Here is a 117,015-nt window from a genome sequence, read left to right as displayed (position 1 = left end):
AATTTATAGATTAAAGGAGCATGTCAAATTAAATAATTAAACAAAAGCAAAAAACATAAATATTAGAATACTGGAAGTAATGGAATGGGAAATATTTATTAGGCAAATTTTAATCCAAAAAGTTGTATATCCATATTAATATTAATAAAAAAATTTCTGTTTCCAGATAAGATGGCCTATAATATGGAGTAGCATACTCCACCCCACCTCTCCCATAAAATAACACAGTAAAATATGAACAGATCATATTTGAAGAAATAATGGCTGGACACTTTCCAAATTTGGCAAAAGATATAAGCCTACAAATTCAATAAGCTCAGTGAACTACAAATAGGATAAACCCAAAGAAATTCACAACCAGACACATTCTGATTAAACTGCTGAAAACAAAAGACAGGGAAGAAATTATGAAAGAAGCCAGAAAAAAACATTCATTTTTAAAGAATAACAATTCAAATGACTGTGGATTTCTCATTAGAAACCGTGGGGGCCAGAAGGATATAGAACAACATTTTTAAAGTGTGGAAAGAAAAGAACTGTCAACCCATATTCTGTATCCAGTGAGAATATCCTTCAGGAATTAGGGTGAAATGAAGACATTTTCAGATGAAGGAAAACTAAAAGAATTCATTCCCAGCATACCTACTCAAAAAGAAATACTAGGGCTTCCCTGGTGGCGCAGTGGTTGAGAGTCCGCCTGCCGATGCAGGAGACACGGGTTCGTGCCCTGGTCCAGGAGGATCCCACATGCCGCGGAGCGGCTGAGCCCGTGAGCCATGGCCGCTGGGCCTGCGCGTCCGGAGCCTGTGCTCCGCAACGGGAGAGGCCACAACAGTGAGAGGCCCGCATACCGCAAAAAAAAAAAAAAAAAAAAAAAAAGAAATACTAAAGGAAGTTTTTCAGACAGAAGGGAAATAGTGCCAGAAGGAAATTTGGAATATCAAGATTGGGAAAAGCAACAGAAATGGTAAACATCTGGGCAAATGCAATAAACTATTCTTAAGTTTTTAAAACTATGATGGTTGAAAGCAAAAATTATGACATTATTTGGTGGGATTTTCAATGTATGTCAATGTGATATATGACAACCATTATATAAATGGGGAGGTTAAAAGGACATATATTGTGGAAAGTTTTCTACATTCCACTTGAAGTGGTAAAATATTGATGCTAAGTAGACTTGAAAAGTTAAGTATGTATATTGTGCTCCCTAGAGCACACTTGAAAATGATACCAAAAGATATAGTCAAAGGCACAATAGATAAATTAAAATGAAATACTAAAAAACATTAAAAATAAGTTAAAAGAAGACAGGAAAGGGGAAATAGAGAAACGAGAAAAAAACAAAATTAATAAAATAGTAGATCTAAATCCAAACAGATCAGTAATGACATTAAAAACAAAACAAGACTGGGACTTCCCTGGTGGTCCAGTGGCTAGGACTCCACGCTCCCAATGCAGGGGACCTGGGTTTGATCCCTGGTCAGGGAACTAGATCCCACGTGCCGCAACTAAGAGTTTGCATGCCACAGCTAAGGATCCCGCATACTGCAACTAAAGACCCCACATGCCGCAACTAAAAGATCCCGCACATGGCAATGAAGATCCCATGTGCTGCAACTAAGACCCAGCGCAGCCAAATAAGTAAGTAAATATTTTTTAAAATAATAATAAAAATATAAAAGAAATAGTTTATAAGTTAAAAAAAAAAAAGACCTAACTCTATGCTATCTACAGGAAACTAACTTCAAATATAATGATATAAATAGGCAAAAAGTAGAAGAATGGAAAAAGATTTACCATGAAGAAAACATTCAAAAGAAAGCTGGAGTGGCTATATTAATTATAATTATATGGCCAGACAAAGTATTCAGAGCAAAGGATTACAAGGGTCAATTTACCAAGAAGATATAGCAATCCAAAAAGTGTATGCACCCAAAAATAGAGCTTCAAAATACATGGAGCAAAGGCTGTCAGAAATGAAAGGAGAAATAAATTCACAATTATCGTTAGAGACTATAGCACTTTTCTCTCAGAAAGTAATAGTACTGGTAGACAAAATCAGAAAGGCTGTTGAAGAAGTGAACAATACCATCAACCAACTGGATCTAATTGACATTTATAAAACACTCTACCCAACAGTGGCAGAATACACATTCTTTTCAGGTGCCTGTGGAATATTCACCAGGATAGACTATACCCAGGGTGGTAAAACTAATCTTTACAAATATAAAAGAAATGAAACCATACAAAATATGATCATAGTGGACTTAAACTAGATGTCAATTACAGGACGATAACAGGAAATTATTCAAACACTTGGAAATAAAACAGCATACTTCTGAATAATCCATGGGTTTGAAATCCCAATTTGTTCTATTACTCTGAAATCAAAGTCAAACAAAGTCATACAAGAAGAGAAAACTGCAAACTAATATCTTTTATGAAGATAAATGAAAAAATTCTCAATAAAATACAAGCAAACTGAATCTAGCAGCATATGAAAAAGACTATACACCATGACCAAGTGGGATTTATCCTAGAAATGCAAGAGGGGTTCAGCAAACAAAAGTCAGTCAAAATAACTCAAAATGTATAAAAATGTAAGAACTAAAATGATAAGAAAACAGGGATAAGACGTCCCTGGTGGTCCAGTGGTTAAGAATCCACCTTCCAATGCTGGGGACGCAGGTTCGATCCCTGATTGGGGAACTAAGATCCCACATGCTGCGAGGCAACTAAGCCTGCGCGCTACAACTACTGAGCTCGCGCACTATGGAGTCTGCGCGCCACAACTAGAGAGCCTGCATGCTGCAGCTACTGAGGCTGCGTGCTCTGGAGCCCGAGCGCCACAACCAGAGAGAAGCCCGTGTGCTGCAATGAAGATCCCGTGTGCCACAACTAAGACCTGACGCAGCCAAATAAATAAATAAATATTTTTTTAAAAATTGATAAATCTTCACGACCTTGGATTTGGCAGTGGTTTCTAAGAATGACACCGAAAGCATGGGCAACAAAAGAAAAAAAATAGATAAATTGGACTTTATCAAAATTAAAGACTTTTGTGCTTCAAAGGGTACCATCAAGAAAGTGAAAAGAGAACCAATAGAATGGGAGAAAATAGTTACAAGTCATATCTCTGATAAAGGACTAGTATCAGGAATATATAAAGAACTCTAGGGAATTCTCTGGCGGTCCAGTGGTTAGGACTCGGCGCTTTCACGGCCGTGGCCTGGGTTCAGTCCCTGGTCAGGGAACTAACATCCCGCAAGCAACACAGCACGACCAAAAAAAAAAAAAAAAACTCTGAAAACTCAGCAATAACTAAACCAACAACCCAATTAAAAATAGGCAAAGTATGGGGACTTCCCTGGTGGTCCAGTAGGTAAGACTCTGTGCTCCCAATGCAGGGGTACCGGGTTTGATCGCTGGTCAGGGAGCTAGATCCCACATGCCGCAACTAAGAGTTCGCATGCTGCAACTAACAAGCCCACATGCTGCAACTAAGAAGCCCGCATGCTGCAACTAAAAAGATCCCGCATGCCTTGATCCCACAACTAAAGATCCCGCGTGCTGCCACAAAGATCCCCCGTGCCGCAACTGAGACCCGGCACAGCCAAAATAATTAAATAAATAAGTAAATAAATATTTTTTTTAAATTAAAAAAAAAAATAGGCGAAGGATCTAAATGGATATTTCTCCAAAGAAGACATACAAATGGCCAATAAGCACATGACAATATGCTCAACATCATTAGTCATGAGGGAAATGGAAACCAAAACCACAAAACTGCTTCATACCAGTTAGGATGGCTATGATTTTTTTTTTTTTTAAGAGAGAAAGAAAATAATAATAAAAGGCTGTGGAGAAATTGGACCCTCATACATGGCTGTATGGGAATGTAAAATGGGGCAGCTTCTGTGGTAACAGTTAAACATAGAGTCACCCTGTGATCCGGAAATTCCTCTCTTAGGTGTATTACCAACAGAATTGAAAACATGTTCACACAAAAATGTGTCCATAAATATTTATAGCAACATTATTCAAAACAGCCAAAAATTAGAGGCAAAACTGATGCCTGAAGAAATAGAAAGGCTCAATAGACCTATAATAATGAAATAAATTGAACTGGTAGTTTCACAGCTTCAAAAATAGAACACTAGGTTTAGGTGACCCTTTAGGTGAGTTCAAGGAACATTAAATACAAATCATGAACAAAATATTCTGGAGAAGAGAAAAAGATGGGATGCTTACTGACTCTTTTTATAAGGCTATTATATTATTGAACTCAAGTGAGAGCCTTTCTCTGTTCATTTTCCTTCATTCTTTTTTTATCTCTGGTCTTCAGACTGCATAAGCTCTAATCTATCGTCAAGTTCACCAATTCTCCGTACAGAGCAGATCTACTGTCGTTCTTCTCTACTGAACTTTTCGTTTTAGGTACGGTACTTTTCAACTTCGGAATTTCCTTTTAGTTCTTTTTATAATTTCTATCTCTTTATTGAAATTCTCTATTTGATGCAGTTTTCCCATCAAAGCTTCCTTTACTTCTTTTATCATGGTTTCCTTTAGTTCTCTGAACATATTTACAATGGCTACTTTGAAGTTTTGTCTGTTAAATCCAACATCTGGTCATTCTCATCGGCAGTTTCCATTACTTGCCTTTTTCCTGTGTATGAGTCATACTTTCCCATTTCTTTGTATGTCTCATATTTTTTGCTGGAAACTGGACATTTTAGATAATCTATTGTAGCAACTCGGTGTGGTGCCCCTCCCTGAGGCACTGTTGTTATCTGCTCATTTATTGGCTTAGTGACTTGGTGGATTGTTGGGTAAAGTCCATTCTACCCTCTCCCCTTAATGTGTAGCCTCTGACGTCGCTCCTCGCTCCTCGGAGAGCGCAGGCTTGGTGGTTGTGGCCACCGGCACCCTGGAATGACAGTGGTTTTGGCAGGGCTCTCTCTGACTCTCTCTTTCCCTGACCAAACACATCTGTTACGCGCCACTAATTGATAGTTAGTCGCACCACTGTTTTCATCACCGCCCTGTGGCATATATTGTTCCCAGACTAATCCAATCAAATCTGGACTCCTTTGAAGGGATAGTCCCTGAGGTCAGTGTCTGAGATCTGTTTTGACCCCAGAAGCACTCCTTACGTCTATCTCTTTCCCTGGTTCTCTCTGACAAACTAACTAGCCTACATCTCCCAAGAATCTACTAAACTCTTCCCAGCTGCATTCCACCACAGCCTCCAGGGTTTCTGAGGGCACCTCTGGGCTTGAACTTCTCCACACTTTGCTGCAAATGAAGTCGATTCCTTTGAGAAGAGATTGGGAGCTCTCTGTTCTACAGCCTGCCTCTCCCTCTGGGCAAAATCTCTGTGCCCTGACTCTGGAGCTGGGACTAGGGACAAGGGTGTGCTTCTCTCTGAATGGCACCCCTGCTTTAGGAGCTGAGTGCTCAGTGGAGGAGAAAGGCCATGGCCTCAGGCCTTCTTGGCTTGCCTCTCACAGGATGGAACCTCTTCCTAGAAAGCCAGGGCAAGGGGACTGGGGCCCAGTGTCCTGAGTGGTGCCACGCCCACGCCCCTGGTAGAGTGGGTGCTGGGCAGAATAGGGAGCCCCCATTGCTCGGCAACACTTGCCCAGAGCGATGCCTCGGCAGCCAGTAGCTGGGGGCAGGCTGACAAATGCTGATTTCCTGCCTGTTCTGGGAAGATGACCCCTGCCTTGGAGCTGAAGGGAAGGGACCTCTGTGTGCTGGGCTGCAGCAGCCTAGAGGGGAATTTCCATCCTGCTGAGCTGGGGGTGGGGATGGGGCAGGATCTTGTTCAAATACCATGGACTCTGTTCTTACCAAGTTTTAGTAGAGTTTCTTGTATGTTTCTTCATTTGTTGTAAGCCTTCAGGACCATTTCCAAAGGGTTCCTGAGTGCTGTGATGAGCAAAGGCCTCCGCCCACCCACAGTGGACAGATAGCACGAGGGAGACATATTCCTTTACTGTTTGAAGCCACTGAGCGCAGGGAGTTTTTGTTACCACAGCAGATCTAGCTTAGTGGTTCTCAAGTTTGGGCATGCATTAGAATCCCCCAGAGGGCTTGTTAAAATACCGAGTGTGCGGGGCCTCACGCCGAGTTTCTGATTCAGCAAATCTGGGTTGGTGCCAGAGAATTCACATGTCTAGTAAGTTCCCAGGTAAAGGTGATGCTGCTGATACGGGGACCATACTTTGAGAACTACTGCTCCAGCCATCCTTTCTCGTATCTGGGGATAAATAATAGTACAGTAGTGTTTACGTCGCTACAGAGTTGGTTAAGGATCATTGCATGAACATCTGTAAAGCATTTACAAGAGTGTCTGGCATTTAAACAACCTTAGCATTATTATTAATATGTCCCAAGGTTTTTTTTCGATATAAGGATATTCTCAGGTGTTAAACATTTTAATACTATTTGGCCTTTTACTGGAATAACCCAGATGACTAGGCTTTCCAGCATTTTCAGCTGTCTCTTTTTATTACTTCTTGATCCGCTTATAGCTCAGACCAATTGATGAGGAAAGATAGTCATCCAGGCAGGATTGTTAACTAGGCCCCATAATCTTGCCTGCTTTTCTAAATTGGTGTGCTGGCCCCTGCAGATCTGAAGGCAGCTCTGTTCCTCTCCCAGCACAAAGGTGCTGGGCTTTGTGGCTGCAGTTACCCTCTGTTCCCATCAGGACTAGACTGGGCGGGGGGGGGGGCCAGGAGCACCCACTACAAGACCCCAAACTAAACCAAGTCAGGAAGGAGGGGAGGTCAGTGTTTCTGCTGCTTCTTCCACGCCCTTTTCCAGTTGCATAAGGAATCAGGAGGTTATCTGTTGTCTAGGAGGCTGTGGCCCAAGGGGAAAAGGCAAGGGCAGGTAGGTACCTTTGAACTCATAAGAGGGAAAGAATGCTGGGGCTGCCATAGGACAAATTATGATACTTCATACTTCGATGCATAATGTCTTGTCATAATCCTCCCAATGTTCCCTGTGAGGACCTTGGGTCAGGCACTGACAGTGACAGCAGCCAACAACCTGTGCCATGTGCCATTAGCTCATTTAATCCTCCCAAGAGCAAAGCAGGTATCATTATTACCCTCACTTTACAGATGGGGAAGCTATAGCACAAAGCGGTTAAGTATTTTGTCCAGGGTCATACAGCTAGTTGAGAGTCAGAGCCAGAATTTGAACCCGGGTGCTTCTAGAGTTTCCGCTCTTAACCCTGTTGCTGTGGCACTGTGATATTCCCTGGGATGTAAGTGCCATGTGGACAGGATCTTGGCCTGTCGTGCCCCCTGCTGTACCCCAGCCCTGGAAGTGTGCCTTCCCCGTAAGAGGTACTCCATCAACACTGGTAGAGTGAATGAGAGAATTCCCGATTTGGAGCTGGTCAGTGGAGACCGTCTGATGGATATGTGCTCAGAGAAGAGGAACTCCTCCGAGGTCTCCTAGGGCACCGTGTGGCCGGAATCACTGCCCTGGTCTAATTAGACGAATTAAGTGCCTGCAGCCTCTGCCAGAGTGAGAGCCTTTCCCCTCAGCCCCCAGGGCATGGCCAGGTCCTGCTAGGCAGAGGCTGCTGCCCAGGAAGAAGGGTGGGGCTCCAGGGAGGCAGGGCCCAGTGAGGGTGGGGGGAGGGTACCCGGCCACCAGCCTGGTCTCGTCGAGGCCAGTCGCCCACATCTTGGACATCACAGGAGAGAGATGCTGAAGGTAGCTCTGTGGCAATACTGAGCTTGGACACAGGAAAGAATTTGGGGTTTTCCCCTGTGACCTAGACCATGGGCTGTGGTGAGAGAGACCCCTGTTCAAATCTCAGCTTCTGCTTCCTCCTGTGTGAAAACAGTGGTAATTACCTGCGGGGAAGGCTCTTCGTGCAAATTGATGAACATGATCACAGACCGCACTCGGCGGGCCCTTCCCCCATTTCGCTCCTCCCAGACCTGAGCCCAGGCCTCATCCCTGAGAAGGCAGCCTCTCCCTACCCCCAGCTCCGCGGGAGTGGATTTCCCAGAGAGAGGCTGGGAGGCTGGGAGGCTGGGATCCTGCCTCAGCCAGGTCACTTTTGTAGGAAAACCGGCTTGCCGAGCAGCAGCGGTAGAGGGGGGGCAGCGGGGAGAGGGCCCTGCCCCGTGTCGTGTCGTGCCTCCCACCCTCCAGGGCTCCAGTCTAGCGGTGGGGGGCACATCAGAGCGGGGCGGCCTGGGCTTAAGGCAGGGGCAGTGGGCCTCAGAACTGTGGGGTCTTGTTTAAAAATGCAGTGTCGTCCCCCCGCCCCCCCCCCCCCCCCACACACACACACGTCCGCGCCTGGGATTCTCCACCGTCAGGAGCCCCACCCACTGCTCTGATGCAGACCTCACACTGCGCTTTGCGGCGCACTGGCTGGGGGGTCTCCCCCGATGTCCAGCCCTGCTTCAGGGTTGCCCGGAGTCCCTGCTGCCCCTTCTGCCTGTTTCATCTGGTGTCGGATGGTGAAAGGCCTCATGGTGATCTCGGATGCTTATTTGGGGTCTTCAGCCTAAGTCCCCCGCCCCCTGGCCCCAAGCCTTATTCCTCACCCACTGCTGGGCTGTGACCCTTTCCCCACCTTGACCTGGCTGAGGACGTGCGCTGTCCCCTCTGTGGCTAGCCTGAGTCAGCAGTCTTGGCCTGGTGGACAGAGCTTCGGGGGGCCTACCGAGCAAACCTCCATCTGGGGCATCCCCTCTGTGGAGATGAGGGGCCAGCAGCAAGCCTGGTGCCCGGTGGGGAGGAGGAGGTGGAAACTTTGTCCCAATGACCAGAGGGCGGAGGGCTTGGCCGGGCCAGCTCTGTTCCATGCACAAGCATGTGCAGGATGCCGTGGGGCTATTTTTACTCCTGTCAAGGAGACAGTGTGATTTATGGGAAGCCTAGTCCCCTTCAGGGCTGTGTTATAAATACACCTGGCCCCATGCTCTCGTTCACTTGGAGGGGAAACTCAGGCCCCGTCCTCTCTCCTGCCTCCCCCCCTGCCTCACTGGGCCGTGTCCACACGTGGCCTTCTTGGGGGCGTCCTTCCCCTGTGCAGCTGTCCCCCTGTGGTGGCCCAGCTCTCCTCAGTCACCAGGGCCTCAGTGTGAGTGAGTTTTTCAGATGCTTTTAGGAGTGACGGTTATCTGCGAACTGCCTTTGATGAAGGGAAGAGGAGAGAGGCTTCAAATCTGGGGTTCACACTTCCTTCAAGGGCCGGATATAGGTAATAGGAAGGGGAAAGGGGCACAGGTACGAGGCTTAAGAAAAACTCTGCCTCTCTCCCAAGATGCACCCATCTGCCCAGAGTCCCCTCCTGGAAGGTGGCAGGCCAGCTGGAGAGGGGCCTCTCTGGGCCCAGGACTGGTCCCTGCCCACCCCCTTCCTTCAGCTGCAGAAGGGCAGACAGCCCTGGCGTGGGAAACGGGGGCTGGGCTGCTCTACGTACCAGCTGTGTGGTCTTCCACAAGTCCTTTAACTTCTCTGACCCTCAAGTTTTTCTTCTGGAAATGGACGCAAAGATGCCTGCCTTCTGGATTGATGTGTGTGAAATGCAGGCCAGGCTGGGCTGACAAGGTAGATATTCAGGCAGGCAGCCCAGCCTGTGTCCGACATCATCCCCTTCCTCTGAGGAACCCTGGTCCCTCATCTGCAGGGGCACAAGGGCAGCACTGATCAGAGAACCCCCCTCCTCTGTCCTGCCTGGAGGAGGGGGAGGAGGTAGGGCTACTTCTCCATGAGTCCCTGGGGCTCAGTTCCTTCACTCTTGGGAGGCAGGGTTCATTCAATGCAACATCCAGTCCAGACAAGTGGATGTTCAAACCTGGCCAGGATTGGTCCTCTTGTAGAGGCTAAGAGCTATAAGGGGTCTCAGAGTTCATCTAAATGGGGTGGGGACACACTGCTCCCCTGGAGGGCGTCAGAGGGGAGGGAGTGACTACTGCTGACTGATAATCTAATGAGCTGACTTTCCAGCTCCACACATGATGATCAGGGATTCTGGACGTACTTCGGGGCAGGGAGAGAGAGAAGGAGCAGCTGGGGTGCAGCATCTCCCACCCGGCTCTATCCAGAGCCGTGAAGAGCCTTGCAGGTGGGGAGTGGGGGGAGACGCTTAGTTATTCATGTGCTCCATTCACTCTTGTGCATTTCTTTTTTTTTTTTTTTTTTTTTTTTTTTTTTTTTTTTCTCGGTACGCGGGCCTCTCACTGTAGTGCCTCTCCCGTTGCGGAGCACAGGCTCCGGACGCGCAGGCTCAGCGGCCATGGCTCACGGGCCCAGCCGCTCCGCGGCACGTGGGATCCTCCCGGACCGGGGCACGAACCCGTGTCCCCTGCATCGGCAGGCGGACTCCCAACCACTGCACCACCAGGGAAGCCCACTCTTGCGCATTTCTGAGTCACATCCTTTGGTCAGCCTTGGGGAGGCCAGGATTTGTTACGCAAAGAGAAAGAGGGAACACAGGGGCCCCTCTGACGTTCAAACATACAATCTCACCGTCTTGAAAATGAGTGAACTTAACGCCAGTGTTTCCCGCTGTAACTTACCAGGGTCCAGGCTTGGTGAACTATTCATTCTCCGTAGAGATTATCATGAGGAAAATGGTCCCATCGAGAAGAAGGGGAGGAGTCTTCCACTTCCTGGACCCTGGGAGTCATGGGAGCGGAAGTGACGGGATTGGGCGTCCGGTTCGGGAGTCCCCACCTGGGCTTCTGCCTGGAGGGGCAGTTGCGAGGGATAAACGGAGAGGGGCGCCACGGGCCGGGCTGTCTTGCGCTGCCACCCGTGGGGACTCAGACACGTCAAAGCAGACGCGGTGGCCGGCGTGGTCGGGCCGGGGAAGCCCGGGACGCAGAGCTCTCCGAGGCTTTCCCGTGGGTCCTACAGGAGGAGCCCCTGGGTTAAAAGCCAGCGGGTCAGCCGCGGGGGCAGCCCACAGGCACCAGCAGGCGCCAGCCCAGGTCGTGGGCAAGCAGGAAGCTGGACCTTTTGCCCTTGCCCCGTATCCAGGCCACCCTCTTTGTTACAGAGCAGAGGCGTGTGGAAAGCGTGGCTCTCAGAGATACAGGGTTTGTTCTAATCTATGAGAGACTAAGAGCCACTTAAATGGGCTTCACAGAGCAGACGTACAGGATTCCCGCCCAGCCTCCAGGCCCATCACCCTAATGCAGCCGCGCAGAGTAACCCCGCCGGCATCGTCCCCCCTGACATGAGTCTGAGCAGTCTTCACTCTCTTGCTTAACACGTGTGCCCATCCCCTTTTGCCCACAGGGTTGAGACCCACTCCGGGCAGCCCTCCAGGCTGGCAGCCCCTCCTGAGCCCTTGCTGCAGCTGGTGGCGTGCTTCCTTCCCCAGGTCAGCCCTTCGAGGTGGCACAGCTGGGACGGGAGCCCAGGGAACTGCCGTCCACCCCAGAGCCCTCTCCGCCGTCAGCTGCTGTCTCCCCTGCCCGGGAATCCCTGCCGGGGGTCCCTGGCTCCTGGGCTTCCTCTCTGTGGGGGCAGCCCCTAGCTGAGGGCGGGGACTGGAGGCACGGAGCAGCCCAAACCCTCCGAGGTCCTGCTCCCCCAGGGGTCAGCAAAGCTCAGCGGGTGGGGCCTCGGCCTCCGCGTCCCACACTCTCAGCTCCACGCCACCTGTGGCCATGGGGCTGTGGTGCGGGGAGCAGTACCCCGGTACCCGGCTTTCTGCCCCCGGCCCCGGCTTCTCCGTATCTGTTTATTTACCTTGGAAAAGGCCCTGTGGCCCAGGCAGGAAACGGGCCAATTCCAGGAGGCTCGCCGGGCTGGGGAACAAGGAGCCACATTGTGCTCCGTGCCTGGCCACTCCCCACCCTGGGCCTGCGAAGAGCCCGGAGAGGGGGACCAGTTGGGGGCCTGGCAGGAAGGAGGCGTGGGGGCTGAGGGCTGCCAGCGCGCCAAGCCCGTCCGCCCGTGAAAGGGCTTCTGTGCAGGGGTGGGACGGGGGGCTGCCGAGTCCCCACCCCGCCAGTGAGCGGATGAGGCGGGGATGCTGGGCGGCGGCCCCTCGTCACGGCCTGGGGCCCACCAGGCACCGACCTGTCGGCCACCGACCTGCCCGCCCAGAGCAGAGGGAAGAGACCCGGGAGCCGGCTCGCCCTGGTGCCCCTGGCTCCTCTTGGGCAGACGCCACCCCTCAGTGGAGGGATGTCCTGCCCTCAGCCTCCCCTCCCTGCCCCAACTCCTGCCAGGCAGCTGGGCCGACCTCAGGCCTCCCTGCCCGGCAGAAGCTGGAGGCGGGAGAGTCCTGCGGTCAGAGCCTGGCCCTGGCCAACGAGGCCCAGGCTGGCGTGCGGCTTGATGTCATCATGGGGGCACTTGACCGGCTCGTGTCCGTACGGGCTGATCTTCCATCCATCCATCCATCCGTTCATTCATTCAACACGGGGCTCCCTTCCTCTCTCTTCCTATTGCCCTAACTTGCAGTGACAGCGTCCTCCAAGCCCCCTTCCCCGGTTCCCAGCGTGCTGTTTGAGAAATGTAGATCTGATTACATCATTCCTGTCTCTCAAGGTCTTCAGAGACTTCCTACTTGTTCCTGCGCAAAGAGGTTCACAGGCCCTTTGAGCTCAGCCCCACCTGCCCCTCAGGCCCATGAACACCAATGACCGGGTTGAGGTGTGGGGGGGACTTGATGGGGTCAGAGGTGAGATGGATTTCTCCCATCCAGCATTCGGGGTGGGGTGGGGAGGGGCTCTGGGTGGGCATGTCCTTCCAGTTGGAAGGGAGTCCGAGGGACCTCAGCATGGGGATGAGGACCTGGGACAAGAAACGTGCGCGGCTGTCACCTGGCCAACGCCTCTGTGTCCTTCTAGGACAGCCCCTCCCAGCTGAATTGCCACCTCCCACCCCCACTCAAGGCATCACTCTCTGCCCCCAGCCCTGCTGTCCTCGCAGCCGACATCACTCCATGTATGTGTTCATCTCCAGATGGGCAGGCTCAATGTTGTAAAGATGTCAATTCCCCCCAAAGTAATCTATAAACTTCCATAAATCAATCTCTAAATCCAGTAAGATTATTTCTGGGACTAGATGACTGAGTTCATCTAGAAGAGAAAATGAGGAGAAAGAGCCAAGACAATCATCAAAATAAAGAACAAAGGCAGGGAGCCTGCCCTTCCCAGTAGAAAAGTAAACTGCACGTTTACAATAATGAAAAAGTGTGTTTCCTGCACATTTACTGCTGTTATAGCCAACGCTGTTGTGCTCTTCTTACCTGTGTCAGGCATGTCAGGAACAGCTTTCCCTTTATTGACCCCTTTGATCCTCGCATTAATCCCGTGGCACAACTAAGGAAACTAGCTCTAGGCCAGCCTGGTCTGCCCCAGGCCCTGTTCTAAGCACTTTGCATCCAGGATGTCATTTAATTCTCACAGCACCCCCTGAGGTAAGTACTGTTACTAATTCAGTCAAGCTCTGATATATTAATGCTATAGAGAAGATGGCCCGTTGAGCTTCAGAGACCCATCAGGTGAAAAAAAGTTACAGAATGACACATGTATCATTTAAGGGAAACACAAGAAAACTCCTGACCTGTATACACTTGTGTATAGGGATGTAAGTGCATAGAAAAGTGTCTGGAAGGAAATGAAATGAAACCCACGTCATTACCTCTGCAGAGGGGAGAAGGGTGGGGACTTGCCCTCTTTGCCTCATGTATTTCAGGGCCTTTTCCTTCTTAAATAGTAAAATACAGGGCTTCCCTGGTGGCGCAGTGGTTGAGAGTCTGCCTGCCAATGCAGGGGACATGGGTTTGAGCCCTGGTCTGGGAAGATCCCACGTGCCACGGAGCAAGTGGGCCCGTGAGCCACAACTGCTGAGCCTGCGCTCTAGAGCCCGCGAGCCACAACCACTGAAGCCTGTGCACCTAGAGCCCGTGCTCCACAGCAAAGAGAAGCCACTGCAATGAGAAACCCGCGCACCGCAACAAAGAATAGCCCCCACTCGCTGCAACTGGAGAAAGCCCGTTCTCAGCAACGAAGACCCAACGCAGCCAAAAATTAATTTAAAAAAAATTTTATAATAAAACAAGAACAGGATGATGTAAAAAAGGAAAAACTAGAGAACAAGAAAGAGCTCTTGCAAATTAAAAACATGATGGTTAGGGCTTCCCTGGTGGCGCAGTGGTTGAGAATCTGCCTGCCGATGCAGGGGACACGGGTTCATGCCCCGGTCCAGGAAGATCCCACATGCCGCGGAGCGGCTGGGCCCATAAGCCTGTGCGTCTGGAGCCTGTGCTCCGCAACGGGAGAGGCCACAACAGTGAGAGGCCCACGTACCACTAAAAAAAAAAAAAAACATGATGGTTAAAAGTAAAAAGGAGAAGGAAAAGGAGAAATAATAATACAAGGTTGGAAGATAAAAATGAGGAAATTTCCCAGGAAGCCACTGAAAAGATAAAGCGGTAGACAGACAGAAAAGAGTATCAGAGATCAATCCAGGAGGTCCAACATCCACCTAATAGGCCTTTTGCATCAGGCTCAGAGGGCACCACGCCAGGCCCACAGCACTTCTAGGGGCCCACCGAAAGGCTTTCTCTTAAAAGCAGGAAAAAATAAATCAATTTTAGATCAAAAAGTGTTTTCATAGATAATATATTCATCTTTATACTAGTGTAGCCATAAAATACAGTTTTTAAAATTTTATTTTAATGGTGGAAGGAACCCAGGAAAGCAAAAGTGCCTAAAGACCATGAAAATCAAAATGTGGCCCCGGGCTTCAAGCGACAGCTTGAGACAACAGTTCACCCCAGAGTTCCCAAGAGTTGAGTGGAGGATGTGTGTCTGAGGGAGGGAGTGAGAGCAGGCCGTGGTGTGGACCGGCAGTGACTGTGACACCCGTTTAAGTGCAGAGCCCCAGCTCACGCTGTGCAGATCACCCAACCCTCCCAGCAGCCCTGGGACGCCGGCACCGCTGGAATGTTCCCTTAACTGCCCGGAAAAGCGCAGCCCAGAGAGGTTGGGCAGATTAGCTAAGATGACAGCTGCGGGGTATGATTTGAATCGAGGCCGCTGGATCCAGAAACCACGTCATGGCCTCCCGCGGCCTGAATACCTCAAAAATATACTTGAGATGTTCCCTGTGTGGGCACCTGCAGAAATGTTATCACAAGCAGCAGAAAAAGACCTGTGGGCAGGAGGCTGGGGAAGGGGTGCGCTTCTGTCCTTCACATGGAATAACTCCCCCTGGCTTCTCCCCACCGCACACCTAGGAAAAGCCAGGACCGGGGCAAGGACCAGGGTGGATAGGGACACGCTCCCTGCCCACGGGAGTTTCTGGAGCAACCCCCTGCAGAGAGACCGGTGGGTCTCTTAGACCCACTGACCAGGCCAGGGGAGCAAGTGGACCCCTCCGGTGGGATGACCTCAGAGAGAAGTGAGGCAGGCCTCAGGCCTAGTGTCCGGGGAGGCCTGGGGTCCAGCTCTACCTTGCAGCCTCCCAAGGTTCAGTTTCTTCATCTGTAAAATGGGGGCAAGCAAGGTCATGGATGTGAAAGGGCCTCGCCAGGCACAGAGACTGTTGCATGAAAGGAAGGGGAGGCAGGCTGTGCGGTGGAGAGCTGGAAGGCCCTCCCTGGGCTGGGGGGCAATGTCCACACCTCTTCCTCCACACCTCCACTCCTGCCTGAGGGTCCGGAGTGGTTAAAGGTCACGGCCTCGCCCCTTGAGAGGCAGTGTGGCCTGAAGCCAGGGCCTGCGCTGGCTGCGGAGAGGGTTTGTGGGGGCAGAAGAAGGGTTCCAGAACACTCTAGGCACGGCCTCCCCGGAGCCTCCCCCGGCAGAGGCGGGGCAGCGTGGTGAACTGAGGCCCGCTTGTCCTGGAGGCAGGTGACTTTCCTTGGGAGGAGCCACAGGGGGACCCCCAGCCAGCCAGCAGCCTCAGACAGGGTGGGGGTCCCAGACCTACCAGGCCCCCCTCTCCAGGGGCAGAAGGAGGCCCACAGCTGCTGGGAGAGCCTGGGCTCCATCCGAGGCCCCTGGCTGGGCCGGGCGGGGTGGTGAGGGCCAGGTTAGGGCCTCTTTCCTCCTGGCTCGGCCGCTGAGGTTATTTTTTTCCCCTCGTTTGCTGCTGAATTTCCCTTCGAGTTGGATAAATAAGCAGCAGGTTCCAACGTCAACGAAACAGGAGCCCAAGTGGCCGCACAAAAGCAGCTTTCAGCAGCGTCAGGCACCTCTGGCCCATCCTGGCCGCAGGGTGGCCACAGCGCCCGGGCAGGGCTGGGGGGGGCAGGTGGGCACGCAGACGCCACACCCCTTCCCAGCAGCTCGCCGCCGCCCCCAGCCTCCGCCTCAAATGCCCTCCCTCCCTCACTGGGACTCACATGCTCGTCATCTCTTCCGGTTCCCGCCCACCCCCAGCAGAGCCCACGCTTGTCCTTTGACCCTGACAGCGCTCCGCGCAGACCGTGTAAAGCCCACCCTCCCGTAAAACCTTCCGACTGCACGGCTCCCCGTGGCCGGAGGGTCCAGCCCGGCTTTTCGGCGTCCGCTGTGGGCTCCAGGACGCTGCTTCTGTTTTCTCTCCAAAGCTTCTGCGAAGGCTGTTCCTTCTGTCTAGAGCATCCCCTGTCTCCTGCCTGGCTCCCACTGGGCTCAGCGACCCTGTTCAAGTGTCACCCCCTCTGATGCCCGCCCCAGCTTCTCTCTCTTGTCACAGACATCAGCTGCCCCCAGAGTGGTCCCGATTCATCACCTGACGATGAGCAAACAGAGGGCAGGTTCATCTCGTGTGCCCAGCGCGTTTGCTGCTCCACATCCCCGAAACGTCACGCTCACCTTCCACGTACCTGAACTAGAGGCACACTAACCTACCTGTAGCGACAGCAGTTCAGGGGCTGCCTGGGGAAGGGACGGAGGGAACAAAAAAGCTGCGGGTGGTGAAGAATATGATGTTTTTTTAACTATATTTTAATTTAATTTTTTTTTTTTTAAAAAGTTGAAATAGTGTAATTTTTTTTAACTTATTTATTTATTTTTGGCTGTGTAGGGTCTTCGTTTCTGTGTGAGGGCTTTCTCCAGTTGCGGAGAGCAGGGGCCACTCTTCATCGCGGTGCGCGGGCCTCTCACTGTCACGGCCTCTCCCTTTGTGGAGCACAGGCTCCAGACGCGCAGGCTCAGTAGTTGTGGCTCACGGGCTTAGTTGCTCCGCGGCACGTGGGATCTTCCCAGACCAGGGCTCAAACCCGTGTCCTCTGCATTGGCAGGCAGGTTCTTAACCACTGCGCCACCAGGGAAGCCCTAAGTTAATTTTTTTACTGAAGTAGAGTTGATTTATACAGCGTTTTGCCAATCTCTGCTGTACAGCAAAGTGACTCCGTTATACACATAAAGACATTCTTGTTTATAATATTCTTTTCCGTTATGGTTTATCACAGGATACTGAATACAGTTCCCTGTGCTATAGAGTGGGGCCTTGTTGTTCATCCATCCTACCTATAATAGTTTAGATCTGCTAATCCCTCCCCCCACCCGCACTCCCAGTCCTTCCTTCCCCCACCTCCCTCCCCCTTGGCAACCACAAGTCTGATCTCTATGTCTGAGAGTCTGTTTCTGTTTCGTAGATAGGTTCCTTTGTGCCATATTTTAGATTCCACATACAAGTGATAAAGAATATGATGGGTTTTCTGAATCTCGATGCTATCACTTGCCTGAAGCAAGTTTCTTCCATTCTTTCTAAGCCTGTTTCCTCATCTAGCATTTAGGGTAATAACCACCTCATGAGGGTGTTATGAGGATTAAATGAGATGTGAATTAATACTTAATAAATGGTAGTTTTATTAAGCTCATTTCACACTGTATTGACCATATATTAATACATATACCATTTATTAACATTTTAATGTACGACTCAGTAAGAGAGTTGCATTTTAACTAGAGGATATTCATTATCTGGATCAAATGTGGTGATGATTTCCCAAGTATATCTTTATGTCAAAATGCATCGAATTGTACACTTTATTTTTTTTTTTTGTGGTACGCGGGCCTCTCACCGCTGTGGCCTCTCCCGTTGCGGAGCACAGGTTCTGGACGCGCAGGCTCAGCGGCCACGGCTCACGGGCCCAGCTGCTCCGTGGCATGTGGGATCTTCCCGGACCGGGGCACGAACCCATGTCCCCCGCATCGGCAGGCGGACTCTCAACCACTGCGCCACCAGGGAAGCCCGAATTGTACACTTTAAATATGTGCAAGCTAATTGCACATCAATAGTGTACCTCAGTAATGCTGTAAAAAAATTCAAACACCAACTGACCCAGCAAGTTCTCAGATTCTGTGCAATGGAAATAAAAGCACAAACACACTCAGGGATCAGCAAACGTTTCCTGCAAAGAGCCGGATAGTTAATGTTTTCAGCTTTGCGGGCCATTTGGTCTCTATCATAACTACTCAATTCTGCCCATGTGTTATAGCTGGAAAGCAACCATAGATTCTACATAAACCAACAAGCATAGCTGTGTTCCAGTAAAACTTTATTTATAAGAACAGGCAGAGGGCCAGATTTGGATTACGGGCCACAGTTTGCAGATCCTGAATCTCGGTACATCTACCTATGTCAGGATCATAACAGAAACAACCTAAGTGTCTATCCATAGGCGACTGGTTGAATCGTTTACAATAAACCCACACTGTGGAAATTAGAATGACTATTAAAAAGGATGGGTTGGATCCTGTGTGTTGACCTGTAAAGACCATTCATGGTAGATTATTTTTCAAATATTTTATTGCGAAAATGTAAAAATACACAGACTATTTAAAGTTTATAGTGAACACCTGAATGCCCACCATGAGATTCTACCATTAATATTTTACTACACTTAATTTTTATCATATGTCCATCCATCTGTCCATGATAGATTCTTAGGTGAGAAAATGAGGTGTAAAATGTACAATATGACTTCCATTTTAGTAAAGGAAAGAAAAGATCAGAAAAGACTGCACTACGTGTGTTTGTGTTTGTAAAGTCTAGAAAAAAGTATCAGAAGAGATGCCTGAACTCTTTTTTATTTTTTAAATTGAAGTATAGTTGATTTACAGCGTTGTGTTAGTTTCAGGTGTACAGCAGAGTGATTTAGTTATATAGATATAGGTATTCTTTTTCAGATTGTTTTCTACAATATCATAGGTTTTTACAAGATATTGAATATAGTTCCCTGTGCTATACCGAAGGTCTTTATTGTTTATCTGTTTCATACATAGTAGTATGTATATGTTAATTCCAAACTCCTAATTTATCCTTTCCCCCCGCCCGCCACCCTTTCCCCTTGGGTAACCATAAATTTGTTTTCTCTGTCTGTGAGTCTGTTTCTGTTTTGTAAATAAGTTCATTTGTATCATTTTTTTTTAGATTCCACATGTAAGTGATACCATATATTTGCCTCTCCCTGACTTACTTCGCTTAGTATGATCATCTCTAGGTCCATCCATGTTGCTGCAGATGGCATTATTTCATTCTTTTTAATGGATGAGTAGTATTCCATTGTGTATACATCTTTTTCATCCATTCCTCTGTGGGTGGACGCTTTGGTTGCCTCCATGTCTTGGCTGTTGTAAACAGTGCCGCTGTGGACAACTGGGGTGCATGTGTCTTTTCAACTCAGAGTTTTCATCTTTTCCAGATATATGCCCAGAAGTGGGATCGCTGGATCATATGGTAATTCTATTTTTTCGTTTTTTACGGAACCTCCATACTGTTTCCCATAGTGGCTGCACCAGTTTACATTCCCACCAACAGAGTAGTAGGGTTTTCTTTTCTCCACACCTCTCCAGCATTTACTATTTGTAGACTTTTTGATGATGGCCATTCTGACCATTGTGAGGCAATACCTCATTGTAGTTTTGATTTGCGTTTCTCTAATAATTCAGGATGTTGAGCGTCTTTGTCTTTTCACATGCCTGTTGGCCATCTGTATGTCTTCTTTGGAGAAATGTCTGTTTAGGTCCTCCACCCATTTTTTGGTTGGGTCCTTTGGTGGTTTTTTTTTTTGATATTGAACTGTACGAGCTGTTTGTTTATTTTGGAAATTAAGCCCTTGTTGGTTGCAGGAGATGCCTGAACTCCTGATGCTGATTACCTGAGGGCAAGGATTGCAAGGGAATTAGTTATGAAAATTTGAAAGCCCTAATAAGAAATTTTAAAAACACTTCTTTAGTAAGAATGAACAGTCTAGTCCAGCCCTTGACATCCCAATAAAGAGACCCTGAGGGCTTCCCTGGGGACGCCAGGTGGTAAGAATCCGCCTGCCAATGCAGGGGACAAGGGTTGGAGCCCTGGTCCGGGAAGATCCCACATGCTGCGGAGCAACTAAGCCCGTGCACCACAACTACTGAGCCTGCACTCTAGAACCCACGAGCCACAACTACTGAGCGCATGAGCCACAACTACTGAAGCCCGCGTGCCACAACTACCGAGGTCCGTGCTCCTTAGAGCCCTTGCTCCGCAACAAGAGAAGCCACTGCAATGAGAAGCCCGCGCACCGCAACGAAGACCCAACGCAGCCAAAAATAAATGAATACATTTTTTTTTTTTAAAAAAAGAGAGAGACCCTGAGTCAGAACCAGGGCTCAAGCTGCGGGGAGGTGGGCCCATTCCCTGAGCTTGCCCGGTGCGTGGGCAAGTGTGTGCACACTCAGGAATAACCAGGCCCCTGTGTGTCCTTGTGTGCGTATACACACTTAACTCACCCCCAGACCCACATACCCAGCATGCGTACGTGCTGGCGCCCACTGCTGTCTGCCCAGGCTGCTGTGCCACTGCACAGCTGCCCCCGCCCAGGAGCAGGCATGTTGGTATGACACCCCTTGAGGCCTTCATCATCCCCGGCAGCCCCTCCTGAGGGTTGTCCCAGGCTCCCCTGCTTCCTGCTTCCTCACGCAGACACCTCTGTCGCCCAGGGTCTAATCAGTACCCCTCCCCCAACCTCAGGCCCCACTTGCATGCAGCCTCTTCCAAAAGGATCTACGGCCACCTCCTCATTATGACGGTCTTTCATTCAACAGACATTTATGGGAGCCTCCTCCAGGCTAGGCACCAAGACACCCAGGAGCACAGCGCGGCCACTGACCTCCAGAAACTCCCAGGTTTACGGGGAGACAGGCGCAGTCGTGGTGGCTGCAGGGCACAGCGGCAGGCACCAGGGCCATCGGGCAGGGGGTCATCCTGGAGGAGGCAATACCAGGGTCAAGCTGCAGAAAGGTCAGCATGTGTCCTGTGGGGTGAGTGGTGGCTTCGGTCAGGGAGGACGTGATAAGGAGGGAAGACCGGAGCGCTGGGGTTGGGGGACACGGGTCAGGAGGGTGTCCCTTCACACTTGTGCAGGGCAGCTTATTGGCCCACAGCCAAGGGCCCCCAGGAAGGGAGTGTTTTCCCACCCCCCACCCTGGGAGGAGGAGTTGGGAGGGGTTCCATTCCCACCTCACCCAACTCTGGCCCTTCTGCCCAGTGAGCAGGAGTGGGGGTGGGCATTGATGGTAATCTCCCTCCTCCCGGTCCCCTCCGGTCCTCCTCCTAGTCTCCTTTTCAGTGAGTGCCTGGCGTATTGTTCCGCCTTTGTAAAGAGGCAGATCGAGTGACAAAGCAGGGTGGGTGGGCAGGCAGCCCAAGAGGCCTCTTCTCTCCCAGGCAGCATCTGCATGGGGGAGGGGCTGTTCTACACCCCCCACCTCTGGCTTCCAGCAGCAGCTGTTGTCATGGTGACAAGCCTGGCATCCCATGGCTCCTGGGGCATCCTTCCCACTGTGGCTGCCAGAGGAAGGGCCCCCGGACTCCTCTCCACCCTGGTTGGGGGTGGGGGCACAAAACAACCTGGCTCCCTGGACAGTCCTAGCAGGGGGAAGCCTCCAGCCTACTGTGCCTCCCAATCCGGCTGCCCGCACAGGGACAGCTCCAGAGCCCCTGCCTCCTACGGACACTGTGATGTGGTGGGCTCATGCCATGCACCTCTGTCATCCACGCGTCTCTGAGAGAGAAATAAATGTCCCCAGGGTCCTTGAGCAGCTGCTGGCATGGAAGGCTAACAGTACATGAGTGTACAAGTGGGGGAGAAGGGGTGGGCAAGGACTCTGGGCCCACAGAGCAGAGCCTCCAGCCCCGTCCAGGAGAGCTGGGGGGCTACCCCTAGGAGGCTGGGGTGCCCAACAGAGCAGAAGAGAAGGGCCTTCTGGGCCGGGGAGATCGGAGGCATGACATGGCATGGGTTTCCAAGGAGTTGGTCGTGGCAGGAAAGGAAGAGGCGGATGGGGGCTACGCCTGGAAGGGCTTCTGCTGCCATCCCCAGGAACGTGACCTTCACCCTGGGCAATGGGAAGCTGCCCCTGGCATTTCGGGAACCTCCTTGACCAGGGGGTCGAAGCCAGGTCCTTTTTTCAAAGTTATCCTATTTCTGTGCCACCTCTTTGGGAAGTTCAGGAGCTTGCCGCTGCGACTCTCACGGCTCACGTGGGCCGAGTTTGTATTTCTTGCAGGACACAGGGCTGGCTGCATCTCCATGGAGTCCCAATCTCTCGGGTCCTCTTGGAGAGCGAGAGGCTGGATCCTTCTCCCTTCCCTGCTCCGGCACAGCTCTAAGAGGAAGTGAGCACTAATTACAGCTGCTGCCCCGACTCCTTGCTGTACCTCCACCACATGCCAGGCTCTACAGCAGGGCAGTGTTGGCCGAGCAGGGCCAGCTGGGCAGGTACCCTTGCTCTGGTGGTGACAGGCAGCCTCATGCAGTAGAAGAGCCTGAATGCCACCCCTGACCCTTGTGAGCTGTGTAATCCCAGGCAAATCTCTTGAGTTTTATTTATTTATTTTTAAATTTTATTTATTTATTTTTGGCTGCACTGGGTCTTTGTTGTTGCGCGCGGGCTTTTTCTAGTTGTGGCGAGTGGGGGGGGGGCTGCTCTTCGTTGTGGTGCGCGGGCTTCCCATTGCGGTGGCTTCTCTTGTTGTGGAGCACGGGCTCTAGGCATGCGGGCTTCGGTAGTTATGGCACGTGGGCTCAGTAGTTGTGGCGCATGGGCTTAGTTGCTCCGTAGCATGTGGGATCTTCCCGGACCAGGTTTCAAACCCATGTCCCCCCTGCATTGGCAGGCGAATTCTTAACCACTGTGCCACCAAGGAAGCCCCTCTTGAGTTTTCTGAGCCTCAATTTCTCATCTGTAAAATGGGCACAGAATTCATTGCAGGGCTGTTATGAGAGTTTAAAAAGTCACTGTGTAGGGCTTCTCTGGTGGCGCCGTGGTTAAGAATCTGCCTGCCAGTGCAGGGGACAAGGATTCGAGCCCTGGTCCGGGAAGATCCCACATGCCGCGGAGCAACTAAGCCCATGCGCCACAACTACTGAAGCCCGCACGCCTAGAGCCCGTGCTCTGCAACAAGAGAAGCCACCGCAATGAGAAGCCGCCTGCGCACCGCAACGAAGAGTAGCCCCCGCTCACTGCAACTAGAGAAAGCCCGCGCGCAGCAACAAAGACCCAACTCAGCCAAAAATAAACAAATTTAAAAAAAATTTTAAAGTCACTGTGTAAAATGCCTGGCCCAGGGCCCACTTGGCTCACCGTGGGTCCTTGACCAGTTTCCTAGGCCCCCTGCAGTGCAGGTCACTCCCTCAGTCCTTCATCCGCTTGGCATCCCTGAGCAGCTGCTAGGGCTGGACCTATGCCGAGCGCTCACGCAGAAGCTGAGTCTGAGTCTTCCAGGTACCTCTAGGCCAAGGGGGTGAGGGTAGATGGGGGTGGGCCATGGGCCATGGAGGAGGGAGGCAGTGTCTCAGGGAGCTCCAGACCAGAGCAGGGCCCTTTGGGTGGCCTGCTGGATGGCACTCGGGTTTCACCCACAAAGCTACCTGGGAACCATGGTGGGAACCTGGATGGGCAGAGGCGGGAGGGCTGAGGGGCTTTGGGACTCCAGGTGGCCCCAGGCAACCCCAGCCTCTCAGAAACACCTTCCTAACCTGAGGGTGGACGAGTGGGGTGGTGTCGGCAGCTCAGGGGTCGCAGGCTCAGACCTCACTCACTTATTGTCACCGGTCACCACGAGGCCGAGTCATATCCCTAGGACTGCCTTGATTTGTTCCATCTGTACAAAGGGAAGGACAGTCCTCCCCGCTGCCCACGGTTTCGGTGCTGCCCGTGGAAGCAGAGTGAGTAAGCTGGTTATCTTCCTGACAGCTATCTGGCTTAGGTGAAGAGAGTGTTAGGTGAACTAAAATATTCCACGGGTGTCACTATACGCGGTCCCCTGCTCTGCTGTCTGGGGAGCCTGGCGGGGTCGGGAAGGGGGAGCTGGACGTGGTTCAGGCAGAGAGCGGCAGGCTCTCTGGGCCGAGAGGAATTCCCAGGGGAAAACCTGTACCACGGAAGCGCAGAGGACAGGAGGGGAGGGGGTAGAGGGAGACGGGGTCCTCCAGCTCTGTGCAAAGAAGTTTTCAAGCGGTCCCGAGGCATCAAGGGGCACCCTAGACAGCAGAACCTCCCGCGGATAGGGTGACACCTCCCCCGAGGCCCACCTGGGAAGGGGAGAAGGTACCATTCCTGGACTGCGGAGAGAGACAATGAGGTCAAGTGCGCGCGCAGTGTGACGGGTGAGTAGCACGTGAGCAACAAATGAATTGTTCATTTCTACAGGATTATCTGCCGGTTTTACAGACAAGGAAACAGAGCGAAGAGCCCAAAGCCACATACAACTAGTGAAGAGGCAGAGGCTGCACTTGAACTGTCCCAGAGTACACGGTCGAGGCGTCCCACTCGTAAAAGGCTTAGAAATCGTCCCGCCTGGGGGAAAAAGAGGCGACGCGGTACGGTGGCAGGGAAATCCTCCGGCTGTCTTGTCGCAGGGAGAGGTTGGGCAGCAACCCACTCAGAAGGGGAAGAACCGAGTGTGAGCGAGCACCAGACTGCGCCCGGGTTGGTGCCTCCCCGCGCAGCTGCGAGACGCGGCGCCTTTAAAGCCCGGCTGGGGGCGTGGCCGGTGTGCTGAGGGCACGCCTCTGGGCGTATCCGCCCGGCGCCCCGCCCCGAGGCTTGTAGCCGCGGCTCCGGGAGGCGGGGCACGCTCTGGCTCGGCGGCTGTTCGAGTGGCGGCGGTTCGGCGGCTCGGCGCCTCCTTTCCCTCCGGCGGCTTCCCCGCGCGCTGCCCAGGGCGCCCGGCAGCGCCCTGACACACTCGGCCAGCTCGGCTATGGCCCGCGCCCCGCGACGTGGCGGGCGGGCACGGGGGCGCCGGACGGCGCGGCCAGAGTGAGGCGAGGCCGCCCTCCCGTCCTCGGCCGGGGCCGCCCGGGATGGCCGTGCCGCCGCTCCGCCGGGCGCTGCTGCTGTGGCAGCTGCTGGCGGCGGGCGGCGCGGCGCTGGAGATCGGCCGCTTCGACCCGGAGCGCGGGCGCGGGCCGGCGCCGTGCCAGGCGGTGGAGATCCCCATGTGCCGCGGCATCGGCTACAACCTGACCCGCATGCCCAACCTGCTGGGCCACACGTCGCAGGGCGAGGCGGCCGCCGAGCTGGCCGAGTTCGCGCCTCTCGTGCAGTACGGCTGCCACAGCCACCTGCGCTTCTTCCTGTGCTCGCTCTACGCGCCCATGTGCACCGACCAGGTCTCGACGCCCATCCCGGCCTGCCGGCCCATGTGCGAGCAGGCGCGCCTGCGCTGCGCGCCCATCATGGAACAGTTCAACTTCGGCTGGCCGGACTCGCTGGACTGCGCCCGGCTGCCCACGCGCAACGACCCGCATGCGCTCTGCATGGAGGCGCCCGAGAACGCCACGGCCGGCCCCGCCGAGCCCCACAAGGGCCTGGGTATGTTGCCCGTGGCGCCGCGGCCCGCGCGGCCCCCCGGCGACGCCGTCCTAGGCGCCGCCGGCGGCACCTGCGAGAACCCCGAGAAGTTCCAGTACGTGGAGAAGAGCCGCTCGTGCGCGCCGCGCTGCGGGCCGGGCGTCGAGGTGTTCTGGTCGCGGCGCGACAAGGACTTCGCGCTCGTCTGGATGGCCGTGTGGTCGGCGCTGTGCTTCTTCTCCACCGCCTTCACCGTGCTCACCTTCTTGCTGGAACCTCACCGCTTCCAGTACCCGGAGCGCCCCATCATCTTCCTTTCCATGTGCTACAACGTCTACTCGCTAGCCTTCCTCATCCGGGCTGTGGCTGGGGCCCAGAGCGTGGCTTGCGACCAGGAGGCGGGTGCGCTCTACGTGATCCAGGAGGGCCTGGAGAACACGGGCTGCACCCTCGTCTTCCTGCTGCTCTACTACTTCGGCATGGCCAGCTCGCTGTGGTGGGTGGTGCTCACCCTCACCTGGTTCCTGGCGGCCGGCAAGAAGTGGGGCCACGAGGCCATCGAGGCCCACGGCAGCTACTTCCACATGGCGGCCTGGGGGCTGCCGGCTCTCAAGACCATCGTTATCCTGACTCTGCGCAAGGTGGCAGGGGATGAGCTGACCGGGCTCTGTTACGTGGCCAGCATGGATGCGGGGGCACTCACGGGCTTCGTGCTGGTACCCCTTTCCTGCTACCTGGTGCTGGGCACGAGCTTCCTCCTGACCGGCTTTGTGGCCCTCTTCCACATCCGCAAGATCATGAAGACAGGGGGCACCAACACGGAGAAGCTGGAGAAGCTCATGGTCAAGATTGGGGTCTTCTCCATCCTCTACACTGTGCCCGCCACCTGCGTCATTGTGTGCTACGTCTATGAACGCCTCAACATGGACTTCTGGCGCTTGCGGGCCACAGAGCAGCCCTGCTCGGCAGCCACCACGCCCGGCGGCTGGAGGGACTGCTCGCTGCAAGGGGGCTCAGTGCCCACCGTGGCTGTCTTTATGCTCAAAATCTTCATGTCGCTGGTGGTGGGCATCACCAGCGGCGTCTGGGTATGGAGCTCCAAGACTTTCCAGACCTGGCAGAGCCTGTGCCACCGCAAGATGGCAGCTGGCCGGGCGCGGGCAAAGACCTGCCGGGCCCCCGGGGGCTATGGCCGTGGCACCCACTGCCACTATAAGGCCCCCACCGTGGTCTTGCACATGACTAAGACGGATCCTTCTCTGGAGAACCCCACACACCTCTAGGGACGCAGGCCTACGTGGGGCGGCTGTTGCCCCCTCCTGGCCCCCCTCCGGAGGAGACAGCTGACTAGCAGCTGCCCAGCTGTCAAGGTCAGGCAAGTGAGTGCGAGGGGCTGAGGACCAGGGCGGGGAGACTCTCGTTCAACCCTTGCTTGTCAGGACCCAGTGAGGCTCACTCCCCTGTCGCCTAGTGCAAGGGGGTGGGCCTGGCTGAGCCCCCCGCAGGGCCCTGGGGGTGGGGGCATGTGGAAAGGAGGAGGGGTAGAAGGGGGTGTGGTCCAGCAGAGTTTATTTAATGATGTAATTTATTGTTGAGTTTCTCTGGAAGCTGTGACTAGAATAAACCCCTGTGTGGCACCGCCGAGTCTTCTCTGGACTGGAAAGGGAGAAGGTAGGAGGGTGAAGGCCCTGCAGGAGTCTCCCTTGTGAGCAGAGCTGGGGGTGGGTTCTGGGCTCATCCCCTGACCCCGTTTTCTGGGTCTCCATCAATGGGGAGGACATCGTGCTGTGAAACAACTGTGTCTTGCAGGAGTCCCAGATTCTTCTCCTCTTTGCTCCTTTTGGCAACCTGCTTGCCTCTCTGAGCCCTGGGTTCCTGCCTGCTGGGATACTCAGGGAATCCTCTGGGATGACACTGTCCCCCTCTGGCCCGGGGGAGTCTAGCCTGTTTGGGGCCTCTGGGTAAGACTCTGCTTTCCTCATTTTGTATAAAAAATGAGGGCATCAGCCTACCTCAAAGTTTTCCCCAGAGGCTCAGGATCTGTTCCCACTGTCTTTCTGACCCATCCTGCTGTCCCCTCCCTGGGGCCTGAGGGCCGAGGCCCAGCTGACTGTCCCCACTGCCTTTGAAGATTGCTGATGTGATGTGGCCACTTCACTCCTTGCGGCCCTAGTCAGGGCACTCCACCCTCTCGTCCCTCTGGGTGGAGATGGGGCTGGACTGTTATATGCGCATCTTGGTAGCAGACACAGGCATAGAGACAGCCCTTGAAGATAGTGGGGATTGGGTCCCTCGCTCCTGAAGGGCTGCGGAAAGGTTTGAGTTGTGAGCACAGCAGTGAGAAACGGGGCAGGTGCTGGGGCGTGCACATGGCTCCCCTGAGGCAGCTCCCACATTCGTGTGCCGGGATACGAAAAGGTACTGCGCCTATCTATGTGCCGGGGAGGCCCTGGGGCTGCCGGGACCTGCGCCAGCTCCGTGTGTGGCCGTCCCGCCACCTCTGTGTGTGGCCGTCCGTGGCCGTCCGGGAGACCCTGTCAGCGTGGAGTCAGACCTCAGTGTCCTATCTTAGCCTCTGCTTTGGCCACTGTGACTCCAGCCAGGTGAGGGTCTTGGTTCCTGTCCCTGGGTGCATGACACGTTCAGCGTCACTGTCAGGAGGCCCCAGGGTCCAGCCCCACTGCCAGCCAAGGGGAGGCCCAAGGTCAACTGCTTCATATCACAGTAGAGCTGAGCCCCCAAACCCAGCACCTCTCCAGCCAGAGCCCTTTACCCTGCACCAACCACCAATCTCACAGGAACAAGAAACCAAATGGAGGTCAAACAGGTGGCGTCAGCTCCCTCAGGCGGTGAGTGGGGAGAGGGCTGTCCCTCACAAGGAACAGTACTGAGCCCTAAGGGAATTTCGCAGCCCTCACCCCTTTGCTGCTGGCAGGAGGAATGCGCCCCCCGCCCCCCCAGTCTAAATCCTTCCCTTCTCATAGACACAGGCTAAGTCCTCATGCCTCCTCTGACCAGTGAAACCAAGTGACCCTAACATGTGGCAACTCGCCGGGGGAGGGTCCCTGACTGAGAAACAGAATGAGCTTAATGAAGGTGACAGGGGCCCAAGTCGGGAGTGGGAGGGGGAGTGGCTGCACAGAGCCGGCTTAACAGGCCAGGTTTGCGGGAGCCGACCTGAAACTGCCGAGGGCCTTCGCTAGGGCAGGGGCAGCCGGAGGCAAAGGAGAGGATTCTGGAAACGGGAGGAGAGAGGCAAGCGATGTGTACGGGCCAAGCGTGGAGGGGAGGGCGAGCATCAGGAGCGGCACCGGTTCACCCCGGTCCTGGCCAGTCGGCGGGCACTTGGCTGTGTCCCACTCAGCGGAAACAAGACTGGCTTCCAGGACAACTGGGATGGTGGGGGAGGGGGGGCGTGCAATCAGGACAGGCCCCAGGGGGGGCTCTGCTTTGAGGCCGAGATGGTTCACATAGGCCAGGACCTGGGAGGGAGGGCGGGCGGGCCTTGCCAGCTAAGGCTTCTCAGCGCTGGACGACATTATGGAAGAGTACCAGACCCTAGAGGAAAAGGAAGGAAACATTATTAAAGACCCTTTTACAGAAGTCCTCCATCTGATCCTCCTCTCCCCGTTTTGCAGACAAGGGAAGTGTTTGAAGGGCTCAGTTGGCTCAAGTTCACACAGCCAGGGAGACTGTGGCCTCCAGAGCTTGTGGCTTCACACCATGGAGTCCATCGGGGCATGAGGTGAGATGGACAGGGTGGGTGTTATAAAACCTAGGGCGGTTTTGTCCAGAGAAACCGGTCCCACAGTGGGGGGGGGGGGGGGGGAGAACCTCCCCCCATCCCCAAAAAGTAGATTCTAGAACCCAATGGAAACACCTTAGAAGCCAACACCTGCCGGCCTGGGTGCTGTGTGCCCCCAGCCCCCGCCCCTTCCCTCAGGGGCCTGGTAGCCCAGCACAGGGCCCCTTAGAGCAGCACGTCTGTGCATGTGTCCACGCCAGCTGAGCCTGTCTGAGGGCCGAGCCTGTGCTTGTTCTTAAAGGAACTTCTGAGCCCTGACCTCAGTCAGTATCACTTCCAGGGAAACAATTCAAAGTTCACTGGAGTCAGCAGGGGTGATCTTGACTGAGGTCAGATTGAGGAGAGGCCGCCCCACTCCCGGGGTGGGGGGGTCCAGTAGCTGCCTTCACTCTCTGCTCAGTACCGCCCTGAAGGAAGAAGCTCCAGGACAGTCCCTGTGTGAAATGGCCTGGGGGTCCTGGGCGGGGGTAACAGAGAAGCAGCCTTCTCCCCTTACCTGGTCTAAGTGTCTCGCTCAGTACGCTGCGGAGGGAACCCTGGCTCTCGGGCAAGTGGGAGACCTGGTTTCCTAGTGGAAGCGGCACCGCCCCTGAATAGCCGCTTTGGAATCAGTCACCAGCTCACTGCCACCCTTGACTGTGCCCCCTCCCCAGGGACAGGGTTTGAGGAGAAAGAAGAGTAGGCAGGAAGAGGGGTTAGTCTCTGTTGATTGCCAGCATTAGTAATCCAGACCCGTCCTCAGGAAAAAAGTTTTCTGTCTCCGTTTGCAGTAATCAGCCCAAGTTAGGTTTCTCGTGATAGGGCAGAATGGGCTGGGATGGCTGAATAGGACCAGGATACAGAGCCTAGATGAGGTGACAAGGCCCCACAGGCACTGGCCTGCTGTAGCCTAAGAAACCCACCCCAGGAATAGGACTTCACAGGTGTGGGTGGGCTGGGAGCTCCAAGTCCAACCGTGCCTGTGTGGAAAATGCCTGGAGGTTACACAGCTCCCTCCTCCAGAGCTTGAGGGCTGGTCAAATTCAGTTCGACCTTGGGGCAAGCCACTTCCTCCCCTGCGGGACTGAAAATCCCAGAGTGCTTGGCGCAGGCCTGCCTCAGGCCTGGCTCAAAGCCCACGCTCACCAAGGCCACAAAGGGAATCAGGGGCAGAACCCGCACCCAGGACTTAGGTTTCTCCTCAGATTTCTTCCTGTTTTACCTTGTGCCATCCCTGGTGCAGCTGGTCAGGAACTGGCAGTTTCGCTTCTCAGTGAATGGGATCGAGCAGTGGCCCTACAAAATCCTGGAACTCCACAGGCAGGTTGCCAGCCAGCAGTGAGTGATCTACTCAAATTAGCCACTCTGACTTTATAAAAACTCCCAGCATAAAATATAAATGAAGGCATGAATAAAACAAGATTGGCTATGTAGTAGAACTGCTGAAGCTGAGTAGGTGGGAATTTGTGCTAGTTCCACTCCTTTTGTGTATGTTTTATATTTTCCTTGAAAAGTGTTTTAAAATGTCTAGAGTTTCCCCCCAAATTAAGTCTACACAAGGACTACACAAGTTCCCATAGCAAAGCCTTAAAAAACTTTCTCCTAGTTCTTAGAAGTTTCAAGTGGAATGGGGGGGAAGGGGGGTGGGTGTTGAGACAAAGACAAGGCCAGGAGAGGCTTGAAGGTCATGACTTTGATTACCCAGAGCACCAGAACTCTCTCCTGGAAGCAAAGAAATGCAGTAGATGGATCTGACCTGTGGTTAAAAAGACTTAAGTCAGAGGAGGTCCTCTCCAGAAGAACAGGCTCCAAGAGTCCATGGGAAAACGGCGCTCGCTCGGGACTGCACCACCCTCCAAGAGCACAAAGAAAAATTCACCAGAATTGTTTCTTCTTTATAAACACAAGTACATAATGTTTATTTGAAATTCCAATTTATTACAAGTTTACCCTTTAATGGGGCCCTTCCTCCTTAAAGGCAACTTAAAAAACAAAACTCAGGTGTCACTGAAGTGGGAACACGGAATTCTCACCGTTAACAAGAAGAGACTGGCTCTAGGGTAAGAGGCAGGGCAGGTGTCGGCAGCGGCGGCGGCTGGGCGGCTGGGCGGCTGGGATTGTGAAATTGTAACGTCAGTCAGTGCTAACTCCAAGCCTGGGGGAGCCAGGATGGTAAACCTATCCAGCAGCCCCTGGAGCAAACCCCAAGGAGGCAAGGAGGCCAGGGGACAGGATCACACCTTGAAGTTTCACTTTAAGAGGCTTTACTCTCAGGTTCTGTGAGCTGCAATCCCCTTGGTGGACTTCTTTTCCCTTACTTTAAATAGGTACAGAAGAGCTTAGGTGCTCCCATTTTTCCAAATTCAAAGCTGACAGAAAAGAAAATTAAACCCTGTTTTGCGTTTTTATCAAAATCTGCCACAAAAGGGAAAGAAGACTACAAAGTTCTGCCTAAACATAACTACTAGTGCTAGACTCACTGTGGGAAGGGGCCGCTGAGCCCCTCCTCCTGCCCTCCGCCCCCGCCCCCGGCACTGAGCAATTCAGGTTCTTGGGGAGCCGAGTCTGAGGCCAGAACAGCAGCACAGCAGGGGCACTGCACACAGAGGCGGCGGAGGCAGCCACCAGGGCAGGCAGAGGGGCCGTCCATGACCAGGTCCCCACTGCTGGCCCTGATGAGCCCCAACCCAACTTCTCTAAAGGAGAGACGATGGGCCAAGGGAGGAGACTGGGCAAAGTAAAGCAAACACGTTATCATATAAACTGTACTGTACATGTGCCAAAGCAAGATGACAGAAGTATTTTTACAAGATGTTCTTTATACAATCACTGCTGAAACAAGCAACTTTTAATAACTAGAAAAGTCAATTTAAAAAAAATTAAACATTTAAATTCTTCCTGCTTTTCTTCTGCTCCCCTAAGAGCTTGTCTGGTATGTGGGTGGGCTGGGCTCCAACACCCCTCTGGCCAGACCCATCAAAGTAAAGGTTATATGCATGGTTACAAGCAGGGCTCCAGTCTCTGAGTGAAGTGCCTTAGGGTTTTTTTTTTCAGGGGGCAAAGTGGGGCAGGAGCGGGGAGAGAGCTGTCACAAGGTAGGGGAGGGGTACTCAGGAATGGCTACAGAACATATCCCTCTACTCTGCCAAGATCAACTCAACAGACCACAACTGTTTCATGATGCTGGTGAACACAGAATTCTGTATGGCACTCACTGATACCATCACCTGAGAGGGAGGGAGGGAGAGACAGAGCACAGGCTTAAAGAAACAAGACTGTGTATAAATATAGATTAAAAAACCCAGTTGGCCTGATTACCCTTCATCCTTCTACGTAATACAGTAATCCCTCCCCTGGAGACCAGAGGGCTTGGCACTGTTGTGGTGGCCAAAGTGGGAGGGACCTTAGGAAAGAAGAAAGAAAAGGAATTGGGTTCACAAGAAAAGCCATACCCCGGGACTCTTCCTGGAAACTCTCGGAAAGGGGGGTTAAGGCCATCTATCCCCCACAGTATTTCTGGGCAAAGACCACCAACCCAGTATTAGGCTCTCCAAAGTGCTCTGCTTGATTAAGGCCCATGGAGAGTTTGGGAGACACGCATTCCTGGGCTCCCCGTGACCTCCTCCCTTCCGCCTCCCTTCTGCGTTCTTCTCCAGCTTCCTCTCTCGCCTCCCTCCCCCCTCCCTCGCTCTCTCCCTCGATTCCCCCAACCTCAGCTCCCTTACCAGGACCCCTGCCTCTCTACTTCTTCTGTCTTCGTCCCCTGGACTGTCCAACGGGCTCTGGCTCACTGTCCCCTTCATCTTCAGCAAGCCGGTCGGGAAACTTCTTACGTTTCCTACGGACATATGGGTGGCCAGGAAGATGTTTATGCAACAGAGCCATCAGACACTGTTCTGTCTTCACCATGCAGTTTAGAACATGGCTGCCTCGGCAGTTGTAAAGCTCAGCGTTGGTAAACACTTGCTTCATGTCAGTAAGAAACTCCTGCACAGAGCGGTAGCTCCCACAGGAACATTTGTTCTGCATTGTCTGGAAGTCCATAGGGTGGGTGATCACGTCATAGTAGTCCTCAGCCTCGTCTCTGGTCACGGGCTCCCTGTGGAGAAAACCAAATGGGGAGATCAGCGCAGCACTGAATCCAATGGACAGAAACCTTGTTATCAAACCACCAGCCCCAGAACACCCACCCTGCTGAAACCAGCCCACTGGCCGGCAGAGCAACTGTGTTCGCTTGCACTCAGAGCGGGCTCTGCTGCTCTGGCAGCTCATTTCCCTGCCACTGAGATGTGTCGGGATGTGTCCTCGGGGTTCAGCTGCAAGGTTGGCCCTACTCCCCTGAGCCTGAGGCCACGGAGCTCACCTGAAGGGCCAACTGAAGCGGTACTTCACGATCTTGTGGAGGATCTCTTCACACTTCTGCAATTCCAGGCTTTGCCTCCGGGAGCTCCGCTTGGTCTGAAGTACCTGGCGCCAAAGGAAGACGTGTTATTACAGGTTTGAGAAAAGAAGAGTGGACAGGGCAGGAAACGCATGTATCTGCTTAACACAGAAAAGAAAATGATCAGTCACCTTCTCGGAGCAGAGACGGTCAAAATCACCTGACTTGCACGCAGGGAGCACTCTCAGCAGGGGGCGCTAGCCCACCTGCCTCCTCTCTGGTGGACGGTGAGCAAAGCAGTGGAGGACACGCAGCAGTTGCTGTATTACAGCAGTCCTGCCAGGGGCCAGCTAGAGAGGGCCACTGTCACCAGAATGCTAGCCCTCTGAGAGCAGATGGACCTGGGATTACGGTCACACTGTGGATGAGTTTAAACAAGCAACTACAGAAAGCCAGGTGGGTTATGGGGACCACCCACAGCCAATTCTGTGGGGGTAGGGTGTCAGAGGGAAGAAAAGCAAGAGGTACAATTCCTTTCCTGGGCTCTCCCCTGCAGGCCTGCAGCAGCTAAGTGGCTAAAGACAAAGGGGCGTGCCTCCCTTCCAGGTGGCAGGAACAGGCAGTAGGGGCACAGAGTTGAAGGGCTTCGGGCCAGACACACAGGAGGTGCCTGCCATACCCTTTGAGCACCCTAATGGCTTGCTTTACGCCTTCAGCCCACCTCCAACTCCAATCTAATCTGTCAAAAGAAGCAAATTTTCAAGAGCCTCTTTCTGTTCTTTAAACTTCAAGTGAAACCTAAAGTAAAACCAATAAAATTACATTGGTTGAGGAGCAGAGGGGAGGGGTAACGTCCCTCCCGTGACAATTATCAGCAAAAGACCCAAGAGTAAGTGAGGCTCCAACATTGCTGACATTCCCACAACAGAGACCCAGCCCCTCTGAGCCATGGGAGACACATGGATACTATTTTAAAATCCTTAACAAGTCGCAGGCTGCCTGTTAACTAGAGGAGATGTTTGCAGGCTGCAGCAGGGGAATGCCGGGCATAGCTGTTCCTGGAGGGCCTGCTGCCTCGTTTGCCTACAGGCCCATCCATCTGCCTCATCAGTCTCCAAAGTTAGGAAGGAGGGAGCAGAGGGGAGGCTCCCACCTGTTGCCTGCTGAATTCCTAATGCTGGAGTCGGGGATACAAAACAGAAATGCTGGAGGGCAGATGATAAATTAATTCTTACCAGCTCATCAACCTCAGCCTCGTCTACAGGTGGTGCCTTCGGCCGAGACCTCCTGGTAGGATGCGGCTTCTTACCTGGTCGTCGGCCTGGCCTTGCTGCAGGGGGGATGACACTCTGCTTGCCCCGGACAGTCTTTCGAGGTCTCACTGAAATAAAAAAATATGCATTCAGAGCAGACCTGAGGATGAAGGGAGCATGCCCATGGAAGGGGTGATACTCTGGACAAGCAAACCAATGGCTTCCTTTGGTTAGGAGGTGCTCTTGCTATCCGTCTCCTGCCGACCTCACAGGACACTTTAAGGACAGCATTAGCAGATGGAAGAATGGATACTTTTCAGCAACCGCTAAAGAACTTTTAAGAGTCTCTTCAGAAGGCCAGTTCCTTTAGTACGTCCACTCTCTGTCCCCACCCTGTTCAGTTACTCTTAGGAATAAGGGCCTGGAAGGAATCAATTGTAAACTGACTCACTCAGGAGAAAAAGCCACTTGCTGATGGGTCTGCCTGGGAATTCCTTCAGCCCAAGCTCAGCCTGAGCGCGCATGTGTTTACATGTAAGATGGAACCTGAGTGTGGATCCGGTTTCATAATCCCCAGAGTTATCCTATATTCACCACCACAGTCTTTTCAGAGAAAAGCTGATACTTATGTGAAGTACTTCTGTGAAGTCTGCCTCACTGAATCCAGTTTAAGGCTAGCCCAGTCCTGCTTTCTGCGATTTCTAAAAACCATAGAAAGTAGGCGCGGCCACTTCCACAAGAGCCCTGCCCGGGATCCCCCAAGAGAGAATAAAAACTACAAACGCACCCAAGGCTGCCTGTTTCTCAGGTTTACAACAGGCACTCAATGTCAGACAAACCAACATTTCTCAATACATCTTCAGGAAACAACGCTCCATCAGGATTAGCTCAAGGCTGCTCCACTAAGCAAATTTTCCCCTGGAAAATGGGGAGGGACAATTTGGACAGAGATAGGGGAATACAGAGGCAATGATACAGAGAATCAGTAAACAGTGTTTTATATTCTACTTCCAGACCATGATGACCCCTCACTGACTATTTTAGGTTCTGTAAGTTGTAAGAAAGACTAGGAGAGGAAGAGAGGGTAAGGAGCTGATGCCAAGGATGAAATGATGGATGCAGGGAACAGCCACCGGCCCAGGGCCTCGAGCTGCAGGAGGGAACCACATCGTTGGGGGCCTACAAGGCAGAGTAGACAAGCAGCTCTGAAGTACCAAACACTTCCTGGATCCTTTTGGTAGACAAGGCCCTAGAAACCTGGAGAGGGAACAATTCCCTGGAAAGAGAGGAATAACTTTAAAGTGGAAAGCAACCATTACTTGGAAAATAAACAAAATCAGTCCACTGCTATATTTAGAATCTGTTCCCAGACAACCATGCATCCAAATCACAACTCTGGCAGCACTCCGTGGTCTCTCTGTAATGCAGGGTTAATGGACTACTTGTCTCCTTACCCAGATACCTGAAAAATCATGCCTTGTGAACAAACAAAAGGAGCCCTAGAGGAATGAGAGAAGTGTAGGTGTCCCAAATTAAAACGCTGCAGGATCGGGGAAGACGGCAGAAGGGGTGCAAGCCCAAAGCCCTCAGGTTTTGACAGCACCAGTACAGTAAGGACCAGGAGTGCCAAACATCCTCTCTGTCCTTACACCAAGTATGACTGTCCAGGGAGTTATGATCTTGGGAACCGAACCTCTCTTGGAAAGCTCATCAAAACCTTGTGTTTGTATTAACCTACAAAGAAGGGTATATTTTGCAAAAAGGGAGCCTGTTAAAAGGCTCGACTGCGGGACTTAAGGTTTAACAAAAATGACACGACTCTCAAAGCCTCATGAAAAACGAACATGAGAGACTGAGTCAACAAGGTGAGCTTAAGTGATGAGGCCTTTTCCCCCTACTGGCATCTAAAGAGAAACAGATCTGAACCTTCCTAACAACTACACCTAAACCATGGAAAAAAGTCTTCCCTTTTCAACTAGCAAATCTACAGCCCTGCACACTACAGGGAAGAGAAGAGCCACTGTAACCACAGAAAAAAACAACTTCTTTAAAAGCAACACTGCACCAGAGGCCAAAAGAAGTGCAAGAGACAGCAATGGGCCTAGACCTTTGTTACTCCATCCTCACACTGAGGGGGCTCAGAACCTGCAGACCCATCATAAACAGACCTGGGGCCTTGAATTCCATGAAATCTTGGACCAAGTGGATCTGCCATAGTTTGATGTTCTGAGACCAAGCCACCCAACCTCCTACTAGGAAGGTAGTTAACTGGCATCTTGAAAACCCATTTAAAACATGGCGGCAGTCGCCCCTCCACAACTTGTGAAAAACAGAAGACGGCACGATGGCCTTGTTGGGTTATCTACCGCCAACCCAGTCTTTCCAAGGCCGCTTAGAAGAATGTGATGTTAACTATGAAAGCAAACTGAATACTTACGTCGCAAACCAGCCACCTCATAGTCTTCCTCCCCCTCCTCCTCCTCCTCTTCTTCCTCTTCATTGCTCTCATCATCTTCACTGTCCTCAGAGGCAGACTCTTCCGTATAATTCCTGTGGGGGAAAAGACACTTGTAGAGAACACGGATCTAGGCCAAAGGGGTCCTAAGAAAGGTAAAGTCCCACATAAATTGCGGCAACTTTTCCCTCTTCACAGACTAGACAGATTTCATGCTAAGGGGAGGGAACCTGAATCTAGGCCAGGACACAGAAAGCAGAATGAAAATCTAAGCTTTAACAGAGTGTCTCCTCTATCAGGCCCCAAACCCTCTGGCTACGATACTAATGGCAGCAAAAACCAAGACCAAAATGCAACCCCACCCCTCAACATTAAAAAAACAAAACTCTGTTCCTTCTGTCTCACAAAAACAGCCAGATAATGTAACATTTCAGGTATTAAAAGTTGTCCCCAGTGCTGGGGTGGACTGAAAGGATAAACAGCCCAGACAGGTGTTACTGCACCTTGATGGCCCCCTTCCAGGAGCTGAAACAGCTTGCAGATGACCATAACATCAAAGCACTGGTAATCCCAGCTCAGAACAGCTGGTCCAAAGCCTCACCATTTCAGAGCAGCAGCCTCATCTCTCTAAGTGTAGCTGGAATGGAGTGAGAAATAACCGAGTAATGCTGTTAGGCAGGGTCAGGATCAAACAGCTCTGACCTTTCAAAGAGACACCAAGCCAGACTGCCTACAAGCTGCTCTTCTACAACCTCAAATTTCAACGTGGAAAACAACGTTATTAACTTTGGCCAACATTAGGTGTCTCCTCTTTACAAGGCCCTATGTTTGGCCTTACTGGGATGAGGATGAAGAACAAAGCACCACCTCTACTCTCAGGGCAGAAACAATCTCATAGGAAGACAGCCGTGGATAAAACCAACCAAAAAGGCAAGATGCATCAAAAAACAACTCGGGGGCTTCCCTGGTGGCGCAGTGGTTGAGAGTCCGCCTGCTGATGCAGGGGACACAGGTTCGTGCCCCGGTCCGGGAAGATCCCACATGCCGCGGAGCGGCTGGGCCCCTGAGCCATGGCCGCTGAGCCTGCGCATCTGGAGCCTGTGCTCCGCAACGGGAGAGGCCACAGAAGTAAGAGGCCCCATTTACCACACACACAGACACACACACAGACACAACTTTGGACATGAAAAGCTGAACTGGAACACAGAGGAGGAGCAATTAATCCTAAGGATGTAAGGATGTTTCCAAAAGCAGTGAAATTTTAGGTAAGCCATGGTCAGTTTAGCCAGGTGGGAGTTCTAGGGACAGGGAATAGTCCCAGCTGGGAGGAAAGCACAAGAGGCAAGGATGCACAATGAACAGCCTGTAACAAGCACACAAATATGGGAACAAGGGCTCATAAAAACATCAGCTAGTATTATGTAATAAGAGTCTCAAAAGTTAGGCTACAGAGTCTGGACTTTATTCTAGAGGCAAGGGGAAGATCGAAGTTTTTGAACAGGACAGTGACATAAGCAAATCTTTGTCTTATGTAAAGCATTCTGTTATCACCACAAAAGCTGGATGGATAAGAGGAAGGAAGACATGAGGTAGAGTTGAGAAGCCACTGAAGGAGCGCCAATGAGAGATGGAGAGGGCCAAATGACAGCAGGGACCACGGGGAATGGACATCAGGATGCTGACTCATTAAGACATCTAAACACTGAATTGATAACATCTGGCAAGTTGAATGAATATGGAGATGGGGGAGAAGACGACACCAAGTTGACACCAAAATTCTAATCATGCTAAGGAAGGAAGAGTAGGTATAGGTAAGGAAAGTAATGAGTTTCAGGATTTTTAGCAGTGATTGGCTGCAAAAGTCATCACAAATTAAGAAGTGGGCAAAGTGGAAGCAAAAGACAAAGGATATGTTATTTGAGAAGAACGTATGACCAAGAAGACATAAAACACGGCTGGTAATGAAAACGAGAAATGTCGACAATGAAGCTAAAATTAAATCAGAGCCCTTTGAGCCCCCACTGTAATACCTTAAATGATGGGGCTCTGCACACAAAAGATGAACTTAAAGCTCCTCAGCATCATTCAGTTTGAATAACCAAAGCTCAAGTATAACAGCTATTTATTAATTTGTTTTTAAAAGAAGAAATTCTCACCTGCCACGGGAGTTGCGCCTGGCAGTGGCAGGCTGGCAGGCTGGGCACTGCCATTCACCATCTGGTACTTCATAGAGGGCCGGCCTCAGACAAAACAGGTGGAAGGCTTTATTACACTCGTCACACAAGATCAGCTTGTCATCCTCACCTGCAAAGAGATAAACTTGTACAGCACTGTAGGGAGTGTGGCAGTAGTCAGTGACCTGTAAGGAAGAGCCGCTCAGCCTCAATGAACCCAATGGAAGAACGAACATTCTAGTACACTGCCACCCCATTTTAAAAAATGCAGTCATCTTCTGAAAAGTAATGTAGCATTAACTAGACTATAGGTAATTTAGGGTTCAGGTCTTCTAACTTATATCCCAAAATCTACTCCAGGCTAGAAGACGACAGTTAACATTTACTAGGAGATAGCAAAAAAATCAAGCAGTAGCAGGAGATTTTTGCTGCCCCTGTCGCACTAAGAAACGAATCTCCCATGAAGTATTACATTTCCTGCCCTTCCTCCTCCTCCCCGACCACACAAATGCTTCCCAACTCATATCTGGTATGGTTCTCCTAAACCAGTTTCCCTACATTTGAAAATACACCAAACCAATTTAAATGATAACTTCCCCTCTCCAACCTTCACTGTACATCAGTTTTTAGAGCAACTGAATGATTTTACATAGGTCTTTTCATCCTTGTAAAGTAAATCACAAAACAGCTTTAGCCACTGAGAAGTCAACCACTGGGGGGCTTTTAGCCATCTAGTTCCTTTTACACATAATGGGGCTCTAAAAGTTCTCAGCATTAAACAGTCCAAATGCTTCGCTCTGTAGGATTCCACGCCAGAAGGTCCAAACCCGACTATTCTTCACGATGTTCAAATACTGCCCTCTACTGGTAGCACCCACCTTACTTCATGGATGACTAAAATTCAGAGATAAGAGAGATTTAAAATTTTAGTTAAAACTAATTTGTTCCCTACAGAAAATCTAAGGATTGGCAAGATCAACTGCTCTTATTTTATACTCAAAACTGAGGCACAAAGGGCCTCTGTGATTTGTGAGCGTGTGACTTTAAAGACTAGCATTTTATGGACTTTCAGGAGAAGGTAAAATCTGGACCACCACCACCACATTTAAAAGTTGTGTACACAGAATTCTTGAAGGATAAAAGATCTTGGAAATGGAAGTCCTAGTGCCTCATACACTCAGATAAGCAACTCTGATTTAAATATACCTTTCTTTCGACAAACTTTGCATCTAGCATTTTCTGCTGACATATCCCATTTGATACAGGCATCAAGCATCCCAAGTAGAACATGCATTCTGGAAAAAGTCTGAGCTTCACGGATTGCTGTCTTCCATTTTTCCAGAGCAGATGCGACCTAAACAGAGACCAAACCAGGCCAGCATTACTACAATGACTTCAAAGACGTGAAATGTGGATTTTTCACATAATGCTGACAGTATACACTGAGAGAGGACTAAAACTAGGTAAAGCTACAGAAGAGCATCCTGATACATTCACCTCCTAGAGCTCCTCCGGTCTAACCCATTTATCTTACAGAAGAAACCAAGGCTCGGAAGGGTGGAAAAAAGTTGCCAGAGGTCACACAAAGAATTCAAGGAGGGGTAAATGACTAGAAACAGGTCTCTTCTAGTGAAATCTACTTAAAGATTCTTAAAAGCAGGAACACTTGGACTATGTAAATAATGCTAGTATGCAACAATGTCATGTAGCTCGGTCAGTAAGATTATCAGTTTCTGCACTAATATGTACCATAATTCCAGATTATAGGGCCTAGAAATAGTATCTATAAAGCATTCTATAATCCTCAAAAGTATTAAGTACTGATATGAAATATTCTCTTGACTTTATCACCAACTTCTATCTTAAGTGAAATTTGTAAAGTCCCAGGGGTTGGCCCGATTTCATTCTGGGCAGTTAACTCTCAGCATAATCCACACTGCCTCTGCTCATCATCAGAAAATGCAAATTAGGGCTTCCCTGGTGGCGCAGTGGTTGAGAGTCCGCCTGCCGATGCAGGGGACACGGGTTCGTGCCCTGGTCCGGGAAGATCCCACATGCCACGGAGCGGCTGGGCCCGTGAGCCATGGCCGCTGCGCCTGCGCGTCCGGAGCCTGTGCTCCGCAACGGGAGAGGCCGCAACGGTGAGAGGCCCGCGTACCGCAAAAAAAGAAAAGAAAAAAAAAAAGAAAATGCTGATTAATTTAGAATTAGCAAAGTAAAAGAGGATGGAGAAAAATGTAATTAGGAATTTTCAACCCTCCCTCTATAAAATATACATTCTGAGGAAGAACAAAAATCCCATTTTAGGATAATTCATTTATTTGTATTGCTGTTTTATTAATTAAAAGGTGATTTTGGGGGACCTTTTCAAAGCAATGAAAAAGCCTAAACAATTAGGTGAGCACCCACGTAAACAAATGCCATTACAGGGGACATCATTCTCCGACAGTCAGAAAATACAACAGAGCTGGCTGGACAAGGTAAAGCTTCGGCAGTACACCAGAAGCTGAGAGACTAGGTTATCTCACTCTCATCTACCTTGTGGAGGTCATACTGCTTAACTCAGTCATGGCTGAACTAAAGTTAGCCATGCTGGCTACTTTTATTATACAGCCTGGGTAGCTCTAGCTAACTGACAACAGCACTGCTGGGTTTCACTGCCCTGTCCTAGGCAAAAGCCCATTTTAACTAATAGTCTTCCTCCTATAAGAAAGGCCCGTTATCCCTGGAAGGCCACAGGCTTTGAAATAAAGCTGCCAAGGGACAAAGACAGTTGAGCTACTTCTGAAGCTGTGGTGTGAGAGTTCAGGGAGGGGACCAAAGGCTGTCCTTTCTCTTTCCTATAGAAACAGGAAACCACTGAGAGCCTTATGTGTGTAAATTTATGAATAACAAGGATAAGTAACAAACACATTGAAAAAATCTATTTAAGAGGCTGCTGAAGTTCTAATGGAAACTGACTCATTCCTTACTCCAACTTGCAGTGCAGATATTTCAACATCTGCCTTTGAAATACAATTTCCTTCCTTCCCTTTTCAGAGCTCCTCAGTAGGATGTAAGATCTACAATCACAGGTGCCTTGAGGGTCTTCTCTCCTAATGTAATGGAGAGCTGACATATGGTACCACAGATTCTCTTACTGTAGTAACGCAAATCTCTTCATTCAATGGAATATATATTTAAGAATTTCAGGTTTGGTTCCTAAAAGAGTGTTATTGAGAACACTCAATTAGCCAGGGAATGGTTAAAATGGGCTCTGCTGTCCTCTAGTGGACAGTCAGATGCACAAAAGCATTAAAAAAGTCATCAGTATACAGTACTGCTTTTTTTCTTATTATAAATTATAAAATCTGAGCACCCAGCACATGTGGCCTCATTAAAAGAAACAAACAAAAATCTGAAAGAGGGGCTTCCCTGGTGACACAGGGGTTAAGAATCCACCTGCCAATGCAGGGGACACGGGTTCAAGCCCTGGTCCGGGAAGATCCCACATGCCTCAGAGCAACTAAGCCCATGAGCCACAACTACTGAGCCTGCGCTCTAGAGCCTGCGAGCCACAACTACTGAAGCCTGTGCGCCCAGAGCCCGTGCTCCGCAACAAGAGAAGCCACCGCAGTGAGAAGCCTGCGCACCGCAACAGAGTAGCCCCCGCTCACCACAAGTAGAGAAAGCCCGTGCTCAGCAACGAAGACCCAACACAGCCAAAAATAAATAAATAAAATAAATTTATATATATATTAAAAAAAAACTGGAAGAGATCTTGAGAATAAGCTTATTTAGCCTCATTTTAAAAAGATTTACTGAGATATAATTTATATACTATCAATAACAAGTTCCCCCTGTAAAGTGTACAGTCAATGCCTTTTCATATATTTGCAGAGTTGTACAACTATCAACATAATCTTAATTTTAGAACATTTTCACCACCCAAAAAAGAAACCTTGTCATTCCCCATTCCCTACCCTAACCCGCAACTTCCCTGGCCCTTGGCAACCACAATCTTCTTTTGCTTTGTAGATTTACCTATTCTGACATTTCATATAACATGTGGCCTTTTGTGACTGGCTTCTCTTACTGAGCATAATGTTTTCTAGCTTCATCCACATCCCAGCATGTAACAGCACTTCACTCCATTTTAACTGCTGAGTAATACATCCATTTTGTTTATCTATTCATCAGTTGGCAGACACTTGGATTGTTTCTGCTTTTTGACTATGCTGAAGAACAAACACTGCTATGAATGTCTGTGCACATGTGTGTAATGTTCATTTATTATTTTTCGTGAAAAGAAAGTTTGCCCAAGGTCTCACAGCAATTTAGGGCCAGGTCTCCCGATCACCAATCCAACGCTCCTGGCATTATACATTAGATCCTGTTTTATCCACTGAGTTATCCATCTAGACCAGCCTCGTCTCCAGCTAGCCTCTAATTTCGAGGGTGAAAACAACAGGCACTCAGATTTTAAAGAACATCTTAAGTCTCCTCCCAATGCACAAAATTCTAGTCTAGAACATTAAAAACAAAAAAACCCCACTGTATCGAAGACTTTTTAAAAACACAGGAACAGCAGCAAGATAAAGTTTTGACATACAACACGGCAGCATCAAGTAAATACTCTGTTTTGCAGTACTGCTGGGAAGCTGGACACACTACTCTGATGAAAAAGTCAAATTCTTTAGCATATTTAAATAAAGTTGCGACCTAGTTAGAAGTGGTAGAAGTGTGTATAACAAAATCAAGGGGAAGCCACCTTATGTGCAAGTCACCATTAATCCCTTTACCTAACAGTAAAAAGGCAATATATCTTGGCAAGAATATCATGAGGCTTCAGACCATATTCTTCCATAAAAGAACGTTTAAAATGGAAAAACAGATAATCAGGGACAAATGCATCCAAAGCAAACAGAGAGCCTAACAGAACCCAGGATTTGGCCAAATTATACGTCTTTCCCATTTAATGCAAGAAAATGAAATAAACATTAAATATTTGAAATAACTGACTATTACAAAAAGGGATTTGAGAGATAATCTACTTTTACAAATAAGGAAACTGAAGCACAGATTAGGGACTGATATTAGCTCATGCAACAACCTAGTGCCAACTGAAAAAACCCTGGCCCATGCTAAGTGGAAACCTTCAAAGCAAAGGACAGTGGAAAATTTCAGAGCTGTGGCAAGGCTGACCTTCGGTGGGGAACTGCAGGGCATAATGCCATTTTAATGGAGAACATTGTTGAACTACTTAGTAGGCAGCCTAATTGATTTTCCAAGAAACTCTTCCATGTTTTCCATTTGTGTACTATGTGTCTGGGCCTCAAGGTTAAATCTGCGAAGTGCTCATATTTTCCTCCCCAATCAATCTAAGAATCGTCTCATATGACAAGCTAAAAAGAGGTTACTTCGCTATTGGGTTGAATACTAAAAAAGACTTAAATGAGAACTCTACAGCTACTAGTTCCCAATGAGAAGAAAAATATTATGAGTCAAGAAATGGCAAGGAAAGATCACATCAAGAAGAATACTAGGATTTCCCTCGCGATTCAGTGGTTAAGGCTTCGCCTTCCAATGCAGGGGGCCTGGGTTCCATCTCTGGTTGGGGAGCTAAGATCCCACATATCTCCCTGGCCAAAAATCCAAATCATAAAACAGTAGCAATATTGTAACAAATTCAATAAAGACTTTACGTGTGTGAAATCTCTGAGTCTATGCCATGAATTAATAGTTTAAACGTTTATCTAACTGAATCTTAGTTCACTACTCACCTCTGACCCAACATGTTCTTTCTTGTATCACATATCACTCTTGGCCTCAGGAAGAAACCCAGGGGGAACATGACAACTGTGTACAACTACCGGAGAAGCTTTAGAGAGTAAACTCATTCTGTGTAAACTCAGAGGGCAAAACAAGGACCAGCTGTCAATGATGAGAAGGCAATTTCAGCTCAATCTAACAAACATTATGCCCACCCCCCTTCCACAACCTAATTAATTTCTACCTGTTCTTCAAAAATCCAGCTGATAGATTCTCTTCTCTGGAGAGTTCTAAGTTGCCCTGGTATCCCTCACAGGAGAGCCAAGCACTGCTCTTTCTCACCATACTTGTCACTCTAATCCAACCATCTCTCACACTCAGAGTTCCTTGAGAGCAAGGACTCTAGCTTCTACTTATGACCAAAACCCCCAGACTTTTGCACAATGACTGGCACAGGCAAGCCTTTACCAGATGTTTGTGAAAGAAAGGAAAGGAGGGAGGGAAGTCAAAAACAAGGGCAAGTATTCCACTGGATAATGGCTGGGACAGCTCCCTTAATGTAGTGTTTTCAAATTCTTTTCTTCACAAGTAATCTTAAGCAGAAATCTAATACACAAAACAGAAAAAAATGGAGCTGCTAATTATTCTAAAAAAGAAAAACCAGAGACAGCATAATGTTCATCAATAAGGAATTAGGATGTTAAAAAAACAAAACAATAACAACCAAAAAAACCCAAATAATACCAGGATGATCTATACAGACTGACAGAGAGAGAGGACAGATGCCTAGGATATGTTGATGAGTGAAAAAATGCAGAATATTATGCAGAGGGTTCTATTCTGTAAAAATCCAACAAAACTATCTTTGTATGTACACAGAAACATGTCAAACTATTAAAGAGTGATATCCTTGGGGGGGGTGAAACTAAAATGGGAATAGTCTCATATTATATCTACCTCTCACATTTGATTTACTTACAATGAGCTACTTCTAAAAAGAAACAGAAAACTGTATTATACACATACCAAAAAAATGAAGTTGGACCCTTACCTTATACTATATACAAAAATTAACTCAAAATCGATCAAAGATCTAAATGTAAAAGCTCAGACTATAAAACTTATAGAAGAAAATACAGGAGGAAAGCTTCATGACATTGGATTTGACACCAGCAGAGGCAACAAAAGAAAAAATAGGTAAGTTGAACTTCATCGAAGTTTAAAACTTTTTGCATCCGCAAAAAAAAAAAAAAAAAAAAAAAAGGAATTAGCTCTGGTAAAGTGGGAGGGGGGACTCTGACACACACTATCCAGCTTTACAGGCAGGGCTGTGCTCCACAGAGCAGTTTGAAAACTACAACATTTGGAGAAAGTGATAAAGATCAAACACTGGCTAGGGAACAATGCTTATGTAACTAAAAAGCATAGGGTTAAATAATTTTAAAACCAGATCACATACTTCTACGCAGTCATAAAACTACATCTTCATTAGCTAAATACCTTTGCTTCCTCTGCCATTTTTTTCTCTTCATCCACCTCTTCAGTCTTTGCTGAATCTTCGCTTTGGAGTTTTCTTCTCTTTTGCTTGGGAGCCATGAAGCCTTGGAGAAATTTCTTTATGACACTGGCTTGAAGGGCAATCACACACTCGCCAAAATCCTTCAGTTTCTCTAGTGAGATCACCTACAGAAAATGATTTAAAAACCAGACTGAGTAAAAGGCCAAGAGAAAGATGAAAGCAGATAATCCTCGATTAAATTCAAATCAACTTAGACCCAAACTGGTCACATAACATTAATTCAACTGGGTTCCTCAGTTCAATGGATGGCTTATGCATTTGAAAGTAGCCTACTACTTGGATTTCCCTGATGAAGGGATCCATGGGAGGCTGAAACTTGCTCTACTTAAAGGAAGTTACTGAATTCATTCATACACTCACTGACTGAGTGCCTACTACGTGCAAATGACAGTCTCAAGGCAAAGAAAAACTGAGAAGGAAAGTAAAAATTTACCAACCTAACAGCTTACAACCTACAAGCCAGATAATACATTTTACATACCTGATCTCATCTAAGCCTCACATTTATTTTACGGATGAGGAAGCATAAGCTCAATCACTTTGATCCAAATCATGCTCTTAAGGACTGAAACTACCTTCTCAGTCACACAACACATGCCAATTTTAAAAATACCATTTTATAACTACAAAGAGAAACAACGAATGATGATAATCCAACGTTAGCAAGGTATGGGCCCCGGTTTGGCACAAAGTAGGCAATTGACAGATATTTGCTAAATAAACAAAAAAGTAACTAATATTTGAAACAGGCGAAATTCTTTTGGTTGAGTAATTCCCCCCCCAAAATCTTTAAGAACAATAAAGATGTTTAAACCTTTTTCCCAGGGAATGTACCAAGAATTCATAGCCAGACTAATGAAAAAAAGTTACATATATAAGATGCTTATATAATTTGTTAATTCTAATAGCAAAGAAATAGAAACACAAAAGTCTGGCAGTAAAAGATTTACCATATCAACTCCATGCGTTATTATGTACCCCAAAGTGACATTAAAGACTGAAAGAAATGGAAAGTATTTATAAATGAGGGAAAATTGGAGGGCGGTGGGAGGTTCAGCTGCTCATAAAAATCACACAACTACTAACACACTGTTATAATGCAAATGAACAATTTGAAAAGACTCACAAATATTAATGTTTGGAGTTACATGGACTTTTAAAAAATTAACAAAAAAAATTTTACAGTGATAACTCATGAACAGTGTTCTCCAATCTTTTCTCCAGCTTTGATACCTAAAATCTAATGTGGGACACGAGGTCTCTTGAACTGTTTCACCTGTAACACTTAAGGGTCCTTCTGAACAGTAAGTGATAAGACTACAAAAGTGCCTTCACTGAAATTACCTGTTTAACAGCATGAGTGCTGCCCAACACAAGTACAACTCTACTGAGCTGATCAAGTATAGAGAATGAACAAAAGCAGGATACACAAATGTTTCATACCTTATAGCACAGGCATCACATGGGAATGGATAGGTTAGATAATGTTATATGACTAAGACTCCAGGACTAGTTTTCATTCAACTGAACAGAAAAGCTCTTTTTGAACAAAGGTTCTGAGCCAACTATTAGATTTTCCTGGATGCCAGCAGAATATAACAAAGGAACAATATCATATGTACATAGAGAATTTAGGGTTCCACATGTGTCTTTCAAGACAAATGCAAATATAATTCCCAGGGTCATCTAGGAAAGTCAAGTACAATATCAGGGAACAATTCCAAATTGAGTTTCCATGAGTAACATTTCAAAGGGTGTTTTCCTTATATTCTTACCCGAGCTTCAAATTCTGATGTTTCTTCCACATAACCAAGTCCTCCCTTTTGTAACCTTGTTGCAACTTCAATGAGATCACTACGAAGGAAGTTTAAAAGCTCCTGGTTGCCATCACAGGATTTTAGACCCAAATTTGGCTTCCGGGCCAGATGAATAGAATGAATAATGTCCTGGTACCTAGAAAAGTTGAGGCAAAGGGGAGGAGGAATAAAGGAACTTTAAAAAATGGTCTACTAATTTCAATTATTTGAATGACATGTTTTATTTCTAGAAGACTTATTTAGATCCTTTTCATCTCTCATTTAATAGTCTCATGTTTCTCACACAAAATTTCAAATTTCTCTTATTCTTGATTCATTTTAAAAAACACACATTTTGTTCTGTATATGGTAATTCCAGTATCTGAAGTGTGTTTCTTTACCTAGCTCTCATTCATGGTAACTGGTTTGTGTGGTTTTTTGGGGGGGTCATTGTTTTTTTACCATGAGTTTCTTCATATTTTATCTGTGGAAATTCTTTGAGGCCTGGTTTGAAGTTATGCTCCTCCAGGGAGCATGTGCATTTGCTTATGTTAGTTGCCAAAAATTGCTACCACCAGAGACAAACTTTAAATCATCTGCCTGGAATTCTTCACAACACAGGAGAAACATGAATTTGAGCTGAAAACCTACACAAGGACCTTCAGAGTTCACTTTCACACTGAAGATTAACCTTTTGAGGTCACAGTAATAAAGACTCTAATTAAAGACTCCCTACCCTGGATTGGCCATAAGCTTCACTGTTGGCTTCTTACACCAAAAACTAATGTTCAAGGTCATCGAAGTCGAGTACTAAGTTCCCTTTTCATGCTTAATAATAAGGAGTTTTAATATTATTTTCCTCTGACTATAACCTCATTGTGCCTCACTGGTGTTCTTATAAAGGATTCTGCTTTCATTGCCTTCTACCACATAATTTCCCCTTTATTTTCTTCTTTGATCTAAGTGTTATCAAGACAGGATGATTCTGAATATAATTTTAATTCATTTATACATTAAGCAGTGGACCAAAACCAATGATGTACCTATTATCACTCTCAAAAGTGTCTCAAAATTGCAGAGTATGTACTGAACAGTATTTTCCTTCTCTCTTCAATTAAATCTAAATTCCAGCATGGCTGCTGCATAGCACAGGGAGATCACCTCTGTGCTTTGTGACCACCTAGAGGGGTGGGATAGGGAGGGTGGGAGAGAGGGTGATGCAAGAGGCAAGAGATATGGGAACATATGTATATGTATAACTGATTCAGTTTGTTGTAAAGGAAAAACTAACACACTATTGTAAAACAATTATACTCCAATAAAGATGTTATAAAAAAATAAAATAAAATAAAATAAATTCCAGCATGAAAGCATGCAGGTATTTGCCTTAAGGCAAAACCTATCCCAGCTTTGAAAGAAACAACTGCTAGAACAGGAGGGACACTAGCAAATCTAGATGGCACTGATATTGATGCTAATTTTGTAGGCAGGTTTTTTTGTGTGGTTTCTCTTGGAGATATAATGCACACAACATTAAACTCACCATTTTAAAGCCTATACTTTCAGTGGTTTTCACATTTTAGAAGCATCAAAACTACCTAATTCCAAAACATTTTCATCACTCCATAAATAAATCCCATACAGGTTATCCCATACGGGTTAGCAGTCATTCTGAATTCTCCCCGTCCCTCATCCCCTGGCAACCACTAATCTATTTTCTGACTATAAATTTGCCTATTGTGGATGTCTCATATAAATGAAATCACACAATATGTGGCCTTTCTATGTCTGGCTTCTTTGACTCAGCAAAATGCCCACTTTCTAGGATATTTCATTACTTTGTTCCTTTTTATAGCTGAATTTATGGATAAACCACATTTTGTTTATCCATTCATCAGTTGATGAATATTTAGGTTGTTTTCATTTTTGAGGCTACTCTGGATACCGACAGAATACTTCTGAATACCAAGCAATGTGGAACTGCATTTACAAGGCTGCCTAACTACAATCAGGCTCTCAGTCTGGTGTATGGCGTGTTAGTCAATAATCCTGCTATTCTGTATATACATCATTTAAAAGCATACTTTTCCAAACAAGCATGAGGTGTCAAGAAAATACTAAACAACGGGACTTCCCTGGTGGTCCAGTGGGTAAAACTCCACGCTCCCAATGCAGGGAGTCCAGGTTCGATCCCTGGTCGGGGATCCCACATGCATGCCACTTAGTTCTAAGAAGCCTGCATGCCTCAACTGAAGATCCTGCATACCACAACTAAACAAGCCGCAGCGAAGATCCCACGTGCTACAACTAAGACCCCGCGCAGCCAAAATAAATAAATATTTTAAAAGAAAAAGAAAATACCAAACAACAAGAACATAAAAGAGTTACAGACTTTTAAAATTTTTACTTAAGCTTCTATGGACAAACAACAACAAAAAACCCTAAGATATGTACAATATCTAATGCTGAAGAGGAGATATGAGGAGCGAGATGAAAACCCTTACCTCTTCTCTAGTCTCTCTTTAAGCTGGCTTTCTCTTATTCCCTGAGGGTGAAGGCAGTTTAGCAACTCATCCAGTTCCTTTTGACTATCACATAAAAACCTGTAGGGGCAAAAAAACAAAAACAAAAAACCAAAACAAACCCCTGTTAACTCTGAAAAAAAAGAGGAGAATCAAACCTTAAGAAAGGGATCTAGGGTTGGTGGTGGGAGTTGGGAAAGAAGAATTCCAGCCTGGCTCAGAAGTAGAACAATTTACTGTTTCCATGAGACCTAATGTTAACTTTATCTTACAACACTGGAGCCAATGTTTCCTACTAAAATGTAATATGAGGGGACTTCCCTGGCGGTCCAGTGGTTAAGGCTCCGGGCTTCCACTTCAGGGGGCATGGGTTTGATCCCTGGTCGGGGAACTAAGATAAGATCCCACATACCACTCAGAGCAGGCCCAAATAAATAAATAAGCAAGCAAACATACATACAAATAAATAAATAAATAAATAATGTAATATGAGACAAATTTTATAAAGTAAATAGGCACACTTGTCCATATCCCTTTCACAGAGTAAAGTTATATCTAAAAATAAAAGATAAAAGGTCATTAAACTATGGGCTTCCCTGGTGGCGCAGTGGTTGCGAGTCCGCCTGCCGATGCAGGGGACGCGGGTTCGTGCCCCGGTCCGGCAAGATCCCACATGCCGCGGAGCAGCTGGGCCCGTGAGCCATGGCCCCTGAGCCTGCGCTTCTGGAGCCTGTGCCCCGCAACAGGAGAGGCCACAACAGTGAGAGGCCCGCTTACCGAAAAAAAAAAAAAAAAAAAAAAAAAAAAAAAAAAAAAAAGTCATTAAACTAAAGGTGATCACAGATAAAAGCAGTTAATATGATCACAAAAGTAGAAGGGACCCTCTCAAAACCTAGCTCCCTGCCTAAAGCAGGATAGACACAAAGGAAGACTAATGGCTATATTTACAATTCCTTATTCTTTAATAAAGATGAAAATCCTAAATACTTCTATTCCCAAGTAGACTGAAAGGCATTTCCAATGCTATGTAAGATCTATCATATAATATACAAAGTTACATTACAAGGAAAAAATAAAATTCTAAACCTTAAAGCAAACAGATATATTCTTATCAAAAAATCAAGTCTGCTTTTAAAGCAATGAGCTTACGGATCCAAGAAATCAAAATCACACAAAATGCTCTTAATAGATAATCACTAACTCACTGGTTTCACTATATATTTTCTTAACATTGAAAAAGAAAAAGAAAGAGCAACCAGATGAATGCTCACATTACCATAGATTCTGTCCCTGTTTGGGTATAGTGGTCTCTACAGCAATTTCTGTAGCTGGTCCATGTTGTGTGTTCATGTTTACATTTTTGCCTAGGTTTGCTTTCTTACCTAAGAAAAATTTATACATTAGGCTGAATATAGTACATACTCAATTCCTAGTTTCAAACCTAACCAGTACACAGTGTAAATTCAATAACCAATAACACAGATGCTGCCTATTAAATATATCCACATGTACAACAGATGCTAATTTCTCTTAAACATCTTACATACAGCACATTATCTGAGACGGTTGCTCTCTATACAGCTGAACAGGCAAAGTTTAAGAGTATCACAAGTTACTGCAATAGGATGGAGAGAGATTACTAAATGTCTCAGAGCAAATAAATAATCTGTTCCTTGTACGTGATGCTTAGCACAAAGGCATCTGTGGTGTAGTAGACACAACTGAAATATATTAACTACTACAAACTTACCCCTGGAGGCTTCAAATGTCAAATATGATTAGCTTTTTTGTAAACCAGCTCCTGTATACTAATATATGACAACATTACTATAGATAGATCTTAAGCCAGTATTTGAGGCCTTACCTAATTCTACAACTGGTTCTCTCCCCTGCTCCCCTTCTCTCCCCTTTAACCTGCAGCATCTTCCCTGCAATACTAACACATAACCTTGTTTAGTCTTTTTAGTCAGGTAATTCTGAAGAAACTCTGCCATGCTGGAACTAGAAAACATGAAGGAACAACATCCACCAGGATGCTCTAGAAGTAAAGGGATGTAGATGGCAGTCTTCTCCCGAGAGCTGTTAACTGTGTGGACCTGATTTCTGAAAACAGCCATTAAGCTTTTGAGACACATAAAATCACAGTCCTTCATCCCACTGGAATCTCTCTCAAGTCTGAAGATCCTAACTTCTTATTTACTGCCCTCACCTGGGTATTTACAAAGTCTACCAAAACTAGACTTTTCTACTAAGTACTAATTATGTTATTAGTATAACATAACATAATTCAACAAGAAAATGCCTTAAATTTGAAGTTTTGGGCTATATACTATCTTCCTTATTTAATGATTTTGTGAGTTTAAAAGTTTGGGTTATGAGTTTCTCTAAAATGAAAGAAAACTACTTTTTGAGAAGCAATTTTCATTAGGTTATATAAAGTACAGTTGGAAGGAAGCTTCTGTATCATCTAACGCAATGGTTCGCAACAGAAAGCCATGCTGCCTCCTAGGGGACATTTGGCAATATCTGGTGACATTTGGTTGTCACTAATGGCATCCAGTGGGTGGAGGTCAGGGATGCTGCTAAATAACTTACGACACGTAGGACAACCCCCCACTACAAAGAATTATCTGGCCCAAAATGTCAACAACAGTGAGGCTGAGAAAACTTGATCTAACCTAACCATCTGGTATTTTTAAATTTAAAATTTTTCTTTTAATTTCTTTCTTGGGGGGGAAAAAAGATATATATATATATATATATATATATACATATATATATATATATGTATATATATATATATATACACACACACACACACACACACATATCTATGTATAGGTCAAGAAAGAATATATACACACACACATCTATATATATTTAGAAAAGTACACTTTTCTGTTTTACAAACTGAACATATACTCATGTAACCAGAACCCAAGTCAAGAAAAAGAACATCATCAGTGCCCCTTATGACCCTTCTCAGTCACTTATTTCTAGTTACATATTTGCTGTGTTTCTCCTCACTAGAATTTTAGTTAATTGACATTCAGGACCTTTTATGTCTTGTTTGCTATCTTGTATTACAGCACATGAAAAACTGGTTGGCATATAAGAGATGCTCCATAAATAGTAAATAAATGAATTTTTAAAGTGGAGGAAAAAGACACATAACTGCCTTCTTGGCCCCTTACCTCAATTCCAGCCCTTGAAGTACCTACAAAGAGACTTCCAAGGAATAAAGTTTGAAAACTACTTATATAAATCTAATACCCAAATATCCTAATATTCAAGTTCTTTATCTTTTCACGCTATGCCTGGAACTAAGTCGATAATCAAATGTTAAGTTTCCTTCCTTCTGCTATGCATTTCACATCTTCCCACCTCACTCAAATAAATCTACCTAAGAAGGCAATAAAGAAATTTAGCAAGTGAAAAAAAGTGACAGAGGAAAGACAGTCTTAATATTGACCTTACTGGAGCAGGGTAAACTAACTAATAGATATACATACTACGGGGACAGTAATCCTCATCAGGAGAGTCTGCATGGTCTTTTCGGTGATGGTTGAATCGGTAGTCAATGCTGTCATGTACCCAGCCTTTCTCAATGAACAAACCTGGAACTTCATCTGAGAAGAGCCAGTATCTACAAATCACAACCACATATTAATGTGTTAGTGAACGATCATGAGCACAGGATGACTTCATTGTTGACGAAGATGATTACAGACTATCACTGAACATTCAGCAGATACAAATCCTAAAGTAAAGCACAGAATACTAAAATTTGGGGAATTTGAGATTCACTTAATATCTGTAATTTTTATAACTTCTAATATTTCACTACTTTAGGTTCCACACAATGTATACATTTAAACTATCTTTCCATTTTTAAAGACTTCTATTAGGATTACATTTCTCCTATCGACATAATTTAAGCTTCATATCTGTGGTATCTGTGAGGACAGGGTCATGTCTTTAACTTCGTAACCCTAGCATTTGGCACAGTAAATATTCAAATAAATATGTGATGAGCAATTCTGTTTCCAATATCCATGAACAGGGAAGCTTGTCTAGTCTTAGTACTAACTGGCAACAATATAGCAGCCCTAAAAGATGTAAAAATTAAGTTTAATAACTCACCTATTATGGTTTCGATCTGTACCAATTGGAGTCCTACGCATGACTAGTTTTGCCTTGGCAATTCCTTCCTGGAAAGCCTTCTCAGCAGCTGCTTTGTGCTTTCGTATTCGTTCTTCTTCAGCTTCACGTTCTAGTTTCACTGTTAAAGATAAAATGAATCGATTAAGATTTTTCCTAGTAAATTCTACTCTTACAAATTTAAATAAGATATAGAGTGAAACGTGCCTGGTATTAAGTAGAAATCTTAGTTTCCTTCTCCTAATTCTAATCTGTTATAAGAAATAATGTGTAAGGCAGAAATTTCTATCTGGTCCTTCGATGTTCTTTGAATTTTGGTGATGTCTCAGCCATCAACTCAGTGCAAAATCTTTTCTCTCCAAAATTTAACTTATTAGTTTTATAATAAATTAAGTTAATTTTATTTTATTGATAATTAATTTTAAATGTAAAGTTAAAATAACCCTTAAACGGAATTAACTGAAACATTTTCTGATAGAACCAGCCACAGGATCCTCAGAATAATCAGGATGAATAAAACCAAAATAGCTATTTCAAAATAAAACGTATTTCAGTCCTGAGGAATTCAGAAAAAGAAGTGAGAAAGCAAGTGCACAGAAGCATCAGCAGATAATAGTAATTACTGCCTCTTTAATACTATTCTTTGAGCTATTCAGCAAGTTGCTACTATTAATGATGAAAAAAAAGTTTTAATCAATTTATTTCTGATGATTCATTTTATAAGTTTATTCTACCCAGACAGAAATTTCTCTCAATAATGAAAGACACCCAGGAATCTTTCAAGTTTTTCCACAACTGTCACAAATTTTGATACTGTAAGTAAAGGACACTGCTATGTACAATGCCAGCAATTATACCGCTGGTACTCTACTGATGACAACATCCACAATGTAGCGAGAATCTGGAAAATGCATCAGTCTAAAGATGTTACTTAAAAATTTAAGACAAATTTCATCTATTTAAAACCAATATGGGGGAATTCCCTGACAGTTCAGTGCTTAGGACTCAGTGCTTTCACTGCCGTGGGTGCAGGTTCAATCCCTGGTCAAGGAACTATGATCCCGCAAGCTGCAGAGTGTGGACAAAAACCAAAATAGAACGCTATGGTATTTGTTACTTTTAATAAATGGTTTTCTAGCCTGAATAGAGTTGTACATTTGCAACAATGATTACAGCAGAAATCAGTACAAAAGTAAATGACAAAAAGAGTAATGGCCAAATCACAATAAAGGAAAAGCTCCTTCTCTTGCAGGTACAAACAAACAAAAAACAATCTAGGGAAAGTCGTTAAAAAAAAAAAAAAAAAGACCGAATTTAGTTCCAGAGGTTCCAACACTGAGCTAGACATCTAAAGACCTGAACTCTAATTCAAATACTGTCCTTGGCAAAGTACTGATATTTATTACATATTTTATAATTACATTACAGGGACTTCCCTGGTGGTCCAGTGGTTAAGAATCCACCTTCCAATGCAGGAGACACGGGTTCAATCCCTGGTTAGGGAACTAAGATCCCACATGCCACCGGGCAACTAAGCCTGCATGCCACAACTACTGAGCCCATGCGCTCTAGAGCCCACGTGCCACAATTAGAGAGAAGCCCAAGTGCCACAACTAGAGAAGCCAGTGCAACACAACAGATCCCACATACCACAACTAAGACCCGACACAGCTAAATAAATAAACAAAATTTAAATATATATATAATTATATTATATATTTATAATATTCTGTTTCTTGTTTCTCTATATCAATAATCAACTTATTTCTGGCTTCTCAATTCTATTCAAGACACTGTGGTATTGGTGTAAAGACACACATAGCCAGAAATAAGTTGATGTGTCTACAGTCAAATTAACTCAAAATGAATCAAAGACCTAAATGTAAGAGCTAAAACTCTTAAGACTTTTAGAAGAATAATAGGAGTAAATCTTCATAACCTTGGATTTGGCAGCAGATTCTTGGATTTGACACCAAAACCACAACCAACCAAAGAAAAAAATAAATGAATTGGATGTCATCAAAATTTTAAAAATTTGTGCTTCAACGGACACTATCAAGAAAGTAAAAAGACAACAAACATACAAAATGGGCGAAAATGTTTTTGGATCATGTATCTTAAGGGATTTGTATCTAGACTACATAAAGAACCTTCGTAATTCAATAATAAAAAGACAAATAACCCAATTTGAAAATGGGCAAAAGATGTGAATTAATATCCTCCAAAGAAGATATACAAAAGACAAATAGGCACAAGAGATGATATCATTAGTCATCAAGGAAATGCATATCGAAACCACAATGAGATACCAATTCACAATCACTAAAATGGTTATAATCAGAATCATAGAATAACAAGCTTTGGCAAAGATGCAGACAAGTGGAGAAATTAACAACCCTCATTTACTACTGGTAGGAATGTAAAATTGTGCAGTCACTTTGAAAAACAGTCTAGGACTTCCTCAGTTAAACAGTTACCATATGATCCAGCAGATCCATCCCTAGGTATATACACCCATAAGAAATGAAAACATATGTCCACACAAAAACTTGTACACCAATGCTTACAGCAGCATTATTCAGAACAGCCAAAAATGATTACAACAAACCAAACGTTCATCAACTGATAAATGGATAAAAACAAAATGTGACATATCCAAACAATGGAATCATATTCAGCCATAAAAAGGAATTCAGTACTGAGACATGCTACAGCCTGAACCTTGAAAATACGGTAAGTGAAAGAAGCCAGTCACAAAAGACTGCATACTTATTATATAGCTCCACTGATATGATGTATCAGAATAGGCAAATATAGACATACAGCAGTGGACAGTGATTGCTTAGGGCTGGGGAGGATGGGTATAGCTAAAGGGAATGGGGTTTCTTTTTGAGGTGATGAAAATGCTCGAAAATTGACTATGATAAAAGCTGCACATATCTGTGAATATATTAAAAAACAATGAACTGTACAATAAATATGGATGAATAGTATAGTATGTGAATTATTTCTTAACAAAGCTGTTTTTTAAAAAGTTCAGACTTAATGGTGCTATGAAAGCCCCCAATTTTTATTTCCTTACATTTTAATAAGGGAAAGATTAATATCTGAGTTGGCAACTGTGCTGAGGGCTTCAAATACCTTGTCATTCAGTTGTTACGACAATCTTAAGCATATGAGGAAACTGAGGCGTGGATAAGCAACTTGCTCAAAGAACTATAGCTAAATCGCAGGTACCCAGGTCAGCCCATTCCCAGGTCATATGTTATTTCCACTATGTCTGTTTGCGGATTTGGTCCTTTACTAAGCCAGAAAAGATGCCAGCATCACACTAATCCAAGTCAAACTATCATTAACTGCAGAATGCCAGGCTGAACACTCCTGCTAGAAACTTACATACCTAGAAGGGTTGGATTATTACACACAGAAATAACTAAATAGTTGTGACAAACAAAGACTCTACCATTACCTTGGTAATTTCCTTCCTTCTACTATCTTCTAAAGGGCTTCCCCTTTTCTCTCAACACACGATTTTACCTTTCATTTCTCTCTCCTGAATTTCCCGCTCCTTCTTAGCCTGAATGGCAAGCAGCCGTCTGCTCTTCACGGCACTGATCATGTCTTCAGCTTCCATATCTACCTGGGGCTCAAACTTCACGACTTCTTTTTTCCTATCAGCTTTGCCTAACCCATTCTCCTCTTTTCCATTTTCTTTATTTCTAGCTTCCATTTCTTTCCGTTTCTGTTTCTCTGCTCTCTTCTTATCATTTTCTTCCTTCAATACAGCAAGCCGTTCCTTCCATAACTCTGCAGACATCTGCTGCCTGGTTTCCATGTGGTCCTGCACTGAGTATGTCATGAGAATCCGGTGGCAGAGTGCTGTCAAGATCTGCAGTTTCTCTTCTGATGTTAGCTCAAAAAATTCAGAGGTCTCCAGCTTTTCTAGGAACTCATCTTGTACCTCATTGTCCTCAAATGGTGCTGAATCTTTGTTGTCATCTGTGTCTGAGCCCTCACTTTCTTCCTGAATGTCAGATTTGCGCAAGCAGAGCCGAACCAGCTCTGAAACAGAATGCAGAGTCAGAGGGATTTCTGACAGCTTCATTCCCAATTCACCATAGTCTTCTGCTATTTCATCTTGTAACAAAGTCTGTAAGAGGATGACCAACACTCTATTCAGGTATAAAAAGCCACCCTTTTCTGCACTCAAGGCTTCCATAAGGGACACAGCAGTAATAGGATACTGAGCATCTGGTAAGAGTAACCCAGAATAACAGCTCAAGAACTCCACCACCATGGCCACATCCCCAAAGAGTGTATTGGGCAGCCCTTCAGGGGTATCCACCAATTTAAATGTTGGAAGGTTTTTGCCAGTTAACTCTTGGTCCTCGTACCGCTTCTGTTTCTCTAGTTTCTCAAGCATTTCTTTCTCTCTCCGTTCCTTGGCTTTCTCCTTCAACTTTTCTTTCAGCTCCTCTCGTTTTTTTTTCAAATATTCTTTGCGCTGCTCTTCAGACATAGAAGCCCATCTCTTTTTGTGCTCTAAAAGCTCAAAGCGTTTTTGAACAATACCTCGCAATTCTTCTGGGAGACGAGCTCTATCTTCACTAGAGAGGAGACGAGCTGTTTTGGAGATAACACAGGACAGGGCACTCTTCTTGTCCTCCCTGTCTTTGTTTTCTTTGTAGTAGGCGATAAGGTGGAGGGCAGCAGGAGGCAGATGTTTATGAGGTTTACTAGAGGACCTAGGTGTGCCCCCAGAATTCCTTGGGGCTCGTGTCACCTTCTGAGTGCCTTTGGCCATGTCCAACAAAGTCATCTGCTTCATTTTGGTTTTAGGAGTCTTCAAGCCCTTTTTGGGAGATTTGGAATTCCCTGTGGACTTCTGTCCATTCAGGATGCCTTTGCTTCTGCCCTTTGCTTTCAAAGGTTTGTCACTATGCTTCCCTGATTTCTTGCCAGGTGGGCCTTTCTTAGGAATGTGAAAGTTAGCATGTAGCTTGTTGGGCGACATCATCTTCATCACTTCTTCCAGATGCTCTTCTGGAGATTTGGAATTCTTTGAGTTCTTCACTTTGAGTGGTGAGCCATTCAAGGATTTCTTCAAGTGTACATGACACCATAACTTAGGATTTAGTGGTGAACTGAGAGAAGAGTTGTCTGTCTTGGATTTCTTTGAGGGCTTCCTGTCTGGAGATCCAGTATTCTTCCTCTTAGTAGAGGGGTTGAGAGTCATGTACTAGAATTTAAGAACAGGAGCAAAAATAATTTTAAAAACTAATTTAAAGAAGCAATATTTAAGCATCCTAAAGGCCCTCTTCCCCATCTATTCAGGTAAAGCTACATATTCATTTCTCTTCATAGACACTCTGTCCCTGAAAAAAACAAAACCATGAATGTTAGCTAATGTATTAGCTATATCAACAAAAAATTCTCTTGATACTCAGACTTAAAAATCTATACTCCGGGACTTCCCTGGCAGTCCAGTGGTTACAACTCCATGCTTCCACTGCAGGGGGCACGGGTTCAATCCCTGGTCGGGGAACTAAGATCCCGCATGTCGTGCGATGTGGCCAAAAAAAACATCTATACTCCAATATTACGCTTTTGCTATATAACTAGTTTTCTGCTTATATATAGATTAGCAGTTCTTAAATACCTTAATGAAATCTATGAACTCTTTCCCCAGAAACATACAAAAATCATGCATACAATTTCAGAGTCCATGGGTCCCAGACCAAGGATACTTGATCTAGATAATGTCAACATCTGAGGAATTTTTAAATTATTGCTCTTGAGACAGGATTGTATTTTTATCCTTTAAACCTTTGGTACAACTAGGGGTATTCTATGTTTAGAATGGTAGAAAGTATACCATTTAAGTATTTTTGTTTAAATTCAGAAGCATATTTTCTTATTAAGAGTATCAGTAAGTATACTAACGACAACAAAACACTGCTCACAAATAAGGAGCCCTCCTGATCCTGGCTCCTTAACCTCCTCTCTGTCCTCACCCCACACCTCAAGAACTCTTTCCCACGAATACATTATTAACTATAAGCCTCATAGGACTTCCCTGGTGGCACAGTGGTTAAGAATCCGCCTGCCAATGCAGGGGACATGGGTGCGAGCCCTGGTCCAGGAAGATCCCACATGCTGCAAAGCAACCAAGCCTGTGCACCACAACTACTGAGCCCGGGCTCTAGAGCCTGAGCCACAACTACTGAAACCCACATGCCTAGAGCCCGTGTTCCACAAGAGAAGCCACTGCAATGAGAAGCCTGCACACTGCAATGAAGAGTAGCCCCCGTTCGGCACAACTAGAGAAAACCCACACGCAGCCATGAAGACCCAACGCAGCCAAAAACAAACAAATTTATTTATTTATTAAAAAAAAAACTACAAGCCCCGTAAAATCTCAAACTCACACAATTCTCTCTTGATCATCCCCTCACATCTTTCAAATCCACTCCCCTTTAGTAACCCAACTCTGCAATCCTTCAATTCCAGCAGGACCCTTAAATCAGTTAATTCTATCACATTTTCACCAATCTCACTTCTTTGTCCTTCTTAACTCAGGTTAAGTTCCACAGTCAGTCATTCCAATCAATCTTGCATAAACCTATGGTTCCCTTGTCTCTCTTTCTCTATTATATCAAGTTACTCCTAGCCTGCACTTGTTCAGCTTAAACATGACTAGAATAAAAGACACAATGACAGTGTGTGGACTTATTTTAAGTTCAGAATCAGGTACACCTCAGATGGATCCTGAATGCCACTCAGTAATCACAATATATTCCCTTAGTCCATTTTACCTTCTCACTCTTCTGGATATACATATTTTCCTATCTCCTAAAATCTCCACCTTATCCCCATTATACAGAATTAGTTAATACGTTAGAACCCAGTCAGCCTGCCATTGTTTCTGTTTAAATGTGCATTAAAACAAAACGAAAAACACTGTTGATTTTGATGCTTTAAAATTACAAAGAAAAAATTACAAAGAAATTACAAAGAAATTAATTACAAAGAAAAAAAGCCTGGCAGTTAAAGCACATACTACATGAAATAATAGCCAAGCAATGAAAAAGTATAGCCAATTCAAAAAAAATTTTTTTGTTTCAAGTGATTAGGAGAAAGACTAGATAATCCCTAGAATACTTGACTTCTATTACCAAAAGCAGCAAAGCACATAAAAGGCACTAAGAGACTGCTGAGTTTAAGTTTCTAAGTGGAAAGGACTAACTTGTAAAGAAGCAGTCTGGAGGCAGTGGACAAGACAGGCTAGTGTGAGATGAGACTACAGGCCAGGAAACAGCTGAAGACTACCAAATATGAAATTAGGACCCCTTTAAAAAGGCAACAGAGAAATGGCTATGGTGAAATAAATCTCAGAGATGCTACAGAAGAACACCTATGCTCCTGTTGAAGTAAACAAAACAGGTACAATAAAATTTAATAAGTTGTACTATAATGCCAAATAAGATTTAAACATTAAGGATATAATCATGAGAGAAACAAACTCAGAACCTAAGCAGCACAAGAGGTAGAAATATGGTCTGCAATGAATGAGTGGCTATACTTAACAAATCCTTCTTCTGGCTAAGTTCTCTAACTTTAAAGGCCAATCTGCCTTTTAAGAACTATAGGCAATTGCAGGTTACTGTTCCTCCAGCTGGCTGTTTTTGTTCCCTGACCAAAACTGGATGTTTTGTTCACCATTTATCATCCTCAGTATGGGCTGACAAAGAGGTTTCATAGTTTATAGAACATAAACATTATCTGTGACTCAGGGGACACTTTCCCCAGAGGCAAGAATTTCTCAGTTCTAGTTCCCCAGAACTATATTTTAAAATGTTAAAAAGAATAAGTAGGGCTTCCCTGGTGGCGCAGTGGTTGAGCATCTGCCTGCCAATGCAGGCGACACGGGTTCGAACCCCGGTCTGGGAAGATCCCACGTGCCATGGAGCAACTGGGCCCATGAGCCACAGCTACTGAGCCTGGGCGTCTGGAGCCTATGCTCCACTACAAGAGAGGCCGTGATAGTGAGAGGCCTGTGCACAGCGATGAAGAGTGGCCCCCGCTCACCGCAACTGGAGAAAGCCCTCGCACAGAAACAAACACCCAACACGCCAAAAATTAAATAAATAAATAAATAAGTAAATAAGACTAAGCAAAGATAACTTATGTATGATTCCATTCTTCTGGTTGGCAGTCATATTACCAAAACTCCAGAGAGAACAATATTTCAGAGACCACCCTACAAATCACGAATAAGACCCAAAACTACCCTGGCAGGAATTAAAGACAAATATGTGCCTTCCAAAAGTGACTCATCCACTTCAGCTAGCCTTGGAAAATCTTCAGAGTACAGACATAATAGATTGATACTTTTTCTAGTGAGCAGGATAAGAGATTATCTCTAAAGTCATTCTAAAATAAAATTTATCACTAAAAAGGAGCTTAGTGTGAGACTATGTTTCATTTTTACCATTTTAAATAAATATCTAATAGGGTCTATTATAGGGTCTATTATAATTGGGCCACTTCTTAATTTACTGATTATATTTCTTTCTATTTAAAAAGTCACTCAAATTTAGCATAAATTTCTTCTACTTAGAAGCACTCTATTATGCAGAAATAATGCAAGAAAGAGCTGGGATGGCTTAGCCATGAGATGGTCCAGCAGCCCATTTTTATCTATAAGGTGTGCTTTTTTGCCAAGCCACACCACATAATTTTTTTTCTTAAAAATGAAAGAAATTAACTCACCCAACCCCCTCCCAAAAGGCCGGCTCCCCGCGTGAGCAGTCCTTCAGTAACTGGATCATCTCAGCATAGGGCATGCTGGGCAGTCACAGCCAATGGGAGCCGGCATGGCTGGACTCAGGGGGAATCTGAAAAAGTATAAAACCACTTATGTGCTAAGGGTCTCCCCTGTCCCCCATTCAGCATAAGTAATCTACCACAGTAGTGCACAAAGAAGGAGAAGAGAATGGGCATCTGGATTAGCAGTATTATAGTTTCTTGGAAAAGGCCCTTCTTAACTGCTAAACAGGGAAAAATATTTACGTATGAATCAGCAACACGATATATAAGAAAAATAGTGTATACAATACAAAATAGTGTATACAATTCCATACTTGGTCCCTGTCACCTGGAATGAACCACCACCACCAATAAGGAAATCTAATAAATAAGATAAAAATGAAGAAACTTAATATTTACAGCAGCTCATTCAGATGCTAAATTTAACTTAACAGTAAGCAGTCAGAACCCTAAATTAGAAAACTTTGGCAATCTATATTCTGATTCTTATTTCACTCTTCTCATTCACCCCAGGAACAATGTTAGGAGTTTCAAGGCAACATTCATATAGTGCGCTTGTCTCAATCTCTAGATGCCTGTATCAGCAAATCTGTGAAATGTGTTACTGTACAATATTTTTAAGTGCTTTGAAACTAATGTAATTTATTTTTAAAAGTACTACTGCTCTATGGGACTTCTCTGGTGGTCCAGTGGTAAAGAATCCACTTTACAGTGCAGGAAATGTGAGTTCGATCCCTGATCAGGGAACTAAGATCCCACATGCCATGGGGCAACTAAGCTCGTGTGCCTCAACTACTGAGCTTGCGTGCCGCAACTAGAGCCCACGCACTCTGGAACCCACACACCACAACTAGAGAAGAGAAAAAACCTTCACGCCACATCTAGAGAGAAGCCCACACACCACAACGAAGAGCCCGCACCGCAACAAAAGATCCCATATGCCTCAACGAAGATGCTGCGTGCTGCAACTAAGACCCGACGCAGCCAAAAGAATAATGATAATAAAATAAATATTTTTTTTGAAAAAGTACTGTTGCTCTAGTGTCTAATTCATAAACAAACTTCAAGCACCAAAATTTATTCAAAGAAAAATCTTAAGACTATAAACGCTTACTTGAAACATCAGTTATTAGGAGAGATAAGGAACATCTTTTAAAATGTGTAATAATTAGTATCACTAGTAATGAGACAAATTACACCATGTGCCTTCTGAAATGATTCACTGAGAAGAATACAACATCAGTTCTGTGGTATTACTAAGCATGAGGAAATAAACTTAAATTGAGGAGCATTATACTAAACAATTGGTTTGTATTCTTAAAATTATCAAGGTTTTTAAAAGACAAAGGAAAACTGAGGGACTAATCCAGATTAGAGAAGACTACAGAGACATAACAAGTAAATGTAATACATGATACTACCCTGGATCCTATTAGGGCCAAAACAAAATATGTTTGGCTAAAAGGATGTTAATGGGACAATTGGCAAAATTTGAGTAAAAACTGTAAATTACTTCTTTCCACACCAACAGTGCTCTCGCATACATGGTAACCATTCCTAAAACCTGCTGGATTTTCTGTAATTAGTGTCGCAAACCTGCCCACAAAATGATACAGTACAAGAAGTGCAAGGATTCTCTGTATTCTCCAAGGAAAGGAACGTTATGACAGGAAGGAGAGTGGCTATGGTGGACAGACTAAGCTGGTTTCCCAGAAAAAGGCTAAATAAAACCACAAAGAAGATTTTGCTGAGGCTTGAATGCATTGAGCCCAACTGCAGATGTAAGAGAATGCTGGCTATTAAGACACGCACACTTTGAGCCGGGAGGACATAAGAAGAGAAAGAGCCAAATGATCCAGTTCTAAGCTTCATATTTTGTTTTATTATGAAGATAATAAAATCTTGAGATTATGTTTACTTTTTAAAAAAACTATAGATAACAGTATTGTTTTCATGTTAATTTCTTGATTTTGATCACTGTACTATAGTTAATATAGAAAATACCCTTGTCTTTTAGGAAACACATATGCAAGTATTTTGTAAAAGGGAATCCTATCTTATAACCTACTACCATCACCTCAGAAAAAAATAACGTGTATAAAGAGAAAAAAATAACAGGGACTCCCCTGGTGGTCCAGTGGTTAAGAATCCGCGTTCCAATGCAGTGGACGTGGGATCGATCCCTGGTCGGGGAACTAAGATCCCACATGCCGCGGGGCAACTAAGCCTGTGCCACAATTAGAGAGCCTGCATGCCACAACTACTGAGCCCATACACCGCAACTAGAGAAACCTGTGCACTGCAACTACTGAGTCCGTGCTCTGGAGCTCACACACCACAACTAGAGAGAAGCCCGCACACCATGACAAGGAGCCCACACGCCTCAACGAAAGATCCTGCAGGCCGCAACAAAGATCCCCCAACTAAGACCCAATGCAGCCAAATAAATAAATTAATTAATTTTTAAAAAAATCATCTGCTCAATAGCTCCTAATCCAGAACTTGGAGGGCAGTAAATAATAAACTGAAATGACCAAAAAGTGAAATCAAAACAAATTAAGAAAAAAGAAAAAAAAAACCAGAATAATAAAACAAATGTGGTAAATGTTAAAATTTGAGTAATCTACTTGAAGAGTACAGAGAAATTCTTTATAATATTTGTCACCTTTTCTATATGAAATTATTGCAAAATAAAAAGTTTTTAAAATGTATTCAGAATCATATTAAATCAATCCAAATTATTTTAGGACTCCAAATGTCTTAAAAAGTGTTATTTTTCTTGTTACGTCTCTAACCAAATGCTTCCTTACTAGGATATACCACTCCAAAATAAGAGTTCAAAACATGGACAGGGAATTCTCTAGTGGTCCAATGGTTAGGACTCCGAGCTTCCACTACGGAGGGCACGGGTTCGATCCCTGATTGGGGAACTAAGATCCTGCATGCCATGTGGCACAGCTATTAAAAAAAAAAAGAAAAGGCGAAACATTATGGACAGACTAACAAAACACTAGAGCTGCAATGTATCAGTATATGGAAATGAGCTAAGATGGCTGATTTCATCTTAGATGACAGTTATTTTATCATCTAAGTACCTTGTAAATCATTCCTCCAAGTCACTAGGCCTACAAAATATTTACCCCTAAACTCAACTGTCAGTTGCATTTTTCTCCTCAATAAACAGAATGGAACTTAAAGAAATGAATTCACTAGCCACCTATAAGAAACATCACAGGATATAAAATGAGTAAGATAGCTTTTAATCTCAAGTAATTAATATTCTAAGGTTTTACAAGACAACAAGAACACCCCCAATCACCACACTAGGCCCTACTCAGATAACACTCCAAAATTCTACATTTCTAAATAGTTTTCCTCTTTCCCACCTAAACTCTCCCAGTTGGTCCTTTCCTAAAACTATTACTCACAACTTGCTTCCTCTCTCCAGACCTCATCTCTCTCTATAGTAGTTGTATTCAGCAGCCTAGAAGAACATTAAATTCTACAAAAACCAAAGAAAAATATTTTTAACTTATTGCTTTTAGTTCCCATTTCAATGTACCTGCTGCCAAAGTAAGCTCAAACCCACTGCCTCTGGGACAGGCAGATCACATGTGATCAACTCTGATGTTCAATGCATTATTTTATATTAGTTATTTATCTTTTTTAAGATTTTTTTTGATGTGGACCATTTTTAAAGTCTTTATTGAATTTGCTACAATATTGCTTCTGCTATATGTTTTGGTTTTTTGGCTCTGAGGCATGTGGGATCTTAGCTCCCTGACTAGGGGTTGAACCTGCACCCCATGCACTGGAAGGCGAAGTCTTAACAAGTGGACCACCAGGGAAGTCCCCACTGCATTATTTTAAATTTCCTTTAGATCAGGAAAGAATCCAAAGCACTCTCTTATGGTCTACTTATCCATACCTTTACTATATTCTGTCCTGGCTGAGATGCCAAAAGTTCTTTGAGAAAACCAATTTTATAAAAAGGAAAAACAAACATACATAAACTCAAAAGATAAAATCAGTGAAATGTCAAAGAGTATTGGGGAATACGAAATTATTGTTTAAGGTATGCAAAATACATTAAAAGATAAGTATAAGGCTTCCCTGGTGGCGCAGTGGTTGAGAGTCCGCCTGCCAATGCAGGGGACGTGGGTTTGTGCCCCCGTCCAGGAGGATCCCGCATGCTGCGGAGCAGCTGGGCCCGTGGGCCATGGCCGCTGGGCCTGCGCGCCCAGAGCCTGTGCTCCGGAACGGGTTTACTAAATAGTTCTATGGAAATTTTAGTCCTGATCTAGAAAAAGTCAACTAATCCCTAAATTTGTCTTTTTACACAAATGATAAAAATTTAAAGAGCCTAATGGAACATAATTCTGTGACATAAATCACAGCAAGATCTTTTTTGACCCACCTCCTAGAGTAATGAAAATAAAAACAAAAATAAACACATGGGACCTAATTAAACGTAAAAGCTTTTTGCACTGCAAAGGAAACCATAAATAAGACAAAAAGACAACCCTCAGAATGGGAGACAATATTTGCAAAGGAAGCAACAGACAAAGGATTAATCTCCAAGATATACAAACAGCTCATGGAGCTCAATATCCAAAAAACAAACAACCCAATTAAAAAATGGGTGGAAGACCTAAATAGACATTTCACCAAAGAAGACATACAGATGACAAAGAGGCACATGAAAAGATGCTCAACATCACTGACTATTAGAGAAATGCAAATCAAAACCACAATGAGGTATCAACTCACACCAGTCACAATGGCCATCACCAAAATATCTATAAACAATAATCACTGGAGAGGGTGTGGAGAAAAGGCAACACTTTTGCACTGTTGGTGGGAATGTTCATTGATACAGCCACTGTGGAAAACAGTATGGAGGTTTCTTAAAAAAACTAAGAACAGAACTACCACATGACCCAGCAATTCCACCACTGGGCATATACCCTGAAAAAACCATAATTCAAAAGGACACATGTACCCCAATGTTCATTACAGCACTATTTACAATAGCCAGGACATGGAAACAACCTAAATGTCCAACAACAGATGAATGGATAAAGACGTGGGTACATACATACAATGGAATATTACTCAGCCACAAAAAGGAAGGAAATTGGGTCATTTGTAGAGATGTGGATGGACCGAGAGTCTGTCATACAGAGTGAAGTAAGCCAGAAAGAGAAAAACAAATATTGTATATTAACGCATATATGTGGAATCTAGAAAAATTCTAGGTACAGATGAACCTATTTGCACGGCAGGAAAAGAGATGTACACATAGAGAATGGACATGTGGGCACAGGGGGAAGGGGAGGGTAGGATGAATTGGGAGATTAGGCTTGACATAAATAACTACCATATGTAAAATAGCTCATGGGAACCTGCTGTATAGCACAGGGAGCTCAGCCCAGTACTCCGTGACAACCTAGAGGGGTGGGATGGGGGCTGGGAGGGAGGTCCAAGAGGGAGGGGATATAGGTGTACATATAGCTGATTCACTTCACGATACAGCAGAAACTAACAAAACACTATAAAGCCAATTATACTCCAATAAAAATAAAAATAATAATAATAATAAAAAGTTTAGGTTTACTAAATAGTGTTCCATGGAAATTTTAGTCCTGATCTAGAAAAAGTCAACTAATCCCTAAATTTTTCTTTTTACGCAAATGTTAAAAATTTAAAGAGCATAATGGAAGATAATGCCTGATCGTGCTGGTCTAGAATAAGAAAACAAGCTAATGCTAAACTATGGTTGGAGGTCTTTACCAATGTTTGAAGAAATAAAATTATTTCTCAATATACTTTTGTTAACAATATCAACATAAGGTAACTGAAATAACTTAGTTGTATGACTCAGATAACTAAGATAGCCTTAGTTTTTCATAATTACAAGAAAAAGATAAAAATTAATGTATATATACAACTTTTTAAGAATATTCCGAAAATCAAATGAGATAATTAAAGGAAAAATAATAGAGAGAAGTGCTAGATTTTCTACTAATCTGTCATACAAAGCAATACTTAGTCCTTTTCAAGGCTGCCAGTATATTTGATCTTCTTATCTGACATACAAAATCAGTTTTCATTTTTAGGAATCAATTTGCAAAAATAATTTTTTTTTAATACCATACCTCATTCCAAGAAAGATCTGAGACAAAAAAGCACATGCATGTAATTTGTTTCTTTGTTTTAATTATGCAACCATAGTAAAATAAGTCAAATCAGAAGAGGAGATATTCAGTGTGGCCTCTTCCCCACCAACCCCATAATCACAATCTATATGAAATAGATATACGTGAAAAATTCGAATTATCTGAAGTTAGAGTTCAAAATCTACTGTAACCATCAGAGAAAATAAATTCATTCAATAGTATTCCATCCTGCTGTCCAAAACTTAAGTGACCTTACCTTGTATGGATCAAGTAGAAAGTCACTGAACTTGCTAGGCAGGGAATATTTCTTCACTAATTCATCTTCTACCACCCAAGGTGCATTTTCACCAGTACCAGCTCGTAATGCATTATGCCGTATAAAGTATCGAAGTATCTCCTTATTTGGTGGGCGTTCTGTACGAATCAAGCTGTCTGCTGGCACATTACTGATGATCTAGGTTAACAAATAAAAATAACTCACTACTGGGGTAAAAAGCAATTAACCAATGAGAACAAAGATTTATATTCTCTCCGGAAAACTCATCATTACACCTATAAAATAGGTTATATACTAGATAGAAGAAGAAGAATTTTCAGAGACAGAATGTTAAAGATATCTGTAGGCAATGTGTCAATATGTATCAAAGTCCTAAAAATGGGTATATCTGTTGAACCAACAGTTCCTCTTGTTAAGCATTCAGAAGTAAATGGAGGGGGCTTCCCTGGTGGCACAGTGGTTGAGAGTCCGCCTGCCGATGTGGGGGACACGGGTTCATGCCCCGGTCCGGGAGGATCCCACATGCCGCGGAGCGGCTAGGCCCGTGGGCCATAGCCGCTGGGCCTGCACGTCCGGAGCCTGTGCTCCGCAGCGGGAGAGGCCACAACAGTGAGAGGCCCGCATACCGCAAAAAACAAAAAACAAACAAACAAAAAAAGAAGTAAATGGAGGGACTTCCCTGGTGGTCTAGCAGTTAGGACTCCATGCTGCCAATGCAGGGGGCTCAGGTTCAATCCTTGGTCAGGGAACTAGATCCCAACTGCTGTAACACAGAGCCTGCATGCTGCAACTAAGACCCGGTGCAGCTAAATAAATAAATAAATAATTTTTTTTTTTTTTTTAAAGAAGTAAATGGAAAGTCATCATCAATCGCTTATAAAAGGAAGGGGGAAAAGGAAGGGAATACTACATAAAGGTACATCAATAAGGGATTCATTTTCTTTTATTTATTTGTTGTTTATTTTTGGCTGCACTGGGTCTTCGTTGCTGCGTGCGGGCTTTCTCTAGTTGCGGCAAGTGGGGTCTACTCTTCAGCGCAGTGCGCAGGCTTCTCATTGCGGTGGCTTCTCTTGCAGAGTACAGGCTCTAGGCATGGAGGCTTCAGTAGTTGTGGCTTGCAGGCTCTAGAGTGCAGGCTCAGCAGTTGTGGCGCACGGGCTTAGTTGCTCTGAGGCACGTGGGACCTTCCCAGACCAGGGCTCGAACCTGTGTCCCCTGACACTGGCAGGTGGATTCTTAACCACTGTGCCACCAGGGAGGTCCCAGCAATAATGTTTTAACTAGCCACCTTGCTGAATGGGAGCTAAGTGAAAAATTGTATTTAACACCCAATTTTCAAATATAAAGAAATCCTAACAATCCAGTAATGTCTTCAGGTCACTAACTATAAAACAAATGAGTCAAAATGAAATAAGACTTGTCAGCATTCTGACGTGGGAAAAAAACAACACTCTAAAGAGGGAAGAGATCCATGTTATCCTTCCTAATCCTTCCTAATCTCATTTACTAAATTAGGAACTTTGATAGAATTATTTAATTTCTCAGGCCATAGCTGTTTCTTCTATAAAACAGTTAGACATGAAGACAAACGTGCAACTGCCTTCCACACCTAGCCGCCCTGCCACTTCTTTCTAATGATGAGATCTTACACATACAGAAGTAAGAGTACCCAAAAGCAACATGGCATATTTCATGAAATCTAAGATGCTATTAATGAAAGACACATTATGTACCACAAAGAAAAGAATTCTTGCCAATTGATATTGAGATATATCCTGATTCCAGCAGATACAAACTACTATATATAAAATAGATAAACAAGGTCCTACTGTATAGCAAAAGGAATTATATTCAATATCTTGTAATAAACTATAATGGAAATGAATATGAAAAATATACATATATATGTATAACTGAATCACTCTGCTGTACACCAGAAACTAACACAATATTGTAAATCAACTATACTTCAATTTCAAAAAAGAGATACTTATCCTGATTCTGGAAATGTAAAAATATGAAAGTTGAACATCTTAGAATCAATAAAACATAGTACTAAGTTATTTAAAGGGTATTTACCATTTTAGATTATTAGCTTCAGATTCCTTGAAAAAGCACTGGTTAGAGTTAACTCACTTTCTGAGTTTAATTATATTACAAATTGCTCTGCTTTTAACTGGGAAGAGCTATTTCCTCAGGAAGTCCATAACCATTGGAAACAGTCTTATTTTTTCAAATTTGAAGCTCAAATGTAAAGTATTCTTACACCCTAATAATTCCTATTAAAATGGAAAAAGCATGCTACCTCCTAGGAAAGACAACACACTTTAAAGTCATAATTACAAAGACCAGAAAACCACTCAGAATTTGTTGTAGAAACAAATTTATTAACATTTTTCTTTAGCACATTTTCTACAAGAAAACGAGCCGTTTGATATTTTCTTAAACAACATCTACTACATGTAAGAGGTTTAATATAAAGTGCCAACTAACCTTATCTTCATTTTGTAGTTTCACATCATATTTGTGAGGCAGAAATTTTGGAGGTGCCCATTTCCTCTCTCCTTTCTTTAATGAAGTAGGAAGTTTTCGTGGAGATCTACGTGCTCTGTCATCTAGTCAAATCAATAGGAAATTAGTGAAAAAAATAATTCTTTTAATTCTATCCACTCAGTAATCTTACTGAACACTTACTCTGCAACCAAGCACTGAGTGATGGGACCCAAAGGTAAATCATAAAGTCCTTACCTCAAGTAGCTAAAGTCTATGGGAGGAGTCAACAATAATTACCATACAATGTAGTAAATACTATAATAGAGGTTGGTATAGAAAAATACTAGATTAGAGAGAAAAATACTCAAAAAGAGAGATGCAATGTCTAATTTAGTCTGGAAGATAGGCAGGGAAGACTGAGAAAGAATATGACTTGTTCAGAGACTGCAAATAATGAGATACAGGTGAATATGATCTACAGTACAATTAAAAAAATCAGACTACAGAGGTAAGTAGGGGTTTATAAATTATAACGAACCTTGTATACCACTCTTATAGGCTGGAATTTGTCTTATGGACAATAGGGAAACAAAGGATTTTTGATTTAACTAACTAGATGTACATTTTGGAAAGAGCACTAGTGTGAAAAAATGAAGAAAAAGCACTTTCAGCAGTTAGAAAATGAATAAAACGGGAAGGTGAGACTGAAGAAAGGGAATCATAAGATATAATCTTAAACATCTGGATTAATGTATCAGAATGAAGGAAACAGTCAAGAAGACAGACTTGGTAACCAACTAGATGTGGTAATGTTAAAGGTTTCTAAGTTTTCTGCCTTAGAAATCAAGTAGATGATGTATTGAAAAATAAAAAGGTGAAAATAAAAGAAAAATTAAAAGGCAGAACAAAACCATATGAAAAAAATCTAAGGAAAGTGGGGAAAAAGGAAATAAAAAAAAGAAGTTAGAGAAATAGGAGACTGTGGTATCAAATAAACTAAAAGATTTGAGAGTGACTAACAGTGTTAAATGTAAAAGGAAAGTAAAATAGACTAAGAAGAAATCAGTGGATTTGGCAATTAGGGGTCACCCATAACCTTATTAGGAACAGTTTTTAGGAATAAAGAGGCAGAAGTTAGACTATAATAGCATAAGGAATAAACTGATGGTCAGAAAGTGGAGACAACATTCTCAAGAACTTTGGCTTGAATGAGTAAGACAGAAATAGAACAACAGGATCAAGGGAGGGTATGTTTTTGTTTTTAGAAAATGGGACTTTGTTTATAAGTTGAGAAGAACCATTAGACAGAGGGTTAAAAACACTGTAGAGTAGAATAATAACAGTTAACCCAATCCTTGAGAAAGCAGGAAGGAATGGAATTCAAAGCACAAGTATCTTGACCAAGAGGAAGGACAGACAGGCTCCCTTCTGAGATGAAGGAAGAACACAGACATTCGTAACAGTGAGGTTAAAAACACAAAACTGGGCTTCCCTGGTGGCGCAATGGTTGAGAGCCCGCCTGCCGATGCAGGGCACACGGGTTCGTGCCCTGGTCCGGGAAGATCCCACATGTCGCGGAGCGGCTGGGCCCGTGAGTCATGGCCGCTGGGCCTGCGCGTCCGGAGCCTGTGCTCCGCAACGGGAGAGGCCACAGCAGTGAGAGGCCCGCATACCACAAAAGAAAAAAAAAAACACAAAACACAAAACTGAAAATTTCCTGCCTAATACATTTTCCCCCCATAAAGTAGAAGGAAGGTTACCTTGTGAGAAAACACTTTATATACTGGAATTTGTCTCTCATATTTCTATGGAAATTCTAATCAGTTTTCCCCTTGAAAACATTCAGAGTACATCATAACATTCTTTAGCCTGCCTACCATTCTTTCCATATACTAGCAATAACATTATATCCCAAAATTAAAACCTAAACTAAGGCATATAACACCCTAAAAAAGAAGCCAAAGCCTAAAACCAGGAGTTCCTAGTACACAATGTTTAAGGCATAAAACTAACAACTGAAAAAAAAACAAAAACAAAAACAAAAAAACTAACAACTGTAACACATCATTGGTATTCCAATGATCTGATTCTAGAAGAAGTGTTAGAAGACATATCACCAGTCAACACCTAACCAAAACACTTATCAACCTCAAGTCTTGGGAATTATAAGTAATATACATGTTAGAAAACTTCAGTATCAAAAAGAAGGAAAAGAGAAACTGAAAAACATAGACATTAGCATTCAAAATGCAGAGTGGAAAACAAAACTGAAGCATCAACAACTGGGGCAGATGAGTCTCAGAAGTTTCCTCGGGACTAGATAAGAACATTCCTTTAAAACCATCTGCATATATCCAAAACATCTGGAGAAACAAAGAATAGAATGGAAGACATACAGCATAACATTCTAATGAAATGTTCTAATGCAAACTTTGTAATAGTTAAATAATGAGGTAAAATTTGATCAATATACATGAACACTGAGTACTCATATTTTTGGAGACAGAAGACACCTATCCCAGTCAAATTCCTTACTGACACAGATTAAAAAAAAGAAAAAAAAGACGACCTCAGAGGACGATTTATTTTTCCAATGGGCAATGTCTCAGTTCTTCAACTTTCAAAACATTACGTTAGGTCTCCAGGCCCCTAAAAATTACTTTCAGATATCATAGTGTTTCAGAATTCTGGCAGCTCCCATCTGAGAGGAATCTGAGTTACGGAATACAGATAAAAGGAAGTATCTCAAAACTGTCACACTGGCTTGCAACATGAAGAGAAACAGAGATTAGAATTTATCCCTCATACTCTGATCACCCCCCTTCCACACATGTACATAATTCCAACTTAAGGAGAAAAGGAAGGCAAACCTTCTTTCCCATCTTGAGTAGCTAGGTATGTGCACATAGATTTCCAAGCAACTAGAGGAAATGACTTCCCAATTGTCTTAATTGTGTAGGGAGATTTAAATCTTGATTCACTTTGTAGGTATTTTAGTTGTTTTCGGAATCATAAATAGACAAAATCATGTCTATATATCAACAAAACCCAATTACAAATTTAATTGCTAGAGAACTCAAAAAGATTTGCGCATAATATGAGTTGCATAACTCATTAAGGAAAGCTACTATCATACATACTAATACTCTCTCTCCTTCCTTCATCCTCCTTCACAATTGCCTCCTTCTTCTGATGGTCCTGAGCGATTTGGCTAGAATTCTCTTTGTCACTTGAGGGAGAATCACAGGCACCATCAGATTTCTTCTCAGTGGCCTCTTCATCCACTTTCTCCAGAGGATGAATCTTCACAATCCTCACCTTTAGCATTTTTTCCTTCCCAACCTATAGGGAGATAGGAGAACGAATCAAAGATAATAATTAAGGGGGCTTCCCTGGTGATCCAGTGGCTAAGACTCCATGCTCCCAATGCAGGGGGCCTAGGTTCAACCCCTACTCAGGGAACTAGATCCCACATGCTGCAACTAAAGATCCTGCATACCCTAAGACCCAGCACAGCCAAATAAATAAATAAATATTAAGAAAAAAAGATATTAAGAACTAGAAACCTAAAGGTAACAGTTAGAATATATTATCCAATACACATTCCACCTCTATTTCTACCTTCCAACTTTACATCTCAGATCTCCAGGTTGAAATATGACATCTTAAAAAATAAAATGATCACAATCTAGTTCATAATTCACGTACCAATGTACTAATGCCAAAGGACAACTACTAAACAAACCTGAGAAATGTGTAAATAATGTTAAAGAATTTCCATTTTCTAAAAAAATAAATTATATATATGGATATCCAATTCTCCAGAACCATCTGTTGAAAAGACTATCACTTAATTACCTTTCCACCTCTATCAAAATTCATGAGAGAGAGGGAGAGGGAGAGAGAGTGAGAGTGTGTGTGTGTGTGTGTGTGTGTGTGTGTGTACATGCTCACGTCTATTTCCGGATGCTATTTTGTTCCACTGATCTACTGGTCTATCTTTATACCAATTTCACACGGTCTTAATACTTTACAATAAGGCTCAAAATCAGATAGCATTAGGACTCTAACTTTGCTGTTCTTTTTCAAAGTTGTTCTGGCTAGGTTTTTTGCATTACAATCAGCTTGGCAATCCCTACAAACAAGCTGCTGGGATTTTACTATTAATTGTGTTGAATCTATACGTCAATTTGGGAAGAACTGACATCTTAACAATATTTAGTTTTCTGACCAATGAACAAAGTCTACCTCTCCATCATTTAACGCCTTCTTTAATTTCCCTAAGCAATGTTTTACAGTTTTGTGTATAGGTCTTACACATCTTTTGTCAGATTTACTCCCAGAGTATTCCATATTTTTTTTTTTTTTTTTTTTTTTTTTTTTTTTTGTGGTATGCGGGCCTCTCACTGCTGTGGCCTCTCCCGTTGCGGAGCACAGGCTCCGGACGCGCAGGCCCAGCGGCCATGGCTCACGGGCTTAGTTGCTCCGCGGCATATGGGATCCTCCCGGACCAGGGCACGAACCCGTGACCCCTGCATCGTCAGGCGGATTCTCAACCACTGCGCCACCAGGGAAGCCCCATATTTTTTGATGTTACTATAAATGGTATTGAATTTTTAAATTTCAATTTCCAACTGTTCGCTGCTAACACATAGAAATACAAATTGGTTTTTTGTATAGTGGGCCCTTCATTTCCACGGGTTCCATATGTGTGGATTCAACCAACCACGTATCGAAAACATTAAAAACACAGACCTACTAGAGCATGGCCTTGAGGATATGGGGAGGGGGAAGGGTAAGCTGTGAAAAAGTGAGAGTGACATGGACTTATATACACTACCAAACGTAGGGTGGATAGCTAGTGGGAAGCAGCCGCATGGCACAGGGAGATTAGCTAGGTGGTTTGTGACCACGTAGAGGGGCGGGATAGGGAGGGTGGGAGGGAAGTAGCCGCAAGAGGTAAGAGATGTGGGAACATATGTATAATTGATTCACTTTGTTGTAAAGCAGAAACTAACACACCATTGTAAAGCAATTATACTCCAATAAAGAGGTTTTAAAAAAAAAAGGAAAAAGAAATTCCAAAAAGCGAAATATGAATTTGTTGCACACTGGCAACTATTTACACAGCATTTACATGTGTATTAGGTATTATAAGTAATCTACGGGTGATCTAAAGTATACTGCAGGATGTGCATAGGTTAAATGCAAACACTACACCATTTTATATAAGGAACTTGAGCATCTGCAGATTTTGGTATCCACAGGGTCCTGGAACCAATCCTCCACAGATACCAAGGGATGACTGTATTTATCTTGTATCCTGCTACCTTGCTAAACTCACTTATTAGTTCTAGTACCTTATATGATAGATTCCAGGAGATTTTCTACATAGACAATTGTGTTGTCTGCAATTTTACTTCTTCCTTTCCAATCTGGATACCTTTTACTTCTTTTTCTGACTAGAACACCCAGTACAATATTAAGTAGAGTAGGAAAGCAGACATTCATTCAGTCTTTTATCATTAGGTATGATGCTAGCTGTAGGCTGTTATTCTGTAAATACTATTTATCAGGTTGAAGAAGTTTCTTTTTTTTTTTTGCTTCACAGGTAAGTATAGACGTTGTCTGCATGCACAGTCTCCATGCCCCAGGCTGGCTCCATCTGTTCTCATTCACACTCCAGAGCACTGTGGTCAGGCTTCTGTCTCCCTCACTCTACAGATATGACTCTCAACAAGGTCACTCCTTTCTCTCTCTCTCTTTTTTTTTTTTTTTTTTTTTGCGGTATGCAGGCCTCTCACTGCTGCGGCCTCTCCCGTTGCAGAGCACAGGCTCCGGACACGCAGGCTCAGCGGCCATGGCTCACGGGCCTAGCCGCTCCGCAGCATGTGGGATCTTCCCAGACCGGGGCACGAACCTGCATCACCTGCATCCCCTGCATTGGCAGGCGGACTCTCAACCATTGCGCCACCAGGGAAGCCCAGGAATTTGGATTTTGTCGAATGCATTTTGTGTGCAAATTGAGATGATCATATGGTTTACCAGTAAGGAGAATTAGAAATTTAAAACCTTGCATTCTTAGGATAAACCCCACTTAGTCATGATGTATTATCCTTTTAACATAATGTTGGATTTCACTTGCTAAAATTTTTATTACAACTTTTACATGTAGGTTCACAAGAGAGCTTTGTGAACATACTTTTTTTTCTTAGTCTGTGGCTTTTTCTTGTGCTTACACGGTCTTCGTATCAGGGTAATGCTGACCTCATAAAATGATTTGTGAAGAATTCCCTCCTCTTCTATTTTCTGAAATAACATATAGAATTGGTATTATTTCTTCCTTAAATGTTTGGTAGAATTCACCAGTGATAACATCTGGGCCTGAAGTTTTCTTTGTGGTATGATTTTAATTACAAATTCAATTTATTTAATAGATACAGGGCCATTAAGGGTTTCTATTTCTTCTTCAGTCGGTTTTGGTAGTTTGTGTCTTTCAAGGAATGTTTTCATTTAAATTGTCAGATTTATTGGCATAAAGGTGTTAATAATATTCCCTTATTATTCTGTCAATATCTGTAGGCTCTGTCGGGATATCATCTAATTCTTCATATTGGTTAATTCGTGTCTTCTCTTTTTACCTGAGTTTGCCTACAGGTTTACTAATTTTATTGATCTTCTCAAATTACCAGCTTTTGGTTTCACTGATTTCCTCTATGGTTTTCCTGTTTTCTATTTTATTGATTTTGCTCTGATTTTTACTAATTCCTTTCTTCTTCTGTTTCCTTTGTGTTCTTTTTCTTATTTCTCAAGGTACAAGTCAAGGTCAAGGATTTGAGACCTTTCTTTTCTAACAGATGTTTAGTGCTATACAATTCTCCTGAACACTGCTATAAGCAGTATCTCACAAATTCTAATATACTGTATTTTCATTTTCATTCAGTTCAAAATATTATCTAATTTCCCTTTTGATTTCTTCTTTAATCTATGAGTAAGTTAAAGGTGTGTTATTTAGTTTCCAATTATTTGCAGAGTTTCCAGATATCTGCTATTGATTTCTAAATTAATTCCATTCTGGTCAGAGTATATACTTTATGATTTGAACCCTGACTATGGTCTACCATCTTAAACTATGCACTTGAAAGGAATATGTATTCTGCAGTTATTAGGTGGAATGTTTTATTATAAATGACAATTAGGTCAAGTTGGTTGATAATGTTATTCAGGTTTTCTGTATTCTGGCTGACTTTTTGTCTACTCTTTCTACCAGTTATTGAGAAAGGGGGAGGGGGCTGAAATCTCCAACTATAATTTTGACTTGTCTATTTATTTTGGTAGTTCTACTTTTGCTTCATGTACTCTGAAGCTCTCATTAGTAAATACATAAACATTAAGGACTGCTATGCCCTCTTAATAAACTGATCCCTTTGTCATTATGAAATGCTCCTTTATTCATGGTAATATTCTTTGTCCTGAAACCTACTTTGTCTGATACTTATATAGCCATACCAGATTTCTTTTTTTTGCGGTAAACATGCCTCTCACTGCTGTGGCCTCTCCCGCTGTGGAGCACAGGCTCCGGACACGCAGGCTCAGCGGCCATGGCTCACGGGCCCAGCTGCTCCGCAGCATGTGGGATCTTCCCGGACCGGGGCACGAACCCACGTCCCCTGCATCAGCAGGTGGACTCTCAACCACTGCGCCACCAGGAAAGCCCCAGATTTCTTTTGACTAATGTTAGGATGGTATCTTTTTTCCACCCTTTTAATATTATTCTATTTGTATCTTTCTTATAGGAAGTAGATAGTCACATGTTGCTTTCTTATCCAACCTGACAATCTCTACCTTTTAAGTGAAGTTTTTAGAACATTTATATTACACATAATTACAGACATAGTTAGGTACTTTCTTTCTATTTGGCTTATCAAAACTAAAAACTTGTGCTCTTCAAAAAAAAAAAAACACTGTTAAGAGAATAAAAACACAAGCCCTAGATTGGTAGAAAAAGCAAAGGCACATATGTAATAAAGGATTTGTATGCAGAATATATAAATAAGTCTCACAACTTAAAAACAAGAAAGGGCTTCCCTGGTGGCGCAGTGGTTGAGAGTCCACCTGCCGATGCAGGGGACACGGGTTTGTGGAAGATCCCACATGCCGCGGAGCAGCTGGGCCCGTGAGCCATGGCCACTGAGCCTGCGCGTCTGGAGGCTGTGCTCCGCAACAGGAGAGGCCACAACAGTGAGAGGCCCGTGTACCGCAAAAATAAATTTAAAAATTTAAAAAATAAATAAATAAAATAAAAACAAGAAAATAAACAATTTAAATTTGAACTAAATTTTAAAATGGACAAAGATCTGAACAGACACTTCACCAAAGAAAATACAAATAAAAGGATAGCAACAAGCACATAAGGTGCTGAACATTATTAGTTATCAAGAGTAAATACTCAAGAATAAAAACCCTAGTCAAAGGGCATAGTGCACTGTATTCAATAATGCCAAAGCATTTACCAAAATAGTTAGCAATGAATGAGCAGCTCCAGATTCTTGTCAAAACTTGGCATTATTTTGACTTTTTCTTATTTACTAATCTGATGAGTATAAAATGATCTCACTATGGTTTCAATTTGATTTCCTAGGTTATTAATGAATTTAAACATCTTTTCATATGTTTATGGACACACCTATCTCCCTAATCTCTCTCTCCCTCTTCCTGGAACTCTTCCTCTTCCACCTTGCAGATGTGTGCAGAGTATCTTCCTTTTGCCACTCCATATCTGTCTCCAGTCTTCTCTACCTTGCTCTGTGCTTAAACAGGCTGACCTTTATGAACTACATCAAAGGGCTCCCTTGCCCTCTAGATTTTGGTGAGTTCCGCCCATGGGAAGCATAAGCAGAAAATCATATGGTATATTCATTCCCCTATCTCTCTAGCAGGTTGGTTACTTCTCACTACCAAAGTACTTTTCTACAATTACATTACTCTCTCCTAGTTCCTGTATCCACTCCCTCCCCTCATTTACTTGGGGTTTAGAAGTAGTAAAGCCTCTCCACTATTGACAGCCATGAGGTACTTTAACCTTGTTAGTTTTCCTTGACCTAGATCAGACTGTTGTCTGCTGTCTGTAGTTCCTTTATTAAACTCAATTCGATTATACAATATGAATATGCCATCTGTTTCCTGCCAGGACACTGAATGATATAGTGTGTGATTAAAACCCAATGATGGAAAAAAAATTAAAAAATTTAAAAAAAAAAAATAAATAAAACCCAATGATGATTCCACAGACAATTACAAAATTTTTTAAAAGTAGCCAGGAGATACAAGGAGTCAAAGTAAATTAAGGAAAGAACAAGGACTTTGGAACCAGATAGACACAGACTTACTGGCTATTGCTGGGCTACCTAAGCCATTCCCCTCCTCCTCTTCTCTTGCCAGCCTGTCTCTTTTGAGGCTTTATAAAAAAGGTAGTATTCACCTTCTCAGCCCCTCTGCAGCTAAGGATGGATTAGGTAAGCCATGGTCTAGGCAATAACATGTAAAAACAAAAGGGGACAGGAGGAATATGCTTCCGGTGAAGATTTTTTTACTGTGCTTAGATATTTGCTCACTCTGAATTGCGAGTGAGCAAACAATTGTGCTCACAGTCACAATTTCACAACCAAGAGGCAACAAAGCTAAGGACAAAACCAAACACCCCAAGAAAAGCAGAGCAGAAAGGCAGAGAGATGGAGTTTAAGTCCTTGACAATATTATTCAGCCCCTATACCAAACTTGGAATTGCCTGCCTCTGAGACTTACTACGTGAGATAATCAAATGTCTTCATTGGTTAAGCCAATGCTACTCAAAATGTTGTCCTGGGCTTCCCTGGTGGCACAGTCGTTGGGAGTCCGCCTGCCCATGCAGGGGACACAGGTTCGTGCCCCAGTCTGGGAAGGTCCGACATGCCGCGGAGCAGCTGGGCCTGTGAGCCATGGCCGCTGAGCCTGCTCCGCAGCGGGAGAGGCCACAGTGAGAGGCCCGCGTACCGCCAAAAAAAAAAAAAAAAAAAAAGTGTTCGTATCATTACATCCTGGAGTTTGTTAGAACTACAAACTTTCAGGCCCTACCCTAGACCTTCTGAATCAAGCTCTCAGGGGATGGGGCCCAAGAATGTACATTCAGTAATCCTCTAAGTGATTTTACTTAGGCTAAAGTTTGAGAAGTCCAGGCCACTGTCAGTCAGCTATTTCATTACATACAGATGAAATCACTAGTACTAACTGGTACATTATATCAACCTGAACAAGCTACTTAAACATCTGAGCCTGTTTACCACCTCACCTTTCTGTGCAGATTCTGTAAGACATTATGTAAAGCAACTAGTCCAGTATCCAGTACATACAGAAATTCAACAAATGTTAGTCCCCTTCCACCTGAATCTTACTTAAGTTTTCAAAGGATGATATAGAGATTGCTTTAGTGTTACGTAAACAGTTTACCTATCTACTTTAGTAAATCCTTTAGTAATAGTAATAGCTATCCTACCTATTTACTTCAGTAATAGTTACCCTTTAGTAATGGGCTGGAAAATTTAAAAATTTAAATAGAAAAAGAAAACAGTCAACTCAATCACTGTTGCAGGGAAATGAAATCTTTTGCCTATAGACTCCATAGATTTGGACTAAAAATATCTAAAGGTCTTTTAAACAAAGTATGAAAAAAATGACAAAACAAAAAAAGCCAATACAGCATCCAGTTATCAAAAAGGGACAAAACAGGGAAAACAAGGTTACAATGATACATAGTCTAACAATTACTGTAATAATCAACATTCCCAATAACAAACGTGGTTCTAAAACTTGGTGATTAGGGACTCCCTTGGTGGCGCAGTGGCTGGGAATCCACCTGTCAACACAGAGGACATGGTTTCGAGCCCTGGTCTGGGAGGATCCCACGCACCGCGGAGCAGCTGAGCCCGTGCACCACAACTACTGAGCCTGCGCTCTAGAGCTCACGAGCCACAACTACTGAAGCCCGTGCTCCACAGCAAGAGAAGCCACCGCAATGAGAAGCCCTCGCACTACAACGAAGAGTAGCCCCCGCTCGCTGCAACTAGAGAAAGCCCACCCGCAGCAATGAAAACTCAACACATTAAAAACAAAAAAAAAATGTGATTAAAATATTTGATATTAAGTAAAGCGGACTTCAAATGTAAAACAATTTTACTCACATAGAAATATATTCTATAATCTATGCTGGAAGCTCCAATCCTGACATTTGGTGAGTCAAATCACATTAAAAAAATATATAAAAATAGGCACTCACCTCAAAATCACACTCTTCTCCCACAGCATATTTGGTCATGATCTCCAACCAAGCAGTATCTACTAACTTCTCTAAGGAGGCTGTGTTATGGTGAACCATTTCCAGAACAAGTTTCTCATACCAGGCAGGGAACTCCTCCTTCAAACTAAACAAACATGTCATCAGTTAGCAAGAAAATGCAGGAGAGCCTATCCAGAGAGTTATTCAGATCAATTCAAAAAGCTCTTTAGCAAATACATGCAAGGCACTGGAGAATACAAAGATTAAAACCTATGTGGTCAAAAAATAAATAAAATAAATAAAAATCTATGTGGTATACAGGAAAAAGAACTTCTAAATAGCTTTGTCTGACTGACCTGTCCATGTTAATTTTCTCATCTATAAAACAAAAATAATAAGCACATCATTAGTAAGGTTGAACATTTTCCCATTCGTTTGTTTTTGCAGTTGACTTCCCTTTTCAGGTATGAATTCTTAATACATATCCTTTGCCCAATTACTGGTTGGGAGACCATAACTTAATTATGTCTCAATCAATAAAAATGCATTCCTTCATTTAGTTCTCACAATACCTTGTGAGGGATCTAGAATTTTCATTTTACGGATAAGAAAAATCATGAATGGTTAATATGTTGGAACCATGATTTGAACTCCTTGCAAAGTGAAACAATGATGCACTGCTTTTCATTTATTAAACTATCAAAAAAGAACTTTAATTATGACACCCTGATAGGAGCAACTGAATGGTGCAAAATAGCACACATACTCTGCCAAAAGCCCATGTTTCAACTCTTTTGGAAAGCAGTTTGACAACAGTTAGGAGAACTGTCATAGGTACACAAAGATATTCACTGCTGGATTCTTGATGACAGCAGAAAATGGGAAGCAACCTAAATGGAGAGTTGTTAGATATCCAATTCTGACCAGATAGTTTAACATATGTGTTACAGGGCAAAAGGGAGGCTCAGGCATGAGAATATTCATACAGATGCAAGTAGTAGGTTTATTATCATACTACAATATTCTCAATCACTCTCTGTGCTGCTCATAACAAATATTCCTCCAACTGCTAGACTTAAAAGCTTGTATCATACTCCGTTCACAATTAACCTACCAAGTTATCTGCTATTCCCCTCATGATCAATAACCTTCAAGTCTCCCTGCCTTTGTTAAAACTGTTACCTTTGTCCTCTCCCCGCTGTCCTCCCTCCCAGCTTAATCATCTTTCCAAGATGTCCTCAGACTTCCTTAATTCCATGAGGCCTTTCCTGGCTCCTATAAATTCACTGTCTCTTTCCATTAAGCCTCTCAGTCACTCAGGCTTAAAGCTTCATTGTCTGTGGTTATTTCTGGGGAGTGAAGTTGGACAATGATGTTCAGATTCTTTTACTAACTCTGTATTGTTTACATTCTTATAACAAGTATGCATTTCTTTTATAATCAGAAAAAAGTATTTCTACTTTGAATAAAAATTATAAAACCTCACCGTCTTTTTCAACAACTTCTCCCATCACCCCTTATATTCTATTAGCTATCAAATCACATAAAACATTCCCTAAGTGTGTTCTTCAGAACGTCCCTCTGTTGTAATGGGTTCTAAGGTCAAATAAGTTTAAAACCCGTAAGATTAAACCAAGCTAGAGTTTCTTTACTACAGTCTTCTGAAAATCTTTAATGTGTATTATGACTTTTCAAGAACAAAGTCCGTAGTGGTTTTCCAAAATTATGACCAAACCCCCTTTTTCAGAATGTAAATCCATCTCATTCTTTCTATTTCCAATAATGCCATGATTCCCGATCCGAATACTCTTAGCTAGCCTACACAGACTTCCCACCTGCCTCTTCCCTCTCTAACTCATCTTGCACACCGCTTCCAGATTTATCTTCTCAAGGCACAACCCCAATTATCAAAACCGTCATATGTGCCTCTGCTGTTCAAAAAGCAGTGCTGGGGCTTCCCTGGTGGCGCAGTGGTTGAGAGTCCGCCTGCCGATGCGGGAGACACGGGTTCGTGCCCTGGTCCGGGAGGATCCCACATGCCGCGGAGCGGCTGGGCCCGTGAGCCATGGCCTCTGAGCCTGCGCGTCCGGAGCCTGTGCTCCGCAACGGGAGAGGCCACAGCAGTGAGAGGCCCGCATACCGCAAAAAAAAAAAAAAAAAAAAAAAAAAGCAGTGCTGTCCTCACATTGGTCACTGAAGTAAATACAAACGCCTCATCTTGCCTTCTGCAAGTGGGCACAAACTACCCTTCAACTGTTACTATCTTCATTAAGTCTCATGGAGTTTTCCCTAACAACTCTAGGTTAGTCTCTCTAACCTCTAAATTCCCACTGTACTTCTCTTCTCTTCGTGTGCAGGAAAGCAACTTATTTTCATCTGTTTTGCAAAGAGCAAACAGTAAGTGCTTATACAGTACAGAGGATTATGCCTAGGCACTGTGACCAATTCAAGAATAAGTCAAACATGAGACTGCCCTCAAGTTTACAGGCTACTGCAGGGGGTCAGCAACAGCCCATGAGCCAAATCCACCCTGCTCCCAGTTCTTGTAAATAAAATTTTACTGGAACCTAGTGACTCCCATTCATTTACGTTATTATCACTGGCTGTTTTCACTGTACAACCTTAAAGTTGAATAGCTGAGACAGAGACCACATGGCCCACAAACCCTAAAATATTTACTAACCGGCACTTTACAGAAAAGGTAGGCCAACCCCGAGTCCAGTATACTAAACGGGGCATATACATAAATAACAATAATCCAAAACAGAACTATGTCAGTGACCCAAGCAAAGAAAAAACAGGCATCAGGTTAACAGACTTCACTAATTAATCAGTGATGGAGCCATTACTAGACCCCAGGTCTCAACTGAAGGTTGTGCTGTTACACAGGAAAAAGAGCAGAATGGTATTAATTACTAAACTATATGCTCTCTGCTTATATACTATCAAGAGAAGTCAATGAGAAGTCCACAGAAAAAGTTTCTACTCCAAATTTCTAAGAGTACTGTTTTTTAATAGTAGCTAGAAATGGAGTATAACCTTTAAAATTTGTGAATCTCTATATTGTACTCCTGCAACATATAATACTGTATATCAAATATACTTCAATTAAAAAAAAAACACTAGGGCTTCCCTGGTGGCGCAGTGGTTGAGAGTCCGCCTGCCGATGCAGGGGACACGGGTTCGTGCCCCGGTCCGGGAAGATCCCACATTCCGCGGAGCGGCTAGGCCTGTGAGCCATGGCCGCTGAGCCTGCGCGTCCGGAGCCTGCGCTCCGCAACAGGAAAGGCCACAACAGTGAGAGGCGCACGTACCGCAAAAAAAAAAAAAAAAAAAAAGAGTACTGTTTTATCTTCCCTTGTTTCTACTTATCTTCTGCATGCTTCTACTGACTAAATTCTGAGTGTTTTCTTTGAGAGACTACCCAGACAAATAGGCCCTTTGAAAACAGACAGGATTTTTAAGACACCTCATTCAACCACCCCACTCAGATAAACTGTCTTCAAACTTTGTACTTATTTTTGATAGCTGCTTTAAATACTGTCTTAAATTTCAAATGACCATAAAATAAAGAAAACTTTCTGCTAATTTGCTGCCTCCATATTACTTCTAGATTATATCAGCTTCCTTTGCTTAGAACCACATTTCCAGAATATTTACAAGGTAAAAGTATACAGCAAGAACACTCAAAAGCCTAGTAAATACCTAAATAAGTGTAGACACAACTATTACACATACTTTGTTACAAATGACAATAGGCAAGACACCAGTACATTATACTAACATAATGTATTCCAATTTACGCCCCATAAATTTAAATACAAATATTGTTTTATGGTTAATATTCCCTCTTTCCTAATAATGTGAAGATAGCGCTAAAAGGGCAGTGCTTCTACTACTTACAGTTCAGCAACTTCCTGTTCCTCCTCCCAGGCCTCTTTGTGTGTTAGCTGACTGCTTCCGGTACTCTTACACGTCCAAATGCGCTCACTGTATCTTTCCAAGCGGGCTTCATACTCTCTATGTTAGCAGTGGCTCAGGAACACAATATTCACGCAATAGAGACAACTAATCCACAAAATAGTTATCATATATGGGAAAAAACTACAGTATCCTTTCTATAATGTACAGCATAAGATAAAACTGAAATCAGAGTTTTCAACTGGCAAATCCAAACAAGATGATTAACACTAAAGTATGGTTAGGACCGTCTACAACTGTGCTTTCTTCAATTCACGCAGGTTTCATTTCAAAGACTCACACATGGGCTTCCCTGGTGGCGCAGTGGTTGAGAATCCGCCTGCCGATGCAGGGGACACGGGTTCGTGCCCCAGTCCGGGAAGATCCCACATGCCGCGGAGTGGCTGGGCCCGTAAGCCATGGCCACTGAGCCTGCGCGTCCGGAGCCTGTGCTCCACAACGGGAGAGGCCACAACAGTGAGAGGCCCGCGTACCACCAAAAAAAAAAAAAAAAAAAAAGACTCACACAGTACTAAAAATTAGTAAGAAAAAATAAAGGCAAAATAAAATACAAGACACAAGGAATAAGAATTTAAGGTATGTGAAACTGTTACACAACTCAGATGGTCAGCAAGTTTAAGAATCAGTTCCACAGTAAGATGAGATGGCTCCAGCAGTCTCACAGGCAGTTTGGAATAACCCCGTGCATATGCTAATGACCATTTACTAACAGCCTTCCAGTCTACCTTGGAAACACTTGTTGATTCTCTAAGGTTTACAAAATAAATTCCATAAAGTACTAAAAATAATTCTGATATAGTAATATTTATCCAGAGTTTATGTTACCTCCAATAATACCACGTCCACAAGTTGTTTACCAATCATTATTCCGTCTTTGTGAGGGAGATGAAAGAAGAGATCCTATAACTAGTGCCATGTATATGGTAACTTTCCATACCATCCCAATTGTAATTCATTATCACCCAGACATATTCAAATTCAAACAAGTAACTAATTTACTTTTTTTTTTTTTTTTTTTTTTTTTTTTGCGGTATGCGGGCCTCTCACTGTTGTGGCCTCTCCCATGGCTCACGGGCTTAGTTGCTCCGCGGCATGTGGGATCTTCCCGGACCAGGGCACGAACCCGTGTCTCCTGCATCGGCAGGCGGATTCTCAACCGCTGCGCCACCAGGGAAGCCCCTAATTTACTTTTATGCACAGCAAAAGATGCTATGCAGGAAAATAAACTCACACCACACCGAGAGAATTAGCTGCCAATCTCTGTACTTTCCAAGTGACAGTTTTTATATATAATGGAAGAATGAAATAAAAAGTATTTAAACAGCTCCCCTTGTAATATTACCTCACAACTAAACAAATAATTCATTTTTAATATAAAAGAGATTCTTGGTTTTCTAGGGTTATGCTCAGTTAAAAGACAAATGACAGGGATAAATCCATAAATAATCCAAAACTGTAGTTTTAGTCAACAGTATAAGCACCTTCTCTCACCATATCATTCTCTGGATCTGCCAAAAACAAAGCAATATGTCTCTTTTCCTCACCGGGTTGTTGCTAATATTTAAATGATTAAACAAAATAGAGCACCAGTAAAAATCAGGAGTCAGACTTCCATAGAAAGCTATGTAAATCCAATCACTGAAAACCTATAAAATCCCATAGAGAAAAGGAAATAGCATGGTTTCCACAGGGACATTATCATAACTAACTTATCAACAAAATGGATTTGTTTTCTGTTTGCCTGTTTGCACCTGGGGAGGGGAGGTAAAATAAAGAATCAGTACATGGATTTATTTAAACATTCAAAAAGCTTAGTAACATTCTAATATATCATTCAGCTACACTGAAGAAATTCACTGTGTAATCAGAGAGAATGTGAGATTAACAAATATGTTCTAAAGAGAAAACATTAAGTTTTTGTTATTAGTTGTTATTTTAAAAAGTAGGAATAATGTGGGAATTTCCGTAATGCGGGAATTTCCTGGTGGTCCAGTGGCTGAGAGCATGGGTTCAATCCCTGGTTGGGGAACTAAGATCCTGCAAGTCATGAGGCTCTGCCCAGTGGGGTGTCGGGGGGCGGGGATGGGGGGTAGCGGGGGAGTAGGAATAATGTGCCCAGTCCATTCTCCTTAGATCAAGACCCATATGGCCAATAACACACAAGACTGCTGTCACCTGGATGCCTCAGTAATCCCTCAAATCCAACTTCTTCTAAAACTAAACTCTTACTACTCCTCCACTCCCTCCCAGATTTGCTCTTTAACAGATACTCCCAATCTCACTGAATGGCCCTAGTGTCCAAGTCAGAAATCTGGGAATCATCCTAACCTCTTCAGTCCCTAACTGTAACCACTTATGTGTTTCTCAATTAAGTCCTTTCTCTCCAATAAAAGAACCATTATCCAAATCCAGCTTTTGATCCTCATTTCTCATCCAGTCATAACATTTTAAAACATGTTAATTGGCCTTACTGGTAATCCTCTTCTTCTCTGATCCTTTGCGTTTCTCACACTCACAACCTTTTCTCAGTCTTATTTTAAAACCCATTTCTTCTGATCTAAAAATCTCACTTGGCGGGCTTCCCTGGTGGCGCAGTGGTTGAGAATCCACCTGCCAATGCAGGGGACACGGGTTCGTGCCCCAGTCCGGGAAGATCCCACACACCGTGAAGCAGCTGGGCCCGTGAGACATGGCCGCTGAGCCTGCGCGTCCAGAGCCTGTGCTCCACAATGGGAGAGGCCACAACAGTGAGAGGCCCACGTACCGCAAAGAAAAAAAAAAAAAACTCACTTGGCCTCAGGCCTCCTAAAACACAAATATGTTGATGCAAAGGGAAAAATCCTCTGGCCCCCACAGTACTGAAAATCACTCCACCCATCAAGATTTTATTGTGTTTTATTTTCTATGATTTTTATTATTTTAAGGAAAAAAAAGGAGGAAACTTTTTTCAAACAATATGTATTTAAATACCAAATATTGATTGACTGAGTGTGGTTTTTCAAATAATGACAGTTTCTTCTACCCTAATACAGATCTTTTGTACCCTCCTTTGAAAATCATTAGTATAGCATTCTCATTCTGGGTGACCTCATCCATGCCCATAACTTCAACTACTATCTATATATGCTAATAACTTCTATCACCAGCTCTGTCTCCTCTCTCTGAACTCCAGGCCCATATATATACTAGCAACATATACATCTCCATTTGGATATACTCAGCAATTCAATATAAGAACCTCCGTAACTAAACACTTCACTTCCTATCCGTCCCCCACCACCCTTGACAGTCAAAACAAAAGAAACACATGATCCTCTTCCAAGAAACCCCACACCTCAGATTGGGACTCAAACCCAATCACATCTCAGATGGGACTTGAACCCACAATCTCCCTGCTGAAACCACACACCTGGTCTCAGGACTAATGAAGCTCAGGTTCTTTATGCCTCAGTGCAGAAAGAAAGCAGCAAGAGGCAAAGCCATAGGCCAAGAAGTAGATTTATTAATATAGGATGCTTGTGAAGGATGCAAGCAGTCAGGCAAGGGAGTTTTCCCCAAGACCTAAGTGGGAAAGCAGGTTTATTTAGGGAAATACACACTCCACAGACAGAGTGTGGGCCCTCTCAGAAGGCAATAGGCCCTGGAATATGGGATGGTTAGTTTTTATGGGCTGGGTAACTTCATAGGCTAAGCAACTTCATAGGCTAAGCAATAGGAAGATTACTCCAACTATTTTGGGGAAGGGGCAGGGATTTCCAGGAATTGGGCCACTGCCCACTTGCTGGCCTTTCATGGTTGGCCTCAAACAGTCAGGGCGCCTGTGGGTGTCATTTACAATATTCTAATGTATCGCAATAACCGTATAATGAGGCTCAAGGTCTACTGGAAGTAGATTCTTCCGCCAACTTGGGCTTAATTGGTTCTAACTACTTTATGTCCTCAGGGGCTATGTCATTCTTTTAAGGTTGTGCCCTGCCCCCTTCCCTCCAGTCTCACAGGGTCCTCTATATCAGAGAAGAACACCACTAACCAAGTGATAACCAAAACATAACCCTTGATTCCTCCCCAATCAATCACCAAACCCTGTCAAATCTACTTGATTTCAGAAATCCATCAACTGTATTTCTCTCCACCTCAAGGGCTAGTAAATTTATTTAGACCACCATTATCTATTGCCTAGATTATTTAATTATTTAATCACCATCTAGTTGCCACTAGTCTCAAGGCTGTAGATCCATTCTCAATGCTTCAGCCACAGTGATCTTCCTAACCTAAAAGCCTGCTTCTTTCCTGTTCAAATTTTTCAACAGCCTCCACTAAATTTAAGGCAAAGTCCAAACTCCTCAGCCTATCTCACAAGGACCTGTGATGCAGCCCTTTTCTGTATCTCTCATCACTGCATCTCCATTCCCACTTCTTCACTCCAGCCATATGAAACTTCTTTCAGGTTTTCAAAATCGGGAATTCCCTGGTGGTCCAGTGGTTAGGACTCAGCGCTCTCACTGCCAGGGGCCCGGGTCAGAACCCTGGTCAGGGAACTAAGATCCCACAAGCTGCCGAGTGCAGCCAAAACAAACCAAAAAACAAACAAAAAAACAAACAAAAAAACAAACAAAAACAGCACACTGAGATATAACTGGCAAAATAAACTAAATTCTAACCATCCTTTGGATCTCAACTTAAAAGCAACCTTCCCCAGGAAACATTCCCTTCACCCTAAAATGTGGCAGACTGTACTATTCTTTCCAAATATCCACCTCTCTTCCCTAAAAGGATTCTACACCTCCACCCACTGCCATGTGGCTTGCAATGCCTCCTGGGAAGAGGAAAGCACAACCCCTCCCCACAGATGTTGGGCCCTGCCACATAACTTGCTTTGACCAATAGATGTGACGGACACCGCTTCCAGGAAGAAGCTTAAAAAGCTGTCATGGTTTCCTCCTGATCTTTCTGCCACTAGAAAAGGACACTGCAGACAGGGACTGCTCCTTCAGCCTGAAAATTTTAATAAGAAAAATGTGCCTTTCCTTTTTTTTCACCCGTTTCCTTTTTTTCAAATGTGGCCCTAGAAAAATTTTAATTACATGTGGCTCACATCACATTTCTGTTGGATAGCACTATAAACCTAACGATTACATCTAGGAATGAATGTCCTCTGACAACACAATTTTTAACTGACTAGTCATTCAAATTAGATTAATTTCAAAAGTCTAAAACTGAAATTTCTACAACCACCCCTAACATTAGGTAGTTTTAAGTTTATGTAACTCTGTTCTGGTTATTACTTTGACTTATGCTAAGAGAAAAGTCAAAGAAAAAATGAAAATGAAAGGAGGAAAAAAAAAGCCCATGAGAAGGATATTCAGGGACTTCCCTGGTGGTGCAGTGGTTAAGAATCCGCCTGCCAATGCAGGGGACATGGGATCGAGCCCTGGGCTGGGACGATCCCACAGGCCACGGAGCAACTAAGCCCATGCGCCACAACTACTGAAGCCCGCACACCTAGAGCCCGTGCTCCACAACAGAAGCCACCGCAACGAGAAGCCCACGCACCACAAAGAAGACCCAACACAGCCCCCCCACAAAATAATAATAATTAATTAATTTTTTACAAAAAGAAGGATGTTGAGTCAGCTGGCTCTAAATCCTATTTCAGATTTTAGGTTACCAAAATAAGTCACTCACTCTCAAATAACCGCTCAAAGCAAATGCCATTTGTGGTTTTTATGTTCCAGTGACTGCTGCACTTATAATTGCAGACAAAATGTCAAAGCAATTCTCCAAAGGTTGTGTAAGCTATAAATTAAGTTCAAATCCTAGACTATCTTATTATGCATCTACTTTTTCAAGAGTTCAAGAGCTACTTCCTTACCACCATATGCTGCCCTTCTTTGTTCTCTTTAGCCTTGTAAGTATTGTTTCTTTCAATAAAGTACCTGATAGCCTGAAAGGAAGTGGCCCATAAAAGTATGGAGGTTAAATAAGCATAACTATAATGCTAAGAGTTCTAAGTGCGAAGACAAAGCACCAACTCAAGGTTGCTTTTTATCCTATTTTCTCTCTTTGGACCAGTCTGTCATTAAGTTAAAAATAACTCTAATCTGATAATAACTTGTTACTTTAAAGAAATTAAATTATAAAAATCGACATAAGAGCTCAGTATTCCAACTGCCCAATAAAATCCCTTGCAACTACAACTTAACCCCAGCTCTTAAAACACTCTAGGCAAATCAAGTTATTCTTGCCTAGAGCCAGAATAACTGTATATTCTAATACCCCCTCCTCATTACACCATCTAAAAGTTCTCATATTGATGCTACTAAGGTTATGAACTAGTTTCTAGGCTTTAGAAACTAGGATAAAGCAATACAAAAAAAAGATTAATCTACAGCAGGCTACTTGTAGGTTCAGTTCCTCCTTAAAAATCTATCTTGACTTAAACAGTCAGTGCAGAATTCTATTGTCAAATAATCACATCAAGAAGTGATTCCGATAAAGTTAATTTTTCCAACCAAGATCTACTGTCTTGCCTGCAGTAGTACTATCCTAGAAAGCAATGTACCATAGATTTAAAGCTACAGTACATTAAACATCAATATATAACCCAGTCATTAAGTGTGCACATCATTCACAACCACTGTAAGTTTAATGAAGATGTACAATAATACCTTCAAGAACACAATGCTCACAGCTTTAAGTCAATAAAACACCATACTAATTTGCACAGAATATACATGCAACCAAAAGGTAGGTATTAGGAGAAAATTAAAGTATAAAGTCCTATTAAAACATAATTATAACTATAAATTAAGAACTGGAAATAACAATACTTGAAAGGCAGTAGTTACCCAACCACATACTTGTTCTCCTCTATGAAATCACTAATAGCCTATAAAGAAATATGCCAACCTGCCAACCACACAGAACAATTGTTTTAAAACCATCCTCAAAGTGCTTCCACTTGTAGAAATTACCAAGGGAGCAATTTTCCCCCAATATGTAACACAATTTAAGAGCTCCTTTATTTAAAGGGTTCTAAATACTGGTATGGGAAATTTTAAAGATGAAGAATTTTTATTAAATACATAACAGTTAAAAAGTTCCACGTATCAGTTTTCAACTGTCATCATTAAAACAAACTCCTCATATGTATCACTGTATTTCAGTGATTTCAGTAAATGATATGAAAAAGCCGAGGCTGCCAGTTCTAAATTAGCTATTTACAGCAATTTTTTACAGAGCTCAGTACCTAGTACAGACTTAGAATCTGTCTCCTCCCTATTGTAGTTTCTGATACTCCACTAGAACCAGACCTGAAAAATCAACATCCAGTAATATGAGTGTGACTAACCATCAAATGCTCAAAAGATGACATCTGAAAAGGATATGGCAGATTCCCAAAAGTAATTTTTTACTTCACTGATGTTTTGGAACGCTATTTAAAAAAAAAAAAAAAATTGGGCACTTTTAGAATAAAGTATTTGATAGAGCTAGAGCACTTCTCCAAAACAATCCAAAAGTCCTAACAGGACAAGAAAAAGAACTAGATTACCACTCCGACCCCTCCCTTAAATGCACCTTATCATACCATAAACTGACACAAACAATGGACTAACATTATTAAAAGTGAAAGAATAGCATTCCATGTTCCTCTCTTGATTTACTTTCAGGAATGAGGTACGAAGAGCACTGAATTCTACTCCTGATTCTCATCATTTACGGAGTGTGTGACCTTTAGCAAGCCAACCTCAACTGTGTGGGCCCACTTGGCATACCCAGGCAGGAGAACCCCACCATCTCCAAGATCCATTTCAGCTCTGAGATGCTCTAGCTGCATTTCTTCAAGAGCCTTCCTACAGCATGGACTCAACTTGCCAAATCCCTTTGTATGTAAACATCTAACATCCACAAACTGCACTCAAACAAGAATGAGGTTATCCCATAAAGCATTACATTAAAGGGAGGATCAAAGAGAAATGAAATCAAATGATATAGCTCACACCGGCACTTCCTTCCATACTGAAGCAAGCAAACCGAAACTACTAATAAATCAAGTCCTTGCAAAGGGAAAGGGGTGATAAAACTAAAGAATACATTACCCTTCACTCTTGAAGCTTTCTGTACACTAAAGAAAGCTTGATTCAAAAAACTTTTTTACACTTAAGCTTCAAAAAGGACGCATCTGGCATCCATAAAAAAAAAGTAAATAAGAGTCGTACAACTTTCAACTAAAAGACTAAGCCTGTGCAAGGAACCTTAAGCAATGATTAGAAGGATGCTTCTTATTTAAAACATCAGGCCCATGTTTCTAAAATACAACATAAAAACTTGAAGCGTGTCTTTTTGAAACGTTGTTAAAAGACAAGCACTGATCTACTGGACATCGTCAAAATTCCAAATCTGTGCATGCCCAGGGAAGGAAGGCATCCGCTCCTCCAAGGTAACTTTTTTACTGCCTCTTCTCTACGTCTGGACATTCATTCTTGATTTTGTGCCTCACAATCCTGTCAGTTCATCACCAGCCTAAAGTCCACTCGGGAGGAGCAAAACACAAATATCCCCGCAGAGATCCGGGAAGACGCAGTCGCGACTTGTACAACCCAGATCACGAGGCCGCTCAAGTACAATTTCCAAAACTTAAGTGGAAGGCTTAATTTAAAAAGAAAAAGCAGCAGCAAAGGAAACCCCGCTCACCCCTCGGTACTTAGGGCCTAAAGCCAACCCTCTAGCGGGGGCGGGGGGGTCAGGGCGGGATAGAGGGTCGTTCATCGACAGCGAGGCCCGGTGACAAAGTGCGGGGCCAAGGAAAGGATGGAGGGCGCAGGGCTCCGGGGCGGCCTGAGCCGGGCCGGCCCTCCCGACCACCCTCCCGGGACGGCGGGCCGGGGCTCGGGCTCGGGATGCTGGCCCGCCAGCGCCGGGCGCGCTGACAGCTGCCACCGGCGCGGGGCTGCGCGGCCCACCCCGCCCCACCCCACCCCGCGGGCGGCCTGGCCGGCGCGACTGGAAAAGGATACTCCCGGGTGCGGAAGGCCTCCTGAGTGTGCGCGATGGTGAAGAGCGGCTCCTCGCCGGGAAGCGGCTTCACCAGCGGGAAAGGCTTGCGGCCCAGGAGCGGCGCCATCGCGGCGGCGGCAGCGACGGGGAAGGCGGCTGCTCCTCGGCGAGCCCGCGGCGCAATACTAGGCCCCGCGGCCCGGAGCGAGCGCCTGGCTCCCGGGGATGGGGTGGGGGAGGGGAGGGGTGAGAGGGCGGCGCGAACTCGGCTCCTTCAGTGCTGGCGCCGCCGCGCTAGGGCCATAGAAAGGGACGCCAGGGCACAGAACTCCCACGCACACTGCCGCGCCGCTCCGAAGCTTCCGGCCGACCTTCTCTACGGGTCCCTGCGTTCGGCAGTCACGACTCGCCCTCAGCTGCACCGGAGGAAATTATTGAAAAATGGCGGGAGATTCCCCTCCTCCCCCCGGTCCAGCCAGCGCACACACTAACCTGCTCCCCTGTGGCGCCGGTGGCGAATGCTCCAATAGGCGGAGAGCTGGTCAGCACTCAGAGTTTATTGGCTCAGAGGAGCTGCCGCTCTGCGATTGGGTCCCTCCCCCTTCCCGGGCCGCCTAGTTGGGTTGCAGCGCACTAGAGGGCAGTATGAAGAGGTGAAAGGTCACGTTATGTAAGCGCCAGTGACAGGAGCGGGCCTCCAGCGGTGGAGTTGAAAGTGGGGGACAGCGGGGGACCGAAAGGCCGGGAATTCAAAGAGGTCAGGCCAGAGAAGCCCTCTAACACATACAGACACTGCGCCATCTGTCACCGAAGGCGACACCGACATCCGGGCACCACTGTCCGTGTGGTGCGCCGGAGGGGGGAGGGGGAGCGCGCGGCCAGGGGCTTTGTCTTTTCACTTGAGCTCCGCCCCCTTCTTAAAGGCGCCGCTCTCGGCCACGCCCGGAGGTGCGCGGGTGGGGCGGATGGGAGGAGGGCTTGGCGGGAAGTAACCTCCAGACCTTACCGCAGCAAAGGGATACTTGAGGGATACTACGAGGGATAACTTGAGCCCCAGCCTTGCTTCCCCCAAAGTTACCTGCTTCTAGAGTGTGGTTGAGATCTGGATGTTAGTATAATGCTTGCTTCTAGGGGCTTGCTGGAAAGGATAATACAGAAGCTTCTTTGGAAAAATATATTAAACAACATGTCTATTAATACATACCTTCATTCAAATAGTCTTTACTAGCACCTACAATGTTCAGGGCCCTGCGTTGGGTGCTACAGGGGAAAAAAATGAGACTTGAGAAAATGAGAGAAATAATCACAGTCCTGTGTGATGAATGCTGTACAAAGTGCGCAGTAAGAGAACAGCAATAATTGTGCCTGGAGAGTGAGAACATTTGAGCTACTTCTCCAAGCACACTACACCCACATAGTCCAAAATCTGCTTGGCTATCCAGTACAGTCAGAAACACACTTATTAATCATTCATCCCTGGTTAAATTGTCTCCCTTGGTTCAAAAATCCTCAGTGCCGGGTTTCCCCGGTGGCGCAGTGGTTGAGAGTCCGCCTGCCGATGCAGGGGATACGGGTTCTTGCCCTGGTCGGGGAAGATCCCACATGCCGCGGAGTGGCTGGGCCCGTGAGCCGTGACCGCTGAGCCTGCGCGTCCGGAACCTGAGTGGTAGTGAATATAGACATAAAAAATAAATAAACCAAATATTTTAAAAGGGGGGAAAAAAAAATTCTCAGTGCCCAGAACATACCTTCCCAGCCTGGCCTTTGACAGGGCTAGACTGCTAGATGTCCCTGAATGGCAGCATGCCAATGCCAGACCTTTTTCTCCTTTTCTTCTCACCTTGAAGTGAGAAAGATACCCCCCGGTAAAAGGTAAGTTCTAGGTGTCAACTGGAAAACAAAAAAAAAGCACAACCTAAAAGTTGAGAATTATGTTTTATTTGGCAGAGAAAACCGAGGATTTAAGTCCGGGACACAACATCTCAGGTAGCTCTGAGAGACTGCTTGGAAGCGGTAAGGGAGGAGGAGCCAGGATACATAGGAGTTTTTGCAACAAAGACCAGGTAGTAGTCAGAACATCGAAAGATTACTGTTCAAGAAAACCAGATATCTCAAGTTAAGAAATTTAGTGCTTTTCTATGTATGGGAAGATGCAAAAGTCAGAGCTCACTGAAATCATTCCTTTGATATACACCTCAGCTATCTGGGGCCAGTATCCTGTGCTTTCTCTTCCTGAGTTTGGGGGTGGGGGGGGCACTGCTAGATGGCAAGGCATCCTGTTTCTATCCTGAGTTCCCTCATGGCTCAGCTGTAAGGTGATGGCTTGTTGCCTGCAACATCCTTTGTTTACTGATATGGCAGGCAACATTTTTTTTTTCCATTGATATAAGGTCAGACGCCATCTCTATGAAGATCCCTTCTGATCACCTAGCAGAGAAGGGAGCTCTCCTTCCTTCAGTAGCCATTTCTTCTAAGAGGATTAGGAGAAACCTCAGAGGATGTGGCATCTGAGTTGATTGTGAAGAGGTAAGTAGCACACTCCACTAGGCAGAGGAAATGAGGGATGAACTTTCTAGGCAGAGAGAGCAGCAGAGCCGACTTGGTAAATTCAGGACAATGTGCCTGAAACATAGGGATTTTTCAGGCAGAAAGTATCAAGAGATGAGAGTGGCAGAGGAAGTCATCATCCTGGCCAAAGTGTGTGAGGGTGGAATTGGAGCGACCCTATAGAAGGGCGCTGCAGTAGTTTGTGGCACTGGTGGCAAGGGCCTCAAATGTGTAGCAAGATCAGTGGAGACAGGCGGCCAGATTTCACAGACTAAGCGGCTAATGGGACGGACACTTGCAGAACTAGATAACTAACAGCAGACCACACACAGAATAAGAACTCCAAAAACATCCAAAAAACAGATTTTGGAAACTTTTGATATTTAAAAAAATGCATCTAATTACACATGAGAATGGTCACCGTGGTCATTTCAGTGCTTGGGGCTGCTGTGGACTGGAATCCAGCCCTGGGGGTGGTAAAGCAGAGATCTAAAATGGGAGACTCAGTGCTGGGCTCAGTTTCAGCCGTAAGAACCGGAGGTACCCTGGGGAGCCATCCAGAACACAGTTGGAAATCCTGCAGACTGAAGTGGAAGCTCGAAGTGGGGCTTTGTGAATACAGCCTATTAGCTGGAGTCCCAAGAAAAGGAGCTGAGAAGTGTCTCTCCAAACAAAGAATAGTGTTCACCTTGGAGAGATGGAGTTATGGTTGGTTTTATTTTCTTCGTTATCTTTTTGTATATTTTTCCATTTGTTTTTATATAGTGCTATTTTCATTTTAAAATAGAAAAAAATAATAAACTTTAATGTGACTATTGCTTGGTGGTTGTCCTCCATTTCTATGGCTCCAATTTACAAACAATGGAGCTAATTAACACAAGATGTTTTTAACACCCCTCTTTCACTGATACAGACTGAAACCCTTGATTAGACAGTTTCAGCTTGTCTTTTTTTTTTTTTTTGACTGCACCATGTGGCTAGCGGGGATCTTAGTTCCCTGACCAGGGATCTAACCCGTGCCCCCTGCAGTGGAAGCATGGAGTCCTAACCGCTGGACCGCCAGGGAATTCCCTACAGTTTGTTTCTGACTGGTATTTTCTGGCCTGTCCTGTTGGTTCCTAAACCTCAAAACATCCCAAATCTGCAGTCTATGATATCTGTTCCCTCCATCACCTGCTCTGTGTGGGTGTTTTTAATTTCTATTAATGGCCCCACCTTCCTCACAACCTCACAGGCTCAGCCTTGACCTCTCTTGAGCTCCACAGCCATAGGGTCAATCAGATGACAGCAATTCTGCCTGCCTAAAATCGTGAACCATCCCCTTCCTGCCATCCCCACTGCATCCTACTTCAATTATTTCTGGCCAAAACTACTACTGTAATGACTTTCTTTAAAAATGTTTTAAACTACATTAAAATTATGCATTTTTTCATGGTAAAATGGACATGGTTCCAAAAAGGAAACATAAACAGAGTTAAGAAAACAAATAGTTCTACAAAAAACAGCCCTGCAGTGCTCTCCCCCATCCACTTCCTGCTTCCCCCAGGCATCCATTTTCAATACGTTAAGTTGTTTCCTCTGGTATTTACCTCCCTATTTCTAAATAACATATATATTGCTGTTTTTTTTTAGTTTTTCAGTTTTAATATTAGCTGTTGACTTTCATCAGTGGAAGATGAGAACTTAGCCCTCTTATAAATCCCCCAGAAACACCATACACGTATACAAGCATATATAATTATGTTGCAATAGTTTAATCAATAGTCAGGATTATGAGGATTATGAATTATTCACAAATGATCCACATGGTGAACTGATTGCATTTCCTTTCTTCTTTTGTTTCCTCTGGTTTGCCTCAGGTATTTTTACTGTTTCCATGTACCTATGGCTGTTCTATCCTCAAACTCACAGAACTGTAAGTCTCCTCTTGATAAGTGCAAACGTATCTGGATAAGGTTAGCAGGGTCCTTCCGACTTGTCCCCCTGCCTCCCTCTCTTTCCTCTCCATGGCATCTTGCTATGTCACTCCCCTGTTCTTGGCTTCTAATGGTTGGTCCCTAAAGCCAACAGAGTAAAACCAAACTCTTTGACGTGACCTTCAAGGCCCTCCACAATCTATCCTGTGTTTGTATTTCTTCCCTCAGACTCCTTCCTCTTCAGCAAAACTAGGTTTATCTAGGTTTCTAAATACTATTCCCCACTAAAAGGATCCTCTATTTGATTCTTTTCCAAAATCTGCCTGGTCACTTTTTATGGTCTCTTGGTCATTCATTATACTTTCAATAGCTTCCTTTGTTTAAACAAAGTAAGACATACTTTATGTACCACATATGATTCTAGTATCTGTGACATTAACGGTTTTTAGTACCTGTTAAATTTTTAAGAAAAAACCAACTAAAGATGATGAAAAAACCAATTAGAGATGACAAAAAAAAAGGCAACAGAATTAACTGGGATTCTAGTTTCATCCACGACACCTGGAGCCCCCAAGAGAAATGAGAGGAATCGTTTAGGGAATACGGAAATGAAATTTATAAAAAATATTTAATTTGGTTGCACCAGCTCCTTAAGTTGTGGCACGTGGGCTCCTTAGTTGTGGCATGTGAACTCTTAGCTGCAGCATGTGGGATCTAGTTCCCTGACCAAGGATCAAACCTGGGCCCCCTGCATTGGGAGCATGGCGTCCTAACCACTGCACCACCAGGGAATTCCAAGAAATGAAATTCTTGGAGCTACAGAATGTAGAATTCTTTTCCACCATGACTCTACTGTTTTCTTTTGCAATCAGGAGCAAAAAGGAACCCATGGACAAAAAGCAGACTTGTGATAGCCAGGGCCTTCGGGGGAGGGGCAAATGGGGAGTGAGGGCTTAAAGGGTATGGGTTTCTATTTGAAGTGATGAAAATGTTTAGAGCTAGACTGTGGTGATGACTGTGCAGTGCTGTGAATGTACTTAGTGCCACTGAACTGTGCACTTTAAAATGGTTAAAATGGTACGTTTTATGGTTGTGTATTTTACCATAATAAAAAAAAAGTTAAAGAATAAAAGTCAGCCTCCTAAGGACCTGGAGCTGTACAGTGTACACAGGTTTTCATTTGGTGTAGGCAGGGACAGAAGTATAATTCCAAGTACATGACAACTTCAAATGGAGTCTCCAAATCATTTTCATCAGAAAGTCACTCTGTGGGAGTGAAGACGACGGGCAGGGCCCAGCCCACAGTGACTTCGCTAGCACTCAGCCACCACGCCCCCCAGCCCCTGCCCGCCACAATCTTCAAGAATGAAGCACTCAGGTACCAACAAGACATATTTCAAATAGTTTAATTTTAAAAATATTCTATTCGGTGCTAAAATATGTCTTCACTCACTGTTGCCCATTTCCATTTTCTTAAACTTTTTTGAAACAAAAAATAAAATCACGAGGTTCAATTAAACATGCAGATTTCAAAGAAAAGGGAACTTTCTAGAAAGTCTGAGCTGAAGGAGTACTGTGGGAATGGGTGCTGTTGTCAGAACCTCAAGTTCTCGCTGGGGCAGAGTTTGCGGCGGGAGTGCTGGGGACCGTGGCGGGAGGCAGGGGATGCTGGAATGAAACGTCCACGTGGAAACAGCAAAAGCTGCGCGTGCGTGTGTGTGCGCGCGCGCGTGTTGAAGGAAGGGGATGGTTACAGTGGGGGACAAAGGACTGTCAGCAGCCAGAGAGCCCATGAGAGGGAGGATAACCTCAGGAATGGGCAGAAGTGCCAGGATAGCAAGAAATCTATGTGGACTTTTCCGCCCTCTCGTGGAGCGAAGCCCTTCCCTTGCCTCCGGAGTCTACTCAGGCATTCTCCAACAGCAGCCTACAGGGCCCCTAGCCCTATGGGAAAGTCCATAAATCTACAGTCTCCATTCAATTCAAGTAAGCCCTAGGCACTCTCTTCTCTAGAGGATGCCTTCCACATCTCTTTCCTCTTGTAGAAGCACCAGCAGCTCAGTCCAGAGGTTCCGGAGCAGAGACTGCTACCTGGAGGTGACAGATGAACCCTGGAGTGGCCGATGCTCCAGCCTACTTGGGGTGCAAAAAGGACAGGAGTGCTCCTCTTCTCAGGATCAAGCAGACACAGGTGCCAGGGACAGGAAGATGATGTTACAACCCCCAGTCCTATGTCAGCCTTCCAGCCCAGAAGGCTCCTATGTGCAGGCTCTGGAGCTCAGTGCTTGCCCTTAGCCCAGCAGCACAGCACAGCCAGAACCAGAATGCAAGAGAGGCCTGGGGCCAGGAGGCGAAGGGTGCCAGGGTGGTGCTAGCTTTCTGACGCTGTCTGTGGCACTGCGGGCTGGTCCACACAGAAGCGTTTCAGGGGAGGCGCACCTGAGTCTTCCTCTTCCTCAGCAATCTAGAAGCAGCCAGAGAGAGCATGGAATCACAGGGCCATCCCTCCGAACCAGACCTCCCCTTCCACCCTAATTACAACCCAGAAGTCCACCCCCCACTGTCTCACAGATAACCAGACCTCTTCCCCTACCTTATAACCTGGAGCCCAGCGTCCGTGCTGCCTTCCCAACTACAGCACATCCCATGCTATAGAGCCAGTGCACGTTAACAGAGCCCTTACTTTTTTCTTAGAAACTGGGAAACCCAAAGCACCTCCTTACCTGTGTCTCTAATGGAACCGGTTCTTCCTTCGTGAGGGTGGGAGGTTCATCAGCAACTTCTGAGGCAGGCAGGGAGGGCTCTGAAAAAGCAAGGCCAGCATAAATGCAGGGCCTCCTGAGGCAGGAGTCTCGTGTGGAATCTCTGCCCCAAGCCGGGGGAGTGTTCCTGGGAGCTAGGTGGAGACGCCTTGGTGAAGAGGCAACACAGGCCACAGAATCAATATACATTATAAGAAGAAATTCACAGGATCTAGTGCAAAGAGCAGGAGCTCTGAAGTTAGAAGGAATGAAATGAGACACACAGTTCCACAAGTTACTAGCTGTGTGATCATGGCCAAGCAATTGAACTTTTCTAAGACTACTTCCTCATCTGTAAAATGGAGATAACAGCTGCCATTTCATGGGGTTTTTGAGAGAATCATACCAGGCATCAAATATGAAAAGTGCCTTCCTTACAGAGAAGTTGTGTTGCTGTTTTCTTCCTTCATTCTGTGAAAGGGGAAAATACAACCATTCCCCAAAATAGCCTCAAACAATTGACAAACGGCTTGAAGCTGCCAGCTCTGGGGCAACTTCTCTCACCTGTGACTCCAAAGAAGAGAAACATCAAGAGCAAGAGCAAGGCCCCTCCAAGACGCGCATCGTGGGCCAACACAGACTCACCCTCAAGGATCTCCTGGCCCAGGGTGGGGGGCTGGGAATCATCTGTGCGGAAGTCGGAGGTGTGCGCTGGGCTCAGGGACTCGCTCTGCTGGGGGCTGGGGCTCGAGTTGGTGCTGCTGTCCACCTTGAGCTGATAGACATCAGACACGGAACTCTGGTTGCTGTTTTCATCTGAAAACCAAACATGACAAAGGCAACAGCTGAGGGTGGTCACTTTTGAGAGTAATTCAGTACAGAGCCAAGGGCCTGGTATCTCTGCAGACAGCATGGACACAGCCGGGCACACAAAGGTCACGGCTGTAAACAGCCCCTGAACCAAAGGCAGACATTCTCGGGGCTTCTGTGCACTGCAACTTACCAACAAGAGTCTAAATTGATTAATTTAAGCATGTTCTATTTTATGACACATATTCTAAGCACCACAAGATTCAGCCAGAATCTTTAAGTTTATGCAACATTTATATTTCAGGAAGGTCAAGATATGCTTATTAATCCCTTCTTTATTATCCACCAGTTATAGCTGGGACCTGGTATTTTCCCACTGTCCAGTGAAGGGAGGAACACATCTGTGCCTCTCAACCTTTCTCACAATACAAGAGGTGTAGAAAATGATAGTCTGCCTGCTATTCTCAGCTGTCTGAAGGAGGGTGATAGTGTCTGGAGGTGGTCAGCTCGGGCCCTTGCACCTGCCTAGGCTCCATCTCACTGCCTCAAGGACCATGGGATCCCACCTGGGAAGCGCTGTCTGAAGGCTTAAAGTCACCACCAAAGTTAAAAAGAGAGTCAGCAGGGCCTTCCTCTCCCTGACCTCCCGCAGCCAGTCACCAAATCTGCCCCACCCACTGCCCTGACTCGGCCTGTGCCCATTCCTTCCTCTCCTGTGGCCTCAGCTCAGCCCTCATGATCTCTCGCCTGGCCTCCAGCCACAGCTACCCAACTGCCCTTCCCGCAGTCTCAGGCACCCCCACTAGACCTCATACCACTGCCAGAGTGATCTTTCTAAACCCTTGTCGGTTCCCCGCTGCCCACGAGATGGCCCTATCCCAACCTACAGACTCCTTTCTGATCTCCAGGCTCACCGCCTGCTGTTCTTCCCCATGCACCCCGGCTCCTGCCAAACCGGACTCTAACCTAAGAACAGCTTCAAGTACCAGTGTCTGTTATGACATGCTCTTTCCGGTCTTCCTGCAAAGCCCCTAGACATGCCAACATTCAGCTCAGGCATCACCTCCTCCACAGAGCCTCGTGTCCCAGGCTCCCTTGGGTGGAAATGACCACCCTCTCTTTTACGCTCTTGCTGTTTCCTGTTCACACCTGCATTTACTGTATTACACACCAGTCTCCCTCCATTACACTCTGCGCAAGCAGGCTCTGTGGCTTACTGGTCCTTGAATCTCCAGTGCAGTACACAGTACCTGGCACATAGTAGGATTTCATTAAATGTTCAATGAACGAAAAGGATGAGATAGCGCCCAGACTGAGGAAATGGAGCCTCCCATGTCTCCCAGAGCTTTATGATGGAACATGTCACACAGCTAGAGAACATTTCCTTTGTATTCTCTTCCTGTACCACACTGACCTTGCAGGGGCTGGGGGAGAAGTGAGGAGGGGATACCTGGTCACTCCCAGTCTAGTTCCAAAGAGAAAATTGTAAGCCCCTTCTAGTCTTTATCCTACAATGACCACCACCTTCTATACTAAAATGGAAGTAGCATTTTATCACAAAAAAGAATAAAGCTCTGTCACTCTTCTGCTTAGGCAAATACTTTTCTTCTCCAAGCGTCAGTTTTCTGAAATAGGGACGACGATAACTGCCTGGTTTATACCACAGGCTAATGTAAAGATACAAATGAGAAACTGAAGTGAAAGTGCTTCACAAACAGTAGCTGCCACACAGGTATAAAAGGTAATGTTATGAGTGTAGTGCTGACTCAGGCCGGACGTCTACCGAAGACTGGTTTAGGAGGCAGAGCTTGGGCTAAGGGTGGATGGGCAGATGCCCCCCCCCCCGGGGGGGTCTCCTCTGAGGCACTCTCATCAAATACACAGTCTAAAGAAAAGAGCTTCTGATCCAGAAAACCGGGACCCACCATGGGGTCTGCCACGTACAAGTGATGTGACTGTAGATATGTAACCTCACCTCTCTGAGCCTCAGTTTCCGTAACTGGAAACTGAGGAGACTGTCGTCTCTCTTGCAGGGTTACTGTGAGGTTTAAATGAAAAGCCTTCCATAAAGTGCCCAGGAAGATACCAGCAAAACAGTAGGCACTGAAGTGACACACAGACTATTCTTCTGATTATTAACGGGTCATCTAAATTTTCATTTTCCTGCAAGGAAGACATATGGATGCAACTCACCCTGGAATTCAAGAAGGAGAGAGGAATTGGCTGAGGCATCAGAGGGAAAGCCATTAGGTTCCCGGGCTGCTGAACTGTTCGATTTTGACTTTTCTTTCTAGAAAAGGAAAAAAAGAGGAATATGACAGAGCCAAGCAGAAGACTCACAGAGAGAGAGAAGGTGCTGAGACACCAGAGAGGTCTGGATTAGGAACAGGAGGAACAACAGTGGTTTCAGAATCCAGGACCCGAGGAATAACAGGATCCTGGACAAGGTGTCCCCAGGCCTCAGTGTCCCTGTCAGTAAAATGGACCCTTCCAGTGCTAATATCATGAATCGCAAGTGAGAGGCAAATACATATCTTCCACTAGAGCCCCCTGTAGGACTCTTCTGCTTTCTGCCCTGATGAGAATGCTCTATCCAGTCCTTCCCTACATGCATGGGTGAGAAACACAAAATACCCATTTGAGAAAGATCCCTGTTTTAGGGAAGAAAAAAAAAGTGGAAGAAGAAAGGATCTCTGACTGGACAAAGGAAGGAGTCACTTTATATGTAACGCAAGCAGTGACAGGACAAGGGGCCCCCGCTAGCTCTATTCCTCACCAATCCACCACATCCACTCAAAATGATCTCCCATGTCCACCTTTGCCTTCAAGCAGGATGCAGGTTCCACATGTGGGGGAACCACAGTGGGAAGGTAAGCACTAGCTTGCAACAAACAAGGAAATAATCCACAGGACCGGAAATCGTCAATCCAAGCATTTGCAAATGAGGGCATCCCAAGAGCCAAAAGTTCAAATCTGAATAATCTCAAATTTACTAATTCATACTTTTTATACTTGCCTATTTATTGTACGTGCATTGTACTAGTAATACAACTTAGTGTTTAATACTCTCAATACTAGCTCGGCAATAAATCAAGTGTACACATATATGCAGTCCTTCCCTTCATTTTCTCATATACAAACATAATTTTAATGTAATTGCACTTTACCATTTGACTGCAGAGGCTACATAAACATGATTTTTACTAGCTGCACAATATTCCAGATATCATAATCACTTAATCACTACTCAACTAGTGGACATTTAGCTTTACCTTTAGGATTGTTTTTGTTTATTGCTAGTAGGAATAAACCCACAATGCTCAACTTTCACTTTTTCCTGGATTATGTGACTAAATTCACAAAAAAAATTCCTTCTAGATCAAAAAGTATAAACTAAACGTATTTTTCTTAAAATACACTGTGGCTCACTCACCACTCTCTACAAGGAGGTCAGCAATATGTCTGGAGTACAAGCATCCCGGCACCCATGCCAACATTTGGCTTTATCATTATTTTTTTCTGATCTCTCATTTATCTTTATTTTAATGATTCTGTGCTCACATAAAATATGCGTTCACTATAAGAAATTCTGAAAATACAGAAAAAGAAATGAAAATCACCTGTACAACCAGAAACAACCTATACATATATCTGTGTGAAAATGGCTCATGATTCAGCATTATAACTTGCTCCCCCTCCCCCATTCACCATATTAAAAACATTTTTCTCTGCGAACATGGCGCTGCAAGTGGTGCGGAGCGTGCGGGCCACAGTCTGCGGCCTGCGTGCCACCTCTGCGCCCAACACGTCCTGCCTGCTGTGGCCCCGGGGACTGCGGGCGGGAGCCGACCGGGCGCTGCGCACCGGACCCGCTCTGCTGTCGGGTTGTAAATTCACAGACAAACATGAATGGGTAACAACAGAAAACGGTGTTGGAACAGTGGGAATCAGCAATTTTGCACAGGGAGTTTTGGGAGATGTTGTTTACTGCAGTCTGCCTGAAGTTGGGACAAAATTGAACAAACAAGAGGAATTTGGTGCTTTGGAAAGTGTGAAAGCTGGGAGTGAACTCCATTCTCCTCTATCAGATGTAACAGAAATGAAGCTCTAGCAGAAAATCCAGGACTTGTCAACAAATCTTATTATGAAGTTGGTTGGCTGATCAAGATGACACTCAGTAAGCCTTCAGAACTAGATGAACTAATGAGTGAGGAAGCATATGAGAAATACGTAAAATCTATTGAGGAGTGAAAATGGGACCCCTAAATAATCCAGTTTGAAACAACTTAATCTAGCATAGTTGTCTTAAATTAGTGGTGGATAGATTTTTAAAAAGCAACTTTTAGCAAAAGAAACGACTTTCAACAATGTTGCCTGAAGAAAATACCCCTTAACTTCCTCATTATTTCAGATAAACGCTCTGCATCTTTTTCACAACACCCTGTGATTTTTAGGCTAGTCTCCAGTTATAATATTCAGAATTCCTGAAATTATCTGTGGTAAAACTAGTTATAGGGCTTCCCTGGTGGCGCAGTGGTTGAGAGTCTGCCTGCCAACGCAGGGGACACGGGTTCGTGCCCCGGTCCGGGAAGATCCCACATGCCGCGGAGCGGCTGGGCCCGTGAGCCATGGCCGCTGAGCCTGCGTGACCGGAGCCTGTGCTCCACAATGGGAGAGGTCACAACAGTGAGAGGCCCGTGTACCGCAAAAAAAAAAAAACTAGTTATAAAAATTATGTAGATCAAGGATAACATTGTTATCTTAACCTTATATAATATTGTAACTTGCTTACAGCCATCCCTGGATTTAGGTCAAAAGACTCAATGAACTTGCCACTGGAAATAAATGGCAGTGGAGAAAAGTTTGTTAGTTGTAGAGTGTCCAATTAAGAACATTACTACCTTAATTTTGCAATATACTGTGTTTGCTTGTGCTATTTTTATACAGTGAAGCAACAGCCTTGCAGGAAAATAAGAAACAGTTTAATAATAAAATATGCAACTTCCTAAAAAAAAATTTTTTTCTATGCCTTTGAATAAACTTCTATACCATCTTTTATAATGGTTACAAAGCTTTACAATATACAGGTGCACAATAACTTAATGAATTCTCTACAGTAAGATCTTCATTTTGCTTGCAATTTTTAAATACCACAAACAGTAATATTGTGATGCTCAACACTATTGATGTACCTTGTACACATCATGATTATGTCCCCAGGATAAATTTCTAGAGATAAAACTTCTAGATCAAAGGCATAAATATTCTGAAAGCTTTTTTCCCCCCTCAGTTTTACTGAGGTATAACTGACAAAAAAATTTGTAAGATATTTAAAGCGTACCCTGGGTTGATTTGATATACATATACACTGAAAGGATTCCCACCATCTGGTTAATTAAGCTTTTAAGTATACATATATGATCAACTTCACCTGTAGAAAGTTTGTCCCAATTTACTCTCCCATCAGCAGTGCCCCACTCCCTTATGTCCTTCACATTTTTTTCTTTACCAATTCGGTCGTTTTCTATTTTTCCTAACCTAACTGGTCTATGCTAGTACCTTAGAAGATGGTGCACTATCATGGACCACTGGAAGGTAGATAAAACGATGGACCTCAGGGCCCAGCTCAGAAACCAACACCAATGCTGTAAGAAGCCCTTTGGAGAGACAAAAGGAGCTGAGTCCTGGGCAGGAGAACTTGAAATAGGAAAGGGCCAGGGTCTTATATGTAAGAAATGGGGAGCGGGTTGCCGGCAGTGTCCTTCCCCCACATGTACACACTACCCAAGAGATCTAGCGGCCTGACCTTTGGCCCTTATGGGTATTGGCATCACCAGAGCCAGGGTTAGATGAAAAACAAAGGGTGACTCCAGAGCACCCCCTAACTTTCACCCACCAGCTCCTTGGGCTGGACAAGGATGGCTGCTCCCAGATAAAGGCAGCACATGGAAGACTGGTACTAGGGAGTTCCCTGGGAGGCAGGGGAAGATGAGAGAGGGGAAAAGGGAAAGGCTGAGCCCTGAGGCTAATCCCATCCCCTAAATCCATTTAGAGGAGGGAATACAAAGCCTTGGTTACACGGTTACACACTTCTAGCCAATGCAGCTCAGAGTCAAAAGGAATAAAAGATGAGTGCACAGAAAAAACTAACCAGACACTGGAGGAAAACAAGCACCATGAAAGACAATAAACAGAACAAGCTATACCAGAAGAAGCAGACTCGTGGGACAGAAGAATTGAAATAAAACATAGCAAATCTCCTCAGAAAGATAAGGATGACACTGGAAAGTTGTTTTGAACAACCAACAACAAAGGAAATTTGGTATGAATAATAAACTCGTTCAAAATAAAAATTAAGTGAATGAGGGAATTCCCTGGCAATCCAGTGGTTAGGACTCCGTGCGTCCACTGCCTGGGGCCCAGGTTTGATCCCTGGGAAGGGAATTAAGATCCCACAAGCCAGCTGCGCAGCGTGGAAAAAAAGAAAAAACAATTAAGTGAACGAGTTTATTAGCAGAAATAGAGCTGAAGAAAAGATTAATGAGCAAAAACTGGGTTGAGAAGTCAGAATACATGAAGACAAAATAGAGAGATGAAACAAGCTGAAAGTTAAGAAATGAAGCTAGATGTCCACATTACAGGATATTCTTACAGAAGAAGTTCCAGGTCAAACAGAAGAAATTCTAAAAGTTTCCAGGAATATAAAAGAATCACCTACAAAGAAATCAAGAATTACTGACATCAGATTTCTCAACAGAAAACTAGAAGCACAATAATTAATAGTTTCAAAATGTTGAAAGAAAATAATTTTTAACCTAGAATTTCATATACAGGTAAAATGATCAATTAAACATGAAAGTAAAACAAAGATATTTTCAGAAAGTTTTCTCCACACAAGCCCTCTCTGGCAAAACTCTTGAAGGGTGTATTCCAGCAAGAAAAGAAATGAATCTAAGAGAAAGCAATAATAAATAGGTACAAAGGATTAGTAAATAATTAGTAATGTTTACTTTGTCTAATTAAGCAATGACTAAGATAAGAAATGCCTGTAAAAACAGAAATATCTGAACAGAATATCTGAACTGAAATTCCATTCAAAACTAAGGAGAGGGCAGGAGTGAAAGTGGGGGGTGGGGGTAGAGACCTGGGGTGGTTAAAAATGTGTTCAGGCTCAGAGGGGAAACACAGATTTGGATAAGCTTTATACACTGATACAGAAAAATAGTAAGTATAAGTATTATTAGGTTAGAGATAGCCAATAAAAAAATTAAAAATAAAATGTGGAACTTTCAAATCAGAAGAAAATTTGTCTAGTCATTATGAGGTGAAGAGAAAAAAGAAAGTGTATCACAGCAGAAATCCTTGTCCATATAAGTAGAATGTTTAGATGGTGACATTTTCACAGCCTTTCCGGCCCCTAAATGTGCTACAGCTATTATGAACACACATAGTCTCCTCCTGTCCTGAGGAGACTTCTAGGAAACTCCTTAAATTCATGAAAATACCATTCGCCCATCCTTCCACTCTCTTGCTGCCTTGAACTTGAATGTGTTGAATGATGGCTGGAGCTCAAACCTGGATACAAGGTCAAACATGAAGCAAAGGAAAATGGGTAATTGTTTAATGTATATAGAGTTTACCTCCGCAAGATGAAGAGTTCTGGAGATGGATTACACAACAAAGTAAATGTATTCAACACTACTGAACTGTACACTTAAAAAATGGTTAAGATGGTAAATTTTATGATATGTGTATTTTACCACAATAGAAATAAAGTAAAATGAATAGAACCATTACTCTCTTAAATATAATTTATTAAAAAAAAAAAAAAAAAAAAAAGGTGGGACTTTCCTGGTGGCGCAGTGGTTAAGAATCTACCTGCCAATGCAGGGGACACAGGTTCGAGCGCTGGTCCGGGAAGATTCCACATGCCGCAAAGCAACTAAGCCCACGCGCCGCAACTACTGAAGCCCGTGGGCCTAGAGCCCATGCTCTGCAACAAGAGAAGCCACCGCAATGAGAAGCCCGCACATTGCAACGAAGAGTAGCCCCCGCTCACCACAACTAGAGAAAGCCCACGTGCAGCAATGAAGACCCAACACAGCCAAAAATAAATAAATAAATTTATTTTTTTAAAAAGGAACAGAAAGGTTGCAAGAAACCTGGGTCCCTGGGGATTCTTAGAGCGGAAGGGCCACACCAGTCCTAGACTGCATATTTCTGTTCCTCTAAGAATAAAATAAAACTTTTTTAAACCATTACTACTTTGAGTGTTCTATCACCCACAGCTAAACCTAATCCCAATATGCCCAATAAGCAGAAAAATGTAAAACAGGGAAAAACAGAATTATAAGACATACCAGGGAAATATAAATCAAAAGAAGACACGGTATCTTCTAGAATATCTAGAATATCAATCAAAGAAGCCATGCAAATCAGAAAAGTAAAGAGGAAACCCAATACAAGAATAAGGAAAATACAAGAAATCAGAGGGGAATTTCCTGGCAGTCCAGTGGTTAGGACTCTGCTTTCACTGCCGAGGGTATGGGTTAAATCCCTGGTTGGGGAACTAAGATCCCGCAAGCCTCAGGGCAAAAAAAAAAAAGAAATCAGAAAAGAGGAAATCTAAATGAATAAAAAAGAAATCTGAAGAGATGAAATTGTCAACCTCCCTAGTGTTAAGAGAAATGCAAAATAAACAAAGAGATACCACTTTACGTCTATCAGATTGGCAGCATTTAGGAATGAGGAGTTAGATAATATCGGATGTTGCTGAAGATGTGGGAAACGGGAGCCCTGCAGCACAACTGGGGAAGTGTACTAACTATCCGGGTGCAGCTATTCAGGAGAGAGATCTGACAGCCAGCATCTAGCAAAAACAATCATGTATGTACAGCCAGTAACAGAGCAATCTCACTCCTGGGCATCTAATCCAGAGAAAACCTCCCACAAGTCCTCAAGGACAATGGTTTAAGGGCTGTCCACCAGAGTCATCTGTGCTAGCAAAAAAAGCTGGAGGCAACACACACAAAAAGACCCATACTAGGACACTTGGAATATGACACAGTAGGTTCTACAGAGCAGGAGGAAAACAGTCTTTTCAAGTGGTGGGACAAATGCATACCCCCATGGAAAAAAATGAAATTGGGCCCCTACTTCAAAATACACGAAAATCAACTCCAGGTGTGTTATAAATGGAAACAGGTTAACAAGCTTGTAGAAGATTATATGGAAGAATATCTTTGTGACCTCAAAGAAGGAACAGATTTAAGACATTTAAAAGCACTAATTATAAAGTAAAAGATTATTTTGTCTACATTAAAATTTAAAACTTCTGTTACGGGCTTCCCTGGTGGCGCAGTGGTTGGGAGTCCGCCTGCCGATGCAGGGGACATGGGTTCGTGCCCCGGTCTGGAAGGATCCCGCGTGCCGCGGAGCAGCTAGGCCCATGAGCCATGGCCTGTGCTCTGCAACAGGAGAGGCCACAATAGTGAGAGGCCTGTATACCGCAAACAAACAAACAAAAAACAAAAACAAAAAAAAAACTTCTGTTACTCGGGACTTCCCTGGTGGCACAGTGGTTAAGAATCCACCTGCCAATGCAGGGGGCACAGGTTCTATCCCTGGTCCAGGCAGATCCCACATGCAGCGGAGCAACTAAGCCCATGCACCACAGCTTCTGGGCCTGCGCTCTAGAGCCTGCAAACCACAAATACTGAGCCCACGTGCACCAAAACTACTTAAGCCCACGAGCCCTAGAGCCCACGCTCTGCAACAAGGGAAGCCACCACAAGGAGAAGCCCGCACACCACAACAAAGAGTAGCCCCTGCTCACAGAAATGAAGACCCAATGCAGCCAAAAATAAAACTAAAATACAAAAACAAAAAACTTCTGTTACTCAAGCCTGCACAAACAGAGTGTAAAGACAAGCCATGGAATGGAAAAAGGTACAGATAGTATTTAATCAATAAAGAGTACGCGTCCACAACACAGAGAATCCCTTCAAGTTCTAAGAAAAAGACCACAGCCAAACAGACTTAAATAGGAACTTCTTAAAAGAGGAAATCCAAAAGGATGCTGAAAAGGTTCTCCATCTCATTAATGACTACATCATTAATCACCGAATTAAAACCACAGTGAGATATTTTAATATATTAAGTCTAACTATACCAACTGTTGATGAGGATTTGGAGCAGTGAGAACTCATATTGCTGTTAAGAATATACACTGGTACAATCACTTTGGAAACTAGCTTGGTATTCGCTAGTGTAGGTCAAAATACACATATCTTAAGACTTAGCTATTCTACTCCTAGGAATATATCCTAGGAAAACCCATGCACGTGTTGACCCATATACTGAATAAGAATGTCACAAGAACATTGTTCCTATTATCCCAAACATTCATCTACAGGAGAATCAGAAAGATAAATTATGGTACAGTCCTATAATAAAACTCCATACAGGGACTCCCCGGGTGGTCCAGTGTAAAGAATCCACCTTACAATGCAGGGGACATGGGTTCGATCCCTGGTCAGGGAACTAAGATCCCACATACCACAGGGCAACTAAGCCTGCATGCCACAACTACTGAGCTCATGCACCTCAACTAGCACACGTGCGCCACAACAAAAGAAGAGAAAACCCACGGGCCACAACTAGAGAGAAGCCCACACGCCGCAACGAAAGGTCCTGCATGCCTCAACGAACATCCCACATGCCGCAACTAAGACCCGATGCAGCCAAAAATAAAAATTAAATTAAATTAAAAAACAAAAACTAAAAAACCTCCACGCAGCAATGAAAAGGAACAAACAGCTCCAAATACAACATGGATGATCTTACAAACATAACACTAGGCAAAAAAAGCAAGACATACAAAAATAGATACTTCATGATGCTGCTTATATAAAGTAAAAAATGTTTACAAATGACTAAAGAAGTGGTCGTAAAAACAAAAGTAGGAGAGTGATCTCCTCTAGAGGGGAGGGAGGGGGATGCTGGGAAGAGTTACAGAGCCTTCTGGGGGAGCTGGCAATGTCTATTTTTTAACCTAGGTGGTTTTTACAAGGGTATTAGCTTTATATTTTTTCACTATATACTACATATGTTTTAGATACTTTTCTGTATGTGTTTTATATTTCAGATCTTTTCAAAACAATCAGGAGAAAAAGAGTTGGAGAAATCTGGGTGTTTATCACTCAGGGAATGTATAGATAAATGTGGTCACTGCACATAAGAGAATACAATGCAAGAGTAATGATAATAATTTTATTTACAATTACAGA

The 117,015-nt window shown here is 44.4% G+C and overlaps 3 protein-coding genes and 2 pseudogenes across 4 annotated transcripts in view; 3 read left to right on the top strand and 2 right to left on the bottom strand.

Moving 5' to 3' along the window:
• The first annotated feature begins 25,300 nt into the window (after window positions 1–25,300).
• FZD9 (frizzled class receptor 9) lies at window positions 25,301–27,405 on the top strand. Its single transcript, XM_059037232.2, has one exon. It carries the CDS (start codon window positions 25,301–25,303, stop codon window positions 27,071–27,073), a length of 1,773 nt encoding a protein of 590 aa, XP_058893215.1. The 3' UTR covers window positions 27,074–27,405.
• A 4,053-nt stretch (window positions 27,406–31,458) lies between these two features.
• BAZ1B (bromodomain adjacent to zinc finger domain 1B) lies at window positions 31,459–98,559 on the bottom strand. Of its 2 annotated transcripts, XM_067013532.1 has the most exons (20): window positions 98,206–98,559; window positions 97,734–98,129; window positions 88,639–88,755; window positions 84,736–84,880; window positions 76,565–76,766; window positions 73,425–73,546; window positions 70,911–71,108; window positions 59,184–60,885; window positions 55,629–55,767; window positions 54,998–55,131; window positions 52,762–52,867; window positions 51,468–51,566; window positions 48,943–49,120; window positions 47,089–47,271; window positions 41,044–41,191; window positions 39,820–39,967; window positions 37,646–37,758; window positions 35,191–35,336; window positions 33,938–34,041; window positions 31,459–33,673 (listed from the first exon to the last, which is right to left on the bottom strand). In XM_067013532.1, exons 2-20 carry the CDS (start codon window positions 97,838–97,840, stop codon window positions 33,316–33,318), a joined length of 4,449 nt encoding a protein of 1,482 aa, XP_066869633.1. In that variant the 5' UTR covers window positions 97,841–98,129; window positions 98,206–98,559; the 3' UTR covers window positions 31,459–33,315. The 2 variants fall into 2 exon arrangements, with proteins under 2 accessions (XP_066869633.1, XP_058893203.1); XM_059037220.2 differs by having other exon boundaries at window positions 97,734–98,245.
• LOC131740903 (large ribosomal subunit protein eL42-like) lies at window positions 66,020–66,340 on the top strand (annotated as a pseudogene).
• Window positions 98,560–103,555: 4,996 nt separating the features above from the next.
• The window catches only part of BCL7B (BAF chromatin remodeling complex subunit BCL7B), an 18,057-nt gene continuing 4,597 nt past the window's right edge, over window positions 103,556–117,015 (bottom strand). The window contains exons 3-6 of the mRNA XM_059037265.2: window positions 107,921–108,017; window positions 105,563–105,733; window positions 104,900–104,979; window positions 103,556–104,640 (exon numbers count right to left, since the gene is read on the bottom strand). Of these exons, the coding sequence (XP_058893248.1) occupies window positions 104,548–104,640; window positions 104,900–104,979; window positions 105,563–105,733; window positions 107,921–108,017 (441 nt within the window). The 3' untranslated portion in view covers window positions 103,556–104,547. The remainder of the gene's footprint in view (window positions 104,641–104,899; window positions 104,980–105,562; window positions 105,734–107,920; window positions 108,018–117,015) is intronic.
• Window positions 109,464–109,978, top strand: LOC136792589 (glycine cleavage system H protein, mitochondrial-like; annotated as a pseudogene).

Source organism: Kogia breviceps, chromosome 14 (genome assembly GCF_026419965.1).
Source record: "Kogia breviceps isolate mKogBre1 chromosome 14, mKogBre1 haplotype 1, whole genome shotgun sequence".
Classification (NCBI taxonomy): Eukaryota; Metazoa; Chordata; class Mammalia; order Artiodactyla; family Physeteridae; genus Kogia; species Kogia breviceps.
This window is presented reverse-complemented; position numbering and strand designations above follow the sequence as displayed.

Coding starts and splice junctions, on each gene's coding strand:
- FZD9 (XM_059037232.2), top strand. CDS start 25,301: ATGGCCGTGCCGCCGCTCCGCCGGGCGCTGCTGCTGTGGCAGCTGCTG.
- BAZ1B (XM_067013532.1), bottom strand. CDS start 97,840: ATGGCGCCGCTCCTGGGCCGCAAGCCTTTCCCGCTGGTGAAGCCGCTT. Junction 60,886..70,910: donor TTCTACTTGATCCATACAAG/GTAAGGTCACTT, acceptor CTTAAATTCTAG/TACATGACTCTCAACCCCTC. Junction 41,192..47,088: donor AAATGGCAGAGGAAGCAAAG/GTATTTAGCTAA, acceptor GTCTCTGTTTAG/GTCGCATCTGCTCTGGAAAA.